The sequence below is a fragment of the Manis javanica genome, chromosome 6, assembly GCF_040802235.1.
Source record: "Manis javanica isolate MJ-LG chromosome 6, MJ_LKY, whole genome shotgun sequence".
Classification (NCBI taxonomy): domain Eukaryota; kingdom Metazoa; phylum Chordata; class Mammalia; order Pholidota; family Manidae; genus Manis; species Manis javanica.
In genome coordinates, this window is record NC_133161.1 from 11,169,660 (window position 1) to 11,291,260 (window position 121,601).

The 121,601-nt window shown below is 49.0% G+C and overlaps 5 protein-coding genes across 13 annotated transcripts; 3 read left to right on the top strand and 2 right to left on the bottom strand.

Annotated features, from left to right (window-relative positions):
• Nucleotides 1-6,460: 6,460 nt before the first annotated feature.
• On the top strand, nt 6,461-28,555 carry KEL (Kell metallo-endopeptidase (Kell blood group)). The gene is made up of 20 exons (XM_036994505.2): nt 6,461-6,573; nt 9,295-9,415; nt 10,112-10,204; nt 10,501-10,651; nt 10,860-11,036; nt 12,616-12,740; nt 13,037-13,183; nt 16,035-16,097; nt 16,192-16,380; nt 16,582-16,730; nt 17,808-17,937; nt 24,032-24,142; nt 25,307-25,405; nt 25,659-25,736; nt 26,166-26,266; nt 26,446-26,556; nt 26,698-26,765; nt 26,977-27,146; nt 27,513-27,608; nt 28,309-28,555. The coding sequence occupies exons 3-20, from the start codon at nt 10,181-10,183 to the stop codon at nt 28,468-28,470; spliced, it is 2,151 nt and encodes a 716-aa protein (XP_036850400.2). The 5' UTR covers nt 6,461-6,573; nt 9,295-9,415; nt 10,112-10,180; the 3' UTR covers nt 28,471-28,555.
• On the bottom strand, nt 28,554-30,588 carry LLCFC1 (LLLL and CFNLAS motif containing 1). The gene is made up of 3 exons (XM_073238311.1): nt 29,838-30,588; nt 29,126-29,300; nt 28,554-28,609 (listed from the first exon to the last, which is right to left on the bottom strand). The coding sequence occupies exons 1-3, from the start codon at nt 30,100-30,102 to the stop codon at nt 28,597-28,599; spliced, it is 453 nt and encodes a 150-aa protein (XP_073094412.1). The 5' UTR covers nt 30,103-30,588; the 3' UTR covers nt 28,554-28,596.
• A 3,315-nt stretch (nt 30,589-33,903) lies between these two features.
• TRPV5 (transient receptor potential cation channel subfamily V member 5) lies at nt 33,904-60,587 on the top strand. 2 transcript variants are annotated; one of them, XM_036994503.2, is made up of 16 exons: nt 33,904-34,229; nt 36,417-36,514; nt 36,682-36,804; nt 37,221-37,358; nt 37,646-37,744; nt 37,863-38,038; nt 38,412-38,558; nt 40,366-40,578; nt 49,730-49,816; nt 49,905-49,981; nt 50,233-50,398; nt 50,582-50,648; nt 52,386-52,654; nt 55,490-55,596; nt 56,381-56,643; nt 58,939-60,587. In XM_036994503.2, the coding sequence occupies exons 1-16, from the start codon at nt 34,102-34,104 to the stop codon at nt 59,199-59,201; spliced, it is 2,421 nt and encodes an 806-aa protein (XP_036850398.2). In that variant the 5' UTR covers nt 33,904-34,101; the 3' UTR covers nt 59,202-60,587. The 2 variants fall into 2 exon arrangements, with proteins under 2 accessions (XP_036850398.2, XP_036850399.1); XM_036994504.2 differs by lacking the exon at nt 58,939-60,587 and having other exon boundaries at nt 56,381-57,884.
• Nucleotides 60,588-69,405: 8,818 nt separating this feature from the next.
• On the top strand, nt 69,406-83,659 carry LOC108389319 (transient receptor potential cation channel subfamily V member 6-like). Of its 2 annotated transcripts, none has more exons than XM_073238314.1 (15): nt 69,406-69,969; nt 77,457-77,554; nt 77,704-77,826; nt 78,168-78,305; nt 78,593-78,691; nt 78,810-78,985; nt 79,437-79,583; nt 79,662-79,874; nt 80,155-80,241; nt 80,341-80,417; nt 80,655-80,820; nt 81,203-81,269; nt 81,623-81,891; nt 82,942-83,048; nt 83,374-83,659. In XM_073238314.1, exons 1-15 carry the CDS (start codon nt 69,845-69,847, stop codon nt 83,639-83,641), a joined length of 2,160 nt encoding a protein of 719 aa, XP_073094415.1. In that variant the 5' UTR covers nt 69,406-69,844; the 3' UTR covers nt 83,642-83,659. The 2 variants fall into 2 exon arrangements, with proteins under 2 accessions (XP_073094415.1, XP_073094416.1); XM_073238315.1 differs by having other exon boundaries at nt 69,627-69,969; nt 78,569-78,691.
• Nucleotides 83,660-84,212: 553 nt separating this feature from the next.
• Nucleotides 84,213-98,580, bottom strand: EPHB6 (EPH receptor B6). Of its 7 annotated transcripts, none has more exons than XM_036994500.2 (18): nt 98,272-98,579; nt 91,686-91,762; nt 91,217-91,397; nt 90,886-90,950; nt 89,878-90,631; nt 89,021-89,109; nt 88,319-88,592; nt 88,111-88,235; nt 87,736-87,898; nt 87,377-87,491; nt 87,152-87,204; nt 86,836-86,955; nt 86,443-86,708; nt 86,029-86,202; nt 85,365-85,514; nt 84,915-85,108; nt 84,639-84,794; nt 84,213-84,533 (listed from the first exon to the last, which is right to left on the bottom strand). In XM_036994500.2, exons 3-18 carry the CDS (start codon nt 91,314-91,316, stop codon nt 84,425-84,427), a joined length of 2,907 nt encoding a protein of 968 aa, XP_036850395.2. In that variant the 5' UTR covers nt 91,317-91,397; nt 91,686-91,762; nt 98,272-98,579; the 3' UTR covers nt 84,213-84,424. The 7 variants fall into 7 exon arrangements, with proteins under 7 accessions (XP_036850395.2, XP_036850394.2, XP_073094414.1 ...); XM_036994499.2 differs by having other exon boundaries at nt 86,029-86,199; nt 88,319-88,669; nt 89,021-89,176; XM_073238313.1 differs by having other exon boundaries at nt 84,630-84,794; nt 88,319-88,669; nt 89,021-89,176.
• Between the last annotated feature and the right edge of the window lie 23,021 nt (nt 98,581-121,601).

Genomic DNA, 121,601 nt, shown 5'->3' on the forward strand with positions numbered 1-121,601 from the left:
ATGCTCCTGACCACAAATGATAGGCCTGAATAAAGGCCAGCACCTGACCCAAGCTGAGCTGACTGTAAACACCGCCATCTCCCCACAGTCATGACTGACGATGCAGGTACCTACCTGATCTATCCAAGACTCATCCCAGCTCTTTCTTGGCATTTTTCAAACTGGGTTTGAAGGAGAAGGAGTCATCCTCTCCTTGATGGTGGGAATTAAGGAACACACCTTCCTGGAGCTCCCACCACCCACTGGGAGAAGCCCAGGTATAGAGGATCATGGAGCCAGTATTAGAAACAATCTGTGAGGACGGATGCAGAGTACAATGGCCCAGCTATGCCACTGCCCCACTTCCTTTCCTGTGGGTACCTGGGAAAACAATTCTCCTTTCCAACTAAGTTAGTTTAGGTTGGGTTTCTGTCCTTTAGGACCAAAAACATTGTGGTTAATAACAGAAAAAAAGGGTGAGCAAACAGACATAATGATTTGCTCCCACCTTGTCAATGGCTGTAATGATGACATAGCAATCTGAAAGAGAGCTGATAACATTCAAAAGATTACATATTAGGGTGCCTACAACCTTTAGAACATAAATCCTAAAATCCTGAACTGTATTTATAAGTTGTTAAAGAGTTCTATTCCTCCAAAGACCATATTTTTCTGGTTGAGTAATCAATTATGTGGGAAAAAAAGTAGAACGATTTTTCACAGGTTCAAACACCAAAGAGAGATTTTGTGGCCACATATCTCACCTCTGAGTATCATTTTAAAATTACTATTAGCAACTTTCTATGTGGGAAAACCATGTTAAAAAGACTTAATTGAAAACTCTGATAGCAACTAGTTGAATGTCGTGATCAGTATAATTTCTGACTTAAAACCATATATGAGATTAACAAAAGAAAAGAATGAACAGAACACACATTTAGACATGGAACAATTCTTACAAAGTTTTCATCTCAGAGAAAGGAGTCCAAAGTTTCTATTTTCAGTGTTTAATAGATAAAGGTAAGAATGTTTTTGTTAGTCCACCCACTGGGAGTTAAAGTGCATCACATAAAGCTATCTTCATCCCATTTTAAGAAAAATACATGTAAATGTCTACATATAAAAAGGCATAATTATTAAAGCAAATGAGAATAAGACTATAAGAGGGTGAAAAAAGGTTCAATTAAGTGGATTTTAGCTATTCTTGAAATGATGAAATTCACCCCAAAATCAAAGTGTCACTCTATATTTAAAAGCAAAGCCAACTTACACAGTTTAAAAATACAAGATGAGCTAAGACACTACTAAATTATAGGGAAAATGTAAATGATATTCAAATATAATAGAAGTCAATGCATAAATTATTAATCATAATAGTCATTATATAAGATAATGAAAAGGCACAATAAAAAAGAACACTTTAACAATTTTACATTCAGTCAAACAATATGACACTAAAATGTGTTAATGAAACCTTGCTTAAAATGGAGAAGAGTATGGTAGCCTTCAGAGCTCTCGCCGCAGACCCCCAAGTGCCTTGAGGAGCATGCCACTGGGCCGTGACATCCCTGACCGTGGGAGGCTGTGGCACCCACAGGCTGCTCCCGTGGCATCCAAGGCACACCCATTCTTGGAGACCAGGGATGCCTCTGACTGAAACCTCAGCTTGAGGACTCCCCAGTGATTTCCCAAGCCTCCTTAGATGATGAGGCAGTGTGAACTGCCTTCTTCCACCCACCTTCTCTCCCTCTTCCCTTCACTCTAGGTCAGACGTGCATTGTGCTTGATGACTCCCCCAGCCTTCTGTGGCTCCCTCCTCCGATTCTCTCCCAGGCTTTACCCTAATACACACTTGCAGAGTTAATGTGGTCTTGGCATCTATTTCCCTGGTAACCCAGACTACCTGGAGAGAGTGACAAAATAATACATTTGTGGCGAGAGCTGCACGGTATCAGAATGTGATACGTACTCAGCAGGTTCAAGCTGTAGGCATGCTAGCACCTTAACATTTCAGATGTGGCAGGGGAAGGAAGTCGGAATTAGACTTAACAATATAGTGACTCCCCCAAGGCAGGTAGATCCCAGGGGTAAGCATGGATTTTGGTTTGGCAGAATTCAGCACTTTGAGAAGATCCCAAATAGGGTCTCAGATGCGAAAAGCAGTAACCATGGGTGCATAATTGTGGTTGACTCATCTGTTCATCTAGTGCCAAGGATTCAGGGGGCAGGATCAAGTTTCCCAGGAAACAGTAATGTTGAGTTGGAGCTGAGATCCAGTCCTGGTGGAGAGGACAACCAGAATGGACTCAGCAGCTCTGTGGCATCATGTAGAGGTCATGATAGGAAAGCGATGACCCAGGAACCTCACCCAGCCATTGAAATACGCTGTTTGGAGCAGTGGCACTCATCACAAACTCCTCAGACTCATAGAATTGCCCTTATTGCAATTCTTCTTGGTCAGGATTACCTCAAACAGAGCAGTGCTTCTCAGAGGTAGGAAAGGGGAGGACTGACAGCATCAACACGATGAAACAAGTTAGTGAAAATATTGAAGGCTTGGACAATCCAGTTGTTCAGACAATTTAAACAAATTACTGTGAAATTAGATGGGAAAAATTGAAATTATATCTGTATAAAGATGTCACACACAAAAAAACCCATAAATAGGCCATAGAGGTGTTTTTAAAAGGTTAACCACCAACCTAATAGCAGGAATTCTACCAACACATTCTCTAATCATAACTCATTTAAGAAGAAATGAATAATGAAAATACTAACAAATTGCTTAATTTCTTAGGATATTAAAAATACTTTTTATAAGTAAAAATTGGCTTAGGAAAAAATTAAGAGTGTAATAAAAATCTATTTTAAAGTAATAACAGACACAGCTCTGCATAGCAAAATGTGCTGGGATGTAGCCAAAACAGTGTTTAGAAGAAAATGTACTCATCTAAAGGTCTTTAATAAGGAGAAATAAAAAAGAGATATTAATGAAAAACTATTATACTTAAAAATTCTAAACTAGAACAAACTATTAATCTAAAGAAAAAGGAAAATAATATAAAAGTGTAAATTAAAAACATAAAAAATGACTGGTATAAATCATACATGAAATTAAGAGCTGGTTACTTGAAGAGAAGAAGAAAATGATAAATGTAACTATAAAATACAAATAAAAATAAATACAAAACCTCTGATAAATATAATTAAAAAGAGAATAATTCTAGTGCATAAAGAGATCTGAATGAATACCCATACATCTCCTATCACATCTCTTCAATACCTACAACATCTACCAGTTAAAAAACATTAAAGGACACACAGATGAGAAATCCCCTAGCATTCCCCAAATTAATTTCCTTTGCTGGTTTCTTCTCCTTCTGGCCATCAAATGTTACAAAGGCCCATGTTCTGATCTCCTAGATTCATCCCTAGGTGATCTCCAGTGGTCCCTTGACTTTAAAGATAATCTATTTACATTCAGACTTCCAGACTTATCTCTATCCTTGACCTTTACATTGATATCTAGACGTTTATATATAATACCCCACTCAGCATTTCTATTTCAATGTCAAATAAGCATCCTTTAATTTAAGCACCTAAAACAGAGCTCTCTACATGCACGCACTCACAGCCACTCCTCCCTCGGGTTTCTTTTCCTTAGGAAATGGCACCATGATTCATCCAGCTCTTCAGGTGTCAGACCCGGGCATTGTGTCATTGTGCTTGATCCATCTCTCTCTCATCTCATCTCAGGTGGAATCCATGAACCAATCCTACTGGCACTATCTTTGAATATATCTAGATTTCTGCTGCTTCTTACCTCCTCCATTGCTGTCACTTTAATCCTTAGCTTCATCATCTCTTGCTTGAATTTTGTGATGATTCCAGTAGCCTCCTGACCAGTCTTCCTGCTTCTATTCAAGACTACCTCTCCCAGGAGACTGGGGGATCATTTAAAAACTGTCCAATGACATCCTGCTACACATAAAGGAGAGTTCAGAGTCTTCCCCCAGATCACAGGGCCGACTTTCACTCCTTCTGCTCAAAGGCTGATCACATTATAAAAAATGGTACTTCATTACCACCACCCTGCAACTCTGTCCATCCCCTTTTGCTGCATTGTTTTTCCTCCCAGAAGTTACCATTTCCCAAAATTACAGTATTTATTTCAACACTTGTTTATTGTCTGCCTCTCTCTCCCTCTGGGTGTGAGAACACTGCATACACCCTTGCCTTGACCCACCTCTATTACTTTTTATTTTAAAAAATGCTATTCAGAAACAGCAGTTCCCAAAAATGCCTAGGTGAGAAGATAGAGTGGAGGTCTGGAGAAGCAGTGCATTGTCTGAGGCTGTGGGAGGCTCCCCCATGTCACGGTCAGAGGCAGGTACAACGAGCACAGTAGTTTCAACGTGTGCTAGGGTTTAGAGTTTTTGTGCAATTGTGAGAAGCCATGACCTCAGTAAAACCTGCTAGAAATACAGACAAACACCAAAAGAAATATAGACAAGACCTGCCATCTATAAATATGAGAATGGGAGTCAAAGGTCACTTACTTGTACTGTCTTCCTACTTCTGGGGTGGAGCTAGTTTGGATTCTTTATTTCTTTAAGTGAGTCTCAAGGTGTAACCAAACATGCTAGCTTTAATCCACGTTTCAGGGGAGAATTTTATCAAAGCCAGGGTTAAAGAGTTATTTTATGACTTCTCACTACTCCAGGCACAGTGTGTATAGAAGTTTTGGGAGAGAAATCAGAGTAGTGTCTTAATAGTCTGCAAACTGTGCTCAGGTTCAGTCAGTGGAAGGGCAGCACATTTAAGTGCAAGCCCAGGAATAGTAGCTTGGACAGGGGTTCATGTCCTGTAGCTTCAGACATCCACACGTGACAGCTTCTGCATCATCTCTTTTTTGGAGAACCACGAAGTGTGGCTGTGGCCCTTTTCAAGAGTGGTTAGGCATTCCAGGTGCAAGGAACCCATCAGTCTTTTAAACATAGTACAAATGCAGTAACACTCTTACATTTCAAACATAGCGTTGGCACCAAAACTCAAACTGCTGTACTAAAATCCAGTTACAGCCGCCAGTTCTATATTTATGGACCACAGGCTTCAGCAAATATAGAGGACAATCTGGAAAGCAAAGTTAAGAAAATTTCATTTCAAAACAGGATTTGCTTGGGAGACTCCAATCTCCAAAAGAGAATTGTCCTGGAGACCCCTTATTAAGACAGCAACACAAGGAGATCCAGAGCAAGGATAGAGGCAAAATACACATTTTCTAGTTGTCAAATGATAAATCTGGAAATCTTATCTTGTTCAATTAAGAAGTAAAAACAATGCAGGACTAGATTTATGAGAATCTGGTGCTGGGAACTCAAATGATGGGATGAGGGCATAGTTTTTCTTCCTCCATTTTTAACTCCATCTCCTGAATATCAGCTTGACTTGCACATAGCTTCCAGCAGCTCTGGGGCTAAATGCTTTCTCTTTACACTTATGTCTGTATGGTTAGAGGGCAGGGGTGGTGATGGAAGATAACATCTCTTCTAACATGCAGAAGAGGGCTTCTTTAAAACTGAACCACATAGGTCATGTGCCCACTCTTGAACCAAGCACTGGCCAGAAGCATGCCAGGCACTGATTGATCATAAGGGAACTCATTGCATTGGTGGGACAGTATACAGCACAGTGGTTCAACAGCTACTACCCACATTATTAAATCCTCACTCCAACTAGTGCAGTTACGATCTGTCAACATAGGAAGCTGTTCATAGTATGTTTATCTACCAGTTGAAGGACATCAGAGTTGTATCCAATTTGTCAATTATGAATAAAGCTGCTGCCAATATTTGGGTACATGTTTTGTGTGAACATAAGTTTTTATTTCTTTGCAATACATACCCAGGAGTGAATTGGTGGGTCACATAGTAGTTGCATATGTAGTTTTTTATGAAAACGTCAAACTGTTTTCTAGAGTGGCTTTACCATTTTGCATTTCCACAAACAACCTAGAGTCATCTGGTTTCTCAGAATTTGGTGTCACTATTTATAGTCATTCTGATACATACCAGTGATATCTCATTGAAATTCGAATTCGCATTTCTCTAATGACTAATGACATTGAACATCTTTCCATGTGCTAGTTTGCCATCTTTATATCCTCTTAGGAAAAAATGCCTGTCCACGTTTATTTTCTAATTGGATTAATTTATTCATCGATTTTCTAATCAGATTGTTCATTTTTTTAATGTTGAGTTTTGAGAGTTTTTAAAAAATATATACTTTAGATACTAGTCATTGTCAGATATTTGGTTTGCAAAATTTCCATTTTTTGAGAAAAGTCTTTCTTCTCTTAACATGGCTTGTTGCACAGCAAAAACTTTTATTTTGATGAAGTCCAATTTATTAATTACTCCTTTTTTGGATTGTGCTTTTGGTTCAAAGGCCTGAGAGCCAGCAGCACCAGTGCCCAAGGCCTGGAGAAGGCGGATGTCTCAGGTCAAGCAAAGACAGCAAATTTGCCCGTCCTCCGGCTTTGTGCTCTACGGGAGCAGGCAGCAGATTGGACGATGCCCACTCACACTGCTAAGGGTGATCTTTTTTTCTTTCCGGCTTCATTGAGATATAATTAACATATAACATTGTGTAAGTTTAAGATGTACAGTGTGGTGATTTGATACACTTATATGAAGAATGGAGTGGTGGCATGAAAAAAAATACTACGAAAAATAAAGATAAGGATCATCCCTTTGAGGCATGTTGACATATACACATTTCAGACTTCAGTGTTTTGGGCATTACCTTCAAGTGTTTGCCATATTCACTACCAACCCAACTGTTATCTGTTAAATGTATTTTTTATTGATTTACTAATTTAATTGAACAGGGATTATATATTCTAGTCATATCTATAAAAGAAAAAGTATATATGAAAATGAAAATACTAAGAGTGGTCCATCTACTTGTCACTTAAATTGTTTCAAAAACCATAAATTCTTCTTTCCCAAAGGTGATGCCCAGTTCTTGATATAGCTTCTTTTGAAAGAGGAATGTCCCCAAATCCAACCCAGTGATCTGTTTCTTCCTCTTCTTATCAAACTCCCCAACATTGCCTATGACATCAAGGCTTCTCTGGTTTGTTCAGAATGTGGTTTATTGCTCCTCAGGAGGCAGCTCTTTAGCTGTTATCACTGCCATCAGGTGATTTTAGAAGTGAATTGCCACTGAAGTACATACCTGAGAGTGTCACAATAGGTAGGTAAATGTCCCATCCTTGGTTTTCATAATTTAACCATGGTGGTTATTATGGACACAGTGTACATGGTGGCCAATCACGGACAGACAACAAAGGCATGACTCTCAAAAGGTGAAGCTGGATGTTTGAGAGTCTGGAGAATAATAGCCCTCAAGGCAGTCATGTAACACAGTCAAGCCGTGAAAGAAGAGACTCCCCAAAACAGAATCTTAATGACTGTGGGGCTCCATGGTAAAGCTTTGGTTCATTTCCCAGCTCTGATAATTATTGACTTTATAACTTTGGGCAAGTTTACTGTACTTCCATGTATCTCTATTCTCTCATTTGTAAATTGGGGAAAACAGCTCTCATCTCTCTCATGAAATTACTGTGAAGACCAAGTGGAAAAATCTATATAAGCAAAGCATTTATTAGTCCCTGGCACATAGGAAGTGCTCAGTAAAAAATAGGTGCTATAATTATTATTATTACTTTGATATTATTAAGATATCAAACAAAAGATCCTGAAATTTGAATAGACCAAACAGAACAGTTAAAGCAACCAGAAGGCAGTGTCTGCAATGATGAACACGGACCTGCCCCACAAGCCAGTGCCTGCTAGCTGGAACTCCCTCTGTGCTTAGAGCTGGGTGGTGACTACTGCCCTGTTGTGCGTGGTGTGACTGGGTATGGTATGACAAAACGATTTAACAGTTACCTACATTATTATTAAATGCTCACCCCAACTAGTATAGTTACTATCTGTCAGAAAGATGTTACACAATTGTTATCCTGTCTCTTATCTTATCAGTCCAGATCCCCAGTACCACAGCAGCCTTTAGTAGCTACTATTTTCATCATGTCAAACTCTTCCTCCAAAGCCTTCAGCCCCACCTTTGATAACGCACAAAGCCCTGATTTTTCTTCACAGCTTTCTTGATGCTCTACGGTGTGGCCTCCACGGGCACGGGGACATAGCAGCTTTGTTCTAGTCGCCAGCCCTGAAGCCATCCTTACCTCCATCCCAGCAAATGCACCACAGCGAGTGCTGATGTGTTCGGGACATACTGGCAACATGTCATTCATGTGACCATCTTAATGAATCCCATTCTGCTTGGGATGGGCAAGCAACGGACAGAGGTGAAATGTGCTCACTGAGATGGAAGATGAAGACTCAGAATGATGTGGGCAAGAGCATTTCTGGCTTAGAATGCCATTCATTCCTACAAATATTTATGAAGCATCTTAGGTGGATGTGAAGGCGAAAGGGGACTGTCCCTGCCACTAGAGTCTGCAGTCATTAGGGAGATGAAGATGCAAGCCAGGGTGTCCTGGTTAGTTGGTCATTTTTTAAAAATTAAGCTATCATTGATATGTAATCTTATGAAGGTTTCACATGAGCAACATTGTGGTTTCAACGTTCACCCACATTACCAATTCCCTCCCCCTACTGCAATCACTGTCCATCAGCAGAGTAAGATGCTATAGAGTCATTACTTGTCTTCTCCATGCGGTACTGCCTTCCCTGTGTCCTACCTATATTGTATGTACTAATTATAATACCCCTCAATCCCCTTCTCCCATCTCCCCACCCACCCTCCCCAACCCCTCTCTTTTGGTAACCGCTAGTCCCTTCATGGAGTCTGTGAGTCTGCTGCTGTTTTCGTCCTTCAGTTATGCTTTGTTGTTATACTCCACAAATGAGGGAAATCATTTGGTACTTGTCTTTCTCTGCCTGGCTTATTTCACTGAGCATAATACCCTCTAGCCCCATCTATGTTGTTGCAAATAGTAGGCTTCTTATGGCTGAAAAATATTCCATTGTGTATATGTACCACATCTTCTTTAGCCACTCATCTACTGATGGACACTAAGGTTGCTTCCATATCTTGGCTATTGTAAATAGTACAGCAATAAACATAGGGGTGCATATGTCTTTTTGAATCTGCAATCTTGTTTTCTTCAGGTAAATTCCTAGGAGTGGAATTCCTGGGTCAAATGGTATTTCTATTTTTAGTTTTCTGAGGAACCTCCATATTGCTTTCCACAATGACTGAACTAATTTACATTCCCACCAGGTTTGTTGGTATTTTCTGTGCACTGCTGTGCCTGCACCAGCAGGTTTTTGACATACCAAGAGAAGTTTGAGCTCCTACTCAGGATCAGCGGGAATGGGCGCAGAGCTGGAAGACTTCCCAGGTAAGACAGCATTTGACCTAAGAATCTAAGGAGAGAAGAAAGAATATTCCAGAAATAACTCTATGAGCAAAGGCACAGAGCAGGGCAAGAGGAGCCAGCCAAGGACCAGAGTGCTTGGGGAGTGAAGACTCCCTCCCAACACCTCCCCTGAGACGCTGAGATAAAGGAGGAGGGGAGGCTGGGTGTCTCCAGACCGATAAACAGGCTCCACCCAGAAGCCAGTAACATGTGCATGGGGTTGGGGGAGAGGCAGAAGTTCCCCTTCTCCAGGACAGAGGAACTGGGGTGGGGGTAGGAGGAAGGCTATTTCCTGAATCCCAGTTCTCAGGCTCGGCACCTAGAGCAGAACCAGGAAGGATCCTAGGAGCCAGAGAGGACAGACAGACGGCAAGTCCCCTGGAGAAAACCATTCCGTTTGGGAGTCAGAAGCCTAGGGTGGGGGAGGGGACAGTGTCCCCCACGCCCCCGGAGAGGAGGGAATGTGAGGCTCGGAGACTGAAGCAAATGGGAAAGGACAGCAGGTGCTGGGCGAGGGCGGGAAGTGGGTGCCTCCCGGGGAGAGTTCACGCCGAAGCCCGGGTGGGAACACTGCCCGGTGGAAGAATGTATGGGGGCTGTGCCAACACGACCTGAGGTGGTGTGCTTTAATGCACCCACTTCCTGAACCAGCTTCTCTTTGCCCTGCTCCTCACTCAGGTCGGGAGGGTGGGGACCAGAGAGGGGACGAACCTCAGTGAACCCCCGCGACGGCGCCGGCAGAGTGGAATGGGGACTCTCTGGAGCCAGGAGGTAAGTGACTCTTGGGCCTTTACAGGGCAGATGTAAGATATCCTTCCTGCTCCAAAGTCCTATCAACACCCACCCCTGCACAGCCTATCTGATCCTTACCCGGGATGCGTGACAGCCCCCGCTGGCGCAGCCCCCGGGTGCACATGGTGCCGGGTGCCAGGGGGCTGAGGAGCCTTATCTCCGTGCAGAGGGGCCCTGGCACTGACTTACTCATCCCCCCCACCCTCCTGCCCTTTCCCCGCCCCTCTCTCCTGACCCTTCCACCCTGTGGTTGTCCCTTGCTGGTTCCTACACAGAGGTCTCCAGAAGAGGGCCTGCCCGCCAGACGGAGCCGACCGTGCCACCCGCGGGCCCTGGCCCGGTGGGGGCTGATGGCTGCCCTGCTCTTTGGTCTGCTCCTTGGTTCTTCTGTGCTTTTGTTCTACATCTTCTGGAGCTGTGGCCCTCGTAAGCAAGATCCGGGAGCCCCCCCACTGAGTCGGGCCTCCCTCACATGTGGGCCCTGTCCGTCCGTCCATCCGTCCGTCCTCCTGGGGCTCCCGCCCTCTGACTGGTTCCTTCGTCCTGGGGTCTCCGCCTGGTCCTCCAGGCATTCCTTCGCTGAGCCCCCCGGGGAGCCCTCTCTCCGTCCCCCAGCTTTGAGCTTTCCCCGCAGGCCCCTGTGAGACGCCTGTGTGCAGGGACCTCCAGGCTCGCTACCTGGCCTCCGGGAACACCAGTGCGGCGCCCTGTGCCGATTTCTTCAGCTTTGCCTGTGGAAAGGCCGCAGGAACCAGTACTTCCTTCCAGACTCTTGCAGAGGAGAACAAGGAACGACTCCGGAGAATCCTGGGTAAGGGGCACTGACCCTCTATGTAAGCGGGGAACAACCGCGGGCGCCGTGCTCCGCAGACCCGAGCGCCTGAGTGGCAACTGGTCTGCGCATCCTCATGGGCCCCGGGGACGCCGCAGTCTGCCCCTCCGTCACTGCACCGGTCACCTCCGGGCCCCGGCCTCCCAACCCTTCTGGCGCCTCTCTTCATCTCACTGGACCGAATTCCCATCTTTTCCGTTCCCACTGACACAGGATTACTCTGTTTTCTCCCTTTTACCCAGCCCTGTCTCTGTTTTCTTCCTAAATTTTCGACTTCTGCTTCACGCCTGGTGCTCTCCCGCCCCTGTGACTCCGTGATGCACTAGGCTCTCTCCTTCCCGTGCCTGCCCTCACTCCCTTCTCGTCTTCTGATGCCTGGGTCAGTGTCAGCCTCGTCCTGCCATCCTCCCGAGCCCCTCTCGCCATCACCTCCTGCTCTCCGGGAAACCTCGGGGCGCAGTGTGCAAGCTCAGCTGGCGCGGCGGCTGTGGGCACCGACGACTGCAGAGAATGGTGGAAGGAAGTGCGGTGGGCTCGTCTGGCTGCGCAAGAGGGTGACTGGGGACAGGCCCAGGCCTGCCGGGAGGGCAGAGGGCCGAGTTAGAACCCCTGGGCATAAAGACGATTCCTGTACGTGGCGGCTGTGGATGAGGGAAGGGAACTGAGAGGAAACCCGTGAGGGAGGAACCGAGGGCATCTGTGAGGTTGGAAGTCAGTCCAGGAAGGTGGTGGGTGGTGGCAAGGATTTGGGAATGAGAACATGTATGGTAGGCATGGTTTTCCAGTGCAAGGGGACTGAGGGAGCGTGCTGACAGTTGGAATTTGGGAGAAATGACTGCATCCCTCTGTCCTGCGCTTGATGGAGGGGAGTAGAGATGGGCATTCTCTTGGTGCAGGGCCATGCTTCCAGTTAAGGCACAGAAATGAAAGGAAAAAATACGCATAGCATAAATTCTGTTCCCACATAGAATAAAGAGGTCTCGGGGGACTGAGGGAGAGCTGTTGGATACTAGGGGTCAGTGATTCAAACGGGCATGTGTCTGGATGTTGTCTGTGTCTGTGTGTCTGCTTCCTGGGACCAGGGAGTGAGGACTCCAGACCAGGGCGCCCGTGCCTCCGCCTCCTCCTTGCTGAACGTGTCCTTACGAGGGCTCCTCTCTGCGGTCCCTCCAGGTTCTCTGGCTTCCCGAATGTTCCTGGTGTCTTCATCCGCCCTCCTCCTGCCTTCTCTGCCCACCCTTTCTGCTTCACCCATGGCTCACTTGCTCCTCTTGCATCCTTTCCTCCCCTGTCTTTTCCTCCCTCTTTTCATTTTCGCCTTGCCTGTATTTCCCTCGTGGCCTTCTGCACACTCTTGTTCCTCCGTGGAGTCCATCTGGCCCACGCTGAGCGGTTGTCCCATCTTCCCGGTTCTCCTCCATTTCTCTCCATCCTTCCATTCCCGCAGAGGCTTCCCTTTCTTTCCATTGATCAACCCGTCTCCCAGCTCCCCTGCATGTCCCCTGCAGCTCCCCTGCATGTCTCTGCATCTTTAATTCTCCCATGCTTCCTTTTTTAGAAGCCCCCGGTTCCTGGCACCTGGGCTCTGGGCAGGAGAAAGCCTCCCAGTTCTACCAGGCCTGCATGGACACAGGTGCCATTGAGGCTGCAGGGGCTGGTCCCCTCGGACAAGTCATTGAGGAGGTGAGACCTTGGGCATCAACTTTTCTAGATACCAATGTAGGCTCAGGGCTGCCTTTTTTTTTCCTAGAGGGTAGGTCTCTTTCCTAGGAATCCCCAAGGGCTAGGAAGGACCTGGAAACGACAACCCTGCAGAAGTATCTCAACGCTTGGGTGAGAGGGGAGGAAGGAGGATAGAGGTGGGGCCCCAGAGGGACAAGGGGGCATGAGGAGAGGTCAGCAAGGAGCAGCCGTCTGCGGATGGGGGTGAGTCTCAGAGAGGGTGCTCCCGTGCTGAGCCACATCTCTCCTCTTCCCAGCTTGGAGGCTGGCGAATCTCTGGGAACTGGACTTCCTTGGACTTTAACCGAACTCTGAGACTTCTGATGAGCCAGTACCATTACTTCCCATTCTTCAGAGCCTATCTGGGACCTCACCCCAGCCTGCCACACGCACCAGTCATCCAGGTGAGGGGGGCACGAGCAACAGGGCAGTGAGACCTGGGTCGCCTTCTCTGCAAGGAGGCTGGGGGCCGGGGAGACGGGACGACTATGCAGTGTAGGGAAGAGACCTATCTTTAGGGAAAATTACGGGTGTGAGGGGCAGGGCCGCTAGGTGAGATGAGGGAAGGGCACCGCAGGGCCGGTCTGAGAGGTGCCAGTGCTCTGCTCCTCCTGACTGCTTGCCTGGACTACCCCCAGAGCCTCTTACTTAGTCCCCCATCTCCAGTCCTGCCCTCCTCTTATTTGTTTTTCATTTTCACCAGAGGGACCTTTCTAAACGAGCAAATTATGCTATTGTCTCTGCTTGAATGCCTTCAATGGCTCACCAGGTCACTAGGACCTCATTCTTCATCCTTAGCAAAGCATTGCAGGTCCTGCTGCGGTCTGACCCATACACGCTTTTCCAGCCTTATCTCCCACCCCAACCCTCCCCCGCTGAAGCCCCAAGCCATTCCCTTACAGCTCCAAGAATATTCCTCAGTTCTCTGCACACATGGCTCTCTTTGCCTGCAACATTCCTCACCAACACACCACTCAGCCTGGAAAATTCGTCCATATTTTTCAAATTTTGGCTGTATTATCTCTTCCAGGAAGCCTTCACTGACTCCCTGGCTATGAGTTGGGTGAACCCTGTGTCCTCCCATTCCCCACGCTCTCAGCATTTAACACAGGTTGAAAACCGAGACTCTTAAACTAGGACCACACCTTACTCACCTTTGTTCTCCAGGACCTAGCACAGGGCCAGGCATCTAGAGGCCCACCCCACGTGTTTGTTCAACAAGTAAATGAATATAAACATTGGCAGCGTCAGTATTGTGGTAGGCATCACGATGCTGCATATTCAGCTCCTACTTTCAAAATTTCCTCGAAATTATATGAGGATAAATATTTAAGAAGAACTGATCATCAGTGTGAGGCGTTCTAAGGTTCAGTTCCAAGCTGTGCGCTCAGTGTAACTGGTGTGGCCTTTGGGGATAGTTCAGAACTGAAATGGTTCAGGAAAGGCTCAGAGCAGAGGAATTGTGAGCCGAACCTCGAAGCCTGTTTGGCCTGAACAGGTGAAGGTGAAGCTGCAGGGCCTCAGAAGGGCTGCAGGGAGGTCCTGAGCTAAGGGGAGAGCCTGGGATGGTGTGGCTGCTCTGTGGGCTCAGGAGGAGGCTGGTTTGTTGAGCAGAAGTTTTGGGGTAGGGATGAGGTACCATGGGAGGTGAGAGTAAGGCTGAAAACATGAGGTCGGGCCTGATTATTCCTGGCCTAAGAAACCAGATCCAGGGAATCACTTTTGACATAACAGAAAAAAAAAAGGGGGGGGGCCTACTGAGGTCTTTCAAATGTGGTGGTTGTACACTGAGCTTTAGGTTGAGTCAGCACTTTTGGAGGCAACTTGGGGAAACCCAGATGAGCAACTCAGAGGCTCCGAACTAAGATAACTGTGGCAGAAATGGAAAGGAAGGCCAGGCACGGGGCTTTAGGCCACTGAATCTTCGTGGTGATCGTCCATGGTGACTGGAGGACTTGGAGACAGAATATAAATAAGCGAAATGCAGAAATCAGAGAAAGACTGCAGTTTTGATTTGGTGTGAATCGGAGGAGGCTGGTTACATCCTGAGACTGGATGGACTCTCAGGGGAAACATGGGTGCAGGGAAAGCATAGAAGCACCCCAGTGAGGGGCATGGGGGCCGAGAAGACCAAGAGTGCCAGGAAGGTGGGAGTCAGGGCCACACGGGTGACCTGGGAGGACAGGGAGGAGCCACCTTCGGGAGGGTGGGGTCACTTATTTCCAGAGATTTTGGAGCCCAGGGAACAAGGAATGCTCCTTCCTTCTAGGATGAAAGCTTCCGGCAGATACTATGCAGACAGTTCTGGAAATGGACGCAGATTGCAGGGAGTGTAGGAGGGGAGGTAAAGAAGTGAAAGCAGGGGTGTAGATGACTTTTAATTCTTGAACGTTTGGACATAAAATATGACAAAGGAGTCAAGTTTTTCAGATAGGGGAAAAGTAATAGCTCAAGGTGGGAGTGGAACATTGAAGCTGGAGAAGAAAAAGGAAAACTGAGGGAACACAGATCCTCAGAATAGAGTGAGGGACATACCAGCACCAGACCTGAGGGGCAGGGGGGTGAGCGAGCTGCCTGCCTGGGGTGCACAACCGAAGAGGCCACCGGAAACTCAGTGATCAAGGTAAATCGTGTTTTAAGGAATATTTCTGAAAAACCGAAGTCAATGCAAAAATGCATGACTTTTTTGGTAAAAAGATCCTGCCCCCCAAACAGTCAAAACTTATTTGTAGACTTTTTGAAAACATCTGTAATTTTTTTTCAGAGTGGATTAAAAATAGGTTTTTGATTTTATGAAAAATATCCATGATAAGCAAAGTTTTCCTACTTTATTCAGCATGGATTTTTTGCATTAAGTTTGGTTTTTAAAAGTATCAAGATATTATTTATCTTGATTACTGTTTTCAATGCCTCTTAAATTTTGCATCCGGTATAGTATCATGTCACTCCCTCTGCTCTAGACCTGGCCGTGGCTGAAGGACGCTTTTCCTTTAGCACCCAGATTTATTATGGTTCTCACTTGCTGAGCACCCCAAGCTGGATGAAATACCCACTCTCTTTCTGTTTCCATGTCTGCACTTTTTTCCCTCATCTCCCTTGTCCCCAGTCACTCCCATTCTTCACACTCGGCTCCTGCTCTGGGTCCTGTTTACCCCATTTCCTGAGGCCATCTTCCAGGACACACCCACTTCTCCCTGTGCCCCTGCTCTCCTTCCTCCGCTCTCCCCACGTCTCTCCAGTCTCTCTTGTGTCCAGATAGACCAACCAGAGTTTGACATTCCCCTGAAGCAAGAGCAGGAACAGAAGATCTATGCTCAGGTAAGATGGTGATGTGGACAAAGGTCCTGACCTCTGACACTAGCAGAAAGGCAAGGGCTGCTGATGGCGGTGACTGAGGTTGCCCCTCCCCCAGATCGTGCGGGAATACCTAACCTACCTGAACCGGCTGGGAACTTTGCTGGGAGGAGACCCAAGCAAGGTGCAAGAACATGCCTCCTTGTCCATAACCATTACCTCGAAGCTGTTTCAGTTTCTGAGGCCCCTGGAGCAGCGGCGGGCCCAGGGGAAGCTCTTCCAGACGGTCACTGTTGACCAGCTGCAGGTGCCTTGAACTGGGGCCTGGAGGAGGGTGGGCATGAGGGTTTCTCTCCCCAGCCTTCTTGACCTCGTTGCTTGATCTTCGTGGCTCCATCCCTTCCTGCAGCCACCTCCCTCTGTAGTCCCTCTCAATCCCTGAGGGAGGGGACTCCCCATCTCTTCCTTTCCTGCCCCCCACTATCAACCTTTGTCTCCCTCCTCTAAGGCAATGGCCCCTGCCATCGACTGGTTGTCCTGCTTGCAAGCGACATTCACACCCATGTCCCTGAGCCCCTCCCAGCCCCTCGTGGTCCATGACCTGGAGTATTTGAAAAACATGTCACAGTTAATAGAAGAGCACCTGCTGGAGCACAGGTTTGCAGAGCTGGGATCAGGGAAGGAGGGTGGTGGGGAGAGGGGTTGAGGGCCCAGGGGCCTCAGGGCCAAGGAAGGTTTTGGAGAAAGAAGGCTGGTAAGAGCCTTCAGGAGGATGGGAGGGATCCATAGACATGTGGGGAAAGAGAGAAGGGGTGGGGTGGACAGCCTAAGAGGCAGTGGAGGAAACAGGAGGTCTGAGAGGCTTGGGAGCATGGGGAAGGGGAACGCATATGAAATGAAGGATGCAGACGTCCAGCAGAACCTGGCCTGTGAGGAGCCACTGAGCTGGAGACAGTCTCTGGGGACAGCTCAGGCACGCATGCCTTGCTAACAGCTGAGGGGTGTGGGCAGGAGGTAGAGGCACATGAAACGAGTGGGTGGAGAAGGTGAAGGCTGGGGTGCTCTGGGTAAAGAGCTGAAGGAGAGCCCATCTCTCAGCTGGGTGAGAGGATTCTGGGGTCCTTATGGGGAAGACAGGCTGAGGAGGGTGCAGGACGTCGGGTGAAGCTTGGTGTTGAGCTCTCTGCCACCACTGATGCCTGTGTGGCCACCATCTGAAGACAGTGGCTTCCTTCTAGGGGCTTGAGTTCAGGGCCCTTCTTAATGGTCCCTTCAGAACTAAATGGCAGCTACATCTAGAAATTTCCTTTTGAGGGAAGCAAACAAGCATTCAGGCAGGTGTGAACAGGCTTACATAAGGGTGCAGACCAAACCTGGGAACAGAGTTGCCAGCGGGGCAGAGAAAGGTCTCAGTCCCAGCTGTGTTGTACTTATAGGTACATCTTCAAGTGAGCTGAGATTCCTTGGTTGTGAAAGTAGACAAATCTGTTTGTTAAATCCTTTAGTTGAGTCTTCATAGGGCTCAGATCCTTCTCTCCCTGTGACTGGAGAGATCTGCCTCTTCAGCTAGTTCCTTCCATCATTCTCCAGCCCAAGAAAAGCTCTTCTTGATGTCAAACAGCTATTTTCTATAAATATGGAGAAGGGTCTTCTCCTAGGAGTCTCAGGGAACCTCTGCAAGGGAGCATCCCCAGAGCCCTGGAGTGAATGTGTGGGTCTCTTTCCTCTTCACAGGGACTTTCTGCAGAGCCACATGATCTTCGGGCTGGTGGGGGCCCTATCTCCAGCCTTGGACAGTAAATTCCAGGAGGCACGCAGAATGCTGAACCAGAAACTACGAGAGCTGACAGATCGACCACCCATGGTGAGGAGAGGAGGGGACAAGCTTTCCCACACCGAGGGCTAAAAAGGAGCATCTGCTGTTTTGTGGGATACATGTCTGCATATCTCTTTTAGGGAGGGGACCTGAGGGCAGATGCCCCTCCATGTCTGGGCTTTCCGTGGAAGCAGACAAATTGGGTATACAACATTTATGTTGATAACTGAGGCAGCAGGTACCAGATTTTAGGCACACATCTGGCCACCTTTATGGGCTTTTGTTGAGTATTAAAGTTTGAATGTAAAATCCTAAAATTATCAACAACTGTTTTTCCTGTGTCATGGCCCTTGAACTGTTTGCCTAGTTATCCAGAGCTCAGTGATTTAAGGACGTGGACCTACAGCTAAGGATTCATCAGGGTGAGAGACAAATGCAGCAAGCAGTGGCCTTTCCTCTATCTAGGTGATTCCAGTGTTCAGTGTTCAAATGTGTTCTGCACAGAGTTCATCTCTGATGTCCAGTAGGATCCATTGGGCTAAAGCACAGGCTTCATGGTGTAGATCCTGAGACACCTTAGGAGGGGCTGTGTAGCAAATGCACTTCACTAACCGAAGTCCACTGTGTTATGTAAGATGAAGAAACACTCCTTTAGAGAACTTTGAAATCCGAGGTTGAATACATCCAGATGCAAGTGGAGGTATTTAAAACATTAGTTATGCTCTGCCCTCAGTGAAGGCCTCAGTATAGTATTGAAAATCACAGGGGATTTTTTCTTAGTAATTTGTGGACCTTTTTTTCTACCTTAGAGAAATTCACTGCTTTGGCAACCTGAAATACCTATGGAATGTAGAGAGGGGAAATGTATGTACAGGGGACTGGAATGTAGTTATTGCTTATTAAGAGTGTATAATGTGCTACACATTTTTCTAAACCCTTTAGATACATGAGCTGATTTAATACTTACAATTCCATGAAGTAGGCACACCATTTTATCCCTGTTTTACAGATGGGGAAATTGAGCCCAAAAGTTAAGGAATTTGCTCAAGTGAATATGGCTTGTAAATTGGTAGAGCTAGGGTTTGAACTCTGGCAGTCTGGTTCCAGGGTCTGTGTGTTTAATCACTGCGCTAAAAAAAAGCAGATACACCTCCTTAGGACTTCCTGTCAGGTGGGCACTTCATCAAGAAGCTTCTACCCAGCCTTTTGTCAACTCCGATGAAACAGAACAGAGTCCCAACTGCTCTTAGCTGTGGTTGCTACCAAATCCCTGGCAACAAAACAGCCTCCTGTAGATCCCAGAACCATGGCCTGATGGCACTTCTTGAACAGTGTTAACCGCCAACATCAAAACTCACACCTAGGGAACTTAGAAGGCTTACAAATTGCTAAATTCTCCATCACTTATATACATAAATATATATATCCCTTATATATTATATACATCCTCACATACATGCATTACGGTACACAGTTGTCCTTGTGCTTAAAAGCTGAGTCAAGCTCTACCAACCAAAAGTTGCATGACCTTGCAGGGGGGGCCTCTTCACTTCTCTGGAACAACAGTATGAAATACGACCCATAATAATAACAGCTGGTAAACACTGAGTAGTTACTGTACGTCAGGCACTGCATGGAGCACTTAATGTAGATGATTTTATTTAGTCATCCCCGAAACACTCTGAGGTCCTCAGAAAGGACAAATAACATTCCCCAGATCACATAGCTCATAATTGAAGGAACAGGTTCTAAAACAGATTTGTCTGGCTCACAAGGCCATTTTTTTTTAACCGCATTCTGCGCAGGATTGAGAAATAAGCAGTGTTGCAGAAAATGGGTTGACAAATTCTTTCTATAAAGGTCAAGATAGTAAATATTTTTGGTTTTGCAGTCCATACAGTCTGTGTTGCAACTACTCAGCTCTGTCCATGAAGCATAAAAGCAGCTGTACACTAAGTAAATGAATGGGTGTGGCTGCATTCCAAGAAAACTGTTTTAGACAATGGATTCTCTTAGAGCTCCCAAGAGGGAGAGGTCAGGAAAGGTTTGAATGACCAGTGGATCTCTGCAGGAGGTACAACTGATGCAGTGTCTACAGACTTGAAGGGGTTTTCTGCAAAGAAAGGGATGTCATTTCATTGGGACAAGGCCTGGAGTGGGCTAGCTAGAACTTGGGTCCTCCTGGTGCCCCTGGCTGAGAAGCAATGGCTAGGCTTGCATGGAAGGCTCTGCCTGCTGCTGCTGGAGCCCTGGGTGTTTGAGAATCAGCAAGGAAGCCAGTACAATGGGGGCAGAGAAAGTGAAATCAGATAATAGAAGGAAATCTGGGAGGGAATGGGGATGTACAGGCCTGATAGGTCACTGTAAGAACTTTCACTTTCTCCTGCATGAAAGGAGGGCCTATAGAAGGATTGATCTGTTTCACATTTTAAAAGAATGTATTTTGAAGGTAAGCAACAGGATTTCCTGAGGGATGCATGGTGCCAGAGGGTCAAAGACACGACCAATGTTTTGTCCTTGATTTGACCAAAATTTGTGCTCCTATGCAATGGTCATTAATGACTGATTTCTAACCATATTCTTCTGAATGAAGTCTATTTTATAGTGTCCTTATTTAGAAAGACCACTAGGCCTCATCATCTGACCAAATTTTGTTGATTAATTTTTAATATGCCGTCAATGAAAATGGCTGTTAAGCCAGGTCTTTCTCTTATAAGGCTTGAGAAGCTGAGTTTTAGGAAGTAAAAGAAGGACTTCACATTTTATACCCATTGGATGTGAACTTTTATATTCAGCTCAACATCCCAATGAATTCAGGTAATTTTAGCCTTTGTTTCAATCATCCATTGTATTTGTACTGTGAGTCATTTGCAGTTTTATTTAGTGTATCTTCATCTAGACTGTTAAGAACCTGAAGAAGGAAGAGCATTAGGTCAGATTTTTGAAGAGGTAGCTATAAATTCATCTATTCATTCATGCAACAAAAATTTATTGAGCAGGTACTATATGCCAGACACTTCTCTAGGATACCACATGGACAAAAATCCTTGCCCTCAAGACAGTTACACTCCAATGGAGGAAGAAAGGCATTTAACTAAATGAATATGTAAGGTGGTGATAAGTTTTACGGAAGCATAAGTTGGAGGGGAGGACTGGGCATGTTACAGTTTTTAGTAGGACAACCAAGGGGGCTCATACTAACTTGGAGTCACTAATCACTGATGTTTTGTTATGGTGCAGCCCGCTAAGAAGCTGCTCAAATTACACTTTCATCCAACAGATTTTTTCATCTACTTCACAAGGACTTCATTTGTGGTTTTACTTAATGCCTTCTTGAAATCAAGATAATGTGAACAGGGTGGGATAGTACATTGGAGTTTACAGAGAACTTTCAGTACAATACATTGTTTCACCTGTTGTCCAGCCACCTATGTCTACATTCTGTGAGGAAGAGGAAACAGGTATTAGTCGCATGTCTATAGCTGGTGTATCTGAAGTATGGGGGTTTTACGTCACCACCACATTTAGTAAATGCTGAATTTGCCCTTCAGAGGTGGTGTTGGGTGGTTCTTTGAGGAGGAACGTGACCAACAGATGTGTTTGTCTTTAACGCTTTTCACAAACTTTGACTTAATCGCTAATGTTCAAAAATTGGGAGACAGCATGCCAATATCAGTTTTCCAGCCCTCTATTTTTTGTGGTGAATGTGAGACCTGGGCGGCACTGGGCTAGCCCTTTACCAGGGACAGCAATTGGCTGGAGCTAAATAATGCAGCCCCATTTGGACTGGGCATGCCTCCCCAGTTCATCATCGCCCCTCCATGTCCTGAGGCTCTGATGTGGGACTCTTCTCACTTAAGCCACCACATGGCCTGACTTTGAGTTTGTGAGTCCTGGTCTGTGGTTTATTCTACTTCAGTGAAACTTTAACCAGAAAAATTCTTATTATTTTGGCATTATTTGTCCTCAGTGATTCTCTTCTGGCCTTGGTAGCCACACATTATTTTCCAGTTGTTGAAAAATGGTCAGTTTAATGATTCATTCTAGAATTTTGTTTAGAAATTAACATTAAGGATTCTTAGCTAGCCTATAATCTCTAAAATCTGCTTTTCCCCTACTGAAAATTGGGCAAATTTTTACTTTCCTCCAGACTCCTGGAATTTTTCTTGATTGCTATCCTTTCTCAAATATTATTATGCATGGTTTTAAGGTTATATCTGTAACTTTTCTTCTGTTCCCTAAAATTAACTTTACTTAACTTCATTATATTGGGTTTAAAGTATTTTTTCCATCCTTTATATTTTGGCAGTGATTTTTCTTCCTATTTCCTCTCTCTTTCTCTATTTCTAAAATATATGGTATATTTTATATTCCATGTCTTGAGAGACAGCTCAGATACTTCTAACCCCCAGTACATGAATATGTAACCTGGCAGCCTCCACCCCTAAAAGCTACATTTACTTATAGATTCTGGAAATTATTTTCCTACTCATAAGACATGTGAGCCAGCACAAATCTGACCAAAACAATCCCAGATCTGCATAGTGGTGAGCAATGGATAGTCTGAAAGGGCATCTCGGTTCCCTGGTAACCAGGTCAGAGCCTGCTGTGGCCAGGCTATGGGGACAGGCAAGGAGCATGCAAAGGCTGTTGGAGAATGGACAGACACCAGGGAAAGTGATCAGGAAACAGCTCAAGACAAGGACAGGACAGGCAGGCCCACACTACCGAGCTCAAGGTTGATGCGTTTGCTGCTGCCCGGGGACAGACGCTGCAGGTGGCCAGCAAGCCTACACATTTACCCAGTCACTGCATATCAGACCCAGCTTTCCTTTCAACTGGTGTTTGCTTTTCACATTTGTTTCAGAGCTCAAGGTAGAACACTACAGAAGTGTCCAGTCCCTTCTCACAAGAGGAGAAGGTGCTTGACAAACCTCACAGTGAGGGTAAACCTCACAAGAATACACAAATGTGCTCAGCCAGGTCTGGAGCCACCTGCTGAAGGACAGAAGGCCTAACGGCAGGCCCAGAGAGTCGTCCTCATCGGCGGCAGCACTGCCTTCCCTTGCTGCTGCTTCTTTGGTGGGAAGCCCTATAAACTCTCTAATCTCAGCACCAGAGAGCATAGAAGCCTAACTACCTTCCCTTTCAGGAGACCTGTGGGGAGTAAATAAGTTACTGGAATGAAGTCTTGTGACTTCATCCCACTTAACCCAAATTAGCATATTAGCTGGTTTTCCCAAGTCCCCGCTCAACCTTCCCGTGGGCTGGCTGTCCCATTCCTTACCCCAGCCCCTTGAGTACACCTCTGTTTGCCCTGTGTCCTTGCTGGGCTGACCACCTCCACAGCCATCCAAGCCCACCACCAAAACCTCCACAGCAATTCTTATGTTTCTTATTCTTCCCTTTCTGCTGTTAAAAAATACCGCAGTTGCCAAGGCTCTCTTGAGTTTTTGTCTGTCTCCATGCCTTTGAAGTCAAAGACATGCTTTTTCTCATCTTATTTTCTCTTCCCTGATTTGGCTAAATTTCTTAGCTGTCTGAATTCATATATTTAGTCTTCTCTTTTGTCTGCTTCTCCTGCCAAACAACATGGCATCTCAAACCCAGTTTCACTCTGATCATTTTCTTCACAAGACAAGATCCTACCATATGATCCATGATAACTATTTGGAGAGTAGGGAGGGTTCTGGGAGAGAAGAATTACTTTTTCTAATTTCCACTGTAAGCAAAGAAGCATGGGAGGGTGGGAGTCATTGCTGGCCTCCCAGAGCTGTGCGTGGGGTGGGTGGGGACAGGGCAACCAACAGACCTGCCAAGGTACAGGTTTAGCTGCTAGTCTTCTCCTTCCCAGAACCCTTTTGGTTTTCCAGGAAGATGCCTTGCTTTCAAATTCAATAGACAATAAACAAGGATGATTCACTCAACTCAGGCTCATGAAATTAATCCTGGAGAACGTACACCCCTTTTTGCTGAATAAGCAATAACCCTAATGGGTGTCACCAAAAGGGATAATAAAGTGAGACAAACACAGAACAGCTAGAAAAGAGCACATCCTCTGGGGCTGAAGGCCTAGACAAGATTAGCCTAGGGAAATGGATGGGGAAGAATGTTTTGTCTCATTCCAGCTTTGTCTCCATAGCCTGCTCACCAGCGATGGATGGAGTGCATGGAGGAGACAGGAACCTTCTTTGAAGCTACTCTGGCAGCCTTGTTTGTTCGTGAGGCCTTCCGCCCGAGCACCCAAAGTGCTGTATGTGAGGGCTCTTCCCCAGCCCATGTCCCCTGTCCCTTCCCACTCAACCCATGCTCTCCTGAATCTACTGACTTTGCCCTTCTTGATGGTATGTGTGGTCAGGGAATCAGGCAGTCTCAGAGAGTTCACTAGGAGAGAAAACCTAAGCGACAGGCTGTATCCCCAGGGGCTGCCCAGTTTAGCTGTGGGACACAAAGTGTCCACAACATGTACTAACTAACCTGGACAAGTCACCCAACTTTCCCGCCCTTGTGTTTCTTCAACCATAAAATGAGAAAACTGAACTGCGTGACCTTTAAGGCTACTCTGTTGATGATTTTTTAGCACTTGAGAATGGAACGATACAATCTTAAGAAAAGTACAAATAACTAACTGCTGAATACTTCCTGAGTTCCTACCATGTGCCTCGTGCTCTTTGCATGAGCTGCTTTAACTCCTAGTAGCATCCTAATTTTATAGAAAAGAGAACTGAGGCACAGGGAGATTAGTGACTTGCTCAAGGTCACACACCTACCAAATAGCAGAGCCAAGATTTGAACTTGGGTTTCTGGTCTTGTCATCCATTTTCCTCCATCAAGAAAGAATATACACAGGAAGGTAGATGGCAGGTGGCTGGGAAGGCAGTAACTACCCAGGCAAGCTGGAAAGCCAGGAAGAGTCAGCTTCTTGGGAAGCTGAAGAGCCCAGGAAAAGGAAATGCATGCCTTAAGAAAGAGGGCATGAGGACAAGGTCCCTCAAGAGCAGAGAAGGAAATGGTTATCCCCTTCCTCCCTCCACTTTCTTAGCAGATTGCTTGGCCAAGAGTAAGGACTTTGTGTACAGCACACCTGGGCAGGCTGCCATCTCCCCACAGAAATGAACTGCCTCCCCTGTCTACCTTTAGGAGTGACTGGTTCCCACCTTCCCTTTCTGTGCTTGACACCTTCTTTCTGGGGTTGTAAGTTGTAACTGTAACTTGTAACTTGTAACTGGGGCTGACCTTTGTAACTTGGGTTTTTGTTCACCTAAAATATTACTTTCCACTTTCTCTTTCTGAGAACCTCGCTGTTCTCTGACAGCTCCTCAGGGCCAAGGCCCCTTCCCAGAGGCCAGGTGAGCAGGATCCAAGACTGAGGCTGATCCTTATCCTGTTCCTATATCCCCTCCCCTCACACCTGCAGGTCATGGAATTATTCACTGCAATCAAGGACGCCCTCATCACTCGCCTCCAAAGGCTTCCCTGGATGGATGAGGAGACCCGGAAAGAGGCCCAGGACAGGGTAAGACCTCTGAAGGGTAAGGGACAATATGGGAACATGCTGGGGATGAAATTGAGTATTGGCTCAGGAGATCAGAATGACCTGGGGACAGAGCAAAAGGTACAGAGCGCATGGCAGGTATAAAACACCAGGATGCTACATGCATATCCTGGTGACAGTGGAAAAGGTGGGAACAAGGGTAGAGAGCAAGAGAAATGCCCTATGATAGATTTGGGGTAGCTAAGTTCTTCCTACCTTTTGTGTCTGTCCCCAGGTCACCCAACTGCAGGTGAAGATAGGGGCTCCAGAATGGGCCCTGGAGCCAGCGCTGGCCAGAGAGGAATACAATGACGTGGGTGCCTGCCCTTGCCGGCTCCTCCGTAGTCTGCAACCTCTCCTTACCTGCCAACCCGCTTGATGTCAGACAATCCACTTTCCCTGAGTGCTCGTAAACCATCCCTCTGTTGCGCTGTTGCTGGCTGAGTTTCAGGGGCAAATATCCATACTGTGGATCTTTCTGGCAAAAGAATGGAAACTTTTCAGATCACAGTGAATGTGTTCACACATGCATTCATGTGACTTGCTTAATTGTGTTTATGTGTGTGCCAATGTGCATGAAACCTGCATACCAATGTGTGGTGTGGTGGTGTCAGTGTGCTGGGTGCCACTGTGCTGTGGATGTCTGTGTGCTGGGCTGCCGGTTTGTAATCATATGCACCCATTAGGTGTCAATGTGCACCTGCATGTGTCTCTGTGTATCCAAGTCACCTTCTTCCTCCAGGTACAGCTCGGCTCCAGCTACCTGCAGTCCTTCCTGAGCTGTGTCCGATCTCTCCAAGCTAGGACTGTCCAGAGCTTCTTGCAGCCTGTCCCCTATCACAGGTATGAGAGCAAGGAAGGCGCAGACACAACATCCTAGAGATACCCATCCCAGACGAGCCGGAAAGAAAGCCTGGGGCTCAGGGAAACAGGAATAGTGACGGGAGTCGGGAGGGACTGCATATGTCTGGTGGAGGGGTGATAAATGATAGAGCTGGTGTTCGTATGTGCTCTTCCCACAGGTGGCAGGTGGTCCCCTGGGGGGTTAATGCTTATTACTCGATATCTGACCATGTGGTGGTCTTCCCAGCTGGACTCCTCCAACCTCCATTCTTCCACCCTGGCTACCCCAGGTATGGGCCATTCTGTGAGGGTGACCAGGGAGCTTCCCAAGAATGATGGACAGATGTTATGATGGATAGGACTTGTGGTTGGAGAATTGAGGTCAAAATGTTGAAGGATTCTGGGGGTAAGACAAGCTCTTATTTCCCCAGAGCTGTAAACTATGGCGCTGTTGGCAGCATTATGGCCCGTGAGCTGTTGCACATCTTCTACCAGCAATGTGGGTAACAGAGGGCCACTGGGAGGTGGGGCCATTGGGAACCCAGATGAAGGCCCCAAAAGAGGCCTAGAAGAGGATAACGGGGGTCTCCAGGTGGGACAGTCCTGAAATCTCTGAATGTGCCCGGGAGCCAGCGCAGTGTGCGGTGCCCCCATGGCCTCACCCCCGCACAGTGTCCCACTATTCCTTGACCAGGCTCCATTTCCAACAGTACTGCCTGGGGGTTGCCCTGCCTGTGACACCCGTGCCCTACAGGGGGCGCAGCTCTGCCTGGAGGACCACTATGCTGCCTTTCCATTACCCAGCGGAACTGCCTTCAATGGCTCCCACACATTCCCTGAAAATGCTGCAGACACTGGGGGGCTGACCATTGCCCTGCAGGTAACTCACATCCCAAGGGCCAATATCTATTTTTACTGGCAGAATAAACACCCTGTCCCCCATTTTTCTTTCTATCATCATCCCTCGTGCAAACATGTAGTTGCAAAGCTCTCTGCCCTTCACATCGCCACTGAACAGATGGCAATTTGGGGATCCCCCTCATACCCTGTAGATCCCTCTTTCCTAGGATATCCATAGATCTTCTGACATGTATATTTTCTCCTGGCTTGGACCAGTGTGTCAGTACCGAACTTAGGAAAACAGACCACGAACTGGTTTTGGGTGTTGTGTGTAGGGCATCGCTTTTCCAAACGGCCATGGACCTGGAGTCCCAAAGGCCACCCTCTGTCTCACCCCGACATCCAGGCATACAACCAGAGGCTAGTAAGGCACCGTGGGGAGACCACCCTGCCGAACCTGGGCCTCAGCCCCTATCAGCTCTTCTTCCGAAGCTATGCCCAGGTAGGCAGGGGCCACCCGCCCCCTACAACTGGCTCAGTGTCAGGTAACACCCTGTGCTGGCGCGTGAAGACCTCTCCCCCGAGACAGCGTCCCCGAGGTGCCCTGCCCTGTGCCGCTCTCATCCCCCCGTCCTCCGTTCACATGTCTGCCTTGGGACCATCTTCCATACTGCTCTCAATTCTCCCACCAAATTCAGCAGCCTCTTCAAAAAAAAATCTCTGCTTTCAAATCCCTCCCTGAGATGAGCCCAGCTTTTTGATTCTCTCATTTTTTCTCCTAGAAATACAGACCCGTTCAAAATGAGCCTTCATCAGGTGGCCTATAGAGCGCATTCCTCCCGGGAGACCTCATCCCCACCCGATATAACCCTCTACATACATGTGCCCCTTGACAGACATGGCCTCCAACTCCTCAGTACCCTTAAAGACCCCTCACAGACTTCTTCCGAGAGAGCCCACCTTGTGGTCACTATAAGTGGGCTGGTTACATGGACCTCCCCCAGATGCCTACCGCCGGGTTAAATGACCTGCGTACAGAACGCCAACGCTCTTCCTTCCTTGGTGTGGCCCTTCAAGGGTTCCTATCCCCGCTCTCGTCTTTGTCAGCTGGCCCTAGTTGCCACCTAGTCACCAGGTGCCTGGTCTACTGCCCAGTCTACCCTGCTGTTCTCCTTATCCTGTATGGACCTCTTTCTCCACAGGTGATGTGTAGGGAGCCTGACACCCAGGATTCTCAGGACACTCACAGCCCCCCCATCCTTCGAGTCCTTGGGCCCCTCAGCAACTCCCCAGCCTTTGCCAGACATTTCCACTGTCCACACGGTGCCCTCATGAACCCCTTCAGCCGCTGCCAGCTCTGGTAACCTGGCTACCAAAGAGAACCCAGTTCAGTTGTATCAACATTTCCTGCCCCCTACATGGAATCAGGCCATATCCAAAAATAAAAGCTGGCACTTGGCTTCTGCCTGTTTTTTAATGATTCTTTCCTGCTATGTTCTGTGCCTAGAAGTCAGAAAAGATAAGAGAAGAAAATGTCAGCATTCCATACACAAGGAAAGGAGAGACCCAATTTTTGGTGGGTCTAAAGGTCGGTGGGCCAAAGGTTGGGTGATTAAACAGACTAGTTGGAGACAAAAGGGCTTGGAGCTGTCCTCAATTGTCCCCAGGATTTTATCGCTATTGCTTTTATTGTGGCTGCCTCCTCCTGCCAATCTGCTATTCTGACCAAAGCCAGGAGAGGCAGGGGAGAGAAGCGCGTGGGTCCGGGGTCTGCGGCCCTGGGGAGTGGAGCTCAGAGCGTGGGGAGGTCACCAGGCAGTGAGATGGGCACGGAAAGGCCAGAGCCAGCATCTCTCTGACACTGCGTCCCGGGGGAAAGGGCTGCCAGCAGCATCTGCGTTGGGGTAGTGACTTGAAGCCCCTTGGGGAGAGAGTTCAGTAAGCTGCCATGGGGTGGAGGTAGAGGTACAGGTCCTCATCCAGGAACCAGGCTACCCCCTCAGCTTCCATGTTCCTCACAAAAAAACCATGATGCTGGCCAGGTTAAAGCAGAAGACTACATCGAATAAGTGGTCGTGGGCAGCCGCCGTCTCTGATGTCTGTTCGCCCTCTTGCTGGGCCATGTCCACCACCTGCCACATCTCTCCCACAGAGGAGGCCACAAACTGCTCTTCAAACTGCTCTTGCTCCTGGTCTGGAACAGGGGAAAGAGGACTGCACTGAAGGGACTGGTCCTGACCTTCCTCCTGCCCCAGGCTGTAGGGGAAAGGGGAAGAAGTTGGAGAATAGGGAAAATATGGGGGCTCTTAGTCCAATTGCCATATCCTGTCCTTGACTAGATGATGACGCTACATCCAGAGCATCTGTTCTGTGTTCAATCATGGCCCCCAACTCAGGTGCACATGCTCCCCATTTTCAACTCAGACTGCCTCCTCCAAAGTGTCCTCTCCAAGAGGAACATAGATCCTCTTCCCATAAAAATTCACCTATGTTCACTCACGACAGCCACATGCACTTCCAGTCGGCCCATGATGTGGCCCTAGAGATGGCCTGGCAAAGCGCCCTTGCTCTAGGCCCTTTCCATGACATTTCACGCTGCAGTAGGGCTGCCAGGGTTCTCCCCCAAACCTGAACCTGCCTCAGGTTCACTCTGGCCCAGTAAGTAAGCTGGGATAGGCTCCAGAGAGATCTGGCCCTGAGCTCCAGACAGTGCGGCCAATTTTCTCCTTACCTGGAGGGGGCGTCCCCCTGTCCTGACTCCTCTCCTCAGAGCCTGGGCCCCCTTTCTGAGGCGTTACCCCCTTCACCCACAGCAGCAGCAGGACGGCTGCCAGGAGTGCTGTCCTGGAGAGCTGGGGGCCCAGGGAAGTCAGGGGCCTGCCCATCAGCTGCCTCTGGCCTTCGTGGCTCTCCAGTGCTCTGCAGGCTCCTACCACCTCCTTGCCCTTTCCAGCCCTGTTTTCTTCCTCTTTCTCCCACAGGACTGCTGACTTCATGAGCTCTGTGACATCACAGCCCTGGGCCTGACCCCCATTCCAGCTCCCTAGAGAGTTCCACTGCCAGGCTGAAGAGCGGCCAGCAGTGAACAGCACAGGCTTCTCGATCGCCACAGCGGGTCATCCTGCGGAGAGCAACAAAAATGGCTTAAGAGTTTGTAAAGTGCTTTCACATCCATTACATCATTAGATCCACATAGCAACCAGGACTCAAAGTAGTGGTAGTGCCATACCCATTACATAGATGAGAAAACTGAGGCTCACAAAAGAACTGACTCTCCCACTCAAAGTCATACAGATAACAAGGGGCAGAGCAGGCTACCTGGTCAACTCCTGATTCCAAATGTCACATGTTCCCCCTCTTTCACAGAGCCTCTCTTGAAGGAAAGTGGCTCACACAGGATGCAGCACAGACTAGTTGTAGAAATGAGGATCCTCAAGTCTGGGGCTGTCTATGGAACCCAAGTCCATCGGAAACAAGGAGAGTGGAGGAGCACAGGTGAAGGGAGGGAAGAGGGAACACGCTCTGTGTGTGGGGGTGGGGGGCAGCGGCAGAGAGTCAGAGCAGTGTGCCCTTCCCCTAAGCAGGGACCATGCTTCCACCTTTCCTCGCCTTTGCCCTCTTGTACGGACAGACTGAAACCCCTCTTCTTTCAATAGACACCCCCTTGTACTCTTAGATACAGAGAAATTGTGTTAGAGATTCATTTGGTAAGCTCCTTGCTTGATGGAAGGAGTTAGAATCTTCAGAGAAGATCCAGAGTTGTAGAGAGATGAGGATCCCAATAACACCGAGAAACCTGCCTCAGTGCCCCCATGTCCACACTGCCCACGAACCTGGTGAGCACAGACCTATGAGCCGTAAGGGACTGTGGCTAATTATCATCCACTTCCTGGAGCAGAGATGGTTGGAGCGGGTGGGGAGGGCTGGGGAGGGGGGATGGAGGCCTGTCCTGGAAAACCAGAAACAGATACAGGCGTGAAATAGAGGATGGGCGTGAGGACAAGTGAGAGGAGATTTTAGACACATGCAGCTATTGCGACCGTCTCACACCGCTCCTGGCATCCAAGCATTCCACACCTGAATGAGCCACCTGAAACGCAGGAGCAAGGATGTGTACAGAAACACGTATTCCTGAAAGAGGGAGCTGCAGACACAGACGTGCATGTGGCGGCTCCTTCCCCCAGACCACACTAGCAGGCATGCACACACACATGCAGGCACTGTGGCAGGTAGACAGCTCACACTACCTCTTACATGCTTTCTGGTGATCCAAGATAGGTGACAGAGTACAGGAGGTCACCTGACGGTGAAGGAGGAAAGACTCAAGTAAGCAGGTGACCCTGTTCACCCCTACCTTGCACTCATTGACCTGCAGGCCCAGGGAATGATGCCCTGGCTTGGAAAAAAAAAATCACTAATTTGCTGGCTGTTTTGTAGAAGGAGCCTCTTGGTTCCTGGTGAAAAAAGACGCTGTCCCCAGCTCTGTGAGTGTGGCTGGGGAGGACGGCTGGCGTGGGAGTGTCTTCCAGAGGCAGCTTGGTGCAGAAAGAACCAGGCTGGACTGACCACCATGACATCCATTTCCTCACCACCCACCTGCCAACTCCCAACGCTGAAAAAAGATAAATCCTTGCAGGAAAGCAGGAATCCCTCTAAATTGTTCTTTCTTATCATAAGAGTGTTTAAAAAGCATGAAAAACAGAAAGGGCTAATAATTTCACTCTTCGGTGATAATCACTGTTAATGTTTTAAAGTAATGTCTTCAAATCCCTTCCCTATATGGCTGTGGGCAGGTGGGAGTGGGAGGGTATTTCCTAAAACCTGAGACCCAAGTTTTATGTATTTTCCTCTTCCTTTTCACATCAGAGTAAGAGGTGTGGCTGCTTTGAGCCAAGGGGCTCTGGAGCCGGACAGCCGGGTGAGCTGCTGCCCAGGGCTCCCTCTGGGCCCCTGGGAGGCTCCACTGAGCCCCGCTGGGTCATCCTGGGGGGCAGCTGCTGCGTCAGGGAGGGGGTCCTAGGTGTCTTTGCCTGCAGAAGGCCAAGAAGAATGAGCCGAGAAAAGGGAAGACAGGGTGTCCCTGCGAAATCTGACAAGGGTGAAGAGTGGTGGGGAGGAAGCCAGAGGAGAGCTGTCCTTAAAGACTGGGGACTAGTTTCGAAACCCCCTGTCTCCCAGCTGGGTCAGGTGGGACAACTGGGTCCCCGTGAAGCTACTTGTACACACCCCGCCCATTGGAGAGGACAGGGAAGGATGGTCGAGAGGGTGAAGACCCAGAGCTGGAGCCCAGTGCATGGCCCTCGCGCCCCTTCCAGACCCAAGCACAGTGCCCTTGGTGGCGGCTCCTGCGTTCCTGCTCCGTGCGGCTAAGACCGGGCGGCGCTCCCCACCCCCATGCCCTCCAGGATCAGCTTTATGGGGTGAGTGTTTCCTCGGCAAGGAAAGGCTCCGCTTATCAGCCCATCTACAACCCCCACCTCAACCTTATCGCTCCCTCCATCTCCTCAGACTGGAAGTCCCAAGGTTTCAGAGACTATTACCACCCTCCGCTGCCCCAACCCCCAGCAACGCAGAAAAATGTCTCACAAGGTGACTCTCTCCCCTTCCCAGCAGGCAGTGTCCCAGCTTCCTGGGTGGGGAGCACCCTTCTTCCCCATCTCAGACATCTGCTCTTCCCTCACCAACTGATTTTCCTTTCAATGTGCAGCCTTCTCTGAAGGCTATTTAATCCATTCTTCAACCTCTACAGAAGACCCCCAAGGGTCAAGGTCCCCAGCCTATGTCCACCCAAGTCTCTCATACCTTTATAGGCAGAAGTTTCCCAAGAGGCAAAAAGGTGGGTGATTCGGAGCTCAGGTTCCAACTCTAAAGCCAGTTCCAGTTTGCTGTTAGCAGTGGGTAATCACATTCCTGCCCCATCTTCTCATTAAGGAGACCCTCAGCCATTTCTCAAGCACCGCATAGGTCTATTGATTGACTCCAAATCAAGAATATGGACGTATCTCTTTGAAAACAATCAGGAAGAGATGTAGAAACTGTCCTGTCATAAAATCACACAACACTGCCGTATCTTTATTCACTCGTCCTGCTGTCTCATTCCTGAAGAGAGTCCCAAATTTCTCTGTCCTCTGCCTCTGCTCAGTTCCTGTTCAACCTCTGTGGGAATACAGGGCCTTCTGGGGGCCCCCCGACTGGTGTGTAAGAAGTGGGAAGGAAGAGGGGTCACTGCTGGAGTTCTCATGGAGGAGGTGGTCTGGAGACGTGGGGGCCTTCACAGTTGCAGACAGAGATGATCACAACTTAGAGGAAAAGCCCCAGGGGCTTTGAGCCCATCAAAGGAGAATCAACAGTCCTCAGGCTCTTCTGGCCGGACTTTACAGACACCTCCAGTAGAAAGCGCATTTATCACCCTGATTTTACAATTGAAAGGCTGAGGCACAGAAGGCTCCCCTAACTGAGCTCCAGGATTCAAGCCTGACCAGTCTGACTGCCGAGCTGGAGGGCTTTGCTTCCCTACTTTCCTGCATCTCACTAACTCCTCACCTTGCTTGTGGGACCCACCTTCTGGGGGGCTCCATGCTTGCTCCCCCTCTAGATTCCTCTGCCCAGCCCTCCCCACTCAGGTCTCAGCTGCTGCCCCAGCCCACTGCCAGGAGCAAAGTTCCCTCCCCTTTTCCCTCCGAGCTCCAGGGCAGGTTCTGTGCCCCAAGGGCTCGTTCTCAGACAGCTCCTCCCCCTCCAGGTAGAGCTGCTCTCTCCTGGCAGGCACTCCAGTCCTCTTACTGCAAACATGCATACGCACACGCACACGCACACGCGCACACACACACACCCCACATCGCCGCAAACTGTTCACTGCACACACATCACCTGTGGAAGACATACTCATTCCCGGTCCCAACCCCAAACAGACCCCGCCTCCTCGGCTGCTGCTGAGCCTAGACCAGCTCCTTTTACCACATTCCCTTAACCTGCCGGTGCTGACAGGAAAAGACATGGGGGCTCCTCCGCCCAAGGCAGAAGGGCCCTGGATCCAACTCCAGAAGTTTCTGGCCTCCTGGCTGGTCAGAGAGCAAGACTGGGACCAGCTTCTGGACAAGGCCTATATGCAACAGCAGAAGAGGTAAGGGGCCCCAGTCACACCATATCCCACTTCTCCCTCCCTGATCCAGTGGGTTCTAAATTTCAGACAGAGTGCCCCAAAGTTCAGGGCCAGGTGCTTGGATATACCCAGCCTTGCCATCCCCAAGCCCCAGTGGCCTAATTTGTCAGGTGTGTGTGTATGTATGTATGTATGTATGTGGATTCAAAGCCAGGAACAGAGTAGCCCTAAGGCTCTGCCTGCCTTCCCAGTAGAAGGGTTGGGGGGAGGCCAACAGGGACTGGCTAGAGGAAGCCAGGGTATTTGGGGGGATGATAGGCAGGCACCTGCTGGGGGGAAGGGATGAGATCCTGTGGGTTTTAAAAGACTTGTTGGCTGGAGAAAGAGTACAGAACAACCATCAGAATGAATGAAATGTGATTGCCTGGGAAAGTGGCAGGGAGAGCTTTGTTTTGTGTACCACCTGGAGATGAACAGCTGGGGGACCAGGTGATGATGGACAGTCCTTAGTTCAGTCCATCCACCTTTTACTGCGAGTCTACTGTGTGCATCAATGAGCTAAGTAAGTCCTGAGGATTCAGTTTGAATAAGGCTTGTGCCTGCTCCTGGGGTACTTTCAGTTCTGGGGAAGCTGGTGCACCTGGGGCAGATCATTTCATGGCCACCCTGAGGTCCAGACCCTGGAACAGCAGCCAGGGCAGAGACCCATCCTATAGGCAGGCCTCTGTTTTGGAGCATTTGGAGAATGTTGGAGGGTAAGGGAGCAGACGCTAGCACATCTGTGGGACAAACAAGGCTGGCTGTGTGGGTGGGTGCATAGGGCTCTGTGGTTCAGAAGAACCATGTGCTGCCCTCATCATCTTGAAATCCTTAATCGTTTTTAAACAAGGGGTCTGGTATTTTCATTTTGTACTGAGCCTTGCAAATTGTGCAGCCAGCCCTGGGTGCAGTCTGAGCCCGCTTTGCAGAAAGGCTCTCTGCTTGCTCACCAACCCCCACCCCAGGCCCTGCAATGGAACCTTTGGCCTCCTACCTCCCTCCGGACTTTAGGGTGGGACCAGGGCAGCCTTCTCTAGGAGAAAGCTGAGTTCCGACCTCCACCCTGCAGAGGGCAATGGGCTAAGGGACTGGAGTGCTGAGGCTGTGTGGGGTGCCCTCAGCACAGGGGCTGAACCTGGAAATCCTGGGTGCACACCCACCAAGGGTCTAGGCGAGACGGCAGGGGGCCACTGGCCCTCACTCTGAAGACCCGTCCTGAGAGCGCAGCCCTAAGGGCAGACCCGAGCTTCTCATTGGTTCCCTCCGTGCATGGAAGAGAGGAATTGGGCTGGGGGGCACCATGGAAGAACCCCTCAGGTTCTCTATCTTTCATGTCTTCCTCATGACCCTCAACCTGCCAGGCTTTGTGTTCACCTCAGGAGCCAACACATACTTGCCCAGCTAGATCGTCTTCAACTTAAGCTTCGGCTTTGTCTCTTGTTCCCAGGAGAGAAACTAAGACAGTGTGTAGGTCCCCAGGGACCTCTGCTCACCCTCAGTTGTACTATCCTCAGAGGAGCCCAAGGCTACATTCCTCCTCCAATGTAAACTAGGTATTTAACCCTTGTATCAAAGGGTAGAAAGCAGAACGGACAGCCCCTCCATCCCCGACTCCGCAGTGCTCCCTGTCCCACAGCAGGGACGTGTACCTGAAGAGCCCGCAGGTTAGTCAGCCCACAGAGCTCCTAAGTCCTAACAGCTGGCCCATCTCTCCCTCTCTACCTGTCTGTTCTCTCAAACTCCCCTTGGCTAAAAAGAGCCGGTTCAGCTGGCCTGGGAACAGGAATGAAAACCTGGGTAGAAATTCCCTTTCCTCCACTTTCCTCAGGTCCTGAGGTTCCCAAAATATTTACTCAGCTTAGATGGTCTCAGCCAGGCCTGATGGCCTCCTTAGGCCTGACACCCCTCTACTAAGTCTCCCACACAGCTGAGCCATGAGGCATCCCAAGTGGGAAGAGCTAGTGTGTGGCAACTACATGAGAAACCCAGAAATGGGCTCCATCCGCAGTCTGACCCTCTGCTAGAATCCAGTAAGCAGCTCTTTGCAATGTGTCACTGAACACTTTGTATGAATGGTACCTGTCCTAGGCAGAGAAAGTCTCCGATCCTTTCTCTGTTTTTATCCTCTGCGATTCTGTTTCTGTCTGACTCATGTTCATTATCTCCCAGGATTCAAGAATCTCAACTGCTTCGGGCAGCCAAAGAAAATGACCTGTGCGTCCTGAAGAAACTTCTGCTGGACCAAGCCTGCGACTTTGGTCAAAGAGGTGGGGTTGGAGTTTACCGTGGTGGAGACAGGGGCAGGTGGCACCCCTCTCTGCCCCAGGATGCTGAGGGTCTCTGCAAAGGGGCCTTGGAAAGTATCTCTGTAGCCTGGGGCCCATCCTTCCAGGGGCTCTGGAAAGTGTCTGACACATCTCTCATTCTGCTCCAGGAGCCCTGGGGGAGACAGCGCTGCACATTGCTGCTCTCTATGACAATCTCGAGGCCGCCATGGTGCTAATGGAGGCTGCCCCAGAGCTGGTCAAGGAGCCCACCATGTGTGAGCCATTTGTAGGTGAGGGCATTGCACAGAAATTCAAGGTGGCTACAGGTATGGGAGTGTCTGATGTCATCCCTTAAAATGGGCTTCTGAAGGGTGAGTTGCAGCAGGAGTGATGGAGGGTTCATAAAGGTTGCCCTTGAGTTGGGAGGAATGCAAAGATTCTGGTTTGGGCCGTTAGTGTCTGTGCCTCCTTTTAGCCACTTATTATTTCTTTGAATTCCTCTCATGTTCCCTGAAGGGAAGAACTCCATTTCTTTCTCTCCTAGCAACACAGAGTGGTTACATTTACACCCCACTCCCCCAGTAGCCAAGAGGTAGGGACAATGAGGTGGGCAGCTGGCGGGACTAACTGCCCTCAGTCCCACTGGCAATGTGCCCCGGAGAGAATTAGGGACAGACCCCGTGACTGAGGGCTGTCTCCGAGCCAGGTCAGACTGCGCTGCACATAGCCATCATGAACCAGAACGTGAACTTGGTGAAAGCCCTGCTTGCCCACGGGGCCAGCGTCTCTGCAAGAGCTACAGGCGCAGCTTTCCGCCACAGCGCCCGCAACCTCATCTACTTTGGTGAGGGCTCGGGCCAGGGCCAGGGCTGGGGGAGGCCGGGGGAGAGGGGGGAGAGAGCAAAGGTGGGGGGGTTTGAGCAGAGCTCCAGCCCCAGGGCACCTGGGAGGGGCCAGCCTCTCGGGACTTCAGGCCAGACACGACCCCCCCTGACCCTCTGCACCACACCTGCCTCTGCCTCTGCTGACAACGGTCCCCAAGCCCAGGGCCAAGATGGGGGAAGAGGCGGTCGCTCGGGGAGACAACCCATCTCACCCCGCACTCAGGCCATGGAGCCCTCTTGTCCCCAGGGGAGCACCCTCTGTCCTTTGCTGCCTGTGTGGGCAGCGAGGAGATCGTGCGGCTGCTCATTGAGCACGGAGCTGACATCCGGGCCCAGGACTCCCTGGGTAAGAGCGGGGCTGGGAGGGGAGGAACGGGGACAGCCCCCAGGCGCCCCTGGGGTGGGCATCGGGAGCTCCAGGGACTTTGGTCTGGGGGCCAGGTGACACCCGTGTCCTCTCCCAGGAAACACTGTGCTGCACATCCTGGTCCTCCAGCCCAACAAAACATTTGCCTGCCAGATGTACAACCTGCTGCTGTCCCACGATGGGCACGGGGCCTGCCTGCCAGCCCTGGACCTCGTGCCCAACCACCAGGGTCTCACCCCCTTCAAGCTGGCCGGCGTGGAGGGCAACACCGTGGTGAGGGCCCCCAACCCCGTGCTGTCCCTCTCATGACCCTTCCTCCCAAACTTCCCCAAAGGGAGGTGGCCCCTTACTTCCCACTCCATGTCCGCCTCAGGAATCCCTGGCTCAGGAGTGCCGAGACTCACACCCTAGAAAACTTACTCTGTAATCCAAGGTTCTGCCCCCTCTGCCTATTCCCTTCGTTCAGATCTTTATAAGGTTTGTGGAAAGGAAAGACAACCAGAAAAAATGGAGTTTCATGTATCAGAGGTTTGCCAATTCCTGACTGTCTGGAGCCCTGAGGAGTGGGCGGCAGCCCTCTTTGGACATGGTGTCCCTTTGCCGGCTGTCCTGCACTGACCCTCTGCTCACCGCCGTGCTCTCTCAGATGTTCCAGCACCTGATGCAGAAGCGGAAGCACATCCAGTGGACGTGCGGGCCACTGACCTCCACTCTCTACGACCTCACAGAAATCGACTCCTGGGGAGAGAAGGTGTCCTTTCTGGAGCTCGTGGTCTCCTCCAGGAAGCGGGAGGTATGGAAGCCATGCAGCATGCAGGGCTGTCAGGTGTCGCTGTCGATGTGCTCAGACCCTGGGCTCCTTCTAATAGACGGAGATGAAGACAGAATTTTGAGGCTTCAGGAGAAAAGTCCAATCAGCTCCCCTTTCCCAGCTGTTCTCTCCCTTCCACTTACCTTTCTCATGCCAACATCTCTGTGAAGGAACTCTCCAAACGGAAGTCACATCCTATCATTCATTCATTCATTCATTCAGCATATCAAGTGAAGGTGCTCCGACACTGTACGAGGAACTGAGAACACAGGAATAAATAAACATAGTCCTGTCAGTTAGCTTCCTCAGATTCTAGTCCTTGTCCTTGATCATTGCAGGAGAGTACAACAATGTATAGAGTCAATTTCCTATCTCCATGCATCACAGGGGTCTGTACTATGCAGTGTGGCAAAAACGGAGGTCAAGTGAACTTGCCCTGGATGGGCCAGAGAAGATACCACAGAAGAAGGGTTTCCAGAGAGGGGCGAACACGTGGGTCAGTCAGACAGTACTGAAGGAGGGATGTGAAGGAAAGGAAGCCCTTTGCAGACTGTGGTAGAGAGGAGAAAATGCTGCAGGCCTTCAGAAACCTCCGAGATAGTGGCAAGATAGCGTTTCTGTTGTTTATCTGCCACATGGCAATTTCCTAGGAGCCCCAGAGCCATAAAACTCGGATGTTTGTCAGCACTAATGAGTAGTAGAAAACTTGAGTGGCCAGTTTTTGTGATCTTCCCGGAGACTATGCCTGGAAACAGATAAGCTTTGAGAAGGATTTCCTGGGAATGAGAACCCCAGTCCCTCTGTGTTGACTAGGCCACCATGTGTGCTGACCTCCGGTTTCAGCTAGCTCTCATGTTCTCCCACAGGCTTTACTCTTGGTTGGTCAGCTCCTTTTCTATTCCCTCAGAATTCCTTTCTAGCCCCTTCTGTATCACTTACTGCCTTTTCGTTCCAACCCACAACCCAGACTCCTACATTATGGCAAAAACAGAGGCTTTCTGGCTGGAACTCCTTCAGCTTCCTGCCCTGATGTGCCAAGCATATCTGTAAAGTGCCTGATGTCTGCCCTTCCCAGTAGGTTTAGGGGAAAAGATACTCTTTTGGCTTATAGTCCTTCCAGCTGCACTTTGAATATTTGTCTTTTCCTACTTTCCCATGCCTCATCCCATCCACCCTCCTCTCTCATCAGTATCTTTAACTTCTCACCGTCTGCTTACCCCAGAGTACCAACCCACCTGGCTTAGATTATGGTCACATCCTGCCACCTATGCCCTCTATTGCTCCTCTCCACCCCACAATGCTTCTAGAGCAAATATGACTACTTCCAAGTGCTTCCCAGTGCATTCAGAGAGTGGTTCAAACTCCCCATCTTGGCATTCACAATGCACGATGATTGGCCCTTAGTGACTTCCTGGGTTGTAACTCCTGCCCACTACTCCCAGCAGGTTCCGCAGTCTCCTGTCCACACCTCATTCCCAGTGGCTTCTCATACCTTCCGGCCGTGGCAGCTGCTGCTACTTCGTGGAGCGATATTCTCTAACTCACTAACCATTATCCATCCTTCAAAGCGTCAGTGGCGCCTTGTCTTTACTTCTGCAATAGTTTATCTGCCACACTAGCTCAGGGCTTAGCACACAGGAGAAATTTACTAGTTGTCTGTAAAAGACATGGCGATCTAGCTGCATGAATGATGCTAGAGCGGGCCATTGCTCTCCCTCTGGGACGCGGCGGGAAAGCCGCGCTCCTCACTGTGCTGGTCACCCCAAACTGCACTCTCCTTCCGTGGCAGGCTCGCCAGATCCTGAAACAAACCCCAGTGAAGCAGCTGGTGAACCAGAAGTGGAAGAAACATGGGCGGCCGTATTTCTGTGTGCTGGGCGCCCTGTACGCGCTCTACATGATCTGTTTCACCACGTGCTGTGCCTACCGCCCCCTGAAGTTACGCAGTGGCAACCGCACAAATCCGCGAGATAGTACCATCCTCGAACAGAAACTGCTACAGGTGCCTCTCCCCGGAGGGGATGGGAGGGAAGGGTAGCCTGGGAGATGGCGCTGGGGTACAGGGCTCCAGCAACTGCAGGCTGCTGACCACCCAGGCAGAAATTAGGCATGAGAGAGGCTACCAGGCCGGGCTCTTAATAAGTCAATGTGCACTCGTCCACAGCTGTGGCTTTTCTCGTTAACTTTGAAAGAATCCTTACAAACACCACACGTTTGTAAAATTCCTGAGGATTTACATAAAAACCAGTAATGTGAACCTAAAGGGAAAGCTTGTTCCAAAGGGAGGAAAGCTGTGCTCCACGGCCACTTCTAAGTTCTTTTCTGATCTGTTGGGGCACCACAGATACCCCTGTGGCCCACACTGTCTTCTGTGTACTGTCAATATGAGCCCATTGGCAATGATGTGTCAGCTGCCTGACCAGCTGTCAGACCCACTTTGGAGGATACCTGGAGCAGGAGCAGGTGGAGGTAAGTAATCTCCACAGTCCCTTTTGCTTTTGTGGCCTTGTACTCTTTGGTTTCCTTCAGAAACCTGGCGTGGAGAGGATGGCTGAGCAGAGGGGTGGCGTAGAAGTAAGCCTGAGGTCAAAGGGAGCTGACCCTCCCTGTGTAACAGAATAACTGGACTCTAATGGATGCTTCTAGGCATATACATTCAACAAGTATAGCTACACTGGGTTGGCCTATTTGTTCATAGGTCACAAACATGTTTGTCCTGGTGACCTGAAAATAGCCAAAAGGGAATGCGGGCATGTAGGCAGGAAGCAAAACAAAGAGGAAGAAGAATTTTGTTTGGCAAGTAGCAGATGGGTGATGAGTTTGTGCTTCCTGCAGGTGGACTAGCCACAGGCGTAGCTCAGCTCAGACTAGGAAAAGGGGTAGCTTGAGTCAGAAAGAGAATATAAACTGCCTGCCTCACTGAGGATCAAAAACGCTGAGTGAAGTTAGAAGGAAGACAGTGGTAGGCGCAGAGAAGGAACAGAGCGGAAAGCCTTGCTTAGACCCTGAAGCAGTTCAGGACACTCCATCTCTGCTTCTGTAACTGCCTCTAAACATATACACAGTGTGCTGAGCACCCAGAGCCATTTTCTCACAGAGTAGCGTTTGCTGCCTGCAGAGGACACGCCTGGGTGTGGTGGGGCCACCTCGTTAGAACGGGCACAGGGGTGCTCGGGGCAGCTGTGCTCCATGCATCTCACGCTGGGCATGAAGGCTGCCTTGGGTGGAGGCCACACAATAAGGACATTTAGGAGACAGTCAACTGGGACAGGCAAGTAACCAGAAATGGGGAAAATGTATAAACACAAATGAATTGAGAGTGGTGGGACTTTTCCAATATTCTTGGCTCTATTTCTCAGATGCATTCTTTCTCCTTTTGGTCTCAAACTTGGGAATTTTGGGGACTTAGAATATACATAGCTTTCTGGACTAAGAGCTGGGTGATGCTGAGCAACTGATAACCGGTAAGTCTTTTCCCTATGTGTCTGCTTCTCTTTAGGGAAGAGAACATGGTCTTTTGGCCCTGATGGTCTTGTTTATATTTGAAAGATGCCCTCCCCTTGGCTCAGAACGAACTAAAGCCTGATTGCACCTTCCCTCTCTCCTTCCTTTGCCCCTTTAGCACTTTTACCCTTTTGCCTTCCACCTAGTTAAGAGCTGCTTTGGTCCAAATTGAGCTCTTGACTTTCACATATGCTTTTTTGGTGCAGGAGGTGGAGTAGGGGTTAGGAATGCTGTGTTAAGGGGTTTGGACGGTGAAGAACGCCAACAAAAGAGCTCTGTTCGTTGCATTAGCCCTTGAGCCTTGGTCTTGAGTTTATGGATTATCTGTGTTCCTATTATTCAGTAGTAAATCAATGAGGACGTGATCATGGGTTCCCAAACTTATCACCATGATTTGAAAGATTCTTCTCTCATGACTTATTAAACAACAGGAGATTCTCTTTTTCTCTACACTTTTTATTACCTGAAAGTCTTAGAAAAATGAAAATCCACCAAGTGTCTTGACTTGATTAATGCAATTGTTGCCATAATAGTAAACCCGTGGAACTTTTTCTTGGATGAATGAATACTTTAATATCCAATTATATTAATAAAGCTGGCTACACAGAGCCCTGAAGTCACTGTAGGATTCCCCCTGTGAATCTTCCAGGATCTGGAGAATCACTGGGCTCTGTGAGGGCAGCACAGTGATACCACCTCAGAGCACTTGAAATGAAAGAAAAAACTCATCTATTTATATGAGGTGGCACAAACTACACAAAAGCAGACATATGAGGATGGCATTAATGTGTCTCCATCCAGTTTGGGATCTATTTTAATGGGTTTTTCACTCTAAGATGCCTCATTGTCTGGTCATGAAAGTTATGCCTTTTCAGAGTTTTCCAAGAACTCTATTAATTAGTTAGAGTTAATTTCCTATCCCCACCCAGGGTCTGCTTGGCTCAGGCCACATGTAGTACATGAACTACAGTCCTCTGAGGATTCTAGGTGAGCAGAAGTCTCAACTGGGAGTCAGGCGCCTTGGGTTTTAGCCCTAACTCTGCAACCAAATAGTGTTTTGACCTTGAGCAGATCCAACCTCTTGCTAGATTGGTGGTAGTTAACCAAGACTGTACATTAGAAGCATCGGAAGTTGGTAAAAATACTGGTTCCTAAGCTATGCCACACCTAATAAATCAGAATGTCTGAAGCTGAGGCCCTGGCACTGGTATTTTTAAGAAACCTTCTGAGTGATCCTAATATTCAGCAGGGCTGAGAACTCCTGGCTTCCATCTTTCTGATCAACTAGGCAACAACTTTCCAGTCTTGAGTTGGTCACTCTGCTCATTTAGATTCCAGATGAACTGGACCGTCAGAGAGTATTGATCTCTTATCAGCTGATTTCCTTTTTGTCTCTTAAAGATTTTCTTGCTTTCACCTCTGCCCCTTTCCCAAAAACATTTCACTAATTCATTCATTAGGCAAGTCATCACCAAGAACCCATAGAGCCTAGGTGTTGGAAGAGTTCTAGGTTGGAAATTCAACATGGTCTGAGCAGAACATGTGATCTCTGCCCTTTTGGAGTTTACAGACTGGCAGTGTTACTGTTACAATTCACATGATTTGTTCCTTTTGTAAGAAAAAGGACAGGATGCTAAGAGCTTATTATAAGGGCCTCTGGGCACTCTGAGGCCAGCAAAGGCTTCCCTGAGGAAGAATACTGAGCCGAGATCTGGGGATGAGTTAAAGGTGAAAAGGATTAGTAAAAAGCGAGAAATCCATGTCTCCAAGCTTTGAGAGCTAGCCAGGGCTTGCCACACTCACCTTTGGCTATACCTAGTCTTTCCCTGTCCCAATGAGGGACACTGGGGTGTCGGGCAGGAGGCAGATATGGAAGTGCCTCCCTCTTCCAGCTACTGAGCTCTGTCTGATTGCTAGTTTGGATAAAGGGCCCCTGTTTTTGAGGTGGTTAACCTGTCAGTTTCTAGGGTAAGTCATACTTCAGTGGGAATGGGGAGAATTCCTCTGTAGGGAGTAGTTTTTTCCCAAATTAATCCTCCTGAGAAAATACAGACACCAGGACATGAAGTAAACTCTTGGAAGGCAGCCTTAGATGGGGACCAGATCACCCTCTCTTTTTGGCCCAGTGGTTCTCAACTTTGGATATGTGGCAGAAATACCTACAGCTAAAAAAGAAGATGCCAGGTGCCTGCTTCAAACTAATTGAATTAGAAGCCCCAGGGTTGGCCTGGGCATGTGGGCCATGACAAAAACTTCCAGGTTGATTTTGATGGGCAGCCCTGACTAGGAACCCCACACAGTCTAGAGAATCAGAGTAACTCCCCATTGGAAGCCAGCAGGACTCTTTCTGGGAACTTCACCTCTTTGCAAGCCCCATCTTGGGGAGGAAAGTTTAACAAGTTCTGGAGTCCTCCCACTTCCTCGGGGTGGCCCATGCTTCCCCCTCCCCCTCGGTCCTGCACACTACTCTGCTATGTCCATACCCTCTGGACATTTCCTTCAAGGCCCTGAGCTCAGCCAGCTGGTAAGTGAGAACAATCTCCATAGGCCCATTCTCAATGAAGTATGAATGGTCAGCCTCTGCAGGGGATTTGGCTGTTGACAATGTCTGAAATGCCAAGCCATGTAATGCTGTGAAGCATTTCACTCATTGTTGGAAGACATTTATTTTTAACAGGGTTGGATGGAGTATTTTCTCAGTGCATTATTAATCAAGTCTGCTTAGGTGACCTTGAGCTAGGAATCTGGAAATCCCAGAGAAGCCCAATTTGTTGCCATCTTTTCCCCAATCCTACTTCCTGGGGCCCCCACCCCACCACCACTGCTTTACTTTCCTTCTGTGACTTTCAGATCCTGATCAGCTGGCACCCTCTGCCTCTTTCCCTTCTTCCTTCTTTTGAATTAATGGAGCATCTACTACATTGAGCTTTGTGGATAAAAAGTCCCTGCTCCCAGGGGGCTCTAAGATTATCGGACAGACTGGGAGCATTCAGATGATTGTGGTGCTCAGGGAGAGGGCTGTCTGTGGAGCAGCACCTGGACCTGCAGGAGAGACACTGACCCCCCTGTGGGGGTGGGGCAGGGAAGGAGACCCAGAGAGCGTGCTGGGCCCTGAGTCTGCAGGGCTAAATAAAACTGAACCAGAAAAATGTGGTGGAGGAAGGCAGTCTAAGAATACGGCACCATTCACACGAACTGTAATCCATCCCTACTTAACAACCAAGAACCCCAACAGTGGAATGAGGCTGAGCTCACACAGAGTATGGGACACGAACTGGGAGCCAGTAAAGCAAGTGTCTTGGACGTCATGTTGGTAGCGATGGGTTTTTATCTCACAATGAGCACTTCTAATTAAAAGAATAAATACCCATGATTAAAAATCAAATGGCAGGTACAGTGAAGAGCAATAGCGTGCTGGTTCTCTTCCCCCATGTCTTCTTCCCAGGAGGCCACCAGTTTTACCTCTGCAAGGTCTTCAATCCTGTCTTCATCTCTACCTGCCGAATGATATGTTTCCATCTCTGTTCATTAATTAAATTTAGAAATTCTCTACTAAACTATGGTGATAAGGATTTAGAGAAGACCCTCTCTCCCATCTTCCCTTCATTTTTATTCTGGAGACTTTGGGGAGCCAGGGATGGTATTAAACAGAGAAGCCATATGATGGTAGTTGCATTTTAGAAAGACCTGTCCAGAAGCATGGCGGGGAGTGGGTTGAATGAGGGAGAAATGGTGCATGAGAAACGAGATGATAGACGCTAAGGCTAGTGCTGCGAATTGAGGAAAACAAGGGTATTTGAGAAAGAAATGGGTGACTGAATGAACAGGATCTGGAAAGTGTGTCTCTGCTAATTTACTTTGCCAACCATAACATTGATCCCAAAACCCTTTCGTAAGGACCACAAATCTAGAAAGCTGTGGATCAGCTTTGCAATACCAACAGAAAATCTTGAATACAATCCCCAGCGTATAACATTCTAAAAAATTCAAAGAAAAACTCATTAGCAGTTTTAGAGTTTAATTCTAGAGAAACAAGGATGGTTTATTAAAGGGGGAATTCTTACTATTGGTTCAATAGACATAAAAAAATGTTTATTAAGATTCAATGACCCTGTCCATTGTTAAAACACTGTAACCTTTCTCAACTTTGAAAAGGGTATCTATTCCAAACCAAGAGCCAGCATTTTCATTAGTGTGAACACTAGAATTCCTCTTAACAATCAAAAAAAGAAAAATATTTTAAAAACCCTATAGTACCATATTCTTCAGCTTTATTGAGTTAATATTGACAAATAAAATTGTAAGATTTTTTGAAGTATGCATCACAATGATTTGATATGTGTATACACTGTGATAGGGTTCCCACCACCCAGTTTTAATACATGTGTCCCCTCACATATTTGACTCTTTTTGTGTGAGAATGATTAAGTTCTACTCTCTTAGCAAATTTCAATTATATAACATAGTCATAGTTCTACATTAGATCCTTAGACCTTATTCATTTTATAGCTGAAAGTTTGTGTCCTTTTACCAACCTCTCCCTATTTCTTCCACCTCTTGGTCCTGCCAACCACTTTCCTACTCTCTGTTTCTAGGAGTCTGACTTTTTTTTTAAAAATGGTTCCACATGTAAGTGATACCATGCAATATCTGTCTCTCTCTTATCTTACTTAGCATACAAATGCCTTCAAGTTTCTTCCATGTTGTCACAAATAGCAGAATTTCCTTCTTTCTCATGGTTGAATATTATTCATTATGTACATGTACCTCACCATCTTTATCCATCAATTTGCTGATGGTCACTCGATTGTTTCCATGTCTTGTCTACTATAAATAATGCTCAAATGAGTATAGGTGTGCAGAGACTTCTTCGAGACCCTGCTTTTATTTCCTCTGTATATATACCCAGAAGTGGGATTGCTTGATCATATGGTAGCTCTACTTCTAATTTTTTGAGAAACCTCCATACTCTTTTCCGCAGTGGCTGCACCAATTTATATTCCTATGAATAGTGCACAAAGCTTCCCTTTTCTCCACATCCTCATGAATACTTGTTATCTTTTGTCTTTTTCTCTCTCCGGGGTGAGGTGATATTTCATTGTGATTTTGATTGACATTTTCCTAGTGAATAGTGATGCTGAGCCCCTTTTCATATACCTGTTGGCCATTTGTGTCTCTTCGTTGGAAAGGGGCTATTCAGTTGCTCTGATCATTCTTAAATTAGATTGTTTGGTATTTTTTGCTAGTGAGTTCTATGAATTATCATTATTTTTATTACAATTTTTACACACATATATTACCTTTTGTTTTCCAGAAAGAGCAGTTAAAAACAAAGTAGCAAACAAATAAAAACTCTACCCAAGGGTCTGTGTGGTGGTCCCAGAGCACAGTAAGGAAGGAGGGGGTCTCCGGAGATTGTGGCACCCTGCAGCTGATTTAAGGGAGAGGACCTCTGGGGACAGAGCTGTGGAGGTGCCCACTTTAGGTAGTCAGATAGAGTGGTCAAGTTCTCCATTCGCTGGAATTTTACCTTTTCATCTTCTGAGGAAATGGCTGGTGCCTCTTGCCTGCTGTCCTTTAGGGGTGCCTCTCTGATCCCCATGGTTCTCCTGGCCAACTTGTACAGTTCCTGTTCTTAGTTGAGCCAGGGAAAGGTTGGCTTTCCAGATATATGCAACTAAGATACAGAGTTTTAAAAAGAAATAAAAAATTTTGTACATAGATGTACATACTTTAAAAGTACATACATGGCATAGATGTAATTACTTTATCTCTATATTTAAAGTTATTTTATTTTTATGGTTAATGTATTATTTATACTTCTACTTACTACCTGATTCACAAAAGGAATTGGAATGTTTTACAATTAAAGACAGATGCTGTAGGAACAGTAAGATAAAGAAAGAGAACAAGGCCCATAACTGAATTTCAGGACAGAGGAGAGATGATTCAACAATAGTTGCTAGAACTGAGGATAAAAAAAGAACTTGGAGCCTCCTCAGAAGCAAAGCAGAAGGGAAATATCCCATTATATGATAAAATAAAATTCACCAACTTACCAAAAGGGATAAACATCACAGACATTTACAGAACATCAGTTCTTTATACAACAAGGTAACTGAAGTTGAGTCACAGGTTGTTAGATCACATTGTTCGCCAGGCGCATAGGTGCCAACCCTTTTCCCAGTGTCTTCTCATCCCAAAAGATTTGCCTGAAATATTTCCACCATCTGTTGGTAAGTCTGTTCCTCCCCTTCCATGAAGCCTACCTCCTTGGCCTCTTCTGAGCTGACACTCACATTCTGGGCAACCATGGGGCTCCTGGTGGGGGCCTTTTTTATACCACAAATTGCCTCCCACTACAGAGCATCTCTTCCTACTTCAAAAGCCATTCCTCTCGCTGTGCCAGTGGGTCTGCTGCTGGAGGGACCTGCAGAGGGGTGACGAGAGGTTCCAGTTTATCTGCAAATCAGAGATAACTTACATTCCTTAAGCCTAAGGAGAGCTCACATCCTCCCTAGCTTAGATCATCAGCTTTCCCACTGGCCCCCAGGACTCTCAGCAACTTTCTTGGGTGCACTATTCAGAGATGTGACCTTGGAGAACAGAGTTCCTAAAAGTCTAAAGGGAACCCGAAGGTGTTGAAATTATTTGTACAATTTCCTGTGGGAATTGTGTATAAATGAATAGTTTTCTGGGAAGACGGTCCATAGTCTTTATGATAGTCTCAGATGGGTTCATGACCTCAAAAAACTTAAGGGTTATGATTGTAGGATCCTCTCACTACATCCATGTAATGTGTGAGCCTTTCACTGTGAAATAATGTGCGCAGAAGGATGGGCTTCTTTCATCTTAACCTTAGGACTATACCTTCAATACCTACTGCTCAGGATAAGGCAGGGGCCCTTTCTTAGAACTAAAATCCATTTCATATCTCTAGCCCCTTTCCTGGCCTTTTCTATACTGCCAAATCATAAGAAAAACACAATGAATACATCAACAGTGCTTTATTGTTTATATAAAGTACACCCAAATATGTCATCCAATTTGATCTCACAACAGCCCTAAGAGGTAGGCATTATAGTCTCCATTTTGCAGATTAGAAACCTCAAACTCGGGGATGTTAGGGGACTGATTCCAGGTTTTACTAGACCTGGCAGGTTCCGGCCCCACTCCGGGACCCGAATCCTGTGATATGTTTATGGTCTGTTCTACCTGTCTGAAACCAGTGAGTTTGTGAAAGCTGGACTCTCAGCATAGCGGAAACCATCCAAGCCGCTAATACCTCTTCCTGTTGCTTTAGCCTTCTTAATTGGACGCTCTAAAATGTGATTTCGGCCCCTCAGTACATACAACGTAAATTCCCCTCAGTACACACAACATAAATTACTGCTTACAACTTGCTAGGTGGCAATTCAACTTAGGAGCATGTGCAACATTTATTAAGCTTTGATACACCGGCTAATGCCCTGGTCACAGAGTTAGCCACAGTGACAGACACAATGGGGGCAAGGGGGTCATGAGGGTGGTGCTAAGGGGGGGCCTTTATTCATCTTGGATAAACTTTACTTGCTTTAGACCACTTGCCCTAAAGGATTTGACTCTTGACTCATCAGAAAGCACTTCTTATCTTGAATTCCTTCCCGCAGGAGGCCTACGTGACTCCACAGGATAAAATCCGACTAGTGGGGGAGCTGGTGACCATCGTTGGGGCTGTGATCGTCCTGCTGCTAGAGGTGAGGGGTGCAGGCTAAGGTCGTCCACCTGAGGCTCCAGGCTGAAGTGCAGTCTACATTGTCTTTCTGTTTCACTGGCCTCTTTCAGATCCCGGACATCTTCAGGGTTGGTGCCTCTCGCTACTTCGGACAGACTGTACTCGGGGGGCCATTCCATGTCATCATGTGAGTGACCCTTCCTCCAACCCCCTGCCTCCCTTGCCCATGCATGTTCTGGGTCTCCTGTTCACCCTCTGGGACCTCAGCTGACCCTCTCCTCCAGGGGTTTCTCTCCAGTGGGCTTGAATGTGTGAATATACATGCATTTTAGGTGTAAGGAGTAAGTCTGAGCGTGGGGTACCACCCGAGTCACTGCAGTGCCGGAGGAGACCTAGGGTATTTTCCCCTCTCACTCTCTGCTCCCTGCTCTCCCCCAGCATCACCCACGCCTGCCTGGTGCTGGTGACCATGGTGATGCGCCTCTCCAGTGCCCCTGGGGAGGTGGTGCCCATGTCCTTCGCGCTGGTGCTGGGCTGGTGCAGCGTCATGTACTTTGCTCGAGGATTCCAGATGCTGGGCCCCTTCACCATCATGATCCAGAAGGTCTGTGTTTCCCCAGCAGTTTCTCTGGCTTCGGCCACAGGACCTTCCCAGATAGAGGGAGGGAGGGCGAGCGAGGGAAAAGCTGCCCAGAGTGCCACCATGGGGCCCTCCCTCTGCCAGCGGTGCTGCTGGAGGTCAGGGGGAGAAAGGTCACCTCCTTCCCTCCCCTGCTATTTCCTGTAGATGATTTTTGGAGACCTAATGCGTTTCTGCTGGCTGATGGTTGTGGTTATTCTGGGATTTGCCTCAGGTAAGAGTGCGACTCTGCCCTCCGCCAGATCATCAGATCAGGTCTCCAGAAAGCACCCTCACTCTTGCTCTCAGTCCTCATTTGGCTTCTCATTTGCACCCCCTTTTGCTTTCTTTTCCCCTGGTGGAAAGTGAGTCTCAAAGTACACTCAAGTCCATCAGATCAGGGTCATTCAGGCTGGCCCAGAAGGTAGACCCATGTGCTTTGAATAACATTCATGTTGACTCACTGCCCTGCACAACCTTTAAAGGAGAGAGAGAAAAGAGGACTTTGGAGAGAGAGGGACATTAAACAGGAAAGACTGGCCAGTTGCAGATCTCAGAAAACTCTGTAGACAGACGGGATGATATTGGGCTCTTCTCTGTTCACACTAAAGAAGAAGAAACAGCATTTGGTGGCATATAGCATGCCTTTTTTTTTTCTATGTGTGGTCAGAGTTGAGAGAAAAGGAAAGAATTCAAAAAAGGAGGTACAGAAAACAAGTTTGGAAAGTTTGAAGAGCGAGAGAGGAACACAGAAGAGGAGTTCTGAAGAGAGGCTGGCAAAGAGAGGAAGCGAGACGCAGTTGGGACTCGGAGCCCATGGGCGAGTGCCAGGAGGAGGGAGAAGAACAAGAAGAAAGGAGCAGCCAGCCAGAGCCCCAGGGCGGCGGGGGAACGGGCGTGGGGCGCGGAGGAAGGTCCGGGGAGAGTCCTTAGACAAGGGGATGTCTTGGATGACAGTTGGAGAACCCCCAACTCCAAAGGACTATGGCTTTTAGTGCAAAGGACAATATCTTTGTCTTAGGAAATCCCCTGTGTATGGGGATCCCGCAAAAGAGTAGAGCAAAATAATGTACCAAGATCTGCACTCTGACAGGGAATCTTCCTGTTGGGAGTACCCCTCACATGCCCTTTCTCCACACCTGCCCTCTGTCCCACCCACATCCACACGGACGCAGATGACAAAATGCGCTCGGGCTCACAGAGTGGTTGTCAGTAGAGGTCCTATACCCACATCACCTACATTGTCTCTTCTTTATTGTTGCACTTGCTTTCTTCCTAAGTAAATGAGAAACAGCGCTTTTCCTAGACCCTATTTCTGCTCTTGCAGTCACCTTGTTTATATTTGAGTTCCCCACACAGACAGGAGTCTTGTAAAGGTTCAAATGTTGTAAAAATGTTTGAGGATGCCCAGTACCATCTAGTAGGCTAGACATTGAGCAGGGAAAACTTTCCATGATGGTCCAAACTCACCCAGGGAATCTTAGAGTGACGGATGGTTATCTGCAGGGCATTCAGACTTTTTGAAAGGTGCTTTTGTTTTTTAGCCTTTCCGTGTGCTCAGTTCTTTGAAATTGTTGGAGATTCCATGCATTCTTGTAGTTACCTGCCTCTTAAATATTTGATTTTCTAAAATATAAAAACCAGTTTGGTGATTTATTTTACATATACATATATACACACATATGTGTGTGTGTGTGTGTGTGTATATATAAATTTTTATAAATGGCTGAGTATTACCATTATCAAGAGTGATGGATTTGGTCATAGGATGTCTCAGGGTTAGCCAGGTCCACAGGTAAAATGTGACGTACATGTATGCATACACATTTACATTTAGGGGTGTGTATGTGTGTCTTCACCGTATGGAGATACATGTTGGAGGTAAAGTGAATGCACGAGCACTGACCAGGTCCATGCTTGTTTGTTAACAATGTGTTTTCCCATCTCTGTGCCCTCCTCCTGGGTGGGGCAGCATTCTATATCATTTTCCAGACGGAGGACCCCACCAATCTGGGGAATTTCTATGACTACCCCATGGCTCTGTTCAGCACCTTCGAGCTTTTCCTCAGCATCATCGATGGGCCCGCCAACTACAATGTGAACTTGCCCTTCACGTTTGGCATTGTCTACTTTGTCTTTGCCATCATTGCCACACTGCTTATGCTCAACCTGTTCATCGCCATGATGGGTGACACACACTGGAGGGTGGCCCACGAGCAGGACGAGCTATGGAGGGCCCAGGTGAGTTTCTTAGTATTAGTCGTTCGAAAGGGCAGGAAATGGAGACAAAATTCAAAGTGGAATATGTTACAGTTGATACTCTTAGGAGAGTCATAAAACAACCCAGTGGGACTGTCACCTCAACAGAGGAGCATCTGGAGGCATAGAGGGGGGAAATTGCAGGGTAACATGGTAGGACAGGGGTAGGATCACCACCCAAGAGCCGGGGATGTTGATCACAGGGGAGAAGTAGCTCCAGAGGCTATTCTTGAGTCTGGTGGGAATAGAAACTTCTTATATGTTCCAGTTTTTAATTTGGACTTTATTTTCTATTTGCTTCTGTAACTCCCTGTTTCTGTATGATCTGTTCTTTATGTAATAATTTGCTAATAGAGTAGTAAGTACCTTTAGTGGTCCTCTGGCTGAATTCCTACTCAAGAATACTCATTTATTGTCAGAGGGTCATTCCATATCTTCTTTCATGCTGATGAGGACCTTATTATCAAGTGTATTTGGGTAGTGGTTGGGAGGAAGAGAGGTTTTCATTTTTCAAAAGTTTTTGTTATTAGAAAGGTCCATGTTACATTGAGCTAAACCTATCTTTGATTCCTTTCTTTGGCCCCAGTCTTTTTTCTCATATAATACGGTACACATTCTGCCATATGAGCTGCATTCAAATATTTTAATATAGCCATCACTGATCCCCTCAGATGTTCCATTCATTGAACAATAATATTTAGAGCCCGCTATGTGTTGGAAATGTCTGGGAGCTGGGGACACAAGCCTGCAGTCTATGCCCTCATGAAGCTTACAGTCTTTTTGGGAAGACAGACATTAAACAAAGGACTTCACAGAAAGCTGTACAACGGCAGCAGGGAAAGCGTCACAGAGAAGTAGAAGATGCTAAGAAAGGGATACAACAGAGGGGTCTGCCTGGAGAGTGGGCAGGTGCTTTCCTGATGGAGTGACGTTTAGGATGAGCCTCTAAATATGAGTAAGACGTAGCCAGTTAAGAAGAATGAGGGTGGAGATGAGAGTTTACTTCAATCAAGACTCTTGGCTACAGGCACAGAAAACCAAACTCAAACAGACTTTTTTAAAGAAGGCATTGGGAAGAGGATGTGTTGGTCCTCATAACTAGAGAGTTTAAAATTAAATTCTAGGCATGTCTGGCCAGAGCCCAGATCTCCAGGTCACACATGACATCAGTTGCTTTGCTCTGCCATCTTTTGTCCAGGCTCTCTTGTAAGTCAGACTCTCCTGGCGTATTGGTGAGCTATCTTCTAGAAGCTCCAGACTCCAAAAGGAATGTGCAGGTACACTGCACTGCCCAACTCCAAGGGCTCCATTCGTGTGGTATCCTGGGTGTCTCCTGATGCCGTGGAAAAATGCAGCCTTTAAAAGAGCATCTTTCCTCCAGTGAACCCAGCCTGAGTTCCTTCTCACTGCATCAAGTGTGAGTCATGGGTGCATCCTTGAAGTCAGGGATGATGCCCAGGACTGCAGAGTGGTGTTGGTGGTGGTGGGGTTTGGAGGAGAACGGACTGATTAACCAGGGCTGTGTGCAGCCCAGTCTGCTCCAACCAGTGGACCAAGAGCGGTGAAGGAACGGGTCCCTAAATAAAAGGTGGGTTCTGTTACCAGAAGGAGCTGGAGACACTGAGGGCACAAGGAGACACAATACACATTCAAGATAAAGAAGAAGACCTATCCAGGGAAACAGAATAAAGAATTCAAAGTCTTGAAGTTCAAGGGAATTTGGTGCAACTCAGAAATCCAGAGAATGCCTAGGGGACTGGGCCCCTAAGGCGGCAGCGAGGGAGGGGAAGACAGGGGCAAGACATGGAGCACTGGGACCCTTTCAGGAATACTGGTTCCTTCTTTTAATAAAGCTCCCTGGGCCCAGTCCAACTTGACTGTGCCTTCTATTCATGCCCTAACAGATTGGAGCCCTTTCTAAGCTAGCATGATCCTGATAGGTGGGAGGACAGCAACGCAGTGAGGGTCCTGCCCTAGACACTGTGCTGTAAAGAGCCTCTAAGGCAAGTCAGGTCTCGGAGCAGATATACAGTTGGCCCTTATTAAGCTTATGACCAACTAGAACCCCAGCATCTTGGTTATGTGACTTAAATAGCTAAGCCCCTTTACTGTTTTCCTACACTCAGTACAGATACTTTAGTTTTAAATGTCAATCTAGGACCTTCCACTTAGTTTCCTTACACTTCATGTCACAGCTATTCCGGACTAGCATTCCGGCCTGGTGAGGTCATCTTTACATTGCTTCTGTCACCTCATGTATTATATACCCCTCCCAGTTTTGTCACAAGCCTGTTTGATAAGCTTTTCTTCTGTTTCATTTAAATAATTAATGAGGCAAAGGACAGAATATGTGACCTGCCACTAGAATTTTCCCTGCCAAGTGGTAGTCATTAACCTACTCTTTTCTTTCTTGGGATATGGGGTGTTTAATTTGCTGCAAATTCTCTGAACTCTAGCAGCATCATTCGGTCCCCAAGAACACAGAGATTCTATTAAATCATTTCATTTAAATTAGAGTCATTGGTCTGTGGCTTTCCTTATGAAAAAGCAAATGAGATTAGTTTGGAATGACTCATTTTCCATGAATCTGAATAGTAATGTAAGGGTCACTGTTTCATTCAAAACCCTCAACACATTCTCTCTCCTTTTTGGTGAATGATGAGGAAGGCAGGCCGCATGGTGCCTGGCACAGGGGATGGGCAATGGCCGCCATCTCCACTCATCTCTGCTGTCGTCATCCCACAGGCTCCTTTTAGTTCCCTCTGTGGGCGGCCTCCAGTGCTCCCTGACCCTCACGGCCTTCTGGCCTCCTTCTAGGTGGTGGCCACCACGGTGATGCTGGAGAGGAAGCTGCCTTGCTTCCTGTGGCCTCGGTCTGGGATCTGCGGGAAAGCCTATGGGCTGGGGGACCACTGGTTCCTGCGGTGAGTGACAGTATGTGTGGGGGCTGTGCTGGGTGTGAGGCCACGGAGCAAGGGACATCAGTTCCACGTGTATCCTCCTCTTCTCCTTCTGGAGATCCCAAATTGTACCCAAGGGAGAAAGCATCACTCTATAAAGTGAGACGTGTTCGCCTCCTTAGGGGAGGAGGATGGAGCTGAAGTGGAGGGACGGAAGGATGCTGGTGGCTGGCACCAGGCTGGGAGCACATCAGGGCTGGGAGCGCATCAGGGCGGAGGGTGCATCAGGCCAGGAGTACCTCAGAGCAGCTGTGTGTGAGCGGCTGTGTATATGAAACACATCTGAGTACGGGTTACCCAACTCCTTCTAGTCTTGATGCCACCTGACCCCCATTTCTAGTTTATTCTTGCCTTGAAGTCAACCTCCTCTTTCCTGCTCTACCTTCAGCTCCTGACCTGGCTCTCCTCTCATTTATTTCCTCAATTGCATCTCTTTATCCTCATGACATCTTTATCTGTTAACTGACCATTTTCTCTTGCATCTTCACCCAGTCCCCCCACCATCACACACAGGAGCACTGCTACCCTCCAGATCCTGGCCACTTACCTCGGGGGGTCTCTAGCCCAGTGCACACCCCCTTCCAGCACCTGACCTTCACTGAGCCTGGATGCTCTTCCTGCATTGGCTTCAGTCCCTCTTCCCCTCAGCTCTTGATCCTGTTTGCTACATGTGCCCCATTCACCTCGACTTCCTCCCACGATCCATCTCTCCCACCTCACTGAGTCCTTTCTTCTTTCCCCTGCTCAGAGTCGAGAACCACCATGACCAGAATCCTTTACGAGTGCTTCGTTATGTGGAAGCCTTCAAGTGCTCGGACAAGGAGGATGGACAGGAGTGTCTCTCGGAGAAACAGCCCTCTGTGGTTGAAAGTGGGACTCTAGCCAGAGCATCCTTAGCTCCTCCAACTCCCTCCTTGTCCCGGACCACATCCCACAGCAGCAGCAGTCACCGGGGCTGGGAAATACTTCGTCGCAACACCCTGGGACACCTGAATCCTGGGCTGGACCTTGGTGAGGGGGATGGAGAGGAAGATGTCTATCATATATGATTAGGACCCTGTTACTGTTGGCCAGACTCTAGGTGGGCCTGCGATGGGGCAGAGGGGGAGACGCTTGCCTACACATGTATCTGACTTTCTACCTGTGAATCATGGGAGGGGGTGGACAGAAGAATTCTTAAAGGCCCTGTCTCACCCTTCCCATGAACATTTCTGGAGATGAGCAATGGGCTTCTGTTGTCTCACACATCTTCTGGGTTCCTCAAGTTCCACATTTTGGGAAAAGAACATATCTTTTCAAGCAAAGTTGGCCTTGCCCATCAAAGACATGAGGTAGGGCTGCTCGATTAGTGTCTGGATCGTCTCTCTTGGTGCCCCATGCAGACCCTAGGAAGCACTAAGCTGCAACACCTGCCTGCTTCCTCAGGGCCAAGTGTGGGGAGAGTCAGGCCTGATGTCAGGTTGTGGTCCTTCCCTTTCCTGTACCCCTGTGGAGTATTCTCCCCCATTAGCAACCAAACCTCACGTAGAAAAGTGCAAGAAGAAAGGTTCTTTAACCTTGTTTTATTATTTTTAAAAATTTTATTGTGTGTAGGATACACATAACAAAATTTACCATTTTTAGGTATACAATTCAGCAGCATTAAGTACCTTCCAGTGTCTGACTACACAGCCATCACCACTACCCACCTACAGCTTTTTCATCATCCCAGACACTCTTTTCCTAAGTAGTAACTCCCACCATCCCCTCCCCAGAGCCCCTGACAACCAATATTCAACTTTCTGTCTGTGCATCTGACTACTATAGGCGACCTCATGTAAGTGGAATCATACAATATTAGTCCTACATGACTGGCTGATTTCACGAAGCATAATACTTTCAAGATTCATCATGTTCTAGCATGTTTCAGAATTTCCTTCCTTTTAAAGGCCAAATGATGTTCCATTGTAAGCACACACTGTTTTGTTTATTCATTCATCCATTGATGGACATTGGGTTCTTTCCATCTTTTGGCTGTTGTGAATAAATACTGCTGTGAACACTGGTGTACAAATATCTGTTCAAGTTCCTGCTTTGAGTTCCTTTGGACATACCCCTAGAAGTGGAATTGCTGGATCTTACAACAATCTGTGTTTAACTCTTTGAGGAACCGCCATACTATTTTCCTTATTGGCTGTGCTATTTTACATCTCCTCCAGCAATGCACAAGGGTTCCATTTTTTCCACATTCTCACCAACTCTTGTTACTGTTTGTTTTTGTTTTTTTAAATAATAGCCATCCTAGTGGGTATGAAGTGGTATCTCATTGTGGTTTTGATTTGTTTCCCTAATGACTAATGAAATCGGACATCTATCATGTGCTTATTGAATATTTGCATATCTCTTTTTAGAGAAAGTCTATTCAAATCCTTTTCCCATGGATGAATTGTGGTGGTTTTTTGTTGTTGTTTTGAGTTGTTTTATCCTTGCTTTTTGAGGCTCAGAGTCTGAAGTGTTTGTATCTCATTTGCATCCTGGTGCTTTTAAAAATGTGTGGCACATGGTGCCTTTCTGTGCCTGAATGGCCCAATCATTGCTTTTATGGGACTGTCCCTGGTCTGTCCCTCAGATGGCTCATTAGCAGCTAATCATCTTTGTGCCTGAAGGTAGCAAACTCTGAGCTGGCAGCAGCCATCCTCCACACCCTGTCCCTTAGTCCTGAGGCTGAGTTGAGTGACAGCAATAGTGGAGGATGGGCCTTCCATCTCAGGAAGAAACTGGGCACTAGGTGTCCAGGGCACCCATGATCGGGGCCTGCAGACAGCCTCTGTCTGGTCTCCAGCCTTTTACTTCTCATCCCAGCCCATAGTATGTGATATATAGTAACTTTGAAGAGTACTGTGGTCTGGAATAGAAAAAGGTGAGTGGGATTGTGAAGCCACAGGCAGGCTCATCCGGATACTCATGCAAAGCACAGATGAGGCGGAACGGGGTGGACATCCCTTAACAGTGATGGAGGCACACACGTCATCATCCACACTGGTGCCCGGGGGCATGGTTCCGGAAAGAGCTGTTACTGGGACCCCCTGATTTCCTTTCACAATGGAAACCCTTCCTCCCCTTCCTGACCCAGGTCCCTTTCTGGCCCTTCAGAAAGCTGTGCCCATCCTGGCTCCTCTAACTCTTCTCAACCTCCCCGCCTCCACTAGCTCTAACAGGCAGCAAAGAACCATATTCTATTCTTTCCCTTCTTCAAAGAAATGCAAATGCCCTCCCTTGTCCTCTCTCTTTTAAGCCACTGACATATCTTTTCTACTCCCTCTTCAGGGCCAGACTTCTTAGGAGAAGACTCCATTGTCTGCGGACCTCACACTGAGTCTTCCACCCATTGTGACTTGACCTCGCCTCTCCATTCTACTGGTATCGCTCTCATCAAGGTCATCTCCCTGTGGCTAAGCCCACTGAGCAGTCTCGTCTCACTAGAGCTCTCTATAGCGTTCAGATCATACTCGAGCTCTCTCCACCTCTCAGTGCATCTAGAGCCAGACACTCCTACCACACTGTCTATGTCCTTTCTACCAATCCCTTAAATATTTTGGTTCACAAGGCTGTTTCCTCACCACCCTGGAGTCCCACCTACTTCTACAGATTGTATTAATGTGCACCTGGCGCCGTGGTTACCCACTCCCTATCTTCCGTTCAGATCTGTCTCCTGAGCTCCAGGCCTGCCCATCATGGACGCCTCTCTGTTGGGTAGCTTCTGCCTGGGTATTTAAGAGACACCTCCAACTCAACATGTCCCAAACCAAACAGCATTTTTTTCCTCACCAAACCTGCTCCTCCACTAACCAAGTAATAGGCAAACCCACCTAATCCAGAATCCTGGGCCTCTCCTTAGCAAGTCTCTTCTAACTCTTGTATCCAATAAACCTCAAGTCTTGTGGATTCTGTGCCTTAAGATATCTCCTTTGAAAAAGAAGTAATTTCAGTTAGATAATACATCACATAGTACAAAATTCAAAGAGGCCACAAGACCCAGGGAAAAAGCCTTCCCATCTGTCCCAGCCCTGGCAGCATTCTCCCCAGGGGCACACACTAAGAAAAGTTGGTTATTTATCCTTCCCATAATCCTCTATGCATTATCCAAGCATGTGTATGTATAAATCCCTCTTAAAGACACATATAATAGCACAGTTTATTAGAATAACCTTTTTTCACTCAATGCATTCTGACAACTGTTCCATACCAATGTAAAATGAAACTATCTTTCATTTTTCTCTACCTTTCCAAGCCCCATTGCTATTCTTCTAGAATGGGCTACTGTCATCTCCCCCCTGCAGTACAGAAGTCGGTTTCTAGCTGCTCTCTGTGCACGCACCTTGGTCTTCTCCAGTCCATAGCTCACACTGCAGCCAGAATGATCTCTGTGAGATCCAACTCCTGCCTCCAGCCATGGTCTTCCGGAGGCCGTCTGTCAGCCCCTGGCCACCTTGGCAGCCTCCTCACGCCCCTCCTCTCGCACTCCACTCGCCAAGCTGTATTACCATTACTTCCTGGGTAGAGCTATGTTTTCCTTCTTCTGGGGCCTCACATTTCCAGGCCTTGTTACTTCTCTGCACAGCATTCACCCGTCCATCATTGTAACTTCTTTTCATCATGTTGGTCTCCACTTAACAATCATACGTTGGCTGTGTGCGTGCATGTGTGTGCGTGCGTGCGTGTGTGTGTGTGTGTGTGTGTTGGGAGAAGGGGAGAGGGGTAGGGGTCCTGACCCACAGGTTAAGTTAGAGGCCACCTGCTCTGTTTCCAGAGCACCTATATTTGCTTTGTACACATCCCGCACTTTGTTGAACTTGCTTGTGTAGATGCCTGTCTTCCTCTGTGGCCTGTTAGCTCTGGAGGGCAAAGGTGGCACCTTCTTATTCATCGTCATGTTCTCAGTATTGGGCACAAATCCCGGTACAATGTGGCACCAATAAATACTCACTAGTTGAATCTATGATTGACCTGTTTTTATCCTAAGTTCTCCTACTGGCCATACTTAAGGTTTCTTCTACCTATCCAAGGTGGTAAAAAATATCTCCCTTTGAGCGGGGTTGTAGGAAGTAAAGATGATGCATAACATGGGCAGAAGCACTTTGGAAAAGACAAAAACCAATGTAAATACGAGCGATTGCTGGGAGATTTTCTCAGTTTAAATGTACTTCTGTGTGTGTGAGAGAGAGGGAAAGAGGTGGGGGAGAGGGAGGAGGGGGAGACCGACACTGAGACACAGAGACGTGGGCTATTATGAGGGAGGAGAACAGGAGGGAAGACCCCAGAATACTCTGAACTCTGGTGTGAGGCACCCTCAGCCGGGCAGTTCCAGGCCCTCTGCAGGATTCCACCTCGGCCCTCAGCTGCCACCGCACACAGACAGGGCCATGCCCTCACAGGGCTCCAGGGGCAGGGAGGGGGGACAGTAGAAGAATGCTGCTGTTCCTGCGCCAGGGATTCTTGGGCACCCCAAGTGGTCACCCCACCGCCCCTGTCCCCTTCCCCATCACTTCACAGCACAGAATGCAGAAAGGGCTGGTACCCCCTGTGTGCCTCACAGGCAGGGCCAGGGAGGTGGCAGGTTTTGTTCTCCCAGGGCTTCACTGGACTTTAAAAATATGTCCCCTCCCAGCTGTTTACAAAGTGTTTTATTGACAAAGTTTTGGCTCTGGTAAGAATGGTGGTGCAGCCCCTGAGGACTGGCTTTGACTGCGGCCTGGGGAAAGAAGGGCAGAGGTCAGAGTCCCTCCTCTGTGCTGGGAGGAAATGCAAGATAAGGTCGGGGGTAATGAGGCTGAGCTGGTGGGGGAGATGAGGACAGAGCAGAGACTGCAGTCCCTGCGGGGCTGGGCGGGGCTGGAGAGGGGGCCAGGTGGGGTGTCCCGGGTCCTCACACACCCACACCTGAGCTCACGCTGGGAAAAGCCGAGAAATGCCTTCATGGGTCAGGGATCATTCACTTCTCTGGGCCAGGCCCACCTGTTTCTTAAGGGCTCCTGGGGGAAAGGTGAGAGGTGCAAGGAAAGAAAACACGCTGACGGGGACGCTGGGTAACTCAGCCCGTGTCAGTGGGTCAGGCAGCTGGACAGGAGCACCTGGGGCAGGACTTGAGCACCACTGCCTTCGCTCCTGTAAGGCCGGCCTCTGCAGGGCCGGGCATCTGCTTGTGTGTGGGAGCGGGATGGTTCTGGAAGGGCTCCTTCCTTCCTTTTGTCAGAGTGGCTTTCCTAACTCCTTCCTGGGCAAGCTGTGGCCACAACTGGGGGCTGGCACCAGCTTCCTCCAGGGATGCCATCACTTGTGCAGCCAGTGGCTATCTTGGGATCTCTGCCAACTTCTCACCCCTAAGAGCTCCCCAGTGGAGAGCCAGCCCTTTGGGGACGATGTGTGCAGGTGAAAACTCAGTTCCAGTCCCTGGATCTGCCCTGGTGTGAGCTGATAATCTCTGACTTGTCCACCAGCCATGGTTGTGATAGTAAAAGAGAAGCACACACGTGAAATCACTCGGGTCACCAAACCTTTATTGACATAAGGTGTCTCTGTCCTTCTCTGCCTAGCTAACCTCGTGTCCTCGTTCCCTCTTCTCTCCCATATCCTCCCACTGCCTCCCAGTTCAGAGAGAAGAAGGTAAGGGAGACAGATCAGACTGAGGCTCCCTGAAGGTGACCTCTGACCCAGTCCTTGGAGACCTCCCATGGCGCTGGGCCAGCGAGCCAAACCCCCAGATGGACGGCTGGTCTCTCCTCCCGGGGGCCGCAGTCCCAGGCTCCTCCAGCCCCCGCACAGACCAGCTCCAGAAAGGACTCTGCAGGTGTTCTCCTCCCCCTGGGCAGAGGGCTCTGCCTCCTCACCTTCCCTCCCCCTCCACTGCTGAGCCTGGTGGGTAAGAAGGAGAAGCTCCCAGGCCCTGTGGCCTCTGCCTCAGCACCTCCACGCCTCTGGGCAGCGATCACTCCTGCGGCCAGGGTCTCACAGCAGCCAGGAGGGGTTGCCTAGGGCAAGGGGGGTGGGATGGAGGAAGTGGCGGTCACAGGTGCCCTTGCTGCACACACACCACACCTTCCCCTCCACCCAGCTGCTGCTCACTTCCTGCCTTCTGCAGGTCCCTTAACCTTTCCAGGGCAGAAGCCATTTCTCTGTGTGTGGGCTGGGCAATGACAAACACCCCCCACCCCATCCCAGACACACACACACAGGTTTCCCTGTCACCTTCCTTGTTCCCCTGTCCCCAGCTGGGCCCCTCTCCTGCACAGTGACCCACCTTTGCCTTTGGGTCCCAGGAAAAGGAATACATGCACTAAAGAACTCTCAGTTTCCTTGGCACAGCCCACTCTCCAGACAGCACAGCTCAACACATACTCGACGCCAGGTGCTCTGACGGGGAGAAAAAAGAACACAGTGTGGATTTGCCTCCTCCTCCGAGGCTCTGCAAGTGGGAGGAACAGGCAGGTAGAGGGGCAATATTAATGCCATGTTGTTCACATGAAAGGCGTAAGGAAAGGGCGCTGGGGGCACAGAGGAGGCTAGGACCAACCCTGAGAGGTAGGGTGGGTGCCGAGGGAAGAAAAGAGAGAATGTGACATCTGAGTTGAGCTTCAGGGGATGAGCTGGAGCTTAAAAACCAAGAACTCGCGTGAGGCATCTTCTGGAACTGAGGCCTGGAGTAGGGGAAGCGCCATGGACCCAGCCTCATGCCTATCCACCTCCACCGTGATCAGGGGTTAGAGTGAACCTGTCTCTTTGGGAGGATAGGGGCTGAGGTCCATGGGATGGACAGCGCAGAAATCTGCCCAGTGCAGGCTGGATCTGGGAGGGGATTTGCACTTGGGAGGGCAAGCTGGTCACTGAAAGGGCTCCAAGACACAGAACAGCTGCAGAAGGAAGGGAGGGGGAGAGAGGAACGGGGCTGTTACAGTGCATTTACCCTGGGCCAGGTGCCCCCAGGGGCCTGTGTGTTGAGGTCATTGGCCTCCTTTGCCGCAACTAAGGCCTGGGGAGAGCCGATTCCTTGCCTCAGGTCAGGTGACTGTGACTGTGCTCATTTTGTAGACAGGAAACTGAGGCTTGGTGAGATGGACTAATTTCCCCAACATCACTCAACTGGTAATAATTTTTGAACCCAGATTTATCTGGTCCCAAGGCCTATGCTCCTTTCACTATGAGATTCAGGGCCCCTGAGCTCAGACAGCTCTAATATCTCCACCAGGAAGTTATTGCCTGGATGTGTTCAATTTGAAATACTCCCAATGTCAAATATCATCCCAGCAATGAAGATAAAGCAAATGACTTGCATTCCTACCACGATGCTGTACAGCATATAAAGTCTTTTCGTGTCCATTATCTTTAATCCTGACAACATCCCTGTACCTAAGGCAGGCTAACAATTCTCTGTTTACAGACAGGAAGCTGATTCTCAGAGTGACTGTATGATTGAGCCCAACGATCTCACCGCTGTGGAGCAGGACAATAATCTGGGCTCCTGGAGGCCTGTGCCCATGACAGCTCTGCTGGACCTGTCCCTCTGCATGGACAGACAAGTCCAGGCCCAGGTGGGTGGGGTGCTATACTTTGTACCAAGTCTGCAGCAAGGACCAGCCCAGCCCAGTGGGTGGCCCCCTGGGCACAATGCTAGCTCTTGGCCACCTGCATATGACAGGAAACATCTTTGTACATCCATCAGCCACCGCCCATGGTGGGCCGTGTGCCTCAGTCATAGAATCACACACTGGCACCTTCCAGGCAGACTCCAATAGGCAGCCCTGGGCTCTGACGTCTCCTGCACTCTGGTGTGTGCTTAAGGATTTTAGGCCCAGCCCTGAACTAGTGGTTCCTGGACTTCCCCGTAGCTTGGGGACACATGGAAGTCAGTGTGTGGAGCTGGGAACTTCAGCATGTCCAGGAGGAGGGGGAGGCGTCTGAGACAGGGGCCAGTGGCCTGAGAGCTGCCCCAGGGTACAGCATGGGGTTGAGGTACTGATCCTCTGCCTGCGAGTGGATCCCTATCAGGAGATCACTGCAGACTCCTCCGAATGTCCCTGCCAACTGAAGCAAATCCCCCATGCATATGCCCATGTTCACGGGCCTTGTACCCACCCACTGTCCTGGGAAGCCAGTGCCCTGGGGGCCGGTGAGGTGGAGGATGGACAGAAGAGCTAAGGTCTTTTTCTTTGTTTCCTAGTTTCTGTCAGTAGCTGCCCATCAGGGACCTGGGCTTGATGCTTAGGTGGATCCAGAATTGCCCAACAGTGCCTGGAGAACATACCGTTTAGCTCTAGTCCCTCCCTTGTACCCAGCTAGGACACCACCCCCTGGCCCCCTGGCTCCTGCCTCTCCAGACACCCACCTCGCCCTGCTCAGGTATCTGCCCCAAGCCCCGGGCCCTCAGGCCTCGCCACCAGGCCTGCTTGGAGGGGTGAAGCTTCTGCCCTGCCAGCCAGGAAGGGGAGGCCCAGGGCTCCCGCCCACCCTGCCTCTCAGGCGTAGGCATCTGCCCTCGTCGCTTTCTCCCTTCTGCCCACCCTCCCTGCCTCCACCCAGCCCACACTCAACAATGGCTCTGGCTTTTAGAGCCGGCCTGGCATTTGCTTGGTTTGTATGACGGACGCAGTGGGATGTTTGGGCAAGTGCTTGTGCTAAATAAATAAACTTTGAAAGAGTTCTTATCATGCCCCATTGCTCTTTCACTGAGTTTGTTGAGGTGGAGCAAGAAAAGAATGAGTGCAGGTGGGGATGAATGGGGGGCTTGCTGATGCATGGCAGCTGCAGGGCTGCAGCCAGGAAAGGCTGTGGCATCCGCTTCCAGCACGTGCTTTTGGAAAGGGCTTTACTTTTTGTCTGTGTTGTGGGGTGATGATCTGATTTGGAATAATGGCTAGATCCTGACTCCAGACCCAAACCAATGCTGCTTCCTCTAGGCCTCGGGCCCCATGGCTCCCTTCCACGCACCCTGAGCCTGCTGTCAGACACACTGCCAGCTTGGCCCCTCTGGAGGCAGAGCACGTGCGGAAGGGTGTCCAAGTCCCCACCTTCCTACCGAACAAGCTTCTCCAGTCTCTTTCTCCCTCATTCTTTCTCTCTTATCCTATGCAGACCCCAGGGTCTTCTCCCTTCCAAAGCTAGACCCCTCTGCTCAGCCTGCCCCCTTCCTTTTTTAACCCCTCCTTACCTGGCCCCAGTCTCCTCTCTTGCAGGCACCAAAGTCAACCAGGAACGAGGCTGAAGGGTGCACAGCCCCCAAGGAACTTTTTAACTATGCCCAGTGTACCATGAGGCTGATTTCTGGAAGAGGCGAAGCAGAGAGCAACCATATGTAACCAGGGCAGCTGGCTCCAACCCCAGTTCCACCAGGCACCACTGTGGGACCTTGGCCAAGTCACTTACCTTTTCATTTCCTTTCAGCACCCTCTGCTCCCTGGGCAGCCCACCTCAAAGGATGGAGCTCAGAAGCAAGCTCATCAGAGAAAGCTCTTCTCTCACAGGTGAAATGTCTGTTTTGTTCTGAATCTCAGGGAAAGAGACCCTACCAAGCAGAGAGGGGAGAAAGGGGATAGGCAGGAGGAACATGGGGACACATGGCTTCTGATCACCCTCTAGCCTTATAAACAGCAGGGTCCTGTGCCCCCAATCCTTCTGGGTGGGAGGCATAAAACTCCCCACCACAGGGATTCCCAGATCACAGGATGTTGAAGTTGAAAAGGACCTTGGAAGGTTTTGAGCACAAACTGTCATCCAGGGGGCCACAGGCGCAGCCTCAGGCCAGCTAGCCCGGCTCTGGCGGGCATCTCAGCAGCACGCCATCCTGCCGGGAGCGTGCACGTGTGTGTTCACCTGCTGGTCTGTCATCTGCTCCTGCAGAGGCTTCCGGAGCCGCACTCCAGGGCACGTGAACCAGCGACTGGAACAAACCCCAGCCCGGGTAGCAGTGGCTTAGACCTTGCTGCCCCTTGCTGCTCCATCCTTGGCCTCCTTGACAGCCACATGCGGGACAGGACGGGACGACAGAGGAAGGGGACACTTCCCAGAGGCATGGGGGGCAGGGAAGGGAACCCATACACTGGGCAAGGACACAAAGAGGCGGAGATCAAGGGAAAGGAGAAAAATAAACCTATGATTGCAGAGAGATGACCCAGAGGCATGGACACAGATGCTCACATACCACATATACCACAACCACACACACACACCATACACATGTATACACACACCCAACCACCACACACACCACATCCCGCAGCCACATGCAGACTGTGTCATACACCACAACCACACACACACCACACCACATCATACACACAAACAAACAGGCACTCTCCCCAACACACACAAACCCCCCCCACACTGGCACAGAAACTAAGACTAAGGGAGCAGGTCCGATTGCACAGGGACAGAGGCCTTAAGACAGGAGAAATGGAGGAAAACAGAACAAATGAAAAGAGAGACAAAACCAGAAAAACAAATGTATACACTTTTTTGCCCTAAACCACTGGTTCTTAATGGAGAGTGGCAGCGCCTAGAGCCATTAGTGTCAGCTAAGCGTCCTGCAGAACGCAGGACAGCCCCCGCTACAGAATTATTTGTTCCAAGATACCAATGGAAGAAATTTCAGAAAATGTGCCCCAAATGCAGAAATCGGCGTCACGCAGCTCCCAGCGCCCATCGGGGCTGTGCTCCAGTCCTGCACATGCTGCCACCTGCCACCTGCCTGACCCTTTGCAGCCCCTGCCATTGTGGCCCTCAATGGGGGCCAGTCATACCTGGGGTGACCGCTGCCCCGGCTTCTCCGTTGAATCCTGAAGACTTGGGCTTTGAATCTGAGCTCGGCCTGAGGCAGAACAGGCTGGACCCCCTGCATATTCTCAGCCTGATCCTGACTCAGGCTGGAGTGACCTTCCAGACTCGTCCCCAGGGGCCCTGACCTCCTCGGTACCCCCAGGGCTAGGTCAGGGACTGCCTGCTGTGAGGTCAGGGACAGACTGGACAACAGCTACCCCAAGTCTGAATGCTCAGCCTTACAGATGGGACCATCAAGTGGGACAATGACCTGCCCAGAGTTACAAAAGTCTTAAATTTGGAGCCTGGGCAACAGGCCTGGGAGAGGGTGTGATGGCAGGTCTCGGCAGTGCGGCCAGGACCTGTGACTGCCGGCCATGGGCTCCGGTCTCCCTCTGGCCTCCTCACCCCCTCCCCTCCTCACCCCCTGCCCCTACCACCTCTGATATCTAGACACTGGGGGCTGGGATGCTGGGTTGCAGAAACAACTGGCTGGTCCCACTTGGAGACCTCCTGGCACAGCGTGGCCTTGGGTGGTCAAGGGAAGAGGCACTCCAGGGCACCACGTCCCCTGGGAGCCTGCCCCAGGAGGCACAGGGCTGTGGCTTTGGGATGTGAGAGGACCGTGTGAGTAGTGGCCCCATGGCCCCACCCTGGGGCGCCCACCTGCCCCACTGTCCCAACACCGTGCTGGGGTGCAGAACTGGGAGGCATGGCTGGCGGAAGCTTGTCCCGGGTGCCCTGGCCCTCCCTTCCAGCCCTCCATGCCCCTGTTGCGTGTTTCCCAATTTCCCATCTGTGGCCTGTCCTCACACAGAGGCAGGCCTGGGGGGAGGAAGCCGGGGAGTGACTGCGCCTCCTGTGGCTGCTCTGCCCCACAACAGACATCTCATTGCCCCGTCCCCTCTCGCCCCAGGGATTGAACTGGGGCCTTTGCTGGAGCCTGGCAGGGCAGGGAAGGTGGGTGGTCAGTGGCAGACAAACGCTGGCTTAATGGGCACCAAGGTCCTGGGGTCAAGGTTTGGGTTGTGGCACCTTCCCCTACCCAGCCGAGCTCACTGCCCCTGGGTGGGTGGGGAAGGCAGCTAAGAGACCTGTGCTGTTTGCCCAGGGTTCTGTGGTTGGCCTTGGGCCGGCAGCAGGAATAAAGTGCAGCTTTTCTTTCAGATTTGAGCAGGGCCCTCCTACAGCCGGCTCACAAAGACCCCCTGCCCCTGCACCTAAGCATCCCTCTCTCTCTCACACACACACATTCCTCTCTGCGATCTCCAGCTCTTTGAATCAGACACAGGGAGGGAAAAACGGACTTTGAAGCTAGTGAGTGACCCACACATACTTGTGACCCCAACTGCCCAGAAGCCCGTGTCCCAGGACACTGGGTCTCCAGCTCGCCATGGGACTGCATAAGCCCAGTCACTCTCCATCCCTTTCCAGAGGTAAAACTGAATGAAATGGTCCTCGAGACAGCTCCCAGTTAGCTGGTGTCTGAGTTCTGTGTTGTGGGACCAGGACGGTCTGCGCTTTCTGTCACCATCCTGCCAAGTGGCGTGCGAGCTGCTTCACTGTCCTGGACCCATTCGCCTGCTGGAATGAGGGGTGAGTCTGAGTTGCCTCCGCCACTAATTGGCTATATGACCTTGGTGATTTACTTCACTACTTTGAGCTCATTTTTGTTTTTTGTTTGTATCTGTAAAATGGCAATAGTAATACCTGCGTCACCAGTTTGATATGAGTTTACATGAGAACATTTAGTTAAAGGGCCAACCAGCTGGAGTGGGAAAATAAATGCTGCCTCACCAGAGGTTGTCTAAGAAAACAGGTGCATCATTTGAGGCGTGTTTATACTGAACATATTCTTCATTGTTTATCTGAAATTCAAATTTAAGTGGGTGTCACGTGATTTATGACCCCTCCCCTTCCTCATCACTGTCTGAGTCTCAGGTTGGTCTGCCCTACTCAGACCTTTCCAGAGAAGGTCACCAGGTGTCCCAAAGTCCAAGGCCTCAAGTCTTTTGAAGGCCTTCCTTTCCTGGACAGGCCTGGGGGTAGGGAGGGAGACCCAGGCAGAGGAGGAGTTTGCCAAGGCCCCAAATGGCAGGCAGGTCTGCAGCCTGTCTCTTTAAATCTCAGGTGATTTGGGAGGAGGGAGGGAGTGTCTGCACAGTTCCACTCACTTCAAGGAGGAACTCCTGGCGGAGGAGCCTAGAGGAGGGAGTCCCAGCTCTGCCAACTGTAGGAAACTCCAGGAGCGCTCAGCTGCCTAGCTGGGGCACCCCAAGAACCCTGCTGAGGGGGTCAGGGAGGTTGGAGACAGGGCCTCTGCAGGGTGAGGGCAGGCCGGCCCTGGGGGTGCCGATGTGGCCCCAAGGCTGAGTCAGTCAGGGTCTGGCCTTGGCCTCAGCCCAGCAAGGAGCCCACCCTATACTCCATGGGGCTGCCACTGCCCAAGAAAGGACTCATTCTCTGCCTGTGGAGAAAGTTCTGGAGATGGTCCCAGAGGCAGGAGCCCTGGGCCCAGAGCCAAGATGAGCAGAACCTACAACAGCAACAAAGGTGAGTCTCCGTCCTCCCCCTAACCCCTCACCCCAGGTGAGCACGTGGTCCGCACCAGACCCCCCACCCCAGGTGAGCGCCTGATCCTCCCCCTGCCCCACATCACCCTAGGTGAGCACCTAGTCCTCCCCCTGCTCCCCCAACCCAGGGGAGCACCTAGACCTCCCCTTGCCCCCCGACCCCAGGGGAGCACCTAGTTCTCCTCCTGTCCACAAACCCCAGGGGAGCACCTAGTCCTCCCCCTGCCCCCTGGCCCCAGGGGAGCACCTAGTTCTCCCCCTGTCCACAAACCCCAGGGGAGCACCTAGTCCTCCCCCTGCCCCCTGGCCCCAGGGGAGCGCCTAGTCCCCCCCTGCCCCCCTACCCCAGGGGAGCGCCTAGTCCTCCCCCTGCCCCCCCCCCCCGGGGAGCACCCTGTCCTCCCCCTGCCCCCCCACCACAGGGGAGCACCTAGTCCTCCCCCTGTGCCATCATTCCAGGTGAGCGCCTAGTCCTCCCCCTGCCCCCCACCCCAGGGGAGCGCCTAGTCCTCCCCCTGCCTGCCCACCCCAGGGGAGCGCCTAGTCCTCCCCCTGCCCCCCTGCCACAGGGGAGCACCTAGTCCTCCCCCTGCGCCATCATTCCAGGTGAGCGCCTAGTCCTCCCCCTGCCCCCCCACCACAGGGGAGCATCTAGTCCTCCCCCTGCGCCATTATTCCAGGTGAGCGCCTAGTCCTCCCCTGCCCGCCCACCCCAGGGGAGCACCTAGTCCTCCCCCTGCCCCCCCACCCCAGGTGAGCGCCTCAGTCTGTCCCTCCACCCTCTGTTCCCCTTTGCAGGTCCTTCTTTGGAACCCCTCTCTGGACAGACTGTGTTCTAAGGCTGGCTTCTTGGGAGTATTTTATCTCCAGTCTTGGCCTGGGGGCTAGCTCCCCAGGATGCCAGGTGGAAGGGGTAGGGGCGGGCATGGACACAGGTGTTCACTATCTTTAAGATCCAGTTCAATTATGCAAGCCTCTTGTGTGTACATCCCTGCCGGGCCTTGGGAAGCTTATGGCATCACAGAGCCACCCCCACCCAAGAGGTGCTGGCAGGCCAGGACAATACCTTTCATTCCTACCCCCTGCCCCTAGAACAGCCTCTCTGGCAGAAGCACGCAGCACATACACATACACATGTGAGATGAATGAATGAATGAATGAATGAATGAATGAGGCAGAGAGGGACTGCAGATACTAGTGACTGCAAGAGGACAATGTGATAATGGTTATTATTCCTGTGTTATCGCATCAGCCACGGACCAAGGCCCTGCTGTAGGCCAGGCCCCGGGGGCACGTGGGAATGAAGAAAGCTGGGACCCAGCCACAGGATTTGCTTCTCTTGGCGGGGAGAGGGGCAGGGGAGGCTGGCCAAAATGCCCCTGTGCTTAGGACAGTGCCCACCCACTCTCAGCTGAGGATTCCAGGGGCTCCAGGGTTTGGGCCCTATGGAAATCTAGGTTGTTGCTTCCAGCCTCTGAAAACTTCCCTAAACTTATATGAACCCCCTCCTGCCCAGTCCCATGGCGGCTTATGAGTTGGGAGCTGGAGAGGAGGGCGGATGAGGAGGCCTGAAGCCATCCCTGCATGGGGTGCCCCCTCCAAAGTCTGTGTGGATCTCCCCCCCCAGGTGCTGGCATGCTTGAAGAAAGTGCTTCTGGTGGGGCTTTCCCTGGGCCCCTGAGGAGGCGGGTAATATATGTGTTCACAGGGGGAAGCCCGGAGTTGTGTGTCTGAGGGCCACAGGATCAGGGCCTGCCTGAAGCTGATGCGGAGGCTAGGGGCTGCTTCTCCTCTTTTGCTCAAGGCTCTGGGCTGGGGAGGTGCCCCTTCTTGAGTTTGGGCTTCCCATGCCTCACACCAGCTGCCCACTTCCCCCCCGCAGGCCTAGGAGGGTGGGGGCTGAGTGCATGTCTGACTGATGACATTTTGAGGCAACAGACGGGCATTGTTGGAAGAGAGGCTGCCCCTGCATCCACTCATGGGACCCCGGGGGGCTTGGGAGGTGGGGGCTGAGCTTCCTGGAGTGCCTGTGGGAGAGGAGGACAGAGTGGAGGACCTGACCCCCCAGGGCGGGCTGCCTCCACTGGTCTTTCTTGCCCCCGTTTCTTCTTAAGACTGGCAGGTGGGCCTCTTCTTATAGCCTTGGGCTAGGAAGGCCTGATGCCACCACTCTGAGAGAGCCTTGTCTGTACCTTATCTCCCTACCTGGTTCCTGGTTCTCAGCCCTTTTCTTCCAGAAGCCTCCAAGTCCGGAGGGCCGATTCCCCTCTGGGTGTGTCCTCCACAGGACACTGCAGTCGCTGGGAAGGGGCATGGCCTAAGCCGCCAGTCACCCAGCCTCAAGGAGGACGTGTGGGCAACTAGATCGGTATGAGGTGACAGTGCAAGTGAGGACAATATTGACAGAGGAGGCGAGCTGATGGAAGAAAGCAGCAAACAGTGTCACAGGCACCCATCTTAGCTCCTAAAAACCCCAAACCAGCCACAGCGGGTAGGGCATTATCCCGTGAAGGAAGTGGGCCCAGAGTGGGCAAGTGGTGACATCAAAACGTGTGCCACGGCTCAGAGGAGGACTCTGCGTGGGGTCAGGGGCCTCCGGTGGGTGGAGCATGGCCCAGTGAGAAGGGAAGGCTTTATGGTCTCTGCAGGATGGCAGGGGACCCAGTGTTCCTCTCTGTCTAGTAGACTTGTCTGGGTCTTAGTCACGCCACCCCCTCTGCTTAGATCCACATCATTGGACCCAAGCCTCACTGTCGCCCTTCTCACATTTCTTCTGCATTGTCTCTCCCTGAGCCTTGAATTCGCTTATTCCCTGAGCGCCAATGTACTGAACAGTTATTGAGCATAAAGCACTCCGTTGGGGTTGTATGCAATGAACACGACCCATTCCCTGCTCTCATGGGCGAAATGCACCAATACACATCAACTTGGATTAAAAGTGAGATCGGCGAGCATCGGTGTAGGCAAGTGTCATGGGAGCATAGAAGAGGGCGCTTGTGGGGTCTGGCTTCAGCTGCTGTGGGCGTGTGGGCAGATTCCAAAGGCTACCTGGCCTGACCCCTCAACATGACCCTGCTGGCACCTTCTCCCTCCCACGAGTTGGTGGGAAGGTGCTGAACACCAGGGGGTCTTCTCTGTATGAATACATGTGCATGGGCTTGTCTGTGAGAAGGAGGCCTGGGGACCCTGCCTCAGCGAACACACATGCACACGTGTACCTGTGAGGCATAGGTACTGGCTTGCAGCGGTGAGAAAGGCGGCCCAACTCCAAGTCTGGAAAAAGCCACTTTCCTAAAGCTCTGGCTTCCTCCTGTGGTTGCCAACGTGAGGCCAGCCCAGGCCTCCTCCCTACATATGACTGTCCTTTCCTCCACCTGTGGTCGCTGCTCCAGGCTGGCCCCCTCCCCGGAGAAAATTCATGAAGAGCCATAAAACTAGAAGAACCACATAACTTAGTGGTGAGAGCCCGAGGCTGGGTGCTTAGCCAAGCATTCTGCCTTAACTCTGTGTCATGTTCTGGCCATGATTTGGTTATGCTGCCTCAGTTTCCTTTTCTGAAAAATGAGAGAATTATTCTGCCTTGGTCACAGGTTGTAAGGGCAAAAGTGGTAATAGGTGAGATGCTGCTTTGTAACAAATGGTCGTGATGAAAAAACCCCGCAAGAGTTGAAAGGCAATGCCCCAGAAGGAGGCAGCAGAGATCTGGGAACCCCCTCCTATTAGACTGTATTCCCTGGGAGCCCCTCCTTAGTGCCTGCACCTTGTGTGTGCCCTCCCCTTCTCAAGGGCACCCTCTTCTGAGAGGGGTCTTGTGGCGAAAGCAAGGGGACCTGTGTGGTGGACACAGTCCCATCTGCCACCTCTAATCCCTCTTCAAACCCTGACTGACACAGAGAATGGTGGCAGAGAAATGACCAGGGGGCACTGGCCCCACCTCTGCCTCCCACTCTTTTGGACATGTCACTTCAGGAATCCAGGCCTCGCTTGCCCTCTGTGACATGAACAGAGACTAGATCTCCAGCTCTAAAATTCCGATTTGAATTCTCCTCCGAGACATTCTCGATCTTGCCTGTTTTCCCAGCAAACAAATGCATAACTTCACTCTTGAACACACCGATGCATACAAGGATATGTACACAATCTGCAAGAATGGAGGAGAGGATGGGGTGGAGGGAACTTGGTAGCCCAGAGGGAACTCCGAGGGGGAGATCAATGATTTGTTTACTCTATAAAAAACAGGGTAGGTTTTGTGCCAGGAACCTTGCAGTAGGGGTTCTTCCTGTGTCATACTGAATGAGACTGTTCGATTTTAGAATTAATTTTCTGGCAAAACAAAACATTCTAGACCCTGAAAACGCCTTTCATATTATAATTTCAGATGTGCTCTGTCATTTCTTTTTGCTACGTGATCAATGGATGTTTAAAAGGCTTCTCCTTTCTGGTTTCTCTCTTAGTGAAGTATTTAATGATTTGTAAGGAAGCATGTATAGGGAATTTCTCATTTCTTTTAATGTGAAGATTCCTTTACTTAAAAAATGGATTATGAATAGCTGTACCTCTAAGTCAGAGGTTCTCTACCTTGGCACTATTGACATGTAGGGTAGGATAACTCTTTGTGATAGGAGGCTGCCCTGTGTTAGATGCTTAACAGATCCCTGGTCTCTACCCACTAGATGCCAGGAGCACCCCCACTCCCAGTTGTGACAACGGAAAATGTCTCGGACAGTGCCACATCCTGGGGGACGGGGCAGGAGGTCACCCCTGGTGGGGAGCCCTTGCTCTGAATCACTGCCTGTAAATGAGGGATGCTGGTATAATGTTAAGCATTCTGTTAAATAAAGTGAAAATTTCCCCTGGAAGGGAGTAAATATAATTTAACCATTCAAACTGGAAGATGTTTAATCAGTATCTCTCCTTCCTACTCCGGGGAGGTGGCTGGCAGAGACCTGGTGAAGATGTATCCGTTTTGCTCTAGATCTAAACTTCAGAGTGGGGTTGCTTTGGAAGAAGGTACTTGTGCTTCAGGCACAAGAATCTCTCGATGGGTCTGCTCTTGCTCATTTTTTATGGAATCTTTGGGTAGGCAGGTGTTTTGGGGGTCTCTTACACTGCCCAAAATGTGAGCCAGGGCTTTCTCTGCTGCCCCCTTGGGGCCCTGTGAGCTATGGCAAGTAATTGCCCTTCTCAAACCCCTAAGAACCACTCATACCCTGCCCCGCTTTGCGCTGGATTCTGGGGTTTGCCACCTAGAAGAGGGCCAGTTCCCTACAAACCTTGCTGGGTTGAGTCACAAGCTGCTTCTTACCCCAGAGTGTGGTTGCCAGATAATATTCAGAACACTGAGTTAAATCTGAATTTGAGATAAACAATGAAAGTGGTTAGTGTAAGTATGTCCCAAATATTACATGTGACACACTTACATTAAAAAAGTACTGGTGGCATGCCTAAAATTCAGATCTAACTGAGCTTCCCATATTTCTGTTTGGTGAACCTGGCAAGCCCAGGTCTCAGGGTACATCCTTGTCCTTCCCAGGCCCAGTAGGCCAGTTGGCAGAGGTGAGCAAAGGAACATGTAGGGACTAGAGGTTTGGCAGGGGTACATCTGTGGGCTTTAGAGATGTGCAGGGATAAAAATATCTTGGGGGCCTACCACCAAAGGGTCTCCCCACTCATATCTTAGGAAGCAGGGAGCAGAAGAACTCTGCACTTGGGTCTGTTTCTAGCTTTGCCATTAACCTTTAGTCAAGATGGAGCCCCAAACGAGGAACTGATTGGAGGAGGAGAGAGAAAGGACACAAAGATGAGATAGTGACTGATCTCTGCCCTCCAGTTCCCCTAGTGTGGAGGAAGAGGCAGGTACTGAACACAACCCACAGTGAAAGGTCTAAAATAAAAGTGAGGCTGGAGGAAAGGGTGGAAAGCTTCCTGGGGAGGGGATGTGTGTGTTTGCACATGTGTGTGTGTGCAGGCTGGGGAACAGTGCTGGCTCTAGAATATCCATGAAGGAGGAGTTTGTGCAAATTGTTGGGCAGGTGGTGGTGGTGGTGAGGGGGGAGGTGGAGAAAACTTGCTTTGCAGCTGTGTTTGCATACCAAGCATACTGCTTTTTACCTAGATTGTATATTTGCCTAAGGTTGGCTTGGGGGCAGCTGATGGAGATAATGAGGAGCGGCAGTAAGGCCAAGCCACCTTCTGGCACTGCTGCAGGTTCATTCATTCCACAGACAGTGGCAATGAGTCTCCCAAAGGCTTATTCCTAGGCCTGGAACACAGCATGGGTGGGGAGTGAGGTTCCTGGCAGAGGGAATGTTATGGCACAGGCGTTAGGAGAATGCTCTGCTCTGGGGAGGGGAGACCCCATGCTGCTACGTGGAAGGAGTGAGTGGGAGGAGGGGCGTGTGGAAAAGAAAGACCTCTCGGTTCTCTCTCCTTGGCCATTTAAGGATCCACCAGGCTTTAGCAAGCTGCGGCTGCACTTGCCATTTAGAGACTATCCTGGCAGCATGGAGGACAGACTGGGGCCGACAGGGGGAGGGGTGTGAGTCTCGCTCATAGCTCCTCTCCTGACACCCTTCTACCCCCAGCCCTGGGGGTCCATCTCCTGTCACTACCAGCGTGCGAGTTCCTGGTCACATAATTGACAGTCTGTAGAGAAATACGGTGATTTCATTCATTCCCTTAGAAAGGCCAAATGGCTCTGGCCAAGAGAGAAAATTGGATAAAAGGGGCCTCACGTGTCTTAGTCAGGGTGAGTTTTGATTTTAAAAAAGGTTTTTAGTTCGTTGTGGGACTAAAACTTAAGAGAGAATGGAGAGTCAGAGAACATGATCTTTTTGCCTGAAACATGTGTGAAGTATGGTGAGACTATAGTCTGATTCAGGGGCCAGATGAGAAGGGCCCACTGCTGCTCTCTGGTTGAGGCCTGAGGGTGCTGCTGGACGGGTGCTGGGCTGAGAAGGCCCAGGAAGGCGAGCCTCGCGCAGTAGGAGAAAATGGTCTGCCTCTACCTGCTGACTTCCTTCACCGACATGAGGAATTCCTTGTACCCCTGGTCCATGAAAACAAGGCTTATCTCGGAGGGTGATCTCAAGGCCCTTGGTGAACTAAAACAGGGTTTCTCCAGAGGTCAGTAGGTCAGGAGCTGAACAAGTGTTTAAGTAGAACTCCGTCCCCCTGTATCCAATACACAGAGATAACACATTCACACACACTCACTGGGCCTGGCACCCTGGGGCAGAAAATCAGTCACTGACACTCTCCCACACAAGCTGGAGGGGAAAACCTTGTTCTGGGGTAACTAACTGGCTGGGAAAAAAGAGATCACCCTGGTGGCCTCACTGCCCCGATCAGGGACCTTGGGTTCATTGCCACCGACGTGCACGTTCTTGTACCTCTAAGCAAAGCTATCACCCCTGCTCCACAGGCCGTGCCCACCTCTGCCACTTTTCTGACCCCATTCTCTTGCAGGATCTGGGAGTCTCCTCTGCTTCTAGCTGCCAAAGAGAATGATGTCCAGGCTCTCTGCAAGCTGCTCAAGTATGAGGCCTGTGAGGTACACCAGAGAGGTAAGGGGCAGAGCCCTCAGCTCCAGGCAGCCCTGCACCCGTGAGTCCCCAGTGTAGCCCAGCACCTTCTGCAGTAGGTCCCTAAATCTCTACTGTCCCCATCCGCTGACCTGCAGAAGCCAGACAACCCTTCTTTCTGTCAATGCCAGGAGCCCTGGGGGAGACAGCACTGCACACTGCAGCCCTCTTTGACAGCCCGGAGGCTGCCCTGGTGCTGATGGAGGCTGCTCCGGAGCTGGTCTTTGAACCTATGACATCTGAGCTGTTTGAGGGTAAGGGGCCGAGGGGCCCAGGATGGGGGGAAGGGGTGACCTGTTGGATATTCCAAGTCAGTTTCTGTGGTGGATAATTTGGGGAAACCAAAGAAGGAATCTGAACCCCTACTCTCCACCCCCCCTTCTCCCTTGTCATTCTCACTGTCATCAGAGCACTGACCCCTTGAAATGCAAGAGGCCTGGCGAGAGGAAAGAGATGGGCAGAAGCTCTGCCAGGCCCAGGGCACTCCATCCCCCACTAGGCTGCCGTGGGGAAGAGGAGCAGGTGTAGATATGGGAGGGACCCCCTGCAGGATCCTGGGGACAGACCCCGTGACTGAGGGCTGTCCCCGAGCCAGGTCAGACTGCGCTGCACATAGCCATCATGAACCAGAACGTGAACTTGGTGAAAGCCCTGCTTGCCCACGGGGCCAGCGTCTCTGCAAGAGCTACAGGCGCAGCTTTCCGCCACAGCGCCCGCAACCTCATCTACTTTGGTGAGGGCTCGGGCCAGGGCCAGGGCTGGGGGAGGCCGGGGGAGAGGGGGGAGAGAGCAAAGGGGGGGGGGGTTGAGCAGAGCTCCAGCCCTAGGGCACCTGGGAGGGGCCAGCCTCTCGGGACTTCAGGCCAGACACGACCCCCCCTGACCCTCTGCACCACACCTGCCTCTGCCTCTGCTGACAACGGTCCCCAAGCCCAGGGCCAAGATGGGGGAAGAGGCGGTCGCTCGGGGAGACAACCCATCTCACCCCGCACTCAGGCCATGGAGCCCTCTTGTCCCCAGGGGAGCACCCTCTGTCCTTTGCTGCCTGTGTGGGCAGCGAGGAGATCGTGCGGCTGCTCATTGAGCACGGAGCTGACATCCGGGCCCAGGACTCCCTGGGTAAGAGCGGGGCTGGGAGGGGAGGAACGGGGACAGCCCCCAGGCACCCCTGGGGTGGGCATCGGGAGCTCCAGGGACTTTGGTCTGGGGGCCAGGTGACACCCGTGTCCTCTCCCAGGAAACACTGTGCTGCACATCCTGGTCCTCCAGCCCAACAAACCATTTGCCTGCCAGATGTACAACCTGCTGCTGTCCCACGATGGGCACGGGCCCCGCCTGCCAGCCCTGGACCTCGTGCCCAACCACCAGGGTCTCACCCCCTTCAAGCTGGCCGGCGTGGAGGGCAACACCGTGGTGAGGGCCCCCCAGACCCGTGCTGTCCCTCTCATGACCCTCCTCCTACATTCCGGCCCTTTGAGTGAATACCTGGGAACAGTCATCCCTGATGCTTGAGTCCCATTTTCAGCTCAGACTGGGATTTATTTCTCCTCCCCTGTTCCTCACGCCCCTTGTCCCCTTTCTTTCCCATGTTCTCTCCCCTGAGGGCTTAGAGAGCCTAGAGCCCACCCTGGGGAGGTGTGTGATGCCCAGGGCCCCTGCCCGGTCAGCTTGCCGGGCAGCAGCCCTCCAGCCGCTCACCTCCTCCTCCCATGATCTGGGAAGGTGGGTTCTTCTGCTCCAAAGGCTGTGGTCATTGAGTGAGGAGCAGCCCCCTTCCAGCTGTGCTGTTCCCCTGGAGAGCCTCCCACTCCCTCTGGGGACACCCCTTTGTTTGCCCTCCTCACTCAGCCCCCACCCCCACCAGATGTTCCAGCACCTGATGCAGAAGCGGAAGCACGTCCAGTGGACGTGCGGGCCACTGACCTCCACTCTCTACGACCTCACAGAGATCGACTCCTCGGGGGATGAGCAATCTCTGCTGGAACTGATTGTCACCACCAAGAAGCAGGAGGTGCTGTCTTCAGGTTTGAGCGCAGCTGGGGAGGGAAGTCAGGCCTTCTGAGCTGATGGCTCTATTCCCCCACCGCAGGCTCGCCAGATCCTGGACCAGACCCCCGTGAAGGAGCTGGTGAGCCTCAAGTGGCAGAGATACGGGCAGCCATACTTCCGTGTGCTGGGCGCCATCTACCTCCTGTACATCACCTGCTTCACCATGTGCTGCATCTACCGCCCCCTCAAGCCCAGGGCCAGCAACTGCACCCATTCCCGGGACAACACCCTCCTACAGCAGAAGCTCCTTCAGGTGCGGCCCAGGAGCTGAGCCGTGGGGCAGGATTCAGCTCGGCCCTCCCGACTTAGCGCTTTTCTGCCCCGCATTTCCCCCTTTACCTAGGTCTCAGAAACATAGGCACAAGCTCAAAATACACACACACACAGGGAGAGGCGACTGAGGTGGCCAGACTTAACAGGTTAACAAGAACCTTGCAAGGCCCGTGACCTTATGCGTGGACACTGACGTGTGCCCAGGGTGCAGGGCAGATGCCTGGAGTTCCTGAGGGCTCTGACCCTGGTTCCTCCCACAGGAGGCCTACATGACCCCCGAGGATGACATCCGACTGGTGGGGGAGCTGGTGACCGTCATTGGGGCTATGATCATTCTGCTCATAGAGGTCAGTTGTGGACAGGATGAGGGTGAGGCTATTTGCCCCAGGGGTCCAGCCTGAGCCCCTGTCTACAAGTGCCTGTGTGTCTTCCTGGCCTGGATACAGATTCCAGACATCTGCAGGGTGGGAATCACTCACTTGTTTGGACAGACCAACCTCGGGGGGCCGTTTCACATCACCATGTGAGTCTCTTTACTCTCACCCCCATCCCTTCCCTCACCCACTGGCTCCCTGGCCCCTTGGGAGCCCTGACTCCAGAAGTCCCTCTCCAGTGAGGTGTGTGTGACCCTGTGTATTGTGCTTCTGACGGCCGAATCTGAGTGTGTGGGTACTGTCTGCCTGCCTGCCCGTCACACTCTTCTTCTCGGGCCCCGGGATAAGCCCAGCCCCCTCTCATCACGCCCTCCTGCTCTCCCCAGCATCACCCACGCCTGCCTGGTGCTGGTGATCATGGTGATGCGGCTCACCAACACCCGCAGGGAGGAGGTGCCCATGTCCTTCGCGCTGGTGCTGGGCTGGTGCAGCATCATGTACTTCGCCCACGGATTGCAGATGCTGGGCCCCTTCACCATCATGATCCAGAAGGTCTGTGTCCCCCACCAAGCTTTCTAGAGAAGGGTCCTAGAGCAGGGACTTCTGCAGACCCTTCCGTGAAAGGCCAGGTGATAGATATCTCAGGCTTTGTGAGCCACATATGGCCTCTGTTGCGTATTCTTTTCTTTTCCTCCTCCTCCACTGCTGCCTCCTTCTTTATTTTTTACCCAATCCTTTAAAAATGTAAAAACCATTCTTAGTTCAAGACTGTACCAAAACAGGCCAAGCCAATTGGTCTCCAGGCAGTGGTCGGCCACCCCCGTCCTACAGGGTGGGGCTGTTAGCCTCCCACGGGCAGACCTGTTAGTGGCTGGAAAGGACAGTTGCTCCAGGGGGCTGGGGTGATGTTTTCCTTCCCCTCGCCTCCCTCTAGATGATTTTTGGTGACCTGATGCGGTTCTGCTGGCTGATGGCTGTGGTCATCCTAGGCTTTGCCTCAGGTTAATCAGGTTTGGGATGGGGGCGGTGGGAGGTAGAGGTTCGAGGGGCCCAGAGAGTACAGAACTCTTCTGGATGAACTTGGGGGCGGTGGGGGGAAGGTGGGAGGGAGGGCAGAGGAAAGAGGAGACCCTGAAGTCTGAGGATGGGCCGCCCCTTGGAGATGAGGGGAAACCGGGAGCGTTAGAAGAGGTGGCTCTTGGGGTCAGGACAAGCCACATGGGAGATAAGGGGACATAAGACCCCCGAGTATGCAGGGCTGGAGGGCTGGGAAGGAGGAAAGAGGCAGTGAAGAGCTGGCTGTGGTCCAGCCAGTGTGTGCTGCCCAGGGTAACTCACCCCGTGGGTGGGGCAGCCTTCTATATCATCTTCCAGACAGAGGACCCTGAGGAGCTGGGCCATTTCTGCAGTTACCCCATGGCTCTGTTCAGCACCTTTGAGCTATTTCTCGCCATCATCGACGGTCCCGCCAACTACAATGTGGATCTGCCCTTCATGTACAGCATCACCTATGCTGCCTTTTCCATCATCGCCCCACTGCTCATGCTCAACCTCCTTATCGCCATGATGAGTGACACGCACTGGCGGGTGGCCCAGGAGCGGGATGAGCTCTGGAGGACCCAGGTGAGCCCCCTGGTGGAAAGGAGGGTCAGTGACATCATCCCAGCCAAGGCCTGGCCTAGGCTCACACAGAAGCAGCAGGGTATTTTGAACCCACGTGTTTGGACAGTTATTGTTCAGTACACAAAATAATGCAAAGTGTACAGAGGCACTGGAGGAGCAGGACAACTGAGCAATTCTGGAGTGACAGAAAATAATTCCTCATAGTTTGTTCGAAAAGTAAAAGATCAGTCTTTTCTAGACTAATCAACAAGATAATGGTGGCTAAAACTGCATTTAGTACATTTCATTATTGAATGACAACTGGAGTATCACATCTTGGCAATATTTAAGTCTGCAAAGTTTGACCCTAAAAACTTGTTGTTAAGAATAATACCACAGAAACTTCTTATAGGACTAGAAGCTATCTTCAGTAGATAAATCCTCATAACGGGGACAGAAGACTATTAACTGAATCAAGTCATCGTTTAAAAATATACTTAGAAAACAATCTATCTCAACAAAAATAATTTCACCCAAATGAAAATGGAAATCCTCAAAACTGGATAGCCCTGGCTCTACCGTGTAGAAAAATGGAGTTTAAAAAACCTAAACTGACTGTGGTTGGCTCAGGAAAATACCTTTTCCATGCAAATGTGCTGATCTCAGAGGAAATGTTTGCATTTAGAAGTGGCCTTTACATATGTCAGGTCAAAACATCCTGCAGCCCTGAGGACCCTTCCCATCTGCTTTGCCCTCCTTCCTGCCTCCTTGGAGCGAGGTCTCAGCCTCCTGCAGGGCCAGCCTGGCATCGGCATGGATGTTAGGTCGTTGGGTGAAGAACTGCAGGGTTTACGTCCCATCAATTCTCTCCTGCAGAAGAGTGAGCCAAGCTGTCACCAGCACCCCCAGTTCAAGGGTGTTGTCACCTGCTGGCATCCAAGAGCTCTGAGTTTCCTAGTGGTTGCTGAACTGTTGTCTCCTGCCCAGTGCCCTCTCCTCTCCTGCCCTTCTCAGTCTGTATTTCCCAGTCAGCACCCAGCTCCTGACATCACCTCTTTCCCCCATGCACAGGTCGTGGCCACCATGGTGATGCTGGAGCGGAAGCTACCTCGGTGCCTATGGCCTCGCTCTGGGATCTGTGGGCTCAAGTATGGGATGGGGGACCGCTGGTTCCTGCGGTGAGTGATGCTGTGGGGCTGGGTACCCCCCTGCTCAGACAACCTCCTGCTCCCGGGGGCCCTATGCAGGCCTGTATGGTCCCCAGGCCCCAGGCCCACTGCCTGTAAGGGGCCCCTCTGGGTGCCTGGGACCCTGAAAGCATCCTGAGCCGCTGACCCCATGTGTGCTGCTGCCCCTGGCCTGGCCGTGAAGGGCTGGAATGCCCCCACCCCAGTTGTTGCAGACAAGGGGAAAAGTGTGAGGATGGGCACACACAGCAGACAGCACGGTCCAGGACCAACCCTCCCATCCTCGGCTGCCTCTCATGTCCTCTGCTCCCCACAGCGTGGAAGACAGACAGGATCTCAACCGGCAGCGAATCCGGCGCTACATGAAGGCCTTCAGCAGCCAGCTCTCTGAGGATGACTTGGCCAAAGACTCGGAAAAGCAGAAGCCCACCCACCCCTCCAGCCCCTGTCCACCCCTGGCTACCCTCTCGGCATCTCGCAGCACCAACTGGGAGCAGCTCTGGCAGGGGACCCTGAGGCTGGCACTGCAGGGGGTGGCCAGCAGGGCCCTGGAGGACGGGGAGGGTTGGGAGTACCAGATCTGAGGCCCGCTCCTGCTGCATTCTGGTGGCGCCTCTTGCTCCCCTGGGAGCATCCAGACCCAAACCCCCAGCCCTGACAGGTCTGCCTCCCACCCAGGCAGCTCTGAGAGCTGCAAGTGCGGCCCACCTGAGTCCCAGGTCTCCGCTGCATGCCCGGCTCTGGGGCAAATAGCTGCCACGGTGGCCCACACGGCACCCTGAGCACGGCTGGGCCATGAGGAGCAGTGGACCACGGGAGGCCTTCCCCGTGTCCTCCGCACTGTCAGCACAGAGCACTTTAAGGACAGGTACCCAGTCTCTGTCCCAGTGTCACAGCAGCAAGAGGACAGCCCTTCCCAGGCTGCTCCAGATGGTAACTGCGGGGGAGGCTTGTGGGAAGTTGTGTGAGAGGAACGGATTGCTTTGGGTCTGGTTGAGTCTCTACCTTTCTTCTACTTGCCAATTAAAGTTGTTCCCTACTATCTCCTTGGCTCCCCTGTGCCTTCACTGCGCAGTGTCCCTTCCAGGCAGCCTCCACCCCTCCAATGCCTTCCCAGCCCTTCCTTGCAGGTTGAGGCCTCACCACACCTCCAACTTGCAGAATCACTTCTTTCCCTTTAATGTGGGGGGAGGCAATGGAGGGGCGGAGGGCTGAGGAGTGAAGTGTCCAGGGGGTCGGTCGGCTTTAGTGTGGCAGGCAACTCTCACAGAAGCCAAGGAGACTTGCACGCGCCTCCCATGTCCCCCTTGGGCCTGCGTCCACGGCTGGCCACGGGCATAGTCAGTCCAGGGCTCCCTGCCTAGGCTTCACACCTCCACTGAGCCCGGCTGCCTCAGGTGCTGCTGTAGGAGCTGGACGTTGTGCAGCAGCTTCTTCTGGTGGCCAGCCAGGGTGACGCCCAGAGCAGGCAGGTCTCTGGTGGGGAAGGAGCGGATCAAATCTGGGCCAGCTTCTCCAAGACCCCAGGCATGACTGCTGGCCTCAGGCCCGGAGGACCACCACCCACCTCACCCTGCTTACTCCAGGCTCAGCTGAACCACATCACTGAAGGTGCAGAGGCCAAACTTGGAGAAGTTGTCCTGGTAGCACTCTAGTCCAATGGCCGAAAGCCAGGCCTGGGGTGAGTCCAGAGAAGGGAAGTCCAGGGCCACAGGGGTCAGAAGGGCCTGGGAAGGCCTGGGGGAGGGGCACAGGCAGGTCAAACTCCCCCCTTCATTTTGCCCCTTTGCTCAGTTTTCTTTTTGGTTTGCATCTACCCTCCCTAGCTTTCCCAGGCTCCAGTCCCAAGCTCCAGACCTGTCCCCAGGGCCCCCGCCAGCCTGCAGAGTGTCTGGTTTGCGGATCATCTTGTCAAATGCAGCCACCAGTTGGTCAAAATGAGGCCGCCGGGTCCGGTCCTTCTGCCAGGTGTCCAGCATAAGCAGATGTAGTCCAGGAGGACAGCCTGGAGGTGGCGGCAGGCGGAACTCCTGTTCTATTGCATTTAGTACCTGGGGGTTAGAGGAAGGATATGCTATGGGAAGCTACTGCTAGTGGAAAGGAGTATGTTGTTAGGTTGGGGGCTGGCATCAGGTGAAACGTGAGGTTGGGTGGAGAAGGAACTTAAAAATATGGGTACCAAGAGCAATGTGAACTTAGAATGTGGGTGGATCAGAGAATGGAGGTCTTAGTGTGGATGAGTCTGTGAGGCTCAGGGGTTGGAAGGATGAGGGTGTGGCATCAGCAATGTCTAGGTCAAGAGCTCACCTCCTGATCGCTCATGTCCCAGTAGGGCCGTTCTCCATAACTCATCACTTCCCACATCACTATCCCAAAGCTCCAGACATCACTGGCTGTTGTATGCTTTCCATGTGCAATGACCTCTGGGGCTGCCCAGCGAAGCAAACAACTTGGGCCCTGAGGGTGGGGTTTTTAGTGATAATCAGAGTAGTGGCCACATTTATTGAGCAACGACTATATGCTCAGATGTGTGTCCAGGCTTTCATATCAAGCATCTTGTTCGATCCTCATAACAACCCTGTAGGGTAGAGGATATTACCTCCATTTTATAGTGCAGAGGCTGAGGCATAGAGAAGTATGAACCTGTGGAGTCACACAGATTGAGGTTCGAGAGCTCAGGGTTTGCACCCAGCTGCTCTGACTCTGTGGACTCTGTGCTTTAGGGGAAGCCCAGGAGGTGGTTCTAGGTGTTTTTACAGGTCTCCCACCTCCCCCGTCTAATGGCCTGGCCTGGAGCCCAGAAATCCCTCAATCCTGTCCGTCTCTGACCCCAGCCTCCATCCTGGATGGAGCACGGGTGAGCTCCAATACTGCAGATATTACGATATGCCACCTGAGGTGCCCACCCCATGTCCTGCTCTTCCTCCAGCATCTACTGAAGGATGCTGAGCCGCCATGGCTGTGCTCTTACCTGAGGACTGTGGCCAAGACGGGCCACTTTGCACACTAGATGACTATTCACCAGCACACTGCGGGCAGAGAGTGCTCGGTGGACGAAGGCAAAGCTGGACAGGTACTGCATGGCGGCAGCCACTCCCCGCTGCATGGCCACCAGCTGCAGACTGCTGAACTGGCCCTCCCGCTGCTGATGGGCAGGGAGCAGAGATCAGCCACCAGCAATGGGGCAGGGAACCTCGACACATGGCACAGCAGACGTGGGCACAAGAGGGTGAAGGGGTCAGGGAACCGGAAAATGCGCTGGGAATAAAGGATGAAGACCACGGGAGGCGGGAAGCAGGGCATAGGGCTCTGCCTCCAGGACAGTTGAGAACTGCCAACTTGCCAGCACCCAGGGCCCCTCCTCCCTCTCCCAGGCCAGACTGACCCTGAGGAAGCTGTCCAGGGGGCCCAGCTCCATGAGTTCTGTTAGCACCATGAGGGGCCGGCTCTTGGTGACCACGCCCTCCAGCCGCAGGACGTTGGGGTGCTGGAACTGGCCCAGCACGGCAGCCTGACCAAGAAAGGTCGTCTGCAGGCTCTCAGCACCACCGGCCCACAGGGCCTGGATGGCCACAGCCTGTTCCCGCCGTCCCCGGGGCTGCAGGCGGCCCCGGCGAACTTCTCCGAAGGAGCCTGGGAGAACAGGTGTAGCTGGGGGAGGGTGTCAAGGGTGGGCAGAGGGCTTATGGTGTCCTGCCCTGTTTAGAAGTGATCCTGCCAGGGGAGGCTCCCAGGGGGCCCCAGTCCTTCCCATTCCCTGCTCCTGCCCCCACAGTACCTGCCCCAATGACTTCCTCGATCTTGATATATGCAGGATCAACCTCCCGGGCAAATTCTCGGATGGCCTGGCAGGGGTCCTCGTATGTGGAGGGGTCGATGTAATACTTCACCCCAAGACCTGAGATGTATAGGTTGTTATGAAGGGGTGCTGGGAAGCCGTGCTGCCCACACACCCCAGGCATGTCCTCTTTCTTCCGAACATGGTGCTCAGGAGCACCCCTCAACTTTGGGGGAACCCAATCTTGCCTGGGGTGCTCCCAGCCCCGAGCCCCCATCTCTCCACCTGTGCACCCCACAGTGCTAGCCCCCCACACCTGGACTGCTGTACTGCTGTAGTTGCTCTGTGTAGCCTGTCCCACGCCGCTTCCTGGGGGACAAAATCGAGTCCTAGAATACCTTCCCATTTCCTCCCACCTCTGCGTGCGCCGGGTGGCAGAGGACGAGGTCAGTGGGGGTTTCAGCACAGGCTCTGGGGCTGCCTGGACTTGGGGTTGTGCAACCAGAGTGAGGGGCGTGGGGGCACAGAGGGAGGGGCGCACCTCTGGAAGACAACAGCCAGCACAGTGATGGCCGCCAACAGGAGGAAGGCCAGGGCTCCCAGGATAGAGCCAATCACCAAGGACAATCTCTCCGGAAGCCGGGCGGACAGCTCACCTGAGGACCCAGGCGCCCAGGATCACCGCCGGGCAAGGTCTCACATGCACGTGCACCCACACTCGCCCGGTGCGCCCACCCCCATCCTCCCATGGACTCGAAGGCCAGCTGCTCAGCCAGGAGCCCCCCTGCACACAGCCTCTGGTCTGGAGGGTCCTGGGCGAAGGCTCAAGGCAAGGGCAGCCCCTGGGCTCTCCTCACCACCGCCTAGTGCCTCTCCCTCCCTGTCCAGGCTTCCTCTCACCTTGAGGCAGTGTCTGGAAATAGACCTTGCCCCCAAAGGGGCCGTGGCCTGCGGCAGTCCGTGCCCGGACCTGGAAGCCATAGATGTGGCCGGGGCTCAGCTGCGTCACAGTGGCTGTGTTTGTCTCGATGGTCAGGGTGAAGGAATGGGATTCATCTTGTGCCTGGGAGGGGGCAGCCACTCACTCCCTGCCCCCTGCCCCAGTCCCCTCACCCTTGCTCCTACCCACAAAGCTTCCAGCCCCTCCCACGCTCTTGAAACCCCCTGCTGCAGGCTCCTTGGCACCTCTGTCGTCCTGGTGGCCCCTACCTCTCACCCCCTGCAGTGGCCCTCGAGCTCCCACCAGCCCTGCTGGGCACCCCCACCCCTCCTGACCTGATCACAGTAGCGGAGCTGATAGTCCAGGATGTTCCCGTTGGTCTGGTCTGGCTGTGGCCAGGACACCGTGAGGCTGTTGGATGCCCGGCTCACTTGGTGTACCACAGGGACTGCGGAGGGAACTGAGGCAGGGGGGTTAGTGGGGAGGTTTCCAGGGCCAAGGAGCGGGAGCAGGGAGGGGGTGCTAAGGAGAGGTAAGGCTCACCTGCGTGGCTAGTGCTGACATTGATGGCTGCAGCCTGGGGAGGGTCCGGGCTGAGCTCTGACACCCCGTTGACAGCCTGCACCTCCAAGATGTAGGGCACGTGTGCCCGGAGCCCCCCGACTAACACTCGGCTCTCAGTCAGGCCCCTCTGGCGGGGGTCGAAGTGGACCTCATCCCTGCAGCGGTGACAAGCGCCCCCGCTGCCAGGCTCCTGGTGGCCTCTGCACTCCTTGCACACGACGTTGAAGAGCAGGTCCCCTCGCCCCCCCAGCTCCTGAGGGAGGCGCCAGTGCAGCATGAGAGCGGAGCCTTGCACCTCGAACCAAAGCTCCCGGGGTGCAGATGGAGGGCCTGGGGAGGTCACCGGGCAGTGGAAAGGGCCACAGGAGAGGGAGTTGTGGGTGGGAGTGATTGAGGAAGGAGGGAGGCCCGGGAAGGTAGACACCCAGAGGGGAGGAGACGGAGCCCAGCGTGGGGCCAGAGGGCAGAAGAGGCAGGTGGAAGGAGAAGGGCAGGAGGCGGGCCAGGTGGGCATGGGGTCAGCGAGAGGGAGGTTTAGGGTAGCAAGGAATGAACCAAGGACACAAGAGAAAGAGAAGTCACTGCAAACGCAAACCAGCCCCACTGTGTGACCCACAGGCTCTCCCTCTCTGTCCCCACTCCCAGTCCCATTTCCTCTCCTGGGGCACATGGGGGACTCACCAGTGCAGGGGGCTTCTGGGGGGTCGGAACTGGCCCGGTAGAAGCCATCCAGGCAGGGGCACACAGGTGCTGCCAGGTCAGGGGTATGGCTGCGGGCAGGGCACAGTGAGCAGGGACCATTCCCAGCCAAGGCCTTGTAGGTGCCCCTGGGACAGGCTGAGGAGCACAAGAGGGTGAAGGTGGTGCCGTCATACTGGCTCCACCTACCCCCTCCTGAGCCCCACCCACTGCACACCCCAGGGGCGGGTCCTTTCCTCCTGAGATCTAGCCCCAAACCCTCTCCTCCCTTTTGATGATCCCTGGGGTCGTCGCGCTAGGGTGGAACTGTGTTTGCACTGACGGATAACGCAAGGTGGGCTGGGGGCCTTACGGGCAGGCCAAGCACCAGATGCAGGTGTCAGGCGTGACTGCGTAACTGCCTCTGCAAAGGCCTCCTGCAGCCTCCACCCTGTGGCAGGGCCCCCTCCCCTTGGCCAGTGTCCCCTGCCTTCCCCTACCTGCATCCTGGTCACCTGGCCCTGGGATGATCCCTTCCCAACTAGATGGCAAATGGGGACAAGGGACCCCATGCCAAGATGACCCAGGAGTTTAACTCCTTTTGTTCTCCATCGCTTCTCAGGCCCCCAGCCCTAGGATCCTCAGCAATGACTGTGGAAGTCTCCAGAAAGTTTTAGAAATTTCAGATGAGCAGATGAGAGCAAGTTGGTGTGCTTTAGGAAATAAATCTAGAGAAAACGGGAGCCCTTTCCTAAAATAGCTGATTCCTGACCTGCTGGGGACAAAATGAAGTTTGGGGTGCTCAGGAGAGGAGCCCGAGGTGGAGGGGGAATCTTAGCCGCAGGGGGCCGGGGTCTTACCTTGGCAGGCCTTGTCTCCGCGCACAGGCTGATGGCCTGGCTGGCAGCGGCAGCCCCCGACGGCTACCATCCACTTGCCTTCCCCGTTGCAGTGCAGCCGGGGGGGGCTGCCGCCTGCCTGGCCGCCCCCTCCATCCTCCTCTGGCTCTGCGTGAGCCACACAGGCGCCCACGGCTGCCACCAGGGAGGCCCCGCCCGCCCCACTGGCCTGCGTCTCGGCAAAGGAGGCGAAGGCGCGGAGCACGGAGGGGCAGGCGTAGGAGAAGAGCTTAACGGCTACGAGGGCCAGGCAGGCGCCCGTGTCCTGGAAGGCCACGTAGAAGCCGCGCTGCGTGAGGGGACCGAAGCTGCGCTCCTTGACGTTCAGCTGCAGCCCGGCCCGCTGCCCGGCGCCACGCGGGCCCACGGCCCACGCCGAGGACGCGGGGAAGCTCTCGTCCGCGGCAATCGTGTCCACCTTGGTCCAGCGCTTGCGGTGCCAGTCGGAGAGGCTGTCGGGGCCGTCGGGCTCCTCCGCCTGGCGGTAGTAGAGGGTGAAGGTCTCCCGGCAGGCGCCGCCGGCCACGCCCAGGCTGGAGCACGCCCGCACCGAGAAGTGGAGGCGGATGTGCGCCCTCTGGGCCCCTCCCCGCTCCACGAAGTGTGTCTGCAGCCAGTTGTCCTGCCCGGCGCCTGGGGGGGCCCCTGCCACGTGGCATGCCTCGAAGGTCCGAGTCAGGCGACGCTGGTCGTCCAGAACACTGACTTCATCCCACTGCAGGGAGGGTGGGGGACAGCGTTAGCTGCTCGGGGCTTGGGGGTGCAGGGAGCAGGGGCCATATCTCTTCCACTGAAAATTAAAATGAATGGCATACAAGGCAGGGTGACGACACCCCAAAGGCCTGTTCCTCTGGAGGGAAGGAGTCTTATCCCATCAGTCGCTACCCAGGGGCTCCTTCCTGGATTCCATACTCTAGGGAGCAGGGTAGAAAAGGGACGATGGGCTCAGAGTGAAAGGGGGGCACTCACCCCACCTGGGGGGTAGGTGAGCCAGCCAATCTCAGATGTCTCTCCAGTGGTGTCCAGCAATATCTCTGCCCAGAGAGAAGAAGGCCCACACAGTGGCCAAGCCCATTCCCATGAAGGAAAAAAAGAATCTCCGCCCTCCCCCCTTGCTCATTTAATTCACCAGCAGGAGCAGAGCTGTCTGTCAGGAGCCTCTCTCTGAAACCCACGCCATTCCCTGCCCCATTCTGATGTCTTCACTCTGTTCTGCATTTCTTGAATCTTTCCCATCTCCCCACCCCAGGCTGGGTCTCTCTCAACAGGCGGGGCCTCTCCAGTCTCGCCTCGGTCTTACCTTCCAGAGCCAGAACTGAGGACAGCAGCTGCAGGGCCCACAGACTGCACACCATGCCCGCCCCGCGGCTCCCTGAGCGGGCAGCCTCCTCAGCAGCCATGGGGCATCTTCAGGGCCCCACCCCGCTCCCAGGCAGGGCTGCCGCTTTGTGAGCCTGGGGGTCTGCCGCCAAGCTTGCTTCCTAGGCAGACACACAGGATCAGAAGCAGCCGGTGGGAGGAAACTGCATAGCTTCATAAAACTTGACCCCGTGTCTCCCCCTAGGGCTCTCAGACCGCTCCAGCACCCATCATGGGGTGAGGGCCAGCCGGAAGCTGACTTCCCACCTGTGCCAAGTCTACCATCGTGGAGGGCCATGTGCCAGGTCGCTCCCTCCCTACTCCCTGCAGGTGACTCAACCCCCCTCTCTGAGCATCCCTTTCTCATGGCCACCCTCTTAGAGCACAGGGCAGTTCTGGGCCAGTCTTACCCTTTCCTGATGGAAGGAGCTATTCCAGTTCTTTCTCTTCATTTATTCTCCTCTCTTCCTTCTACAGCCACCCTGTACTGGAAGCCGGAAGATTCTTCTCATTAAGAGCAGGCAGGTCAGAAGCTATTCCTTCCCTAGGGACACAAGATCCCCCTCACCCACACTTCCTGACCCCCATCAGACTTGGGCACTCAAGGCATTTCAGAGAGGCAGTGAAGCTGGAGAGGCTGCAGAAGGAACCCTGTGGGGGCTGACCAGGGGGTCAGGGCAGATGCAAAATAACAGAGGTGCAGATTCCTGCCGTGTGATAAACGAGCCAGCATAGAGAAGGGACAGATCTATGTAGGTCTGACATACCTCCATTTTGTGAACAAAGGTCCTCTCTCCACAGGGGGTACATTTTCAATGGCTTACAGAAAAATGAGCATAAGCATATGCCTCACGTATATGAAGAGATGCTTCTAGTTTGCTCACAGTGAAAGGAAAGCATGTTGAATATTATGAGATTCATGATGCATGAGTTTGGAGAAGCTGTTGGAAGTAGGCTCTCTTATATTCACTGAGCTTATGAGTTCAGGTTGGAGGGACAATTGGTGATGTCCATCTAGCAGTTTCACTTCTAAGAATTTGTTCATCAGGTACTGTAAACTTGGAGCCACGTGCACACATGTTCAAACAACAATATTTATTGCCAAGTTGTTTGTAAAGGGAAAGACTGTAAGGTAATTGCTCATCAACAGGAAGATGATGTAAAAATTATAGCACTAACTTAAAAGGGAATAAGGGCTAGTGTTATGTACTGATATGGAAATAATTTCCAAGTGAAAGTAGTCCAGTGTAGAACGGTGTAGTATATGCTCTCCAGGCTGGTGGCTTGAGAAGGACAAATAAAATGTAAGGATCGTTAGGAAGGGTAAGCAAAACCTGGAAAGAAAGGGACAGGGAGAGGATGGTGATAGGGCAAGGGAGATTTTTCTCACTATATTCCCTTAAATATCTGTATTTTAAAAATCTTGTATATACATAAAATATCTCTTCAATTAAATCATTAGTTAAAATTTCCTTTAAATCAGTAGCTAATAACAGTTTAGCAAAATGAATCAAAACAGTCTTCATGCCTTCAAAATGATTTCTGGGGACTATGTAATAAGCTGCCCTTTCATATAAAACGTTCCCAAGCTTTGAGAGGCACACCACTACAGCTCACATGCACAGGCTAGGGAGGTATGACTGCCTCCAGGGTCACAATTAAGATAAGTGGGCTCAGAATTTCCTTGGCTCACTGGTCTAGAGATTAGTGGTGACCTATCTCTTTCCTCATGGCTGAGTCTCAAGAATCTATGAGAGCAGTAGATTCCATTTATTTCTATAGACAGGAAAACAAGAGGCGTGTTGCTCAAAAGACACTGGACTAAGAATAAAACAAACAACTAATTGGAAAGCTGGAATCTGATTTCTCCTGGCTTTGTGGCCATGTCATTCATGGTACCATTGAAAACTACATTTCACAATGAAGCTGAAATCCCAACTGTTAAACTATATTTAATATTGATAAATGTGAAAATCATAATTTGACTCTACTAATTTTCTTTCTGGTAATGCTGCCTGTACTGTAAGATGAAGCCTTCAGTATTATCTCCATATGGTTATCATGAAAAGACTGTTTCTACAGCTGTATGGACTGATGTGTGGTAGGAAGTGCCAACTGGCCACCGAAATTTACCTTTCATCCCTCTAGAACCCTATTTATGAAATAGAGTTCAACTTACTGCATATGGAGGCAACTAAGAAGCATTTCCAAAGTGCCATGTGGACATCTTACATTTTCACAATGTTATATGTCAATATCTCAATAAAAGTGGGAAAGCAAGCATTTCCATACGGCAAAGTATTCCTAAGAAACAGAGATTCTTTGCAAATGCTACTAGACCCACTCACAGATTAAATCAATGTTTCCAAGAACAGGGAGATCATGAAGTAAAAAGCATGGCCTCATTACCAATGGCTGTTTAATAAATATCCTGAAGTAAGTCATGGTGTAGGTGCACCCCCAGACTCATTCAATGGCTTAATCTGAAGACATGCTTGACACACCAAAGTCGACCAGATTCTGTTCAGAGTTATAGAGTCTTTAGGAATGCTGTTACGAAGAACTGAGAATGCCAGCAAAATGTCTTTAACAGTGAAGGCTATTATACCATTTGCCCAGCAGATGTACTTTAAAATAGCCTCTCTCAGTCAGAACATGGGTAGATTCTGGAATCTGTACAAAGAAGAAACTGTAAGCATGGTGTCTTCCTAAACTTACAACCAGACAAATAATCATGGAGAAGGGATAATAAACATTTTGGATGAATCTCAATGCACTTTTTTTTTGAGAGACAGCAAAACACAAGAGAAGAGATGCACTGCGTATCACATCAGCCGTGCAATATGGAACATTCTGGAAGCTGAGGAATGGCAAAGTATTTGATTATAATACACGTAACAGTAGCTTGTGGCTGTCATAAGGGCGGACGTGTGTAGTCTTAGCATGTTATCTTGGTGACAACATGAAGCCAGCCTCTCTCCAGAAGATCCAGGAAGGAGCAAAAGCAATGATGAAACAGGTTAAAGCCACTCAGCTTCTGTCGTCAAGGGGAATCAGAAAGAAGAGAGTAAAATGGAGACATTGCATGGGGATTGCCACTTCAGTAATTATTAAAAATTTTACTAAGAACAAAGATATTCACTAAAAAGCAGTGGTGGAAGATCCTCAAGTACCTAGAAGTTTCCTTTCGCTGTTTGATGAGACCTTTTTTTAGATCTGGGTCCAGAAGATTGAAGGTTATAAACAAGTTTCTTCAAAAAAAAAAAATTGTGGCTGAGTGAGACTTGGAAATAAGGTCAGTTCTTAGTTCTCAAACAAACAGATAAATTCAAGTCTTATTTTTTAAAATGTAGAAAGAACCTAAGTGGATCTCTATGGCAAGACTAAAAATAAGGAAAGAGTCAACTTTGAGATGTGGAAGAAATTGCTATCAACTAATGCCCACCACTGCAGATTCTTCAGAAAGAAGTTTCAAAGGGAGAAATGTAAGTGACAAGAACATGCAACTCCATCCCCATGCCTGGAACACTAAAAACAAGCAGGATTCAGAACCTGATTTTCAAAGATGCCTTCAGTGGCTGAGAAGTAAGACATCTTTCCGCATTTGGCCCAGGAGTGCATCCTGGGAGCAGCCAAGCACATCCCTTCCACCACACAAACACAGATAGGACGGCTTCAGATCCTTGCATCTCCTCCAGCTCGAGAATGGTCAGTATTTTGAAATCCTCTAACCCATGAAAGAGCAGAAAACTCATCCCAATCAGGAAAACATGCAGATTTCAGATGTGTGTACGGTTTTAAAAAATATAAAACACCAGAAGCAGCAGAAATGTGAATGTAAAATGGTAGCTCAGAAAATGAGATTGATTACATGAGGTTTTGTGTGACAAAAATTGCATTCTCTGACTTCACATTTTTTTTTCTCAGCTTCTTTTCTGGATATATCACTTTCTATCTTTTTGCTACAGTAGAGGCACTGCATCCACAAGCCTGCGACATTTCTTTGGTTGATAAAAAACATGACAGTTTTGTAGGCATTGAGGCTGTATTTTGTTTTCAAAAACTGGCAAAGATTAAAGATGTGTAGACTCTTAGCTTATAAATCATAGCTTGTGAGTCCTGTTATCCATAAAATTAAAGGTTGAGAAATGAATTAAATGAGTAAATCGGTAAGAAGTAAAAAAAAATAACTGTCCTCAACTGAAAATGCTAAACATGATACTTTTATGAACAAGGCAAGCTGCCTTAATTGATGCACCTCAATCCACAAAGTGAATTTTAAAAAATTAAATAATATAAGCCAAATAAGCTGGGAGGAAGGTATGGCAGATGATGCACTGGGCCATTAAAATTGGTTTCTGTAGGAGGTAGAGATGGAGGATGGTAGGTAGGGGGATTATTACCTTTGTCTTACACATATTTTTCTTATTGCAGTGAGCAGATCTTATTTTTATAATTAAAACAAAAATCTGAACAAAAAAGAAAAATATTTTAAAAACCTAGACTACTATAGCACGTGTTTACGTTTTATCCACACCCTTACCCCCCACCCCCAACTTCTTCCTCTGGGCTTCAAAATTATATAAAATTTTTCATCTTTAAAAAGAAAGCAGAGATGGAGAGGCAGTAGGAGCTGGGAATGGGGGGGGAGCAAAATAACTTTCATTCCTGGATTTTCCTTACGCTTCTTTCCCAAAAAGTTCAAATTGTCCCACTGATAATACCATTCTTCTCCTATACGGTGTCAAGCAAAGGACCTTGTCTTCAGAGGGAAATGGAGGACCGACGGGAGGGGGCTGTGCACTTGGAACCCACGAGAAGTGAGCCAAGACAGGACATGCAGTGAGGCAAATGTGCTGCAGGTCCCAGGCCCAAAGGGATCAGTGGTTTCGTGTCTGGTGTGGTTGCTGAGCTGCTCCTTACACCTGTTAGCCACAGGGCCAGCGTGGGAGGGGTCAGCACCACAGGCCCTGTCCTCTGTCCTGTTCTCAGCTGTTAAACACCCAGGAAATTCCAGTATAATCCTTGCTCAGCTTAATGCTGCAGCCTCTGCCCTTTAATCTCCACCTTGGATGTGGTCTCGGTAGCTCTCCCAGCTCTGGCCACCTGCCTTGAAAAGGATCCTATTGGCCTTTACAGGGGCATCCAGAGCAGACAGTGAGGAGGCGGCTATCCTCCAGGGCTTCTGGCCCCCGCTGCCCTGGCTGGAGGAGCCAAATTGTGGATTACCTAGCAGAGGACAGTCCTGTGTCCCTCGAGGCCTCCAGTTCCCACGATTGTCCCTCAGAGCACGCAGAGGCAGGTGACTGTGCCTCCCACTCCCAGGCTGTGGAGCTGGAAAGGCTGTTAAGATGCAGGCAGTGTCTGGGTCTAGCCAGACAGCCACTTAGAATGAGAGCTGTGCACTGCCTGTGCACTGACCGGGACATGCACGGCTCTGGGAAAGGGCATCAGGGAGGCTGTGGGGGCGGCCGGTACATGTGTGGGGGAGATTTACAAGTACCAGGCCCGAGCCTGTGAGGGCAAGTGTGAGTGTGTAAGGGAGTGTGGAGAGGTGAGATGAGCAGGTGTGCTGGGAGGTGTGCATGTGACCGCACGCACATGAGTGCGGATCCCAAGTGGTCCTCGTGCTGGTGGCAGATGCCCATGAGCCCTCTCCCTCACGCTGGGCCTGTCGCTTCTCCACCCCTAGTCGGGCTGTGAATAGCTCTCTGCCCCAGCAGTTGCTTCTGCAGTAACACCCAGGCTGGGAGAGAGAAGTAGACAAAGGGGCTGGTGAGGCTGCCCGGAACCCCACAGCCCCTTCCACCGAGTGGGGCGTATTGTGAGGACACAGGACCCCGGGCCCAGCTCAGGACCCGGGGATGAGCTGGGAGAGCAGCTGGTGCAGAGGGGGAAAGCTCCTGCCCTTCCCACACTCAGCCCACCACTGCCTGTCGCTCCCCAGCATTCCGGTGACCCAGCGGTCACTGCCAGCCATCTTCTAGCACCCCAAATGAACCAACAGACTCCAAAGGAGTCTTCTCCCAAGGCCACTAGGTAGGTACATAGGAGCCTGCACCCTAATCTTACTGAGAGAAAAAAAGGTCCATTGCTCTGAGAGAGCCATGTGGCCCCTCTGAACAGCTCTGGCAAGTCTCATCCCTCCAGTGCCCCATTACATGGACAGGTTCCCTGGGCTGCCCAAATCCCAGTCCTTTCCCACTGCACCAGCATCTCCCTTCCAGAGCCTGAGTCAAGTTCTCCTGGCCTGTGAAGGGCCTGGCCCTGGTTAACTTATGGGGAACAGGCCCAGCTGCTTCTCTCCACGGGCACTGCCAGGGACATTACAACATCAGCTATGCTGGGCACATGCCAGCTCCCCCAGGGGTGGGAGGAAAGAGGGTGCCAGACAGCCAAGAGTGGTGGGTGGGGGTGTGGGACAGGTAGGGCCAAGCACCCAGTAAAGAGAGGGGTGGAGCTGTGGCAGCAGCAGGCAGTAGACTTTGGTTGCAACTTGGGGGTGACGGCTGGGGAGCACGAGCCTCCCCTCCCCTCCAAGGCTCAGGTGTGGTGATGGGGTCAGGCCGGTGGGCAGGAGTCAGCCTTCTTGCTCCTCCCCACTCCTCCGGGATTGGAAAGATGCCCCTGGGGGCGGATGGGTGGGCAATCTTTTTCAGAACGCTGGGAACCGGCCTCTGTGAGGACCCCTAGATCAGAACCCCAGGCCAGAGCCAGCGGGGTGTCAGTGCAGCCACAGTGGGGGATCGCAGCTGCAGTGTTAACAGGGTATCAGCGGCAGCTGCTGGGGTGCAGGGGGGGGTGCCAGGCTGGCAGTTTCATGAACCCCGCTCTCGCCTTGGGGAGGGATACTCGGTACACCCCCAGGAGGCCCCTGAGTGAGGATCTGCAGAGGCCCAGCCTGAAGAAACCCTCTACTTGTGCAAACCTGAATCCCTCTGTCTCCGGGCACACCGCCCCCTCGGCCCCCAAACCGTCGGCGACCGTGGGGCTCACCTTCGCGCCGGCCACAGGCTCCGCCGCTCTGCGCCCCACGAGGCCCCGCGCTGGAGCTGCGGCTCCCCGCGCTCGCCCGGCGCTGCCCGAGTGTCGGTTCGGGTGCGGGTCCCCGGTGCCGCGGCCGGGGGCTGCCAGGGGCCGCGCCTCTCCGGGGTCCCGGAGAACGGGGGGCGGCTGGCACCAGAGGCTGCCCTGGAGGCGGGGCGCCCGGGGATCGAGCGGGGCCCGCGTAGCGCTCGCCGTCGCCGCGCTCGGCCGCGGGTCCCGCGGCGCGCAGGTCTGCGCCGGAGCGGCGGCTGGAGCGAGCGCAGCCCGGCCCGCCCCTCCGCGCCCCTCCCCGCCCGGCCCGGCCCGCCCCCCGCCGGCCCCAGCGGCCGCCCTCCCGCTCCGCTCTTCCGGGGCGCCGCCTCCGCCGGGCCGCGCGGGCGGAGGCCGGGGACTCCGAGGAGGGCAGGCGCGGGCTCCGGGCCCGGCAGTGGGGCGCCGACGCCCCGGAGGGCGGCCGGCCCCAACGCCCGCGCCCCTCGCCTCCCCTGCTTTGAGTCAACTCGGGACACTAAACCCACCGCTGTAGTTCCTACTCGGGTTTGAACTCAGGTGGGTGTGAGCGGAGGAGAGAACGCAGGAAAAGGAGTGGGCTGGCGGGCGGTCCGGGGGGCCCGCGGGAGGGTGGGCGTGGACGGCAGCAGGTGGACGGGCGGCGGGGCGCCTGCTCTAGCCCCAAACTCCTCTCCTGTTCGTGGCCCCGGGTTCCTGGACAGGCTGGAGCCTCTGACCTCGCTCGCCCTCCCTCCACCCTCCCCAAAGGGCAGGGAAGCCTGGGTCTGAGAGGGGAAGTCCAGACGTGGGTGCCGGCTCTCCACCGCCCGGGCAAGTCGCTGCGCCTCTGGGTGCTCCTCCCCTGCCCGCTCCCGGGAGAGAAGCTCCCCACGGGGCTGAGCGGCGGTGGAACGAGCTCTCAGCGGGGGCCTGGAAGGGTGGAGGAACCGAGCGGGCGCCGAGAGGAAGAATATTTCCGCCCACCCCCAGCCTCTTCTCAAACCGAAGATAGGGTTTGGGGTCTACCGTTCGGCCCTACAGCGCTGAGCCCCGGGGGGCGCTTCCCTAGAAGTGTTGCTACCACCTGCTGGTTCTCTCCAGGACCACACGCATCTGGTGAAACTCCCTCTGGCCTTTCCGGTTCCCCAAGTCACCCTGTCCTGTTTTATTCTCTACTTCTTTAATTTATTCAAGACTTGTTTATTAAAGCACTAGCTGCAAACGGGCTGATCACAACTGGTACTTAAAGAGCATTCAGAAACCAAGGAAAGTTGGGAAAGAGATTAGCCAACAAGCACAATAAACAAAACAATGAAACTCATTAGGAGGCACCTGGGAGAAACAAAGCAGGCTTTAATGAATTGGCTGACTGAGTGACTGAGAAGGTGAAGGGGACGGAACTAGCCCTCGGGTTGGCAAGGGGGTTGGTTCCCTCTCAACTTTGGAGTCAATTAATAAGCCTAATGATGCTGAATGACTCTGCATTTGGACATCATTAATAAGCCCATTTGCTGTATGAGTCCAACGCTATCCTGCTTCTTCCCGTTGCTCTGAAACTGGTAGAGGGCTGCCTTCATTGTCAACTCCGTTATCTCCAAGGCCTTGAAGAGAACTTCTGTGAAGAAACCTGAATTTACATTGTATGTGGTACGATATAACTCATGATCCTAATCACAGTAACTGACTGACTGCCAGAAAGCTTTGGGTATATTGGAAACTTAAAAAAAAAAAGGCATATAATTAAATTATGTTAAAAGTTTCAACAAAACCCAAACATAGAGATTACTTTATAAAACCCAGAAAATCCACTAGTAATTTGCAACACATTATGTGTTGATATTATAATGAAAATATCTCTACTGCTCTCATATATTATGACCTATCTCACTGTTTACTGCCCATTAGTTACTATAATATGAAATTAAGTTTCTGTTGTCCAAGGTTTATACAGTTAGTTATTTTTCTTAACAAAGTTTGAGAGGCATCCAGTCTTCAAAGACAGCACCCTTGTACTTGGAAGGCAAAGAGGTTTAATTTGTGGTTATAATTGGCCTTGTATCATAATTTCCTGTATGTTATCAAACCAAGTTTTAAAGGTAGGTGGATAGCACAGGATACATTGTTAATTTATGCTGCCATCTGAGCTATTACGGGAAGTAATGAATTCCTTTTTAAAGGTGAACATAAATCTGTGCTGTAACTTGTTCAGTGCCTGCACACATTGGGTGCTTAGAAGTGTTTTAGAATAAGTAAATAAAAAATAATGGCATTTAAACTTGTTCTGTGCTGTAGGGCAGGACCTAATAAAGTTTGTGGCTCACAAAATTCATTACCTTGGGACACAGCCATCTCTAATGTAAATTTAGAGACAAAAGAAGCCCCTGAGTAGAAAACTCCAGGTGGTTTGAGACGGCTCTTTGATTGGTTCTGCCTCCTTTCTTTCTGTTTTTACCTCCTTCTGGGGCTTTTTTCTCTTCCCATCTATCAGTCCCCAAGGATGTGCAATTTTCTTCTTTCTTATTTCCCTGTAGATTGGCTAAGGCAAGCTGATGTTATTATAAACAAAGAACTTTATAAGTAATTTCAGTGGTAGGATTGCTAATAGAAAGCAGAAAAGGAATTTTTTGCTGAGCCCCTGGGTGTTTTATTCCAAGACATTAGTTATCCCTCTAGATGCCCAGGCCCTCCCCTAAACTGTCTGAAGGACCTGTGACCTCTATGTATAATCTTACTTCCCAAAAGCTGAAGTCTGGTCTCCAAATATTTCACCTGATGAAGTGTCAAATGCTCATTTATGCTGCTAAACTTTTTTTCTTTTTCTGTTCAGAAATATCTAGAGTGTTCTAGGATTCTTCTACAGAACTGGTTTGTTTGAAGGACAAATGTACTTTGTACTGATTTGTAGACCAATGGTGGTTGAGATCCCGGATGCTCACTGCAAGTGAGTGATCTACAAAGCTTCCCCATCAGAGCCTTACATGGTGACATTGCTTTAGCCAAGCAATACTAAAAAGGCGTTCAGCAGGATTAGTGCACAGAGACCAAGAGGAGGGCTCCTTTCTCAGAACAGAATGTTTGTCAGATAGAGATGGACTTCAGCTGCATGTAGCAGCGAAAGTGTACAGCAGTGGTTTAAACATATCAAGTGACCCAGCAATGCTGTGGAAGCCCCAGCTCAACAAGAAGTTAGTTTCTGCCCCTCCACCTTTATGTGGGGCCCTATTTCAGGTCTCAGGATGTCAGCCAGAGCTCCAGCTGTTAATGCTTATTAGTTTCAGTCAAGGAAAAGAAAATGGGTACAGAATAAAGGATAGAGTTTAGCTGAGTCTTAGCACCCTTTAGAGACCCTTTCGGGGAGCCCCGCCCAGTGACTTGTGTATATGTTGTTGGCCCAAACTGTCCCATGACCACCCCTAAATGCAAGGGCCTGGGAAATGCTTGCTGCACCAAATAGTATTGAAGTTCTGTTAGTGAGAGAGGAGGAGAGAAAGAATATTAGACGGGCAAGCAACAGCCTCCACCGCAGATGAGCTAATGATCACAGTTGTCTGCATGTTCTCCTGCCATCTGTAAAGATGGAGGCTTTTCCTAGGACATCCTTGCTGATATTTTGCCACCAGACCAATATCTTGAGTATGTATTTTGAATGTTCCAGAGTGATTCCTAGGAATTTCTGGAGTGAATAGAAATGCTAGAAGCCTCCTTTCACTAAAATAACTATGACACCATCTCCAAAGAAAAATAACCAGTTCGCTTCAGTCACTCATATAAACAATAAGAGTTGAAAACATTGTAAATTTTAATAAGAATTTGGGCAGTCCCCACATGCAGGACAGGGCTGGTAGGTGCTGTCCCTTCCTCTTGGATCTAGGCGGGAATTGAGGTGATCTGCAGCATGGAGCAGATGGCCCCCAAGGTCTGCTCTTCCAGTCAGATTCAGCTTTGTCCTCAGCCTGGCCCCAGATAGTGTTTTCTGAAACCATCCAGACCCCCAGAAGCAGGAAGGGTGACCTGCGTTTCATTGAGATCTGCCTCCAGCTCTAGATATGGCTGCAGCACCTCCTGGTCTGAGGCTGCTGGTGTTCCCTTGTATTAGATGACAGCAGTCTTTCTCTCATTCAGTGGAGATTCTAGAATCGATCCCATCAAACCTTTAAGCACCAGAAACAAAGGGACCAAGTTAATATAAAGAACGAGTAAACAACGACATCAACACTTGAGATCTTTTAAAAATCTGAGGCAGTGTGGAAAAGGAGGAACCATGGATGTCAGAGTGAGTTTAAAGAGAAAGTCTCTGCTTTATATTCTGAGATAAAAGCAGATACAGAAGCTATTTTAAAAGGCTGGGATACAAAAGCGAGTGAAAAAAAAAAAAGCATAATAGCCAAAATAAAACCTCAGTTGTGCAGAAAGAAAAAAATGACAAAACTCCAGGAAAAACAAACCAGTGAAACAACATGAACCTGGGAAGACATTCAAGATGTGAGACGTAAATAGATTATTTTTTAAAGTAGCAGATAAGGTGAAAGGTCTAGGAAACACAAAGGGGAATTCTAACATTAAAATGACAATAACTCCAGAATGAGAAGACAGATCAAGTACACAAGAAAAAAAAAGACAAAATTAACAAAATGTTTTTCAGCATCTGGCACAGATTAAATACTTAAGAAATATTTATTACATAGTTAAATTAACTAAAAAAGTAATGACACTGAAAATTTAGAGGTTTTGCATCTTCTCAACAAAACTATTAAGCAGAAACCAGGACAGGATATATTCTGGTAAAACTTTTCCAGTTAGTACCTTATACTTTTATACAAACACAGACAGAGTTTACTTTTTACAAGAGTTAAAATCCAGATACATTCATATTTCTTGTCTGGGGCATTGATTCATGAGAAGGTAGTGGAGTAATACTTTGAGAGTTTTCAGAAGAAAAAGATAAAACACTACTGACCAGCTTCTCAAAAGCCATTCCCAGTTCTTGTTAGCTACCTCCTCCAATGCTGATGCTAGGAGCTAAATACTGCCCCTCCTAGCCTTTCTTACAGTTAGGAGTGGAGACCAGACAACTTCGGTTCATGAAAAGAAAATGGAATTTTCTTCTGAGAAAACTTGGATTTCTATAAAAAGACACAGATGTGACTCATGTGGCCTTTCTCCTTTGTTTGCTTTGAAATCATCATCCCTTGGACATTGTATTGGTTTCCTATCAATGCCACAAAAAGACTTAGTGGCTAAAAACAAGACTAATGTATTATCTTAACAGTTCTGGGAGTCAGAAGTCCAAAGTGGGACTAACTGGGCTAAAAAAAATAATCAAGATGTTGGCAGGGCTGTGTTCTTTCTTGAGGTTGTAGAAAGGATCTGTTTTCTCGCCTTTTCTAGTGCAGCTTCTAGGGGCCACTGCATTCCTTAACTCATGGCCTTCTCAGTCTTCAAAGCCAGTAATGTCGGGCTGAGTTCTCATGCTGACTGCTTCTCCTCTATCTCCCTCTTCCACTTATAAGGACCTTTGTGATTATATTAGGTTCACCCAGATAATCCCAGATAATCTGTCATTTTAAAGTCAGGTGATTAGCAACTGTAATTCCCCATTGTCATCTAAACTAATACAACAGGTTCCAAGGGTTAGGATGTGGGTATTTTGGGGGACCATTATTTTGTCTACCACAGACATGAGGGCTGGAGCTGCAGCATTCATCTTAGCAGCTGAGCCAAAGCCAGCAACCACATACACTTCTCGTTACATGAGAAAAATAAACGCCTGTAACTGATTTTGTTACCTGCAGCTTCATACATCTCTGTGATGCGAACTCAAATATTGTATCCCCAGCCAATGGCTTATTCTTCTCCAAAGGCAACATAAACTCACTTTCAGAGCCGCAAATTTTTAGGACATTTACCACTCAAGTCTGTTTTTCAGCCACACGCTGCAGATGAACTCTGAACAACGAAGAGATAAATAAGCAATTGCATTCTTTATTAGGAGAGTTGCGATTGAGAAAAAGTGGTTATCACTGAAACAATCTCAATTGTAGTATAAGTAAAACACAGAACAAAATGCAAACTTGCAAATCACTAACTAATAAAAAGAGGAAATTAAGTAATTGAGGGTAATCATGGCAACAAAAGTGAAATATTCAATGTAAATTTAAAAGGAAAGTCTTTTTTAAAAGGAGATTTTAAACTCCAGATTAGTGCAATGCAAAATATGAAAGGGAAATGGCAAGGATGGGGATGTCATCAGTGTTAACTTCCTTGACACCCATTGAAGGTAGTCAGTAGTATTGGCATCATTAGTAAAAAGAATTGTGATGTTTTAAGATCATCATGCAAGATTATCTTAAAATAGGGCATTAACCTTACAAATCATAGATAACACAAAAAGCAAATGGATATATTTCATTCATCCAAAGGCAAAATAGATAAAAGATAACATGGAAGCATTAAGAAAGCATAATTAAAGTGACAGATGTCACCAAGTACAATGTCCTAATGAGCAGAATATTCTAGGACAATTTCTATGGTAAGCCAGTGACTTAAGTACACTGTGAAATTCATGTAGCAAGTAACGAAAAGTCTCTTTTACATTTTATAGTATAATTTTGCATTTCTAGAAATATTTATATACATGAAACAGTATTTGGAGGACACTTGACCCTTTAAAATCTCCCAAATAAAAATGGAACTGTCAGTGACGGTACACGATAATACTGCTAAAATTAAATGTATCATATTGGAATATTAACCATGGAGCTTAAATACATACTGGACACACACAATTGGAAAGAGAAAATTGCCCTCTTCTGTTTCCCATCTGTTCCCCTCCTATCCCTTTCTCTGCATCTTCACAACCCGAAAACTGTTGAGTGGAGAGATGGGAATATAGTACTGACTTGTCTACAAAATTGATTAAGCTCTTATAAGCAATACTTTCAAAGTTTCATTTGAGTCTTTGTGTAACTAAAGTAGCAATCATGAAAAGGGATAAAACTTAGAAACGAGCTCACTTTTTATTTATTGTTAAACCCAAGAGGATGTAGTGTGAAAGCAAGAGATGATTTTTAAAGAATCATGGAATAGGCATATTAAAATTCCACAAAAATGTAGGCTTAGTGACTTAATTGCTTTAAATGAAAATGGAATTGCTTATTTTCATATTGTAAAATAGTGTAAATTTCTAAACTGGATCATATTCATTAACTCCACTCAGAGGATTAATGAAGTAGAGACATTTGACAGATCATGTAAAACACTAAATAAAACTAGTGTAAATTACAGAAATCTCCCATGTTAACTCTCATCAAATCCCTACTGATTATCGACTCCCCTTTCTTCCTTCTAACAAATCTGTAATTGTCTAGAAGGAGCTTTATGCTGCTTCTAATGCTGCTCTTCATAATAGTGTAATTACTAATTTTATTATGGGAAAGATGGACTTTGCTAATTGTTAGATAATTAGGTTCTTCTTCCTTGTAATTTTGTTTTGTACCATCTATGATAATTGATGTGTGGCCTTGTGAGTTGTGCTTTTTGAATCACTGCTGCCTGTTGGGTAGTAGAAGAAGAAAGTGGCATATTTATGACACACATTGGTTGCAAGGTGAAAAGAGGAAAATGGATTTAATGCCTCCCTGTATTACTCTTGGAGACCCCAGAGTAAAGTAAATATTTCAGAATGTCCCCTAAAGGAGATTTTAAATACCAGATTAATTTATGCAGTATGTGTTAAGAAGAATAGAAAACTGAGATATCAATGCTACATTCCTTGAAAAGAAAGTCAATACTATTACTTAAACTAATCTTTCTACTTGGAGGGATTTTTCTCTCGTTTGTCATCTAGTTAACTCCTGTTGATTCCTAAAATCTCAGCTCACAGCTCCGAAGTAAACCCTCACATATTTGACCAATTGGTTTTTGATAAGTGTGCCTAAGACTGTTAAATGGAGAAAGGACAATCTTCAACAAATGGTCCTGGAAAATGGTGCTGGATTCCCACATGATGAAGATTGAAGTTGGACACTTATCTTATACTATCTACAAAAAGTAACTCAAAATGGGTCAAAGACCTAAATTGAAGAGCTCTCAGAAGCTCTTAGAAGAAAACACTGGAGAAAATCTTCATGACATTGGACTTGACAATGATTTCAGGCAAAACACCAAAAACAAAGGCATCAAAAGAAAAAACAGATAAATTGAACTTCATCAAAATTAAGGACTTTTGTACATCAAAGGATTTTATCAAGAAACCAAAAAGACAACCTACAGAATGGGAGAAAAATATTTGTAAATTATGTATCTGATAAGTGATTAATATCCAGAATATATAAAGAACTCCTAAAACTCAACAATAAAAATCCAAACCACCCAGTTCAAAAATGGGCTAAGGACTTGCATAGACATTTCTCCAAAGAAGATATACAAATACCCAATAAGCACATAAAAAGATGCTCAACATCATTTGCCATTAGGGAAATGCAAATCAAAACTACACATACCACTTCACATTTAACTGAAATTTAAAAAAATGGAAAATAACAAGTGTTGGTGAAGATGTGGAGGAATGGGAACTCTCATGTATTGCTGGTAGGACTGTAAATGGTGTAGCAGCTGTGGAAAACAGTTTGATGGTCTTCTAAAAAGTTAAACATAGAACTACCACACAACTCAGCAGTTTCACTCTTTGGTGTATGTCCAAAAGAATTGAAAACAGGGTCAAGAACAGATACATGTATACTAATGTTCATTGCAGCATTATTCACAATAGTCAAAAGGTAGAACAACCCAAGTGTCCATCAACAGATGAATGAATAAACAAAAAGTGGTATATACATTTAATAGAATATTATTCAGTTAGAAAAAGGAGTCATATTTTGATATATGCTACATGGATGGACCTTGAAAATATTATGCATAGTGAAATAAGCCACCAGATTATAGGAGGACAAATATTCTATAACTCCAGTTTTATGAGATATCTGGAATAGTCAGATTCATAGAGATAAAAAATAGGATAGAGGATACTAGGGGCTGGGAGGGAAGGAGAGGGGAAGAGTTGTTATTAATCAGTACAGTATTTTTGTTGGGGAAGATAAAAAAGTTTGGGGTATAGATACTGGTAATAATTACACAACATTGTGTAAATAGTTAAGGCCACTGAATTATCATCAAAATGATAAATATTAAATTGTGTATATTTTATCACAATAAGGAAAACCTCAAGTCACAGATCGCTGTTTCAGGGAAACCTTCTGAAACCCGATTATACTCATTCACAGACAACTATGATCATTCTTTCATCATATTTATCCTAGTTTATAAACATGTGTATTTGTGTGATTTTTTAGGAATGTCTTTCTCTTCCCAGGACTGTGTGCTCCACGCTGATTTCCAGGTCAGACTTGCTTACTTATCTCCCACAGTGTCTAGCCTATTGAAACAGTTTGATATAAAAGTTTTTATTGATTTATTTTTTCCAATATTAATGAAGGAAGCTAAAATACAATCTTGAGTACCACATACATTTATAACTATCTAAATTTTTTCTAGCTGTGACATTTATAGAGTTAACTAGTTTTACTAGGTCATTTAAAAATATACTTTAACAAATGTGGCATGACTAGGCCACACACAAACACAGATAGAGAAACAAATCCAATCGTTCTATTGTCACATCACATAATTATCCACGATCAAATTATAGATTGTGGAAGGGATAATTATTCCTAATGGTCTCCAAGAGCCATCATTTTCTTTAATTTGAATTTAGTAGGAATTGCTTGAGGTAGCTGATTAGAAAGGAGCATGGTTAACATTCTGATTTTTAGGTAGTTAATTCTGAAGACTAATAATCATGGTAAATAAATAAAGTTTCCTATGAGAATCTGCATATCTTGTAATGGGCTTCAAATAAACTAGCAGAGGAGGAAGTATGGATTTGCATGTCTAATAATTTGCAATCATTTTTCATGCAATTGGTAGTAGATCAAGGGATTAACTCCAAAAAAGCATGAGATTTGCTCCTATTTTTATTTTCTCATTTGACCCAAAAGTTTGAGATTTTAGGATAGCTTTCTTGGTGAATGCTTTAGATTTTGAATACCCAGAAGAGTATTGACAACATATTATTCTGTAAGCAGATTTACAGAGTGATTCTCCTTCCAGTCAAACACTTCTTTTTTTAGTAGTAGTGATAGTAATGAGGACGGTGGGTTCAGGGCTGCTTAACATGGGCAGTTTCTGTAGGTGACACTGACCATACTGAAGTTATGTTATTATGCATCTATCTACTCCTATTTAATGTGCTTTGTCATGAATAAGTGTGTTCTCCAGTTATGTCAGTTAGTCTATTTTTTCCGAATGGAAGCACTTTCATGTCTGTAAATAAATGATTAAGGCCTTTAGGATGTTTTTGTTGGGACTCTGATAAGTTTGTGTATGCTTTAAGATGTGTGCCTCTCTCTGGGCCTAGGGTTCCTCCATCTGCTAAATACCACTGAATAATTTTTTTTAAAAAAGGCTGCTAAGAAACTGGCTGGCAGGGAGAAAACATTCAAGCAGTGGAAGTTAGTACAATATGACAGAGAATGTTTCTGGATGTTTCCTCTTAGCAGCTGCTTTGAAAATCCTTCTGGGGAAAGTTGTTTTGTTTGGAGGAAAAGTGCTGGTAAGATATTTGAGGCCAGGGTGAAGCAGGGGACACACTCGGGATGCAGTGGACACACTCAGGATGCAGGGGACACACTCGGGATGCAGGGGACACACTCGGGATGCAGTGGACACACTCTGGAACCTCAGGATGCTCCCAAGCGGCCCCTGTTGGTCCAGTGCTGAAGTCAGGTGACCGTCACCACCCCCAACCTTTAAAAAGTCTGTTTGAGGATCGTATGCATATGGAAATTTGGATGTAAGAGCAGGAGCTGGACTGAATTGCTTTACAAACAACAGGGTGAGTGTTTAGGAGTTGGTGTTTAATTATTTTTGAAACAGCAATTTGATGCAAATATCAGGCTGCCAAAGGAAAAAGAGCCATCAAAGGGGATCAAATTTCCTTTCTTCTCAATAAAATGTACCGGTCAAAGGAGATGCCATTTGCTCCACTCCTTCAGGCCTGTGGGCTTCATCAGCAGTGACTCCGATTAGGCACAGTGGGTAATGACAACAGGTGTTGATGGTGGCCTCCGAGTTGGATCTCCACAGCTTCCTTCCTGTTCTACCAAAAAGAGAGGGTGTATCATGGTCAAAAATGTTACTCTCCCTGGGGCAGGACACAAAGGTTTGCTTCTCAGGAGTCTTGTAGGGAAAGCCCATTAACAATTATTTTTGTCTTATTTAAGGAATTAAAGGATTAACTTTCTTTCTAGTCTAATGAAGCAAAAGTATAAGCAGAGAAGATTCTTAAAGAAAGTTTTGTAGCTCTCTTTAAGGAAAGGCTGCTGTGACCTTGACTTACCTTTCTTTGACAATGGTCATAATCTGTTAACACCTCTGTTCCTTTTCCCTAAAATATAAAAATTACCATATAATTTTGACTGGAGGGCCACTTGGAGATTTTCATGTGGAATCTGAGATAGAAGGAAGAGGATCTGGGGAAACTGAACAGACACAGGTAAAGCTGGAAGATATGAGTGGTGGGAAGATGGAGAGAGAGAGGTAAAGAAGTCCAGGAGGAGCCTCTTAACTAGTTTCTTCCAGTGTCTGTGGTTAGATAACCTGTGTCACCACCAAGTCAAGAAGCTTCATAGACAAGTGTGCTTTATACTGTTCTCTTTTCTTTTTACTGACCTGATATAGATGAATAGAAGGATCCCAAAAGTTGCATTTTTAAAAAACAGATGGGAAAATCAATCACTTGTAAGTCTCTGAATTGCTCCTTGTCGAGGCAACTCCTACCAACCAGGAACAACCATTTAGGATTCTTCTGAGCTAGAAATAAACTTTTAACATGGTTGTGCCATTGTGAAGTTTAGAGCTTGCTTGTTATAGCAGCTAATGCCACCCCAACTCATGCACTCTGTTGGGATGTGGAGAAACAGATTGTTCATGAGGATGCAGGAGTCAAAGGATCAGAGAAGCTGAAAGATTGAACCGAGGTTTGAGTTGGACCCGCCTGGAATCTAAAATGTTAGCCACTATTACCTGGAATCTAAAATGTTAGCCACTATTCGAGGGCTCCTCCTAACATGTGTATGTTGCAGGGATGGGAGGAAAAGAAAGCATTAAACAACACAAAACACATCTGCCTCACTCCTTGCTTTCGTAGCTGGTGAGAAGGTCTAAATTAATCGTGACTGTGACCTTCTTCCACCTCCCATTCTTTGGCCTCTCCCTTATACCAGCGCCTGAGCAGGGTAGGATGAGTCACACCTTCACTCTCAGAAGATCTGAGTCTGTGGGGACCTGGCTTTGATGGGTTGCTGCAGTTTTCATTATCCAGGAATATTGGACAGAGGGACAGTAAGGGGCATCCCAGGGATCACTCTGGCTTCCATGCACAGTCCTGCTTGTCACCATTATGCAACAGCCACCAGATTTCCCTTTAGTCATGGGGATCATCTCTCAAGCTAATATAGTAAATACTTTATGAAAATATGTCAAAAATATTTAACTTGTTGCTTAACTTTCCCTCTCATGTTTTCCATCTTTGGTGCATGTGTGTTTATCTGGGGTCTGTATTTTCTCAGCTTTTCTCCTCAAGTTTTCATTTAAGCAATAATTTTACATTTCCATGACCTCTCTCTTATTCTTTGACTTTTTTGATGTTCAATTTAGTCTTTTCTTAATCAATGAATAAAATATATCCTCAAACTTTTCTGAAAAGAAAAAAAGAGATTTAGAATTCAATTAAGGTCCTTTTCTTTTCCCTGATTTATTCTGTTTCCTCTGTAGTCAATACTCTGTTTGATTACCTTGGTCTTTAACTTTCATGTTAGAAGTAATTAATGATGCCTGTGAGAAGAAACTCCGGATTCTTGGTGCCTTAACTCAGTAGAAGTTGCGTTGTTTTGCTTTCTCTTCATATAGAGACCAATGCACACCTTTCTGATCAGGAACCTCACCGGGCAGCTCTCCTGTGAGAGGTGACTCGGAGATCCAGGACCCAAGTACCCAAGTCTTCCCATTATTGTCCCAAAAGGTGAGAGAAAAGAGGACCACAGGTGGGCGATTTGGTGTTTGGGGCCAGGCCTGGAAGTGGCCTGTGTTTCTGCTCACATTCTACTATTTAGAACTAGTAATCTGGCCCCATCTAGAGGTAAGGAGACTTGGAAATGTAATTTTCCTGGACTCCTAGGAGGAGAGTAAAATGGTTTGATAAACCTGTATCATTCTCTTTGCCATAGCTGTCTTTCTTTTCAAACCAAATGTCTGTTGATGCTCATTTGTCCAATCATGCTTATGCATTAAACGGGTTGATTATTCTCCATAACTAACACACATTTCCTCTAATAGGGGTGGCTTTTTCCCTGAATGAGAAGACTGACTGCATACTCTCTCTCTGTGGGTGTGTTGGATGGCCTGGCAAGCTTTCCTCTAAGATAAACAAGCTGGCAACTTCTTCTCAGGAAACCATTGCCTGTCTGAACAGTTCTGTTCCTTTGGGAAGTGTTTTTCCCAGCTTCATGTTATAGACATTTTCTTTAAACATTCTTCATACGTGTGGAGGTCAGAAAGGAGGCTCTGATTCAACACCCATTGAACATGAAGTTCTTCAGCCAGTAGTTGTCTTATGTGAAGTTCTCTTCTTGTGTGAAGTTCTCTCCTGCTCTGAGAGGTCCACAGGGGATGCACCCCATGGACTTGAGGACCCTGTAAACTGGCCCTGCCTCCCTGGCTGCTTTCTTTGCTGCTGTGTGTCCCCACTCTGATTTATATGTCATATTTATATATCAGTTGTATCCTCCGACTTGTATTGGGCCATAATCATCTTTGATCCTTCAGAAACTCATAAAATCTTGTCTGGCTAGTATTTCCCTTCCAGTGTTCTGTAATCATTCATTTATTCTCATTTATACTTCTTTATCAAAGCTTATATTTCAGTAATTTGTTGCTTTTGTTTGGAGGGAGGGTAGCTAAGTGATTTTCTTCAATATATCATCTTGAACTAAAAGCCATCCATTTTTCACTAAGCAATAAATGATTTTCCATACCAGTATAACTATTTTCTGTATTTTAAAGTAATCTCCTAAAACAAGTTTGAAATATGTAAAATATTCCATTTTGTCCTCTATTATAATTTACCAACTAACTTCTCTGGTTGAACATTTAGCTTGTTTCAGTATTGTTTTTGACAATTATAAACAATCGGCAGTGGACATTCTTGTACCTGGGTTATTAAATGTCTGATGATTTTCTTAGATAAAATTCCTTGAAGTGGAATTGCTGACTCAAAGGGTATTTGCTTTTTTAAAAAATTACTTTACATATGTTTAGCAAATTGCCCTCCAGAAATTCCATATTGTCTTACAAACCCATCAACAGAAGGTATTAGCATTAAAAAAATCTTTACCAATTTATTTATACCAGTAGCCCTTACTACCTGGTTCCCTAACTGTAAACTGTCCAGGTATTGGAGTCTTGCAGAGATTAAGCATGCACACCTCACACATGCCTATCACAAGCTAAATGCACAGTAAATTTTGTTTTAAAAATGATAAATTATTTAAAAAATAACAGAACCAGCTGGCTGTCTTTCAGGGTCATTATGAAGATTAAATGGAATAATATACGTAAAAATACACGGGAGTGGTATATATTACTGTACTAAGTGTTTATACATATTATGTATTAAACGTATACGTGTTGTGCATTATTGTTCTCTCTCTTTCTAATCCAGGCCTCTTGAATGCAAGAGTAATCTAAATTCCAAGGCTCTAGCCAGGACACAGAGAAAGCAAGCAAATCATGTGGATAGCATCTGAGCTTGGGGGGGTGAGGGGGGTAGTACCATTGACCCATTACAGAAGATCAAAGAAACCAACAAAGCATTGACCTCAGGGAATTTACTTCCCCTTGGCCAAGCATTCAGATTTCCTTTTGACTACAGATTTATCTGAGCATCTGTGTGTGAGCAATTTATCCGCAAGGCCGCGTCATCTCCTCCCTGTGCACTGTGGCGAAGTGATTTTCTGCCGGCTCCACTCCCACTGAGCCTTTATGTGAGCATGACCCATGTACAGAGAAGACTCATTTCTGGTTCACTCAAGAGCTCTGGGGGTTTTGATAAGAAGGTGGCAGGCAGGAAGGGTAGTTCTGAAAAGAATAAAGAGAAAAGAGCTAGTTAATAAACACTGTGGGTACTTAAAGGGATAATCTTGGATCTGGAAAGGTGAATATAAGTGTATTGGAAAGTTAGGTCCAGAAATTATCCGACAAAGAACACTTGGATTGAATAGGCGGCTTGATGTAAAGATGCGCCTCTGCCTTGACCTAGTCTGCAAATTTTGGATCTTTAGGATGAAATACTGGATGGAACATTTTGCCGTAAGAGCCTTATTTTCTTCTTCCTTTTCTCTTCCTTCCCCCTCTCCTTCTGGCCTGGCCACCCGTGTCAGTTCAAGGAAGCCATTGTTTCACATGGACATCAACTCTAAAATACGTTCCATTAGGAATGTCATTACACCGCTCCTGCCACCCTTGTGTCCTGCTTCGTGTCCTGCATCTGTGCCCTGAAATCAGCTCCAAGCACCTGGTGTTGCTTTATGAAGTAAATGAGCCAGGGAAGTGTTGAAAAGAAGCTTGTCCTTTTTGAGTTTCTATCAATTAGGTTTTGCTTTCTTCTGCTAAGATATGTTAAGTAATCATGACTTAAACAAACAAGTTTTTTTTTTTTCATTTACACAAAAGAAGCCCAGAGTGAGGCAGTCTAGAGCTGCAGCGGGGTTTGGCAAGAACGTTTATTTCTTTGACGCACAAAAGCCTGCCTGTACGTAAGTGGTTCAGGGCAGTTGTAGAATTTGCACCATGACTAGAACCCAGAAAAACTTTCTGTTTTGCACTCCCCAGGGTACTGATAGTCCACGACTGAGTGGAGGGCATCTACTCAGGAGCTAAGGAGCAGAAGGGAGGGAGGGGGGGAAAGAATAGACACATCAACTTCCTTTTAGGACTTTAAGTGGAAGGTGCACTCAGCTCTGTACCTTACATCCCATACTTAGTCCAGACTAAGTCACATGACTCTGCCTAGCTATAAGCAAATCTGGAGAAAGTGCTTTTTCAAAAATTCTGAATTTTTGTATGCCTGGCCAAATTTAATTTTGGTTTGTTAGAGTAGAAGTGGAGAACAGATATTGGGGAACAGCTAACAGTTTCTGCCACAACAGAATATTTTACTTGGTAGAAAGCATGGAAAAATAAATGAGGTTATGATAAAGTCAACTGCTTTAATGAAAACAGAATTTTAACTCCAAGAAAAATCAACAAAAGTTATACAAGAGGTAACTAATTATGCCTGTATGACATTGCAGTAAGTAAGTATTTAAGAAGTCATAACAATATACATGTCATTTTAATTTTTCAACTTGTAGAGTCAACTTGCAGACCAGGCGCAGAATACATGCTCATACTACAGAATAGAATGTAAACGATGCCAATCTTCACAATGTGAGAGTAAAATTCTAGATGGCAAATCCAGTGCGTGGAAGGAGGGAAAAGTAACAAAGGCAAGACTTAGGATACCAACGTCATCCTATTATGAAGTGTAGAATCCAGAGTTAGTATGGATTTTTGAAGGAGAAAGGAATAAAGATGTAAGGATGTGTGAAATGTGAATACTTCTTGTAAGTACAAAAGTAACTGAGAATTTATATAAATACTAATTATGCGGGAATATTGGGCTTAGTTGGGAGCAGGGATGAGTCCACTAAATATTCATCTGTTTAGACTACACCACAGTCTGATTAGGCCCCCTTCCCAGTGGAGTGACATCCCATTGTTTAATATGACTGCAGGGGGCCTTTCTGTGGGCTGAGAAGAGAATGTCCTTGTGCCCTGAGTAGATAATACAAAAGGTGTACACTGGAGGACTAGGTGGGTGATGGCAGAAACGAGTGTGCAGTCCTTCATGCCGAGAACTCCTCTTGGTCAGGTAGAGGCATTGGTTGGTTAACCTGGTGTGATGTAGTGAATCACTGGAGCCACCTGCACACCCCCAGGGACCTTCCCATTGTCATTTGTCTCCTTATGTGCCTTCTCTCAAGGAAAGGATGTGCTGGCTAAACAGCATGCTCCCAGAGCCCATGACAATTTTATTTTTCATTATTGAAGTTTAAATGTATAAACTGGCATTTTAATTTATAGAGCAACCTTTTCTTTGAAGTTGAATAGATCATGAGAGACCGATCCATCTTTTCTGTAGTGGAACAAATTTATGAGCCTGGAAAACTCAGGACAGCAGCTTGGCCCATGCTGACATCACCAAGGGAGTGGCCCCACGGAGAAGTCCTCGGGTGTCAGCAAAGCAGGCTGCCTGGAGGGGGCCTTCACTTGCTGCTTGCCTTCCTCTCGTCTGCATAATATTTCTTAAGGGGGTTAAACCCTTCCCCTCATAAAACTGGGTAAAGCTGGCCTTCACTGAAGTTGTCTTCTGCCCTTGACCAGCTTATCCCTCTATCTGATTTTCTTGGACATTCCCTTCATATGCTTTTTTATATCCAAAGGTTCCTTCCAAGAATGAATGTCTTCCTTTGTTACTGTCACCCACTCCTGTTCCAACTACCCCTTGTCTTAGGTTGTCAGGTCCCATTTCTCACTCCATGAATGCCTGGGTTCAAATCCTGGCTCTATCACTACTAAGCTATGGGTATCAAGTGAGAAAAAGTATTTAACAACTGTAACACTCAGTATATTCATAAACATAATGGGCTGACCTCAACAAACTGTGAGGACCTCACATTAGATGAATCTATGGATTCTTGGGCAGAATTACCTAGACCAACATTTACCAATATAATCAATCCCGCTCCCTCCCCCCCTCCCTCCCTTCTCCCTTTTCCTCCTATCCCTTTCTATCTATGTTTGACACATTCAGGCTGCGTTTTATCTAGTTGTATGTGTCTCAGAGGTCACTAACTTATTTATCTCTATTTAGCACATCTTAAGAATGCTGCTGATATCTCACAAGCTGCTTGCCTCTACGTTTTGTTTCTTTACCCTCTTTACTTACTTTCTTGTTTCTATAACAGATTCTAACATTCTCATAATGTTAAATATGTAACATATGTAAACATTACATATTTGCTGTCTATATTAACACTATGACACATGCACATTACAAATATGTTTGAATTCCTTCTTTCTTGATTTTCCATTACACTGGAAATTTTAAAGTCTAGACTAGTTGTCCTGTACCAGCTTTTTTCTTTAATCTTTATCCTTTTATCCTTTACTTTCCTCAGACTTGGGGCATTGTTAGGAAGATATATATGGGTTCACCTGACCTTAACCAGCCTCTTCAAGGGGCTTCTGTTTAAGGTTTTTTTTCTTTCCTAATTATAGCTGGATGAAGCCTAGAGGTAATGCCACACCTAGAGCTTTCATGAAACATGCAGAAGCCAGCTCTCTCTCAGTGCGTGCTTGCGTGTGTTTCCCACATGGTGACACAGACTTCTGCTGTACAGCTTGCCTCAGCTATGTCCTGGGGACCTGAGGAATGGTTTAGAGGACAACTGCAGGGGAATGACTGCTCCCTGGTTGGGGACCTTATTCACCCAGTAGGGGGCCCTCACTTCCCCTTAACTCTGTTTACCTTTCAAAATCCTTAAGAAAGGATGAGCATTATTCCACCAAAGACCACACCACAGTTATGCAGAAACTCCTAGGTTACTCTAACTGTTCTTCATTTTGCTTTCATCCAGCATTGGGTCATATAAATGTAACATTTGTGTCTTTATGGGAGGGGAATATTATACTTTAATATACTTCAAATATAGATAGATATTTTAATGAGTAAGGCTTCACAGACATACTTAGATACTATGCTCTTTGATTTTTTTTTTACCGCTGTGATCAAATGAAGCAATACTATCTTTAGGATATGTATAGTTTACGAAGAAAAAATAGAGGAAAGTTCTCTGTCAAGGCACATATTCTTAGGTTCTACTTGGGTGGGCCCTGAGTGTATCTCTTACTGACTTCTAGAGGCATCTTATGCTTTATTAAGTCAACTAGTATTCCTTGGACAATATTCCTAGAAATCTTGTTTTCTCTCCTTAGTGTAACTCTCAGTAATGCTTTTTTCTTGATTCTAAAATCCACACAAGCATATCATGGATGTCCTTTATCTATATGTGTCTGTGTGTGTGTGTGTGTGCGCGCGCGCGCACGTGCTCACGCACATGCACGCATTTACCTGTCTTGTTTCATGATGATCAGCTCTTTAAGCAATTCGTTTCTCTGGCTATGTTCTTAGAATCTTGTTTTATTTCTAGAAGCATAGAATCTAGAATCATTCAAGGAAGAGGGCTTTATTTAATTAATAACATTTTTAAATAAATTGCATTTAAGGAGTTATTGGTCATTCAGTGCAATCTTCCACCCGCTGGTTGTTGACTCCGTGCTCTGGAGGAGGAGCTCTGAGTGTACTTGCTGATCGTTCCAGCTGAGCATGTCTGGTGCACAGTAAATACTCAATACAAGATTATTATTATTGTTATTATTATTGATGCTATTTTTGTACTTTGATCCAACTTACCTGGGATTTCTTTTTATTCTCTTTCTCCTATTCCTTGATCCCCTCACAACTTTTCCTTTGAATATATTTGGTTGCACTCAGAGGCCCTTATAGAATATCCTGAAATTCTCAATTTCTGTGAAATTCCCATTGTCTTTCAAACATTTGAATTTCTTAAGACTGCAAATGTATTTGCTATCAACAAGAAACCCCAGTTGTGTTGTTTCTTTGTCTGTCCAACACTCTCATGAAGGGGAAAACCCTTTAGAAACTACTACTTTCTTGCCTCTGGTCCTAGCTGCTTCTGGTTTCTCTGTCCCTGGGGGAAGCAAAACCAAATACCCTGATACGGCGCAACACCTGCCTCAAGTCTGGCTTTGGAGCCTGCCTGGGTGGGTCTCGGCTCAGCTCCTCGCTGAGTTTCTGACCATGGGCAGGGGCAGAGTTATCCAACCCATCTGGGCCTGGCTTTCTTGTCTGTGGGGTGCCGGAGGTAATAAAAACCCCTGCAGCGGAAGGTCTTTGTCAGGATGAGGTTGTTAAACATTTCAGCGCTGACAACAGTGCCTGAGGGAGAGTGAGCACTAGTAGGCACTGGAGGAAATGCCCAGTAGCCACTGCCCAGCAGCCCAGCGACAGAGAAACTCCTGCAGTGCTCCCTCGGGGGGAGAAGCCAGGGGGCGGCTGCAGGTTAAATGGGAGAGCCTGCCAGTTCACCAGCGTTCGATTGAACCCAGTTGTCGTCTGCATCCTGGACCTCGGGCAAGCGACGTAGGCTCTCCAAGCCTCAATGCCCTCATTTGTTAAATGGGATAAATAACAACTACCTCGCAGGATTATGCAGCTTCCCTCCAATGGGTGAGGACATGAGAAGAACTAGATTGCGCGTGGACCCAGCAAGGACTCATAACGTGTTATAGGTTAGAAAAAAAGAAATTGCCTGTTCTTCGTATCTCTTTAGTCCACTAAGTTTTAAACTTGTTTTGAGAATTTCTTTGTCATTTGTTTTCAATTTGCATGTGCAGCTTATTGTTTTTCATAAGACGCTCTCTTTAGGAAGTCTTTGTACTCCTGAAATTTTTCCAACTTGCTTCTGTCCCAATTTTCGTCAGCAAGAGATGCTCCATTATAATCTAGCATGTCAGTTTTAACAGAGCACAGCAAGACCTGAAACAGAGATATAAATGAAGCTTTCTCACGAACTTTCTCTCCTCAGTACCGTAGTGGAGAACAAACATCCCTGACAGGTCAAATAATTGTTGCTATTGATATGACTCAGTGCAAGCCTTACATTTGGAATCTCAGGGTGTGTGTGTGCATATGAGAGAAGATGCACGTGGGTGTGTGCCAGCACTGGCCTCCCTCCCCCTTTTGAACTTGACTTACCTGCTCTGAGGCTCCTTGCTCCGAGGGTGACAGCAACTGGACAGCCTGGTTCTCATTCTGACTTCTCTCTGAATAGCTCTCCTTTTTGCCACCTGACCAAATGTTGCCATTATCCCCATTAGCCACACCCAGAGCTCACCACGCCAGCCTTTCACACGGGCTGTTTTGGCTGGGTTCTCATCAGCCATCCTGCGGTCACACCCGTGCCTTCCCGGCTATGGTTGCCACGCAGTTAGTGTCTGCCCAGTTGGAGGCAGCTTTCTGTTTTTCTCAACTCTCTTCTAAACCCACACCCTTACCTTGTCTAGTTCTCCTCTAGAGATACTGCCCCCCGCCTTTTCTGTCTCATGGAGAGCTCTCAAGCCCACGCCGTGGGAGGGGCCGTGGTGGGTGGCGTGGGGCTGAGCGTACTTCCAGCCATTTCCACCACCTTTGCTCTGCTCATCGTTATTTGGAGTCTCTGCCTTTTGTGGATAACAGCCCTTTTGAACTCTATAGCTTAGCATCCTCTGCGAACCTGTTCGCACATTCCAAGATGATTCAGTGACTGATTCACGTTCTTTTCTCGAGTCTCCCTTCTGCCATTCATGGATGAGCTCAGTCTGCGGATTGCATAAGCCCTCAAGATCTTAGATCTTATACCACGTGGGACAAACACCGAATGCTCTTACCTGACCAGACAGTTCTTTCTCAACCTCTTTTCTTTCAGCTTTTCCAATGCACATTCTCTCTCCCTCCCTGGGATCGTTCACTCATGCCATTCTTTGTGTTTCTGTCACTTTTTTATCCTCTGCTGGACACCTGTCTTTCTGTCTGTCTGAACTACTCTGGCACCTTTCTGAAGCTGTTCTCAATAGGTGTTCGCCATGGGCTGTATAAAAGGAGGTGGATTTGAGATGATAGCCTTGATTCAATTAACTACCTGCTCAAAATAAGCGGATGGAGACTTGGGTTCAGTCGAGGGTGCTCAATACACATGACACATCTACCTTGAAAATTATAAACTGCATATAAAGCAAAGGCTCTTTTGATGCTTCCCTCTCTTGCTTTATTTCTCAGAAATAACCATTATTATGAATCCCGTGTGCATTTTTCCATCCCTTTCTCTCTCTCTTTGCATCCCTTGCTAAAATAAGCCACATGGGAATGCATAACAGGCACTCAACCACTACTGGTTGAATGAATGAATATGTATGTGTGTGTGTGTGTGTCTATATGCACACACACAAATGTATACATATAATCTACTTTACATATGTATTTGTGAATGTGTTTTGAAATAAATAATATTGCTTTATACACATTATTTGGTAGCTTGCTTTTTTTACTTAACAGCATATCTTGAGAATATTTCCATGGTGCCACATATTGGAATATAACAGTACACTTTCTTAGTATTGTGTATACTGGATATTTATTTGTCTATTCCTTTACTGATGGACATTTGCTTATTTTCTATATTTTGCCGTTTATAAAGAATGCTATAACACAAATCCTGGCAAAATTTCCTGCTACTTATGCATGTATTTTTATGGAATTGTTTCTTTGCAATGAATTGTTGAGTAAATGTTATGTGCAGTTTTAATAAACATTGCCAAATTGCCTGCCACAAATTGTTGCCGCTTATATTCCAGCTGCGTATGAGCATATGTATTTCCCCACATGCTCACCAACATCAGCAATTATTGATTCTTTTAATTTTGCCAATCTGACGGGTGAAATAGTGTTTTTTTTTTTAAAAATTGCATTCCACTGACATTAATGAGGGTAAGCATCTTTTACTATATTAATTGGCCTTCTTCACTGCAAGTCTACCCTTTATACATTTTGTATTCTTTTTCTCCGATTTCAGAGGAAGAGACTCCCCTCTGTTGGTGCCCCAAGAGAATTAATTTCCTCAGGCTTCCCTTCTTTCTCAGTTATCTTCTCTCTTTAGCATCTTCAATTTTCCTGTCGTCACAGATTTATTCTTCTTGGGTTCCAAATGTAACCAGATTGCAATTATTTGGGAATAAAAGACTTTACTGAATTCTACTACCTCTCTAGTTCCTCCCTTGTTCTCTCCACCCCCAAACTCATCAAATGAGTGAATCCTCACATCTGCTGTTGGCACTGCCTCTAATTAAGGAGCCCAGTGATTTTGCTCAGTCCTAATTTTACTGACTTGGTATGTCCTTTTAAATATGCTGGCCATCTCTTTTTAGTGACAATCTTAACTCCTGGTGCCATCTAT

Excerpts from the sequence above, each read along its gene's own strand:
- KEL (XM_036994505.2), top strand. The coding sequence starts at position 10,181 with ATGGGGACTCTCTGGAGCCAGGAG. Across the intron at positions 25,737-26,165 it reads CCAGAGAGGAATACAATGAC|GTACAGCTCGGCTCCAGCTA; the intron begins GTGGGTGCCTGC and ends TTCTTCCTCCAG. Across the intron at positions 27,609-28,308 it reads TCTTCCGAAGCTATGCCCAG|GTGATGTGTAGGGAGCCTGA; the intron begins GTAGGCAGGGGC and ends CTTTCTCCACAG.
- LLCFC1 (XM_073238311.1), bottom strand. The coding sequence starts at position 30,102 with ATGAAGTCAGCAGTCCTGTGGGAGAAAGAGGAAGAAAACAGGGCTGGA. Across the intron at positions 29,301-29,837 it reads CAGGGGGACGCCCCCTCCAG|ACCAGGAGCAAGAGCAGTTT; the intron begins GTAAGGAGAAAA and ends CCCCTGTTCCAG.
- TRPV5 (XM_036994503.2), top strand. The coding sequence starts at position 34,102 with ATGGGGGCTCCTCCGCCCAAGGCAGAAGGGCCCTGGATCCAACTCCAG. Across the intron at positions 36,515-36,681 it reads CTGCGACTTTGGTCAAAGAG|GAGCCCTGGGGGAGACAGCG; the intron begins GTGGGGTTGGAG and ends ATTCTGCTCCAG. Across the intron at positions 38,559-40,365 it reads TCTCCTCCAGGAAGCGGGAG|GCTCGCCAGATCCTGAAACA; the intron begins GTATGGAAGCCA and ends CTTCCGTGGCAG.
- LOC108389319 (XM_073238315.1), top strand. The coding sequence starts at position 69,845 with ATGGGGCTGCCACTGCCCAAGAAAGGACTCATTCTCTGCCTGTGGAGA. Across the intron at positions 78,986-79,436 it reads GCGTGGAGGGCAACACCGTG|ATGTTCCAGCACCTGATGCA; the intron begins GTGAGGGCCCCC and ends CACCCCCACCAG. Across the intron at positions 81,270-81,622 it reads CATCCTAGGCTTTGCCTCAG|CCTTCTATATCATCTTCCAG; the intron begins GTTAATCAGGTT and ends TGGGTGGGGCAG.
- EPHB6 (XM_036994497.2), bottom strand. The coding sequence starts at position 91,316 with ATGGCTGCTGAGGAGGCTGCCCGCTCAGGGAGCCGCGGGGCGGGCATG. Across the intron at positions 90,951-91,216 it reads CTCAGTTCTGGCTCTGGAAG|AGATATTGCTGGACACCACT; the intron begins GTAAGACCGAGG and ends CTCTCTGGGCAG. Across the intron at positions 84,795-84,914 it reads GGCGGGGGCCCTGGGGACAG|GCCTTCCCAGGCCCTTCTGA; the intron begins GTCTGGAGCTTG and ends CCCCTCCCCCAG.